A 144,179-nucleotide genomic window follows, 5' to 3' on the forward strand; every position below is an offset into this window, starting at 1 on the left:
TTCTAAACACTTCTTGGCTTTCAAACAGCTAATGAGTTTTAGCTTTGAATTACCCTTCTCTCCATAAATCATCACCGGTATTTTATCCTTACCAGGAATACGAATTGCCTTCTTGGCACAAACAACTTCCGCTCCTATTTTGGACATCCAGTCCATGCCGACTATTACATCAAAACCTCCTAATTCTACGGGTATTAAGTCAATTTTAAACGTTTCTCCGGCTAGATTTATTTCACAATCACGACAAATTTTATCGGCTTTAATTAGCTTACCATTAGCTAACTCAATCAAGTACTTAGCATCTAGAGGTAATGATGAACAATTCAATTTAGTGTAAAAATTTATACACACGTAACTTCTATCGGCGCCAGTATCAAATAAAATAGATGCTGATAAGTTATTAATGGTAAACGTACCCGTAACAAGTTCCGGGTCTTCTCGTGCCTCTCTAGCATTAATAACAAACGCTCTTCCACGTGCAGGTCCGCCATTCTGATTCGGGCACTGGCTCTTATAATGACCTTGTTTTCCACACCCAAAACAAGTAATGTTAGCCAAAGCAGTTCTATTTGCGTTGGTGGCAGGAGTCTTGTTACCATTTGCATTTGTAACGAGAGCCTTACAATCTTCAGCAAGATGTCCCTGTCTATTGCATTTAGTGCACAACACACTACAGTAACCAAAATGATGTTTGTGACAACGGTTGCATAAAGGACTTTGTCCTTTGTAACCAAAGCCTGAACCGCTACCCGCACCTTTCGTGGTTTCTTGTTTCTTATAAGGTTGTTGTTGGTTACCTCGATCATAACCTCCATTCCACTTTTTCTTGTTCCCCAATACCTTCACCTCAGTATTGAATGCTTTCTTGTCCAAAATGACCTGATCCATTAGCTCGTTTGCCATGGTTATAGCTTCATGAATTGTCTTAGGTTTCGATGCTGTAACGTTTGCCTTGACCTTTTTGGGCAAACCACCTTTGTACATTTCAATCTTCCGTGCTTCGGTTGGAACCAATTCAGGACATAGTAAAACCAATTCCATGAATCGCTGATTGTAGTTGGTGATTTCAGTACCAACCACCTTCAAACTTCGTAACTCATCTTCTAACTTAATAACCTCATTCCTTGGACAATACTCGGTGATTATCATTGTTTTGAATTCTTCCCATGGAGTATCATAAGCTACATCTCCTCCTACCGCCTTCACATAATTCTTCCACCATGTGAGTGCACTATCTTGTAAAGTGCACGATGCAAACTTGGTCATGTCTTTTTCATCACAACCACTGATTTTAAACATCGTCTCCATCTTTTCTATCCATCGGGTTAAACCGATCGGTCCTTCCGTTCCACTGAATGATGCTGGCTTGCAAGCTTGAAACGTCTTGTAGGAGCATCCTACACGAGGATTTGGATTAACTGCAGCAGCTCTTGCAGCTTCGACCCATAACATTCTATCGTTCACTCGTTGATTGATGAGTTCCTCGAGTTCTTGTTCCGTCATTCGATTCAATCGCGCCATTTCCTAATGAAAAAAAAATAATTATTCACATGGATTATTATAGATGTAGTGTGTATTTATAGTACATTATAGCTTGTTAATAATATGAACCAGGTATTATTATAAAAGCCTTTTCTTCTTATTAGCGTTTTATAATTATATCTTGGGTAGTACCTACCCGTTAATGTTCATACTTAATAGCTTAGTACAGAACCAATTACTACAATCTAAATAATACTTAACCATGGAAAATTATTGCATTTCATACTTCGCTATTTTACATATGCTTATCTTACATCAAACTTTAAGCAAACCACACTAATAATATTATACAAAACATTATTTGATTCCATGGTTTAATACGGCAGTGCATCGTTCGGTCTATTTTCTAGGGCGTTTAGTTCCAATGAATGGCCTAACGCTTATCCTAGCTGTCTGCCTACGTTTTGGCTGAGGAGCCGAAGAACTAGACGCCGGGATAGCACTAATAGGAATAGCGGGAATAGGGGTGGTAGTGTTGAGTGGAATTGGTGCCACGTCATTCTCACTAAGTTCGGGATTTGAATTTTCTAATTCATTCGCTTTTCGTTTCTTTCCTTGATCGAATTTTTCTTTCGTAATTTCTAGTATTTCTTCCTCGGGTTCACTTTCTTCTTCGGGTTCACTTTCCTCTTCGGGTTCAATTTCCTCCTCGGGTTCACTTTCCGATATTTCAATAGTTGGTTCATCCGGAAATTGTGAGTCTTCCCCAAAAATACCACTTTCGTCATCGGATATGTTAATGACTGAAACACAATCTGAAGGTTCTGATTCGGAGTCGCTGAATGTGATAATAAGTTTCGAGCCCGACATCTATCACACAACAACTAACCCATTAGTACTTACATAATATTTACACATAAATTTTAACCAACAGTGATAAGCAATGGTTTTTTTTTTTAAAATCAGACCCGGTCAAAGTCCAGACTTTACTAATGTATCCTAACGACTTCTCGGTTAGACACACTAATGCAAACCTGGTTCGCTAAGACCAACGCTCTGATACCACATGTCATAACCCGTCCTTAACCATAAGAACGCGTTAGATAACGTATGATTTCATTGCGAGGTATTGACCTCTATATGAGACATTTTTGAAAGAAAACTGCATATATTATACATTACAAACCATAACCATTATTTTTGTTACAAGCTTAAGACAATAAAAAGAAGATTAACGTTTAGCGATAATCTTCGACTTACAAACTTTACAAATGATGACAACAACACGGTTTCTAGCATATTTTACAATACAACATCTCGGATATGCAGTTTTATTTTTGACACAAACATGCGTACGCAAGATCCTGGTTAGATCCAACATGATGCAGCGGAAGCTTTAGAAATCACCTGAGAATAGACATGTTTTAAAAAGGTCAACATAAAGTTGGTGAGATATAGGTTTAGTGCCGGCAACAATATATATATAGACCACAAGATTTCGTATATAAACAGTTTAATAAAAGTATTCTAAGTGGTTGAGCACTTGATAACCATACTTAACATTTTCACGTCGCATATTCCCTTTAATATGAAATCTTACTACACCGTACCAAGTGTAGTCACAAAACGAAGTACTGTGCAACCGTTGAATACTGGTCGTCCAGTCCGGTTGGGGTTGTCAGGCCCGATAGATCTATCAACAGGATTCGCGTTTACAATACCGCTGTAAATAATAGTTACCAAGCTACAGGGAAGTATGCCAGTGGTACAACTCAACGTAGAATATATTTTTCAGTTACTTGTGTCCATAACGTAAAACATAAAATACATGTATTCTCATCCCGAAATATTTAGAGTTTAAAAGTGGGACTATATACTCACTCTTGTCTTGATGATATAAATAATTTGACTCGGTCTTCCGGTTGATATCACGAACCTATCCATATATAATATATCAATATGTTTTCATTTTTAAACAAACGTTATAAATATATACTTGTTATACTTTTAATACTTTGAATAATTCCTTAGTCCGTAGTTAGCAGTCCGATGTTAGTAATTCAATTTTAATGGTTCATTTTTAGATGTTTAATATACCCGCAATGAAATAAATAAAACCCCCAACGAAATCAATAAAACCCCATCGTATATGTGTTGGTCGAGATTAATCTTGACCCATGGTACCGGTGTTGTCAAATGACGTGTTGCGTACATAAAGTACCGGTGTTGTCAAATGACGTGTTGCGTACAATCATGGGATCTTATGATTAATCTTCTCGTGTTGTTTACGGGTGATCCTGAACCATATAAAATTGAATTATAAGTACATATATATAAAATATCATGTTATCTTAGAAATATGTGATTTATATCATTTTTTTCCAATTGATCCCGTAGTTGAAATGATCTAGGATAACCAATTTTGTTTCGGTCATAGTTTCTTCGTTACAAATCCGTTTTCGTTGATTCAAATTGCCATCTTCTTGGATCGAGTTCTTCTTTAAGACTATGAACTGTAAATACCTTGGTTTGTATTCAAAATCATACGGCATAAGTGAAACATTAGTGAAACATATGAAGTTAAACATTTTTGTTACAACAAAATCATTTAATGACCATTTTTCTAAAAATACTTATACTTTGAAAAACCAAGTTTTACCTTGTTAAATTAGCATATACATAAGTTATATTACAGGTCTTGAAGTATTTTAAAAGTTAAGTTAGAAGGATCTATTTAGTTTGCAAACAAGTTTGAAAACATTCAAACTATGTTCTTGTTGTTAAACTTTTGTACCACAAAATAAGATAGCTATATATATATATGAATCGAATAAGGTTATGAACATAGATTCTACCTCAAGTTCCTTGGATGAAGTTGCTGTAAGAGAGAAGTAAGAAGCTAGAATCACAAGGGTGATAGAAGTGGATGAAAGATTGGAAGTAAGTTGGTGTTCTTGGAGGGTTTTCTTGAAGTGTTTTTGTATGGTTTTCTTATGGTGTTTTAGTATGGTTTTTGAAGCTAGATCTTCTTGGAAACTTTGCTGAATTGATTAAGGGTTTTAAGGCTTCAAAGTATGTGTGTGTTTTGGCTAGAAAGTTGAAGTAAAATGAATGAAGATGATGATACATATAAAGGCCATAAAAACGTGGCCATGAGGAGACAAGACAAGGTTTTCTCTTGTATTTTTGTATAATAATTCATGCATGCATCCAAATTCCAATTACCTTGCTCTAAGGGCAGTAACAAGGGTGGGTTAGGTGGTGATTTGATGTGTATTTACTATTAGTAAATACGTATAGAAGCTTGGTAAGATACGAGTACAAATACTCTAGGTATACGTATAGAAATTTTGTGAAAAATGGAATGAGGATTCAAATATAGCTATCTTTTGTGAATACACTTATATGATTTTATGTATTTAAGTTCTTAAAAGTGATTAAATACATTACTTATACGATATATGTATAAACATTATAAGTCTTAAGTATTTATGTCAAATAACGTTACGTATAGTTATCGTTTTGAAAACTTAAGTTAGTAGTTTCAAAATACACATATAACTTGTTGTTATTAATACAAAATGAGATATTAAAACATTTATTAATCATGTTAAATATGTATATATACATTTATATACACAAACGTATAATTATCATATATTGTATAGTTCGTGATATCATCGGTCAAACTAGACGGTCAAACGTTGTGCAAAACTCTTTTCGGAAATATAAGTCTCGACAATTTGGATTGCTTATCATGTTGGCAAGGTTTAATTTATGTAAATATTAATCTTATAAGTATAGTATGATCGAAAAAGTGCGGGTCGTTACAGTAGAGTAATGCGAAAATTTGATAAAATCATTCAAAGGAGTTTTGAAAAAGCTTTAAACGTTTGATGTGACAACATAAACGGAACGAAGTTCTTAGTAAATTTAGAAGTATGTACAACGTGTACCATTTTTTTTTATAAAACAAATTGACTTAATCAAACAGCTCAATAAATGAGTGGTTTTAAAATAATTTTGAAGGTATGATTTAGTATATACTAGCCAAAATAGGTAAAGGTAAATTTATTCATTTGAATCCATACGTACATATACGATTTTATAAATTGTATACATGACAAAATATTTCATTACTTCTATTCGCCCATAAATCCCATGAGAACCGCCCAATTAAACGAATGTGTAAAACTCCCGATGATAAACAAAGTATATGTATCTCAGAGTTTACAAGTTGAAGTAAGATCGTGAAAGATCGAGTAGAGGACTTGAATCGCCGTGCGACATTTGACCAACAAACGTTACGAGGTCATGAAAACTAATGAGTTAAATATTGTTTTGACTATTATCAGGACATAAGTCCTTTGGCCAAAACTCTTCCCGAGCGAAGCTGTTGCTAACAAGAGAGCTATGAATGATAAAAGCATGGGATAAAACGAGTTTCCCGTATCTCAACAATTAAGAAAATGAGTATCTTCCCTACCCATGTAATACATCAGAATTTCTGAATGAGTAGTGTAAAAATTTCCTTTGGCTCGCTTTCTATTCCTCATGTCACAATATTGGGACTTCTTTATGAATTAACATAATATAATCACGTTGGCCTGACGCCATTATATTTCACTAATTCATAGTTCCATTCCAATAGCACTACATGAGGTCAGGACACACAATCAACCTCGAATTTCCACACACTTTCTCTAAAACAATTTCTTAAACAGTGTGCTAAGGATGGCACAAGAGACAAAAACATCAAAAGTAATGGATAGGAGTAACGATGACATAAAAATGTCTTCGAAGTACCAAGAATCTCTAAAAGTCAAGAATGACGTCTTCCGGTTCAAAAACCAAAGCACAACTGCACAACGGCACAAAGGCACGTAATATAACAAGAATGTTATATACCTAAACATAATAGCTGACATTGAAATGCCGAGCCTTTAGAAGTCAAGAATGACATCTCGTGTAATATAATTCAAACGTTATATACATAACTATAATAGATGACATAGAAATATCGAAAATTCCAGAAGTCAAGAATGGCATTCCTCGGTTTCACTAACCGACGTGTTCTTATAAAAGATAAACTCGCATGAGTCGGAGGATACATTTAAAACGGAATGAAAGTTCCTCCCGGATTCAGAACATATGAAGGAGATGTACGCATATGAAAACTATATACATACCAATATGATACAAATAATCACATATAATAATATATTATAGGCCGGGCTGTAGACTAGACTCACTAATGCACCCTTTTAACTCGGGTAACGACATCAATGCAGCCTAATTCCCTACAACCAACGCTCTGATATCAACTTTAATGACCCGTCAAAGTACACTTGACGACCATCGTTATCTTGGTCCCATAGCTTGATCATAACTCTATATGAATTTAATAAATAACCTTGCACTCTTTGTTTAAAAATGATTTCCTATAAAGGAAATCTACCAAATATGTAAGTTTAGAAAAACCATACATTAAAGTTGACCAAAACAAAGTCAACAATATCCACTATTAAATGTATCAAAATAGAATGCAAGTTATTGTTTAACAAAAGCTGCCATCATAAATATGCAGACTCTCTAAGCACAGCGGAAGCAATCAATCATGAACCTGAGAATAAAACATGCGAGTAACTGTCAACAAAATGTTGAGTGAATTACAGGTTTAATATTGCGAACAATATTTAATTTAAACCATAAAAATTTAAGTTTGAAAATATAAAAACTCCTTTTTGCACCACAAAATTATATGCTAGAAAACATATAAAAATATTATTCCATTTTCTGTGAGCCACCTGGTAACCACTTAACCATTTATTTACCCTTGCCAAACACAATAAATAATATACACCAAACAAGTGTATCTTCAACTAAATACGAAGTACTAAACATTCCGATTATAAATTGCTAGTGCGACTAGCTCGAAATGGGGTTGTCAAACCCGATAGATCTATCCGTAGGATTTGCGTTCACCAGTAGAAACCAGTGATTACAGTTACCAGATTAGGAAATATTTTTGCTCAACTCACAATGAATAATTTAAACCAACTTCCACATGTGTCCAAAATATAAAATAAATTGCATGTATTCTCATCCCAAAAGATTTAAAATAGAAAAATGGAACTATAACTCACCTTAATAGCAAACGAAGTAACCACACAAATAATCGAACAGCAATCGAAGTAAAGTGATCAGGAATGATCACAACGCCGACCTATAAATAAAGCAGGTCGATATAAATAACTAACTTAGGTCAAGTCTTAGTATGATAGCTATTGTACATGTTGCAAGTAGACATAGAACAATACTCAACATGCATCGATTTGATCGGAACAGCGTACAGACACACACTTTCTATTTTTAGAAAGTTTCTATTTTTAGCAGGTTTCCATTTTTGGAAAGTTTCTATTTTTGGAAAGTTTCTATTTTTGGAAAGTTTCTATTTTAGGAAAGTTTCTATTTTTAGAAAGTTTCCAAATTTAGAAAGTTTCTATTTTTAGAAAGTTTTAAGTTAGGAAAGTTTCCTTATTTAGAAAGTCAACAAAAGTCAACTGAAAGTCAAAGTCAACCGAAAGTCAACTCAAAAGTCAACCTCGGTCAAACATAGTCAACATTAATTTTAAAAGTATATGTTATAATAATAATATAAGTTATAATGTTAATTAAAGTTAAATATGTATAATTATGTCATAACATAATTTTAATTAAATTAAAATGAATTATTAAAGTTAACATAAGTTTAAATGATATATTTAATATAACATAAGTATTTAATTAATTAATTAAATATTAGTCATAATATAATTATTATTAATTAATAATAAAATTTAAATCATATCATAAGTATTCATAATTAATAATGAATTATTAATCATATCATAAGTTTCTAATTATAATTATTGAATCATAAGTATTTAATAATTAAATTATAATTAAATAATAACTAAGCCTTATAATAATTAAATAATTAATTAATACTTATTATAAGTCTTATTATAATAATTTCATAATATAAGTTTAATACTTATAATAAGTATTTTCCATTAATAATAAAAGAATTATTAATCATAAGTTTAATTAAAAGTTTAATTAAATCATAAGTAATAATTAAATGATATAATAAATATATATCATAAGTCTTAAATTATAATAATTACTTTCTATATCACAAGTAATTTAATGATAATGAAAATCATTATTTATATCATAAGTTTTATTTAATAACCATAAGTTTTAATCAAAAGTTCATCGAGTCATAACTTGAGCCCCGGGAATTAGTTTTCGGTGAGCCTTATATATATCTTCGCCTAACCAACCCACCCGACACATTAGTGTGCTCAAGAACATCCCAAGAACAGTCACCAAGTCGTGACTTACAGCTCTTAATCAGTTTGGACCTTTAATCTGCTCAAAAACGTGTTTTAGTCATAACGGGTGATCCGTGGCTCGGATTTCGATGACCCGAACATGAAAGTTCATCCCATCATCAATCCTAACACACTAGTACACCCTAAGGACTCTAAAAATGGTCACAAAGTCGGACCAAACCTGGTTCAATTCGTTTTCATAGTTTAATCTCCACATAACACCATTTTAATCATATCTTAAGCTCCGGGAATCGAAATGACATGAATCCGGAGTCTAAAATTAATGTCTTGATGAGAGGAACTCATCTAGATACTTCAATTTCACTTTTATATCAGTTACACAATCAGAAATGAACGAAAATGCTGCTGTCCCAAATTAATCAAACCGAAAACATATATAATCGAGCAATTCTACGCATACAATCATCAATACAATAACATGTAACTATCATACTATCAATATAACATCAAAATACAGAAAAATAAAGAAAAATTAAAAATCTAGGGTTAGGGTTTATACCCTAATCGAGAATTGAATGATATGAACGTGTAGAGATCGAAGAGATGAATCCGATTATGATGAAAGCCCTAAATTCCAAGCACTTGATTGATGAATATGATGATGCTATTGACGGTGGTGGTGGACGGCTCAAACAAAGAAAAAAAAGAGGAAGGAGAAAACAAAAAAAAAGAAATGCTTAGGTTAAATGAGGAAGTAATGGTGTTTTTGATCAAATAGCCACTAGTTTGTAAAAGTTACAAAACACCCCCTCCCTAAGGGAATTTTCAGCCAAAATCAGCAAGGGGGTGGGCCCCACCATTCCAAGATGTTAAAAAGTCAATTACCTTGTGGCCCGAACGCCCGATCGAAGCCCGAAACGCGAAAACGCTACTACGCGATTGATTTTTCGGAGAGATAACAAATACGCGACGAATAAAATATATAAACACTAAATATAAACATATGACATTAAAATATCATATTTAAAATAATTAGGACTTAAAAATCCCAAAAGCTTGCCCGTTGGTTTGAAAACCGAAAAGATTCGCCGGATAGAAATTCGCGACACGTAGAAACGTATAACTTGAAATATGAATACAAATATTCATATAACACATAATAATTAATATATTATTACTAAAATAATAATATAGATCATAGAAATGACGTGGAACGAATAACAATTAACGGTCGTTAAATAATTAACGGTAAAAGATAACGGAAAAAGTAGGGTCGTTACAATCAGACTTAAAAATCTTTTCTTCATATTTGAATTTTTTTTTAAGCTTGAATAATCCTTATTTATGACATCATTATTTTATAAATTTATATAATAGCATAGATTGCATATTTGATAATGCTAAAAACGAACATATATTTCATAGCATTATCCCTCAAGAAAGACAAGCTTTTAGTTGCAATTGTTCTATTTACAAGTGATATTCGTTTAAATAATAAAAGGTGAAGACAAAAGACAGATTCGACGAATTGAAGACGCAAACGACCAAAAAGCTCAAAAGTACAAAATACAATCAACGAGGTTCCAATTATTGATAAGAAACGTCTCAAAATTACAAGAGTACAAGATTCAAAACGCAAAGTACAAGATATTAAATTGTACGCAAGGACGTTCGAAAATCCGGAACCGGGACCAGAGTCAACTCTCAACGCTCGACGCAACGGACTAAAAATTACAAGTTAACTATGTATATAAATATAATATAATATATAATTAATTATATAAATTATATATATATTATATTTATATTAAAACCGTCGGCAGACTAGGATCCAAACTTGTGTGAATTGGTTTTACGAACTCCGCGAGTTGCGGAGTTTGTAGTGCAAAAGTGCCGCGAGTTGCGGAGCAGCCAAATTCGAAAATGCCTATAAAAGGCAACGCATTCTGAACGTTTTATATATCCATATATCCATCCTCTCTATCTATATACGTAATATATATATATATATATATATATATATATATATATATATATATATATATATATATATATATACGTAAATAAATATATATATATATATATATATATATATATATATATATATATATATATATATATATATATATATATATATATATATATATATATATATATATATATATATATATATAATTTATATTTTAATTTTAATTTCTAATAATAAGGGTATGTTAGCGAATGTTGTAAGGGTGTAAGTCGAAATTCTGTCCGTGTAACGCTACGCTATTTTTAATCATTGTAAGTTATGTTCAACCTTTTTACATTAATGTCTCGTAGCTAAGTTATTATTATGCTTATTTAATACCGAAGTAATCATGATGTTGGGCTAAAAATATTAAAATTGGGTAATTGGGCTTTGTACCATAATTGGGGTTTGGATAAAAGAACGACACTTGTGGAAATTAGACTATGGGCTATTAATGGGTTTTATATTAACTAAACAATACCTTGTTAATTTAATATACAAACTTATAATTTGACGTATTTATATATAACCACATACGCTTGACTGGGTACGGTGGGCGGGATATCTATAAATGCCAATAATTATTCATTTTACCGGACACGGAACTGGATTAATAGTTAATAGACTTGTTGAAACAGGGGTGAATTACATTCAAGGGTAATTGGTGTAATTGTTAACAAAGTAGTAAAACCTTGGTTTACACGCAGTCGATAACCTGGTGTATTCATTAAACAAAGTATTAAAACCTTGTTACAATTCGAATCCCCAATCAGTTGGAATATTTGACTTCGGGAATAAGAATAATTTGACGAAGGCTTTCGCTCTTTATATTTATGACTGATGGACTATTATGGACAAATCCGTATGGACATATTAAATAATCCAGGACAAAGAACAATTAACCCATGGGAATAAACTAAAATCAACACGTCAAACATCATGATTACGGAAGTTTAAATAAGCATAATTCCTTTATTTTCATATTTAATTGCACTTCTAATTATCGCACTTTTATTTATTGTTATTGTATTTAATTGCACTTTTATTTATTGTCTTTGTATTTAATTGCACTTTTAATTTTCGTACTCTTTAATTATCGTAATTTTATTTTATCGCATTTTTATTTATCGCAATTTCATTATCGTTATTTACTTTACGCTTTAAATTAAGTCTTTTATTTATTTAATATTTTACATTAGGTTTTAACTGCGACTAAAGTTTTAAAATCGAAAAACCGGTCAATAAACGGTAAAAACCCCCCTTTTATAATAATAATATTACTTATATATATTTGTATTTTTATAAATTAAAACTAATATAACGTTAAGCTTTGTTTAAAGATTCCCTGTGGAACGAACCGGACTTACTAAAAACTACACTACTGTACGATTAGGTACACTGCCTATAAGTGTTGTAGCAAGGTTTAAGTATATTCATTCTATAAATAAATAAATATCTTGTGTAAAATTGTATCGTATTTAATAGTTTTTCCTAGTAAAATATAAGCTATTTCATATACACTTCGCATAACATCAAGTATTTTTGGCGCCGCTGCCGGGGAACGCCGAAGCGAAATGCCACATAAAAAAAAAGATTTTTATTAAGTTTTATTTAGTTTTTGTAAAAATACATTTTAAATATTAAAAAATATAAAATATTTAAAAACCGAAAAAGAAAAAAAATATATATATATAAATCTATTTTTAAGATTTTTATAAAATTATAAAGTATTTCTATTTTTATTTTAGTTTTTAAAACATAAGTTTTTATTTAATTTATATAAATATTTTATTTAATTATTAAAACAGAAAATATAAAACAGAAAAAAAAAATATAATAAAAACTGAACCTGTCGAAGTAAAGCCTGGTACACGTTTGAATTTACAAACCCCGCGACTCGCGAAGTTTTCCAGCTACGTGTCACGCGACTCGCGGAGCCGCCCGGACAGGCCACAGTCAGCCCTAATTTCGCATTAATTACGGGATAATTATTATTATTATTAATTTTAAACCCTAATTAGGGTATTATTATTATAATATTTAGTTTTAATTTTATTATTTAGTTTTAATTAGTTTAATTAATATAAAATAGTTTTATAAAATAAATAATACAAAAATAATATTTTTATAAAAATTGTACTTTTTACAACTTTTAGTTTATTTTTATATTTTGTCTTTTTTTTATTTGTTTTAGAGTAATTTTTGTATTTTTCGTTCGTATTTAGTTTTAATCCATAGTTTTTGCCATAATTATTTTTACTTCTATATTTTTAGGCTTTGCCGTAAATTCCCTTAAGTGCTTTTTCTTTAGACTAAAATTTAAGTGCTTTAGAATTTTGCGCCGTTTTTTTTTTTAAGTTTTAGTACCTTTTTAAGATATTATCATTTGGGATATAGTTTTTCTTGTAAGCTTTAATATTTTTAGACGCAACTTTTAATTCTTAGTTTTTAGTTCCTTTTTAAGTTTAGACGCGCTACTTTCTTATTTTTATTTTTCGACGCCTTTTACCTATGTATCAATTATCACTCCAATTAGTAATCTCAATTTGCAATTTTAATTTTAAGTTAGTGATAATAATAAGGTTGGGTTAGTCGAGTGTTTTAAAGTTTTATAAGTCACTCTTTTTCTTTCTTATTTTTCGACACCTTTTATTTTTCAACCCTTTTCTTTTTCAACCTTTTTCGACGCGCTCTTTTTCTTTCTTATTTCTCGCCATTCTAGTTTTTAGGACATAGAATTTTTATTCTACTTCTTATCTAAATTTCTTAAAATTACGAAAATTTATTTTAAGTGGTTAAATTGATAGACATCAAAATTTTTCGGTTCGTAGTAATAGTTGGATTTGTACGTGGACCGGGTTATTGGAGCCAAACAGTACTCAATTATATTGAGACCAAACGAATCCTGCCCCTCTGCTGCATCTTTTGGCTATTCGAAACGTGGGCAAAATCAGAAAAATCTATTAATTGGATAACTTATATAATTTTTCTTTCCTTTTAAAAACTAATAGGATATTCAGTGAATGCACCGAGCAAGACGTTCACCACCTTTTTTACGTTCACCACCTGTAACTCGATCAAGACATCTAGCAAATATTGCCGCCGTTGATTTTTCTTTAGAATCGTCATCCAGGCAACCAAGTACTCCAATTCAAATTTCTGATAATCCATTTTTTGAACCCGACCTCACAATTGAGAATCCGGAGAATATTCAGGGACGATTCATAGATCCTGAACCATTAATTTTTCCTCCGGAACCACCAATTATTCAAACAGATATTGTTGAGGAACGAACCATTAAATCAGAATCCTCTAGTGATTCAGATTCAACAAATTCAATTATGGAGAATCTGGAACCTTTAAGTATGGAAGACCGAATGCGAGCTAAACGCACTGGCCAAGGTCATGCAATTACTCATTCTGACATTAATGCGCCAGATTATGAAATCAAAGGACGAATTCTACACATGGTGACTAATCAATGTCAATTTAGTGGTGCGCTGAAGGAAGATCCAAATGAACATCTTCGTACCTTTAATAGGATCTGCACACTATTTAAAATAAGAGAAGTGGAGGATGAACAGATATATTTCATGTTATTTCCCTGGACTTTAAAGGGAGAAGCCAAAGATTGGTTGGAATCGTTACCTGAAGGGGCGATCAATACATGGGACGTTTTAGTTGAAAAATTTCTTAAACAATTCTTTCCGGCATCTAAAGCCATAAGACTTCAAGGAGAAATTGTTACGTTCACACAGAAGCCAAATGAAACTCTATATGAGGCGTGGACAAGATTTTGAAAGTTATTAAGAGGATGTCCGCAACATGGTTTAGACACCTGTCAAATAGTACAAATATTCTACTGTAATATCCGTGACTAATCCTTCCGGACGGAATCTTCAACAGTTGATCCCATTGCGATGATCGACTCCAAATGATGTCCTTAAAATGAGCAAATGCACAGCGGAAGACTTAATTCGTACCTGAGAATAACATGCTTTAAAATGTCAACATAAAGTTGGTGAGATATATAGGTTTGATGCTAGCAGCGTTATATCTATGGACCACAAGATTTCATATTCATAAACATAATACACTCGCAAGTGTATGAAAAGCATTCCAAGCAGTGGGCACCCGGTAACTAGCCTTAACAAGAGTGTGTACCCCTGAGTTATAATAATATGTGCACCGAATCAAGTGCGTTCCGTTAACCTCGAAGTACTAAACACCCGTTCTTCTAGTTTAGTAATGACTAGAACAACATCTGGGTGGGGGTGTAAAACCCGATAGATCTATCTTTAGGATTCGCGCCTACCAGTTCATAAACCAATAGTTAAAGTTACCAAGCTAGGGGATTTTTGATTCAAACCCATGTAGAACGTAATTTTAGTCACTTGTGTCCATAACGTAAATCATTTATAAAAACAGCGCATGTATTCTCAGCCCAAAAATATTTAAAGTTTAAAAAGGGACTATATACTCACCATACTGTATTTTGTAGTAAAAATACATATAACACCATTGAACACGTATAAGGTTGGCCTCGGATTCACGAACCTATATCATTCGTATATTTATTAATACATATAATTTTAATCGAATAGCCTTTATATATATATAAAATTATTATTGTTATGATTTTTATATCAATAATTTAGATATTTTATTACTTACTAAATATCTCCATTTTAAAAAAAAAAAATATAGTTAAATTTTTATATATTAAGTATCTTTTTATATAAAGATCATTTGTTTGTGAAGTTAATAATTTTGTATTACTAATTAATAATAATAATGATACTATATAATAATAATGATTCAAGTAATAATCATAAAATTGTTAATAAGGATAATAATATTAATGTTGTTGAATTATAATAACTATATTAATTATAAAAATTTTTAACGATTTCTCTTAACTTAAAATTTCAATCATTTTCACTATAATACACAATTCCTATGTTTGTAATCTTAATTGTATTACTAAAAAAAAAAAATCTTATTTTCATATTCATAGTAATCATAAGCATATTAATAATAATAATAATAATAATAATAATAATAATAATAATAATAAACAATAATGATATTTAAAGACTACCTCAAAGAGAGAGTTTCCCAAAAAAAGAAAAACAGCCCGTGCACAGGCTCGAACCCATGACCTCTTAACAATCCGCAACACTTTAAACCAACTGAGCTAAACATCTTATCTGTTTTGTTTTATAATCGAATTATATATATTCCTTTTATTCTGTTCTTCATCTTCTTTCTTCATTTAATCGACCCAACACAGCTAATCGACCCAAAACAGCTAATTTACTTTGTGAAGGTAATACAAGTATTTAAAACAGAACGTTTTCTAACGATTACATGAATTAATTAGAAACAAAAAAAAAAATAGATATATATCCTCTGGTTCTGTATCGCGACTTCATGGAAGAACACCAACATCGATTTAAATTGAAAGACGTTTTTACATATCATTTATAACATGAAACAGATCATAAATCTCTCCAGGAAACTTTTTAAATCGTCAATTGGACCTAAATCCCGACGTATAATTCGAATTCGATCATTGAACACAATTTGACTTTTTATTTTCAAAACTTTAACTTCATAAATCTGAATTCGTTACTGGAGCTTGAAAGCTGTGAATTCACAGAAAGTTTTAATAGAAGATTCCTAGTAAAACTCCATTTTTAGATTTTGAAAAACGAATAGAATTTGATCTTTGTAAAAAAAAATGCAGCGTAGAATAAAAAAAAAAAAAAATAAGATATATGTGTTCTTGGTTTCTGTTTTTGGGTCTTCCCTTTCTCAATAACGAAACAGATAAAGGTTTTATATATGGGTAACAGAATGATCAAAGGCCATCGAGAATTATAAAAATTTGTTTTGTAAAAAGGGGATGTTGATAGATGAGTTCACGGGTAGAGAAGAACAAAAAAAAATTATATATAAAATTGTGAAATATCTGTCATGCGGTGTATATATATCTATATCTATATTTTATATTTAATAAATACATTAAAAATAATAGTAATACTATTAATAATATCAAATTCGATATTAATACTGATTTTATTGCTAATCATATTACTAATAAAAATTGCAATAATGACATGTCATTTATATTATAACCTGAAATCCCATATATTTATTTGTCATATATTTATCTATTATAATTGTGATTATTTATATATCTATGTTTATAACTATATAATCAATATTTAAAAAAATATATATATATATATATATAAATATAAAAAAAAATTTAATTCATGAAAAATATATTTATAATACATATTATTAGTTATAGAATTACTAATAATAATATCAAATATAGAAATACTTATAAAAATAGTAAAAGTAATTATTATAACAATATAATGATATTAGTAATGAAAAAAAAAATTCCATGTTAATAATAATATTATCAATACCAACAATGATACTAATCTTAATAATATAGAAATTATTAAATACTAATAATAATAATAATCTAATAATTTATACATATTTAATTATTGTCCGTGAATCGTCAGGCTTGGTCAAAAGGGTAACTAATCATCCAAATATAGATTTCAGACTTTCTAGACTCAACATTAAGGTTTTTGCTTATCGTGTCGGAATCATATAAAGTTTAGAGTTTAAATTTGGTCGGAAATTTCCGGGTCGTTACAGTACCCACCCGTTAAAGAAATTTCGTCCCCGAAATTTGATAGAGGTCGTCATGGATAACAATGGGAAGGTTTTCATGACGAATATGAGGTAATAATGGAGTTTTATCCTTATCGAGAGATATAGATAAAACAATTCGATCATGTGAAGCGTACGAGTGAAGCTGTCACAAAAGATTGAGATAAAGATTTAACTTTTGACGTAGTCACAGTGAATTTCCGGAATTTAAGGGATTTTAAAAGAAAATCTTGGAAACCTAAAAGATTTGAGTCTTCGGCGAATAAAGAAATTATGATCTTATTTGATTTAATGCGGCAGTCTGTTTCGATTTCTTTGTCGGATATTTTACTATAAAACTACTCACTTCGTTTCTTCTTCCCATCCTCGAGTCAAGCGAGCAATGATCCGAAATTCGTAGGTATGAAATTCAAAACGGACATAGCTAATGTTCTAAGAAAGAAATGGTAATGGAACGATTTTGATTTGTCAAATTACCAGAATATCCAGAAAGATAGAACTATCTAGATGATATATTCTTGATATGTTTGGAGATTGGATAGAATGTAAGAACCGTGTAACATAGCACATGATGACGGTACTGTGAATCATCACATTCATTAGAAACTTAACATGACTTACTGTAATATAATGAAGTTGATCAAGTTTCATTATATTATACTAATTCATGCATCAGTTCCTAACACTACTTCAAAACATTCATATTTTAAATTTGAAGGTTTCATAATTTAGAAACTAACACAGTTTCTTTTATGATGTGATACAGATAGCGCGAGAAGATAGATGATTTCCGATAAGAATAGTTATAAAAATATCTTCAGAAACATTGAGGATATTTATAATGAAAGATATGATAATATCTTGAAACTTCTAATGCCGAAGGATGATGATGAAGAATAGTGTCAGTAAAGGATTTTAGAGTAAGGAGTAGGATATGTACTAAGGATTTTAGCAGGCACTGAATCTTTTAAATTCTTTGAAGTCAAACTTATTCTTTGTGATTTGTCCACGGCTTACTTCATAGTTTCGTATAATTCGCTTTTTGATACTAAATTTTCTATTGAGTGTTTCCAATACTCCGTTCTTTATCATCAACTTTTGACTATTAAGACCATCCACAACATGCTGCTTCGTCAGCATTCTCAAAGTTAACGGATCTGGGTCATCGGTTATCAAACTGAGGTGGTTTCAGGAGAATTGTGTTTTTAGATGGTTAAACGCTGATGATGGAATATAAAAGATTCTCCGATAACAACAGCGAAAGAATAACGTGTATATATATCGAAACTAACCTTTCTGAGAAGTCGAGGTTAACTTGTTGGAGCTGTGACAAAATTTAGCTTCTTGGAAAGGAGTTGTAAGGTTGTTTTTGCTAATAAAGGATAAGGAATTCGACGCGAATACGTTTTAATTATATCTTTGGTTTCGAATGTTTTTCAGGTGCATAACTATATGCATAAATCTTTCTTTCGTAGACGAGTGCGGCTGGTTCAACTTCTCGATCGAAGTGTTTTCAAAAATCACGAAAAGATTTTGAATACGAATTGTAATTGTCGAGATACAGGTGAGGTTTAGGATAAAATCAAGTGGCAAACTTGAAGAATTGTTTAGTTTCATATGTTATATTCTATATTTTAATTCATTTTACTTGTCCATAGTTAGCAGTCTGTTAGTTCGATTGTCCAATAATACAATAGTTAAATAATATATATATATTATAATATTCGAATTAAATAATACATATCGTGACCCGTGTACCGGTCTCGGTATTGATCACAACTCAAACTATATATATAGATGGGTCGATATGATAAATCGAAACCTTGTATACGTGTCCCGTTATATAAAGTGCGTAAAATAAATAAATGTATATCATGACCCATGCACCGGTGTTGTCTCAGAATTAATCCGACGTGTTGCGTACATGTGTCCCGACAGTAGTACAGTGCGGAAATTAAAATTGCGGGAATGTAAATTGCGGAAATGTAAATTGCGAGAATGTAAATTGCGAGAATATAAATTGCGATAAATTAAATGTTAATCAGTTAGCTGGGAACAGTTAGCCGGAACAGTTAGCGTGAAATCCTTAATAGATTTTCAATTAGTTAAATCGTGTGTTTCTAACAATTTTAATATATCCAATGTTTTCTTCATTATGCCACTTGTTGGATTCTGATAAGTCAAAATCCGAATATGAAATGAGAATGGTTATTCTGTGGTGAACGGATACGTATATCGATAATTGTAAGTAGGATAGTAAATGATCGTTGAATCAGATTCGAAGAATGTACAGTGTGACTTATTAATGTGAATTCTAAATATACCTCGGGTACTACTCACCCGTTAAAATATTTTCATCATCAACAGTTTGTACGAAAGAATTTTTAATTACAATCTTTATAAAAATATACTTGCATATATATTTTCTTCAAATGTAATTACGGATCTAATGAGTCAATAAGGTATTAAACTCATTTGATTTATCGTTCATACTGGATTACATGATCTCTAAAACATTAGAGATTACATAATCGCCATATTGAACGGAGGTAATGAGGTAGAATGGTACGTAAATCGAAGTTAATCGATGTAGAACGATATGTAGAACGAAAATAAAGTGGATAGAGCGATACATAGAACGGTGATTATACTCGAGGTGTAATTTGTGACGTTGAGATTTATGACGTGGTTGTGGTTTGAAGGGGATAAGGATATCATTGACGTTGATGTTGGTGATGATATTGATAGTGCTGGTACTAAAGATTGCGACGTTGATGTTACTGGAGGTACTGGTTATGCTGCCAGTGCTGCCGCTGGTGTTTGTAATCTTCGCACCAGGTTCTCCAAAGTCGTCACACGAGCGTGTAGTTCGTTAACTTCTGCTAGTACACCGGGATGATTGGCGGTCAAAGCGAGCGGATGAACAAGATTTGTGATATGGGATATTATGTAATCATGACGAGATACTCTAGGAATGAGTGAGAAAATGATGTTTCGAATAGGTTCGCCGGTAAGTGCTTCAGGTTCATTGCCAAAGGATAATTGGATGGATGAAAAGGATCTTCAATGTGAAATGATTTCTGGATATCGGATGATATTCTAACTATATAGAATACCTATATGTAATACTAAAGATTTCGTAGGCTACAAAGGTTGTTACGGCATATATCAGACAAATCTACAGATACGCCAAGATAGAAATTATTAGATACGCTAAGATATGAATTTCATCTATACACTATCGATGCACTAAATGCAGTAGAACGTGTCTAGACTTGAGAATGATGGGCAGGCAATTTCTTAAGGATGATAAACAGATGATTTCCGACTAGAAATGATAAGCAAAACTTTTGACAGGCAGACACGGTCAAAGTCCAGACTCACTAATGTATCCTAACAACTACTAGTTAGACACACTAATGCAAGACCTGGTTCGCTAAGACCAACGCTCTGATACCAACTGTAATATCCGTGACTAATCCTTCCGGACGGAATCTTCAACAGTTGATCCCATTGCGATGATCGACTCCAAATGATGTCCTTAAAATGAGCAAATGCACAGCGGAAGACTTAATTCGTACCTGAGAATAACATGCTTTAAAATGTCAACATAAAGTTGGTGAGATATATAGGTTTGATGCTAGCAGCGTTATATCTATGGACCACAAGATTTCATATTCATAAACATAATACACTCGCAAGTGTATGAAAAGCATTCCAAGCAGTGGGCACCCGGTAACTAGCCTTAACAAGAGTGTGTACCCCTGAGTTATAATAATATGTGCACCGAATCAAGTGCGTTCCGTTAACCTCGAAGTACTAAACACCCGTTCTTCTAGTTTAGTAATGACTAGAACAACATCTGGGTGGGGGTGTAAAACCCGATAGATCTATCTTTAGGATTCGCGCCTACCAGTTCATAAACCAATAGTTAAAGTTACCAAGCTAGGGGATTTTTGATTCAAACCCATGTAGAACGTAATTTTAGTCACTTGTGTCCATAACGTAAATCATTTATAAAAACAGCGCATGTATTCTCAGCCCAAAAATATTTAAAGTTTAAAAAGGGACTATATACTCACCATACTGTATTTTGTAGTAAAAATACATATAACACCATTGAACACGTATAAGGTTGGCCTCGGATTCACGAACCTATATCATTCGTATATTTATTAATACATATAATTTTAATCGAATAGCCTTTATATATATATAAAATTATTATTGTTATGATTTTTATATCAATAATTTAGATATTTTATTACTTACTAAATATCTCCATTTTAAAAAAAAAAAATATAGTTAAATTTTTATATATTAAGTATCTTTTTATATAAAGATCATTTGTTTGTGAAGTTAATAATTTTGTATTACTAATTAATAATAATAATGATACTATATAATAATAATGATTCAAGTAATAATCATAAAATTGTTAATAAGGATAATAATATTAATGTTGTTGAATTATAATAACTATATTAATTATAAAAATTTTTAACGATTTCTCTTAACTTAAAATTTCAATCATTTTCACTATAATACACAATTCCTATGTTTGTAATCTTAATTGTATTACTAAAAAAAAAAAATCTTATTTTCATATTCATAGTAATCATAAGCATATTAATAATAATAATAATAATAATAATAATAATAATAATAATAATAAACAATAATGATATTTAAAGACTACCTCAAAGAGAGAGTTTCCCAAAAAAAGAAAAACAGCCCGTGCACAGGCTCGAACCCATGACCTCTTAACAATCCGCAACACTTTAAACCAACTGAGCTAAACATCTTATCTGTTTTGTTTTATAATCGAATTATATATATTCCTTTTATTCTGTTCTTCATCTTCTTTCTTCATTTAATCGACCCAACACAGCTAATCGACCCAAAACAGCTAATTTACTTTGTGAAGGTAATACAAGTATTTAAAACAGAACGTTTTCTAACGATTACATGAATTAATTAGAAACAAAAAAAAAAAATAGATATATATCCTCTGGTTCTGTATCGCGACTTCATGGAAGAACACCAACATCGATTTAAATTGAAAGACGTTTTTACATATCATTTATAACATGAAACAGATCATAAATCTCTCCAGGAAACTTTTTAAATCGTCAATTGGACCTAAATCCCGACGTATAATTCGAATTCGATCATTGAACACAATTTGACTTTTTATTTTCAAAACTTTAACTTCATAAATCTGAATTCGTTACTGGAGCTTGAAAGCTGTGAATTCACAGAAAGTTTTAATAGAAGATTCCTAGTAAAACTCCATTTTTAGATTTTGAAAAACGAATAGAATTTGATCTTTGTAAAAAAAAATGCAGCGTAGAATAAAAAAAAAAAAAAATAAGATATATGTGTTCTTGGTTTCTGTTTTTGGGTCTTCCCTTTCTCAATAACGAAACAGATAAAGGTTTTATATATGGGTAACAGAATGATCAAAGGCCATCGAGAATTATAAAAATTTGTTTTGTAAAAAGGGGATGTTGATAGATGAGTTCACGGGTAGAGAAGAACAAAAAAAAATTATATATAAAATTGTGAAATATCTGTCATGCGGTGTATATATATCTATATCTATATTTTATATTTAATAAATACATTAAAAATAATAGTAATACTATTAATAATATCAAATTCGATATTAATACTGATTTTATTGCTAATCATATTACTAATAAAAATTGCAATAATGACATGTCATTTATATTATAACCTGAAATCCCATATATTTATTTGTCATATATTTATCTATTATAATTGTGATTATTTATATATCTATGTTTATAACTATATAATCAATATTTAAAAAAATATATATATATATATAAATAAATATAAAAAAAAATTTAATTCATGAAAAATATATTTATAATACATATTATTAGTTATAGAATTACTAATAATAATATCAAATATAGAAATACTTATAAAAATAGTAAAAGTAATTATTATAACAATATAATGATATTAGTAATGAAAAAAAAAAATTCCATGTTAATAATAATATTATCAATACCAACAATGATACTAATCTTAATAATATAGAAATTATTAAATACTAATAATAATAATAATCTAATAATTTATACATATTTAATTATTGTCCGTGAATCGTCAGGCTTGGTCAAAAGGGTAACTAATCATCCAAATATAGATTTCAGACTTTCTAGACTCAACATTAAGGTTTTTGCTTATCGTGTCGGAATCATATAAAGTTTAGAGTTTAAATTTGGTCGGAAATTTCCGGGTCGTTACATCTACCAAGGATGCGACATCACTACAAGGAAAGACATCGATATAGCAGCTGGTGGTTCTATTATGAAGAAAACCGAAACTGATGCTTACAAAATTATTGATAACACTGCTTCCCACTCACATGAGTGGCACCAAGAAAAAGATATCGTTAGATCATCTAAAGCAGCTAGAGCCGATTCTAGCCATGACTTAGATTCCATTTCAGCAAAGATAGATGCTGTCGAGAGATGAAAGGAAAAGATGACTAAGGATATACACTCAATACGAATTAGTTGTGAGTAGTATGGAGGACCACATTTGACAAAAGATTGTCTCAGTATTGAACTAACAATGGAACAAAGAGAGAATATTTCATACATAAACCAAAGGCCTGGAAATAATTATCAGAATAATTATCAACTGCCAAGACCGATTTACAATCAAAACCAGAATTATAATCGAAATGTTCCATACAACAACCAACAAGGTCCTAGCAATCAACAAGTATCTAATAATACTTACAATCAGCAAAGACCTAATTTTCAAAACAAACCACCACAAACCGATGATAAAAAGCCAAATTTAGAAGATATGATGACGAAGCTAGTTGAAACTCAAACGCAGTTTTTCACATCTCAGAAACAAACCAATTAACAAAATGCTCAAGCATTTAGAAATCAACAAGCTTCTATTCAAAATTTGGAACAAGAAGTAAGTAACCTAGCAAGGTTAATAGGTGAAAGAAAACATGGAAGTTTACCTAGTGATACAAATGCTAACCCTCGAAATGAAACAGCTAAAGCCATTACCAAAAGAAGTGGTACAACACTTAAACCACCTGAAATACATGTAATTTCTGATGAAGCTATTCCTACTCCACAAGAACCACAACCTGAACAAGATAAAGAAAAAGAACCGGTAGTTGAAAAGGTTAATGAAGATAACACAGTTAAGGCTAAACCTTATGTTAAACCATACCAACCACCACTTCCTTACCCGAGTAAAATGAAAAAAGAGAAACTTGAAGCCGAGCAATCCAAATTCTTGGATATGTTTAAACAGATAAATGTAAATCTTCCTTTCATTGATGTAATTTCAGGAATGCCTAGATATGCTAAATTTCTGAAAGATTTAATCACAAATAGAAAAAAAAATGGAAGAATTCTCGGCCGTTGCTATGAATGCTAATTGTTCAGCAGTGCTGTTGAATAAGATATCAGAAAAATTATCTGATCTAGGAAGTTTCACAATTCCATGTTTTCTGGGTAGTCTTAGTTCAATAGAAGCATTGGCAGACTTAGGTGCTAGTATAAATTTAATGCCGTATTCACTATACACTAAACAAGACCTTGGAGAATTGAAACCAACAAGAATAAGCATACAACTAGCCGATAGATCAATAAAATATCCTAGAGGGATAATGGAGAACATTATAGTTAAAGTTGGTACTTTAGTATTTTCAGTAGATTTTGTTGTTCTGGACATGGAAGAAGATTCTCAAGTTCCTCTCATATTAGGAAGACCATTCTTAAACACGGCTAATGCAATGATAGACGAGTTCGGTAAGAAACTGACCCTAAGTATAGAGGACGAGAGTGTTACCTTTTCAGTTGATAGAGCTATGCAACAATCACAATCTGCAGATGATACAAGTTATTATATTCAAACTATAGATTCACATGCAGAATTGTTAGAAGAATTTCCAGAATTACAAGGAACAGGAGAATGTTTTTTAGGAGAAGGAACTGAACCAATTGATGAAACTGAAATGTTAGCTACACTAATAGCTAATGGATATGAACCAACAACAGAAGAAATTCAAATGCAAAAAGAAGAAGACAGATATCGATACAAATCATCGATAGAAGAACCACCGATATTAGAGTTAAAGCCACTTCCAAACCATTTGGAATACGCTTATTTACATGGTGAATCTGAATTACCTGTAATAATATCGTCTTCTCTTACTAAAAATGAGAAATCACAACTCATTTCTGTGTTGAAAGCTCATAAACCAGCCATTGCATGGAAGATTCATGATATTAAAGGAATAAGTCCTTCGTATTGCACACATAAAATCCTTATAGAAGAAGGTCATAAAACGTATGTGCAACGCCAACGAAGACTAAATCCTAATATGCAAGATGTAGTTAAGAAAGAAATTATTAAACTGCTTGATGCAGGTTTAATTTATCCAATTTCTGATAGTCCATGGGTAAGCCCAGTTCAATGCGTGCCTAAGAAGGGTGGCATGACTGTCATTACAAATGAGAAAAATGAGCTTATTCCTACTAGGACTGTAACAGGATGGCGTGTGTGTATTGATTATAGAAAATTAAATAACGCAACCAGAAAAGATCACTTTCCCTTACCTTTTATTGATCAAATGTTGGAAAGATTAGCCGGAAATAGTTACTATTATTTTCTTGATGGATTTTCCGGATACTTTCAAATACCAATAGCACCCGAAGATCAAGAGAAAACCACATTCACGTGCCCTTATGGTACTTTTACTTACAAACGCATGCCATTTGGACTTTGCAACGCCCCTGTAACCTTTCAAAGGTGCATGATGGCAATTTTTCACGACATGATAGAAGAATGCATGGAAGTTTTCATGGATGACTTTTCAGTCTTCGGTGATACATTTGAATCATGTTTGGTTAATCTTGAACGAATGCTTATTAGATGCGAACAATCAAATCTAGTTCTTAATTGGGAGAAATGCCATTTCATGGTTAAAGAAGGCATCGTTCTTGGACATAAAATTTCAAAGGAAGGAATTGAAGTGGATAGAGCTAAAGTAGATGTAATTGCTAAACTTCCACATCCCACCAATGTTAGAGGAGTTAGGAGTTTTCTAGGGCATGCCGGTTTTTACCGACGCTTCATAAAAGATTTTTCTAAAATTGCCACTCCTATGAATAAACTCCTAGAAAAGGATGCTCCATTCATCTTTTCAGATGAATGCATCAAATCTTTTAATATTCTTAAAGAGAAACTCACTAATGCGCCGATCATGATAACACCAAATTGGAATCTACCATTCGAACTTATGTGCGATGCAAGTGATTTTGCAATGGGAGCCGTTTTAGGACAAAGGATTGAAAAACGATTTCAACCTATTTATTACGCTAGTAAGACGTTACAAGGAGCACAAAAGAATTACACAACTACTGAAAAAGAACTCCTTGCTATTGTCTTTGCTTTTGACAAATTTCGATCATATCTCGTTCTAGCTAAAACGGTGGTCTATACCGACCATTCTGCTCTTAGATACCTATTTTCGAAACAAGATGCCAAACCAAGATTAATCCGTTGGATCTTACTCTTACAAGAGTTCGATATTGAAATCCGAGATAAAAGAGGAGCAGAAAATCTCGCCGCTGATCATCTTTCTCGTCTTAAAAATCCCGAATTAGAAGTTCTAAATGAATCGGCCATACAAGACAACTTTCCTGATGAATATCTATTGAAGATAGATTATAATGAAATTCCATGGTTTGCAGACTATGCAAACTACTTAGTTTGTGGATTCCTTGAAAAAGGATTGTCATACCAAAAACGAAAGAAATTCTTTAGTGATATAAAACACTATTTCTGGGAAGATCCACATCTGTTTAAAAGTTGTCCAGATGGAATAATACGCCAATGTGTATTCGGAGATGAAGCCAAACAAATCTTAAACCATTGTCACACAGGACCAACAGGAGGGCATTATGGGACTCAACTCACAGCAAGAAAAGTTTATGATGCTGGATTCTATTGGCCTACAATTTACAAAGACGCGCACCTTCTTTGCAAATCCTGTGATGCTTGTCAAAGGGCCGGAAAAATAAGTCAACGTGATGAAATGCCACAAAATATCATTCAAGTATGTGAAGTATTTGACATTTGGGGTATTGACTTTATGGGTCCATTTCCAAAATCTCATAATAATCTCTACATTCTCGTTGCCATTGATTATGTATCTAAATGGGCGGAAGCACAAGCTCTCCCAACTAACGATGCACGAGTTGTAGTCAACTTTTTAAAACGTCTTTTTGCAAGGTTTGGAACACCGAAAGCTTTAATAAGTGATCGGGGTACTCATTTTTGTAATAATCAACTTGAGAAAGTTCTCAAAAGATATGGAGTAACTCATAAAATCTCCACCGCATATCATCCACAAACAAGTGGACAAGTTGAAAATACCAACCGAGCATTAAAACGTATTCTAGAGAAAACCGTAGGATCAAATCTGAAGGAATGGTCCATAAAATTGGAGGATGCACTCTGGGCATTTAGAACAGCCTACAAAACTCCAATTGGAACCACACCTTTTAAACTCGTTTACGGAAAATCATGTCATCTTCCAGTAGAAATTGAACACAAAGCATTTTGGGCTTTGAAGACATGTAATCTTGATTTACATGAAGCTGGACGTCTACGGTTAAGTCAACTAAACGAATTAGAAGAATTAAGACATGAAGCATATGAAAATAAGTTAATCTATAAAGAAAGAACGAAGAAATGGCATGATAAAAGAATCAGAAGTTCAAAAGAATTTAAAGAAGGAGACAGAGTTCTTCTTTTCAATTCAAGATTCAAGCTATTTCCTGGAAAATTGAAATCAAGATGGTCTGGACCATTCATAGTCAAAAGAGTTTTCCCATACGGAAAAGTAGAATTAATAAATTCAAATGAGATTGAATTTAAAGTTAATAGTCACAGAGTTAAACATTACATACATGGTCAGATGGAAGTTGACAATGAAGTTAATCATAATTTCACCACCCAAGAAAACCTTCAAAATGAAAACATAAATATGTTATCAACAACATATGAAAAATCAAAATTGGAATATAGGGAGGAGTCAAATTTGAGTGATGAAGAAGAATTCTTATACAAACCTCCCATTCCAAGAAACGAAGAAAAATGTGAACAAGAAGTTCAAATAGAAGTGAAAGAACCAAGAAAAGAACACCCGAAAAAGGTTTACAAACCAACTCGACTTACTAAAGCAGGAGACCCGGGTGAATTTATCATTTCTTGCTTGCTTAATGATGGTGCTGTATATAATGGACTCGCAGATTTAGGAGCAAGTGCAAATATTATGCCTCTTTCCTTATACAAAAGATTAGGCATGGGTAAATTAAAACCAACCAAAATAGGTGTTCAATCATTTGACCAAACCATTAAACGCCCGGTTAGAATAGCAAATAATTTACTTGTTAACGTGGGAAGTTTGACCTTTGTTGCAAACTTCATAGTGATTAATATGGAGGAAAGACTTGATATTCCTCTAATTCTAGGTCGCCCATTTTTAGCAACCACCGAGGCATTCATTGATGTAAGAGAAGGTAGAATGACACTTAGGGATGGTGATACATCGATCACCTTTGTGAACCGAAAGTTTAGATCTTCACCAACCAAAACTGTTAGACCAATAAAAACGCATAAGTGTGGGGAAGATGAAGAAACACTTAATGATGATCCAATCACAAAGAATGCCGTTGATGATACGAAATTAGATGAACCCATTTTTAACAGTTCAACGAAGAAACTTTATAAACGGATTCACGATGCTAAGATTAAAGGAAACTTTAAGTTATGTAACCGATTAGTATCCAATTTATCGCCAAAAGAAAAGGCGATGTTAGTTGAATTTGTGAAAGTTACGGAGGAAATCAACAAATGGATTGAAGTAAAAGTCAAAGATATACAAGTTGTTGATGATTCAATTGAAAATAATGTTAATCACAATTTCAACTAAGTGTAGGGAGGTTTATGTATTTCTATTAGAGTTAGATTTTCTGTTTTCGTGTAGTTCTTGAAATTGGAACCCGAATGGTCTTTCCCTAGCACACCCTAAAGAACTAGTCTTCTCCCCCCATTCTGAATTTTTATTTTTATTTAGGTTTTTACGAAATGAAGACTTCCTGTGAATTAAACCATGGTCTAATGCTACACGCTTTGATCACTAAACGTAATAATGACACACATCCAAGTGAAATAGTATCATTAATCAGAGGTAAATTGGACGGAGTAAGAAAAGAATCCAGATGCGAAGATAATAAGTTACAATTTAGTAAAGGAAAATCAAAATCTGCAGCGAAAAGAAGAGCACGACACCTTGAAAAATGTCACAAATGCGGAAAATGGTCACATGAAGGTAAATGTTCAAATAATCAAACCTATTCAAATACCGAATTTGTTACTTTATGCAGAGACGGACCGTTCATATGTTTAGAAGAAAAAACGTTAAATGTTCGAGGTTACGCCTATGTAGCCATGGAGAACCAATTAGTCCGACTATCTTATGAGTGGGCTAGAGCATATCACTAAGAAATATATATCACAGGTAAATTTGTACAGTTTTTATTTTTATTTTTAACCTTTTGATAATAAACGCTAATTTGTTCGCTATAAAGTATTAAATTGGTATTCAATAAAATTAGGTATTGCGACCGAAATTATTGATATCATTCAAAAATTTATTACATCACTGCGAAATTTACCGTTTATTCTTAAGGTATAAATATCTTTAATCAATCAACCCAAAATATTTCAAAAATTCGTCATGAGTTAAATTAGGTCATGGAACCGAAATTACTTTACCGAAAAGAGGGGCGCATATTTTTGATAATATTTGATTGATTAAAGTGGGATAAAAGCCAAAAATATTTTTAATTTTATTTTTACCATGTTTTAAAATTAATATATAAAAATTAAAATAATATTGTAAACTTTTTAAATTAATATATTTAAAATTGTAAATATTTGAAAAATTGATATTTTTAATATAAGTTTGTATGTATAAAAGCAAAAATATAATTTAAGTTTGATGTGAATTTATAATATGAATTTTTAATTAAGTTTGGTGTGAATTTTTTTTAAAATTTTATGCATTTTAAATTTAAGTTTGGTGTGAATTTAAAAATAAAAATTTACTTTATTTCGCTAAGTTAAAAATATGATTTTTAAAATTCGTCGTAAGTTGAAGACTAGGTCGTTGAGCCGAAATTGCTTTACCCGAGGGAGGGACGAGAACTTTTATTATCATTATTTTTAATCTTATTGATTTAAAGTATGCCAAAAACATTAAAAAAAAAACCCAAAAATCTTTGCTTTTAAAACCGCACTTTAAATTGACAAATTTTAAAATTTTGTCGAGGGACGGACTAGGACATCGTTCCGAAACGACCTCGTCCTAAATAACAAGGGAAACAAAATTTTAGAATTAATTAATTAAGTGTTTTATAAGTTAAGGTTTTTATAAAAAAAAATGCAAACACCGCGACTCGCGGAGTTTGTAATGTTTAAACACCGCGACTCGCGGAGGACCAAAATTCCAGAAAAAAATATAACTGGATCGATCAGACAGTCCCCAACACACAAACATCCCAAAATACTGCGAAAATACACACAAAAACACTCTCAAATTCATAATTTTTTGCCGTTTTTCATCAAATCTTTCACACAATCATGTTGAGAAGAATGCTATCAAGGAATTACTCGAACCCACCCTTGTGGTCCAGTGGTTCACCCCTTTGCATTTGTGCATTAGGATGGGGGTGGGGAGGTCTCAAGTTCGAGTCTCTCCCCTTAAAAATATTTGTGGGATTTATTTCCTGTATGCCGAATTGCCCCGGGGAAGGTTTTACCGACCCGTATTCAGGACCCAGGTCCGACCGCCTGCCCCTCGGGATGGTATAAGGTTCAGATCCCTGTAATGCGGTTCAGGTTTCCTGCCCGAAAGCGCGTGCGTGCGTGGCAAATGAGAGTATTCGATGCCAACAACTTGCCTTTCAAAAAAAAAAATCAAGGAATTACTCAAGGAAAATGGTAAATTTCTACACCAAAACACCATTTAATCCGAAAAATTAGTGTTCTTGAAGAAATTTATACCCAATTCGATTTTGATGCTTTTTAGTGTAATTATGCTTAAATTACTTGTGTATTATGCTTGTATAACCTAGATTGATGCTATTTAACATGATTAGAAGCCTTAAACTTCAAATTTTGAGTAATCTAAGGTTTGTGTTCTTGAGCAAAATTTGGAGCTTTTTGATATAAACAGGTTATGGCCGATTTTTGTCATGAATTATTGCTAAATTAAGTAGTGTAACATGTTTAGGTAGTTAAGTGATACAAACTTTGAGCCTAAACATGATTTTTGAGAATTAAAGTGGACTTTTTCAAGTCTAAAATTCATGAACTTGATTTTTGAGAGATAATGCCATTTGAAACTTGTTTAATTACTAATAATGATTATTTTGACATGTTATTTGAGTTGAATGCTTATGAACTTAGCGAACATTTTCGTATATGCTTATTTGAAAAAGTGTAGATTTGATAAAAATATGAAAATGAGCATAAGTTTGATATAAATTGAACATGACATTGTAATTATTTTGATTGATGATTTTGCTAACACTAATGCATATTTGGATGCACAAAAATTGTGTTTGATGTGTTTTGCAGACTGAAAGGGGTGAATCTTCATCCCAAGCTCGCATTGCTCCTCCTGAGAATGCGGAACAATAGGATGTTGATAGCTATTACAAACAAGATATACCTCATCCAGTTATGACATTTTCAGATATGCACGTGGAAGATTTGCACCCGAACTTGAGATTAGACAGACGTTGGATAGATTATCCAAAATACCAAAGGAGCTTGCACACTCTTCATTCTAAAGCTGTTGAAGTACCTAGGGTAATAGAATGGGAACCGTTAGAAGCCGTAGGATTGGCCGAACGGATTAGAGAATTACTTACACAGAGGTATGGTAATTCTACTTTTAACGATTGGGTACTGTAACGACCCGCACTTTTTCGATCGTTCTATACTTATAAGATTGATATTTACATAAATTAAACATTACCAACTTGATAAGCAATCCAAATTGTTGAGACTTATGTTTCCGAAAAGAGTTTTACACAACGTTTGACCGTCTAGTTTGACCGATGATATCACGAACTATACAATATATGATAATTATACGTTTGTGTATATAAATGTATATATACATATTTAACATGATTAATAAATGTTTTAATATCTCATTTTGTATTAATAACAACAAGTTATATGTGTATTTTGAAACTACTAACTTAAGTTTTCAAAACGATAACTATACGTAACGTTATTTGACATAAATACTTAAGACATATAATGTTTATACATATATTGTATAAGTAATGTATTTAATCACTTTTAAAGACTTAGATACATAAAACCATATAAGTGTATTCACAAAAGATAGCTATATTTGAATCCTCATTCCATTTTTCACAAAATTTCTATACGTATACCTAGAGTATTTGTACTCGTATCATACCAAGCTCCTATACGTATTTACTAATAGTAAATACACATCAAAATCACCACCTAACCAGCCATTATTCATGCCATGAGGGCTAGGTAATTGAACTTGGAAGCAATTAGGACTAGATACATAAAATTATCACTTGAAATTTTGTCCATATACACCATGTTACACGTTTTTTTTGGTGTATATATACATGCTCATTTTGATCCATTTTTACTACCATTTTCTTATCAAAAACACACACTCTTTCTTACTCTCTAAACTCCATAACAATCCAGCAAATAACCAAGAAGATCTAGCCATAAAAACCATACTAAAACACCATAAGAAAACTCTTACAAAAACACTTCAAGAAAACCTTCCAAGAACACCAACTTACTTCCAATCTTTCATCCACTTCTATCACCCTTTTGATTCTAGCTTCTTACTCCTCTTTTACAGCAAACTTATCCAAGGAACTTGAGGTAGAATCTATGTTCATAACCTTATTCAATTCATATATATAGCTATCTTATTTTGTGGTACAAAAGTTTAACAACAAGAACATAGTTTGAATGTTTTCAAACTTGTTTGCAAACTAAATAGATCCTTCTAACTTAACTTTTAAAATACTTCAAGACATGTAACATAACTTATTTATATGTTAATTTAACAAGGTAAAACTTGGTTTTTCAAAGTATAAGTATTTTTGGAAAAATGGTCATTAAATGATTTTGTTGTAACAAAAATGTTTAATTTCATATGTTTCACTAAACTTTCATCTATGCCGTATGATTTTGAATACAAACCAAGGTATTTACAGTTCATAGTCTTATAGAAGAACTCGATCCAAGAAGATGGCAATTTGAATCAACGAAAACGGACTTGTAACGAAGAAACTATGACCGAAACAAAATTGGTTATCCAAGACTTAATTGACTTCGGGATTCATTGGAAAAATTTACATAAAATCACATCTTTATAAGATAACATGATATTTTATATATATGTACTCATAATTCAATTTCATATGGTTCAGGATCACCCGTAAGCAACACGAGAAGATTAATCATAAGATCCCATGTTTGTACGCAACACGTCATTTGACAACACCGGTACTTTATGTACGCAATACGTCATTTGACAACACCGGTACCGTGGGTCAAGATTAATCTCAACCAATACATATATGATGGGGTTTTATTTATTTCGTTGGGGGTTTTGTTTATTGCGGGTATATTAAACATCTAAAAATGAACCATTAAAATTGAATTACTAACATCGAAATGCTAACTACGGACTAAGGAAATATTCAAAATATTAAAAGTATAACAAGTATATATATATATAACGTTTGTTTTAAAATGAAAACATATTGATATATTATATATGGATAGGTTCGTGATATCAACCGGAAGACCGAGTCAAATTATATATATCATCAAGACAAGAGTGAGTATATAGTCCCACTTTTAAACTCTAAATATTTCGGGATGAGAATACATGTGTTTTATGTTTTACGATATGGACACAAGTAACTGAAAAATATGTTCTACGTTGAGTTGTACCACTGGCATACTTCCCTGTAGCTTGGTAACTAATATTTACAGCGGTATTGTAAACGCGAATCCTGTTGATAGATCTATCGGGCCTGACAACCCCAACCGGACTGGACGACCAGTATTCAACGGTTGCACAGTACTTCGTTTTGTGACTACACTTGGTACGGTGTAGTAAGATTTCATATTAAAGGGAATATGCGACGTGAAAATGTTAAGTATGGTTACCAAGTGCTCAACCACTTAGAATACTTTTATTAAACTGTTTATATACGAGATCTTGTGGTCTATATATATATTGCTGCCGGCATTAAACCTATATCTCACCAACTTTATGTTGACCTTTTAAAACATGTCTATTCTCAGGTGATTTCTAAAGCTTCCGCTGCATCATGTTGGATCTAACCAGGATCTTGCGTACGCATGTTTGTGTCAAAAATAAAACTGCATATCCGAGATGTTGTATTGTAAAATATGCTAGAAACCGTGTTGTTGTCATCATTTGTAAAGTTTGTAAGTCGAAGATTATCGCTAAACGTTAATCTTCTTTTTATTGTCTTAAGCTTGTAACAAAAATAATGGTTGTGGTTTGTAATGTATAATATATGCAGTTTTTCTTTTAAAAATGTCTCATATAGAGGTCAATACCTCGCAATGAAATCATACGTTATCTAACGCGTTCTTATGGTTAAGGACGGGTTATGACATGTGGTATCAGAGCGTTGGTCTTAGCGAACCAGGTTTGCATTAGTGTGTCTAACCGAGAAGTCGTTAGGATACATTAGTAAAGTCTGGACTTTGACCGGGTCTGATTTTAAAAAAAAAAAAAAAAAACCATTGCTTATCACTGTTGGTTAAAATTTATGTGTAAATATTATGTAAGTACTAATGGGTTAGTTGTTGTGTGATAGATGTCGGGCTCGAAACTTATTATCACATTCAGCGACTCCGAATCAGAACCTTCAGATTGTGTTTCAGTCATTAACATATCCGATGACGAAAGTGGTATTTTTGGGGAAGACTCACAATTTCCGGATGAACCAACTATAGAAATATCGAAAAGTGAACCCGAGGAGGAAAGTGAACCCGAGGAGGAAAGTGAACCCGAGGAGGAAAGTGAACCCGAGGAAGAAATACAGGAAATTACAAAAGACGAGTTCGAACTAGGAAAGAAACGAAAGGCTAATGAATTAGAAAATCCAAATCCCGAGTTTAATGAGAATGAAGTGGCACCAATTCCACTCAACACTACCACCCCTATCCCCGCTATTCCTATTAGTGCTATCCCCGCATCTAGTTCTTCGGCACCTCAGCCAAAACGTAGGGAGACAGCTAGGATTCGCGTTGGGGGATTCCCTGGACATAAATGTTTTGGGAAATAGACCAAATGATGCGCTGCCGTATTAAACCATGGAATCACATAATGTTTTGTATAATATTATTAGTGTGGTTTGTTTAAAGTTTGATGTAAGCATATGTAAAATAGCGAAGTATGAAATGCAATAATTTTCCATGGTTAAGTATTATTTAGATTGTAGTAATTGGTTCTGTACTAAGCTATTAAGTATGAACATTAACGGGTAGGTACTACCCTAGATATAATTATAAAACGCTAATAAGAAGAAAAGGCTTTTATAATAATACCTGGTTCATATTATTAACAAGCTATAAATGTACTATAAATACACACTACATCTATAATATTCCATGTGAATAATTATTTTCTTTCATTAGGAAATGGCGCGATTGAATCGAATGACGGAACAAGAACTCGAGGAACTCATCAACCAGCGAGTGAACGACAGAATGTTATGGGTTGAGGCTGCAAGAGCTGCTGCAGTTAACCCAAATCCTCGTGTAGGATGCTCCTACAAGACGTTTCAAGCTTGCAAGCCCTCATCATTCAGTGGAACGGAAGGACCGATCGGTTTAACCCGATGGATAGAAAAGATGGAGACGGTGTTCAAAATCAGTGGTTGTGATGAAAAAGACATGACCAAGTTTGCATCGTGCACTTTACAAGATAGTGCACTCACATGGTGGAAGAATTATGTGAAGGCGGTAGGAGGAGATGTAGCTTATGATACTCCATGGGAAGAATTCAAAGCGATGATAATCACCGAGTATTGTCCAAGGAATGAGGTTATTAAGTTAGAAGATGAGTTACGAAGTTTGAAGGTGGTTGGTACTGAAATCACCAACTACAATCAGCGATTCATGGAATTGGTTTTACTATGTCCTGAATTGGTTCCAACCGAAGCACGGAAGATTGAAATGTACAAAGGTGGTTTGCCCAAGAAGGTCAAGGCAAACGTTACGGCGTCGAAACCTAAGACAATTCATGAAGCTATAACCATGGCGAACGAGTTAATGGATCAGGTCATTCTGGATAAGAAAGCATTCACTACTGAGGTGAAGGTATCAAGTAACAAAAGGAAGTGGAACGGAAATTATGATCGAGGTTACCAACAGCAATCTTTTAAGAAACCAGAAACCCCGAAAGGTGCGGGTAGCGGTTCAGGATTTGGTTACAAAGGACAAAGTCCTTTATGCAACCGTTGTCACAAACATCACTTTGGTTACTGTAGTGTGTTGTGCACCAAATGCAATCGACAGGGACATCTTGCTGAAGATTGTAAGGCTCTCGTTACAAATGCAAATGGTAACAAGACTCCTGCCACCAACGCAAATAGAACTGCTTTGGCTAACATTACTTGTTTTGGGTGTGGAAAACAAGGTCATTATAAGAGCCAGTGCCCGAATCAGAATGGCGGACCTGCACGTGGAAGAGCGTTTGTTATTAATGCTAGAGAGGCACGAGAAGACCCGGAGCTTGTTACGGGTACGTTTACCATTAATAACTTATCAGCATCTATTTTATTTGATACTGGCGCCGATAGAAGTTATGTGTGTAGAAATTTTTACACTAAATTGAATTGTTCATCATTACCTCTAGATGCTAAGTACTTGATTGAGTTAGCTAATGGTAAACTAATTAAAGCCGATAAAATTTGTCGTGGTTGTGAAATAAATCTAGCCGGAGAAACGTTTAAAATCGACTTAATACCCGTAGAATTAGGAGGTTTTGATGTAATAGTCGGCATGGACTGGATGTCCAAAATAGGAGCGGAAGTTGTTTGTGCTAAGAAGGCAATTCGTATTCCTGGTAAGGATAAAATACCGGTGATGATTTATGGAGAGAAGGGTAATTCAAAGCTAAAACTCATTAGCTGTTTGAAAGCCAAGAAGTGTTTAGAAAAGGGATGTTACGCTATTTTAGCACATGTTAATAAAGTCGAAAAGAAAGAAAAGTGCATCAACGACGTGCCTGTGGCAAGAGATTTTCCTGAAGTTTTTCCGGAAGAATTGCCGGGATTACCTCCATTTAGATCGGTAGAATTTCAAATAGATTTAGTACCAGGAGCTGCACCAGTGGCTCGTGCTCCATATAGACTTGCACCGTCCGAGTTAAAAGAACTTCAAAGTCAGTTAAAAGAATTACTGGACCTTGGATTCATACGACCGAGTACTTCACCGTGGGGAGCTCCAATTTTGTTTGTTAAGAAGAAAGATGGATCTTTTAGGATGTGTATAGACTATCGTGAATTAAATAAGTTAACTATCAAGAATCGGTATCCACTACCGAGAATTGATGACTTATTTGATCAATTGCAAGGATCATGTGTTTATTCGAAAATCGACTTAAGATCGGGCTATCATCAACTACGCGTCAAAGAAGAGGATATTCCGAAAACTGCTTTTCGGACACGTTATGGTCATTACGAATTTTTGGTTATGCCGTTTGGATTGACGAATGCGCCAGCTGTATTCATGGACCTCATGAATCGAGTTTGTAGTCCGTATTTAGATAAGTTTGTTATCGTTTTCATTGATGATATTCTTATCTATTCCAAGAGTGAGCAAGAGCATGAAGAGCATTTAAGGTTGATACTGGAGTTGTTGAGAAAAGAACAACTTTATGCTAAATTTTCTAAGTGTGCTTTCTGGTTGAAAGAAGTGCAATTTCTTGGTCACGTTGTTAATAGCGAAGGAATTCAGGTTGATCCAGCAAAAACTGAAGCTATTGAAAAATGGGAGACTCCTAAGACACCAACACAGATACGCCAATTTTTGGGTTTAGCCGGTTATTATAGAAGGTTTATTCAAGATTTTTCCCGAATAGCTAAGCCGTTGACAGCATTAACGCAAAAAGGGAAGAAATACGAATGGACCTCGGAGCAGGAGAACGCATTTCAAATACTGAAGAAGAAGTTAACTACGGCGCCTATTTTATCGTTACCAGAAGGGAACGATGATTTTGAAATATATTGTGACGCTTCGCGACAAGGTTTTGGTTGTGTTCTTATGCAACGGAAGAAAGTTATTGCATTTGCATCCCGACAATTGAAGATTCACGAGCGAAATTATACGACGCATGATCTAGAATTGGGAGCAGTCGTGTTTGCATTGAAGATGTGGAGACACTACTTGTATAGGGTTAAATTCACTGTGTTTACTGATCATAAAAGCCTTCAACATATTTTTGATCAGAAACAATTGAACATGAGGCAACGTAGGTGGGTCGAGTTAATAAACGACTATGATTGTGAAATTCGTTATCATCCCGGGAAGGCGAATGTGGTGGCTGATGCTTTAAGCAGAAAAGAACGAGAACCAATTCGAGTTCGAGCAATGAACATAAAAATTCGTATGAATCTCAACTCACAAATCAAAGAAGTTCAACGAGAAGCACTCAATGAAGAAAACATAAAGAATGAAATAATGAAAAAGTACGAGAAACAACTTGTTGTACGGGAAGATGGAATTCGGTATTTTGCAAATCGTATTTGGGTACCGAAGTTGGGTGGATTAAGGAAGTTGATATTGAACGAGGCACATAAGACAAGATACTCGATACATCCTGGAGTTGGAAAGATGTATCAAGATCTTAAGACACGTTATTGGTGGCCTAATTTAAAGACCGACGTTGCAACATATGTTGGGGAGTGTTTAACTTGTTCTAAAGTCAAAGCAGAACATCAAAAGCCGTCAGGGTTACTTCAACAACCAGAAATCCCAGAATGGAAATGGGATGGTATTACCATGGATTTCATCACAAAGTTACCAAAGACTGCCTGGGGATACGACACCATTTGGGTGATTGTTGATCGTCTCACCAAGTCTGCACATTTCTTGCCTATAAAGGAAACAGATAGAATGGAGAAACTATTACGATTGTATATAAAGGAAGTTGTTTCAAGGCATGGAATACCTATTTCCATTATATCCGATCGTGATAGTAGATTTACCTCAAAGTTTTGGCAATCACTACAGGAGGCACTAGGAACTCGTTTGGATATGAGTACCGCATATCATCCGCAGACCGACGGGCAGAGTGAAAGAACAATTCAGACTCTTGAAGACATGCTCAGGGCATGTGTGATCGATTTTGGAAACGGATGGGATAAATATCTACCGTTAGCAGAATTCTCGTATAATAATAGTTATCATGCGAGCATTGGAGCTGCGCCATTCGAAGCATTGTATGGAAGGAAGTGTAGATCTCCTATCTGTTGGAATGAAGTAGGAGATCGACAATTAACTGGTCCCGAGATCATACATGAAACGACTGAGAAGATAGTGCAAATCAAGGAGAGATTAAAAACAGCCCGCAGTCGCCAAAAGAGCTACGCCGATGTCCGAAGGAAACCATTAGAGTTTCAGGTCGGGGACATGGTTATGCTAAAGGTGTCACCTTGGAAAGGTGTGATACGTTTTGGAAAAAGGGGTAAACTGAACCCAAGGTACGTAGGCCCGTTTAAGATCATCGAACGCATTGGACCGGTAGCTTATCGACTCGAGTTACCGCAACAACTCGCCGGAGTACATAATACCTTTCACGTCTCAAACCTTAAGAAGTGTCTTGCAAAGGAAGACCTCACCATTCCTCTTGAAGAAATCCATGTCGACGAGAAACTACAATTCGTCGAAGAACCAATTGAAATCATGGACCGTGAAGTTAAACAGCTCAAACAGAGCAATATACCGATTGTTAAGGTTCGTTGGAATGCTAGAAGAGGTCCCGAGTTTACTTGGGAACGAGAGGATCAGATGAAGCAAAAGTATCCACACTTGTTTCTCGATGACGCAAAATAGGTACAATTTTAAAATTTCGGGACGAAATTTATTTAACGGGGAGGTAATGTAACGACCCGCACTTTTTCGATCGTTCTATACTTATAAGATTGATATTTACATAAATTAAACATTACCAACTTGATAAGCAATCCAAATTGTTGAGACTTATGTTTCCGAAAAGAGTTTTACACAACGTTTGACCGTCTAGTTTGACCGATGATATCACGAACTATACAATATATGATAATTATACGTTTGTGTATATAAATGTATATATACATATTTAACATGATTAATAAATGTTTTAATATCTCATTTTGTATTAATAACAACAAGTTATATGTGTATTTTGAAACTACTAACTTAAGTTTTCAAAACGATAACTATACGTAACGTTATTTGACATAAATACTTAAGACATATAATGTTTATACATATATTGTATAAGTAATGTATTTAATCACTTTTAAAGACTTAGATACATAAAACCATATAAGTGTATTCACAAAAGATAGCTATATTTGAATCCTCATTCCATTTTTCACAAAATTTCTATACGTATACCTAGAGTATTTGTACTCGTATCATACCAAGCTCCTATACGTATTTACTAATAGTAAATACACATCAAAATCACCACCTAACCAGCCATTATTCATGCCATGAGGGCTAGGTAATTGAACTTGGAAGCAATTAGGACTAGATACATAAAATTATCACTTGAAATTTTGTCCATATACACCATGTTACACGTTTTTTTTGGTGTATATATACATGCTCATTTTGATCCATTTTTACTACCATTTTCTTATCAAAAACACACACTCTTTCTTACTCTCTAAACTCCATAACAATCCAGCAAATAACCAAGAAGATCTAGCCATAAAAACCATACTAAAACACCATAAGAAAACTCTTACAAAAACACTTCAAGAAAACCTTCCAAGAACACCAACTTACTTCCAATCTTTCATCCACTTCTATCACCCTTTTGATTCTAGCTTCTTACTCCTCTTTTACAGCAAACTTATCCAAGGAACTTGAGGTAGAATCTATGTTCATAACCTTATTCAATTCATATATATAGCTATCTTATTTTGTGGTACAAAAGTTTAACAACAAGAACATAGTTTGAATGTTTTCAAACTTGTTTGCAAACTAAATAGATCCTTCTAACTTAACTTTTAAAATACTTCAAGACATGTAACATAACTTATTTATATGTTAATTTAACAAGGTAAAACTTGGTTTTTCAAAGTATAAGTATTTTTGGAAAAATGGTCATTAAATGATTTTGTTGTAACAAAAATGTTTAATTTCATATGTTTCACTAAACTTTCATCTATGCCGTATGATTTTGAATACAAACCAAGGTATTTACAGTTCATAGTCTTATAGAAGAACTCGATCCAAGAAGATGGCAATTTGAATCAACGAAAACGGACTTGTAACGAAGAAACTATGACCGAAACAAAATTGGTTATCCAAGACTTAATTGACTTCGGGATTCATTGGAAAAATTTACATAAAATCACATCTTTATAAGATAACATGATATTTTATATATATGTACTCATAATTCAATTTCATATGGTTCAGGATCACCCGTAAGCAACACGAGAAGATTAATCATAAGATCCCATGTTTGTACGCAACACGTCATTTGACAACACCGGTACTTTATGTACGCAATACGTCATTTGACAACACCGGTACCGTGGGTCAAGATTAATCTCAACCAATACATATACGATGGGGTTTTATTTATTTCGTTGGGGGTTTTGTTTATTGCGGGTATATTAAACATCTAAAAATGAACCATTAAAATTGAATTACTAACATCGAAATGCTAACTACGGACTAAGGAAATATTCAAAATATTAAAAGTATAACAAGTATATATATATATAACGTTTGTTTTAAAATGAAAACATATTGATATATTATATATGGATAGGTTTGTGATATCAACCGGAAGACCGAGTCAAATTATATATATCATCAAGACAAGAGTGAGTATATAGTCCCACTTTTAAACTCTAAATATTTCGGGATGAGAATACATGTATTTTATGTTTTACGATATGGACACAAGTAACTGAAAAATATGTTCTACGTTGAGTTGTACCACTGGCATACTTCCCTGTAGCTTGGTAACTAATATTTACAGCGGTATTGTAAACGCGAATCCTGTTGATAGATCTATCGGGCCTGACAACCCCAACCGGACTGGACGACCAGTATTCAACGGTTGCACAGTACTTCGTTTTGTGACTACACTTGGTACGGTGTAGTAAGATTTCATATTAAAGGGAATATGCGACGTGAAAATGTTAAGTATGGTTACCAAGTGCTCAACCACTTAGAATACTTTTATTAAACTGTTTATATACGAGATCTTGTGGTCTATATATATATTGCTGCCGGCATTAAACCTATATCTCACCAACTTTATGTTGACCTTTTAAAACATGTCTATTCTCAGGTGATTTCTAAAGCTTCCGCTGCATCATGTTGGATCTAACCAGGATCTTGCGTACGCATGTTTGTGTCAAAAATAAAACTGCATATCCGAGATGTTGTATTGTAAAATATGCTAGAAACCGTGTTGTTGTCATCATTTGTAAAGTTTGTAAGTCGAAGATTATCGCTAAACGTTAATCTTCTTTTTATTGTCTTAAGCTTGTAACAAAAATAATGGTTGTGGTTTGTAATGTATAATATATGCAGTTTTTCTTTTAAAAATGTCTCATATAGAGGTCAATACCTCGCAATGAAATCATACGTTATCTAACGCGTTCTTATGGTTAAGGACGGGTTATGACAGGTACGATTATTCAACATGCGTAGACCTGTATATAAAGTATGGTGTGAAGAATTATTGTGTAGTATAGAAATAAATGATCGGGTAACTAGTTTAACCGATCGAACTTTTATTAGATTTTTGTTAGGAGGTTCGATGCACCACATGTCTCTACTAGACATGGCTCAGGCCTTACGTATATATACGCCTGAGGAGCTAGCATCTGCCGATTGTCGAGGGTTGATATTAAATGGTAGGAAGATTGATGAAAATTTTGATACGCATGGTGTATGGAGTCAAATGACTAGCCATCACCGATTTAAAGGGGGAAATTACTCTTATTTGGATATAGATAGAGCTGAGTTAAGAGTAATTCACAGGTTTCTAGCGAACTCGATTACACAGCGAGGTAAAAATAAGGAAAAGGTAAATGAGCAAGATTTATTTTACCACATGTGTATTCGAGACCCACAAAGCGCTGTAAGTATACCTTATTGTGTGGGTTATTATTTATCGGCTATGGTTAGGGGGATGAGACCGCACAGTATAATAGGAGGTGGTATATTTATTACATTAATTGCTGAGTATCTCAATGTGGATATAAGTCGGGGGGATTATTAATCGAAGAACAAGAACCCCACGATACAATTGGTTTAAATGTATATCATGGTGCTAAGGTTTTGAAGAGGAAAAATAACGCCGCAGTACAATATAATGGAAGACATCCACAGGTTGAGAGAAATCAACAGCCAGGTAATGTGGAAGGGGGAAATGAAATGACAGAAATGCAAAGGTTTATAGCTTCACAAGAGTATGAAAATGCTAGACATCGAGCATTTGAAGATTGGCAAGTTCATCAAAACCACATCATAGCTCATTGCCAACATATAGGTAGAAACTATATTCCTACTCCAAAGCCCGTATTTCCTCCCTGGTCTATAGAGATCCAACCACCGTATCCTACTTATAACCCAGCTGAAGCATTTTATAACACATACGGTTATGCATGGAACCCCTACTGGTGTCAGTATCAACCCTAGTTTATTTAGTTTTATTTATTTTCTTTTTGTAATGTTACTACATTTAACACTTATGTTGATATTGTAATAGTTTTTATAATTTTCTAACTTTTATTATTAGATTTTAATAATTTTTGAATGTGGGGTAATATACCAAACTTCAAAAATATGTATATATGTTTGCAGTTTATCTTATGTACACAACAGGGTAAAACAACGCATTTTCAAAGACTGGCATTAAGTTCAGCAAAAGCAACAAATGATGTGCACCATTTATCATTCAACACAAACAACAATATGTTTGGAAACTTTGGTAAAATTTAATCATTTTTCTACGCTAATTACCCTCAATAATTTAAATTGTTACTGATTTCTTGCAAATGAGGGCATTGCAAGATCTTAAGTGTGGGAAGGGGTTAAATTCTTTCGGATTTTAAAATTTTTACTTTATACACTTGGTTACCATTAGAAATACTAGTAACGCAGTAGTTTTATTAGAATCTAGTGCTCTCTGATAACAAAGAACAGCCCTAGTCTTATATACTGACTACCCAATTCTAGTAAAAATTTTCAAAATTTTCAATTAAATGAACTCAAAATCATGTTTATACATATTTATGAACGATAAAACTAGGTGTTAACACCGAAATTATTGTTACCTTGGAAAGGACATAAATTGAGAAACAAACCAAAATGTTACAATTCATTTAAAATGGAATAGAGGAGAACAAAAAGAAAAAATAAAAGCCAAGTGTGGGAAAATTCACCAAGTAATTTTAAACATATGTCACATATTCCTGTAACAAATAATTGAAGATACTTTTGTTTTGGACTAATCTAATCAGTTTTACCCGATTTACTGTAAGAAAGATGGATCTACACGATGAATCAATTCCATCATTAAAAGGAAGTAAAGTCTTTCGAAAAAGAAACGCGCTTATTGATTTAGGTCATGAAGTTGTCGTTCAGACCAGCTGTAGGTTGACGAAAAATCTAGAAAAGTCATCACTAAAATCAGCAGGAAATCCACGGACCTCAGCATCAAACAAGGTCGCCAAGTGGTCAGACTTATCCTAACCATGAGAGGATCTGTCTCGTAAAATGGGGAGGACGCCTTGCAAATTAGCTTGATAAGACTAATGAATCAGATCCCCAGAAAGGATAATCTCCTTAAAGATCAAAAATCAGCTTTTAAGACTGATATTACTCAATCCTAGAGATTGACCTTAAAGATTGAGAATTCAAACTCATGGAATTCGATGATATCTAAACTCGAGCTTGAACGAGAAAATATTTTGATGAAAAAAAAAAAATTAAAACCGATTTGTTTTCTGAAAACCCATTTTCAATGCGTTCATTACCATTGAACGTAAAATCCTAGGAATTCACCTGAAATTCATTAGGTCACCTGAACCAAATCGGGTGTCAACCGTAAGAACGGTGGTTGCATAGCATGGTCGAAGACAGGACCTTGTGCCAGACCGGAAAATTATAAGGGTGAGCTTTACTATTGCTCCTACCAAGGATAGTAATTGCGTCCGACACGTTATAGACCATAATTAAAAGCATGTCAGGGGACATTGCCTTAACAGTTGCTTGTTCAACGCTTTCCTTTACAACCGGACGGTAGTTTATCGAAAGGTAATATATGGAGCAAGTATACTGGACGTGTTGCTTTCCCAATACAAGGTTAGCAAGTGGGTGACACAAAACCACAAGTTTTGAGCTAAAAATTTCAAATCTGAAACCCACTAAACCCACAAAAACAATTTGCAAACACCGGTGAAGGGTTATTCCGGAAAACTTATCTAGGGTAAAAGCTAGATTCAATTTTCAAAAAGATCAAATGTTTTCATAAAGATCCAATTTCCTTAATGGATCTAAATTTTTATAGTCATGTGGGACTGTAAACCACATCGTTACTACCATTGTTTATACCGCCGTATAGAAATCACTGATGTACAAAGTGTGAAGAATAAAGAAGTGATTCTAGTATTTCAAGACTATATTACTTGAGGACAAGCAACGCTCAAGTGTGGGAATATTTGATAATGCTAAAAACGAACATATATTTCATAGCATTATCCCTCAAGAAAGACAAGCTTTTAGTTGCAATTGTTCTATTTACAAGTGATATTCGTTTAAATAATAAAAGGTGAAGACAAAAGACAGATTCGACGAATTGAAGACGCAAACGACCAAAAAGCTGAAAAGTACAAAATACAATCAAAGAGGTTCCAATTATTGATAAGAAACGTCTCAAAATTACAAGAGTACAAGATTCAAAACGCAAAGTACAAGATATTAAATTGTACGCAAGGACGTTCGAAAATCCGGAACCGGGACCAGAGTCAACTCTCAACGCTCGACACAACGGACTAAAAATTACAAGTTAACTATGTATATAAATATAATATAATATATAATTAATTATATAAATTATATATAAATTATATTTATATTAAAACCGTCGGCAGACTAGGATCCAAACTTATGTGAGCTGGTTTTACGAACTCCGCGAGTTGCGGAGTTTGTAGTGCAAAAGTGCCGCGAGTTGCGGAGCAGCCAAATTCGAAAATGCCTATAAAAGGCAACGCATTCTGAACGTTTTATATATCCATATATCCATCCTCTCTATCTATATACGTAAATATATATATATATATATATATATATATATATATATATATATATATATATATATATATATATATATATATATATATAATTTATATTTTAATTTTAATTTCTAATAATAAGGGTATGTTAGCGAATGTTGTAAGGGTGTAAGTCGAAATTCTGTCTGTGTAACGCTACGCTATTTTTAATCATTGTAAGTTATGTTCAACTTTTTTACATTAATGTCTCGTAGCTAAGTTATTATTATGCTTATTTAATACCGAAGTAATCATGATGTTGGGCTAAAAATATTAAAATTGGGTAATTGGGCTTTGTACCATAATTGGGGTTTGGATAAAAGAACGACACTTGTGGAAATTAGACTATAGGCTATTAATGGGTTTTATATTAACTAAACAATACCTTGTTAATTTAATATACAAACTTATAATTTGACGTATTTATATATAACCACATACGCTTGACTGGGTACGGTGGGCGGGATATCTATAAATGCCAATAATTATTCATTTTACCGGACACGGAACTGGATTAATAGTTAATAGACTTGTTGAAACAGGGGTGAATTACATTCAAGGGTAATTGGTGTAATTGTTAACAAAGTAGTAAAACCTTGGTTTACACGCAGTCGATAACCTGGTGTATTCATTAAACAAAGTATTAAAACCTTGTTACAATTCGAATCCCCAATCAGTTGGAATATTTGACTTCGGGAATAAGAATAATTTGACGAAGGCTTTCGCTCTTTATATTTATGACTGATGGACTATTATGGACAAATCCGTATGGACATATTAAATAATCCAGGACAAAGAACAATTAACCCATGGGAATAAACTAAAATCAACACGTCAAACATCATGATTACGGAAGTTTAAATAAGCATAATTCTTTTATTTTCATATTTAATTGCACTTCTAATTATCGCACTTTTATTTATTGTTATTGTATTTAATTGCACTTTTATTTATTGTCTTTGTATTTAATTGCACTTTTAATTTTCGTACTCTTTAATTATCGTAATTTTATTTTATCGCACTTTTATTTATCGCAATTTCATTATCGTTATTTACTTTACGCTTTAAATTAAGTCTTTTATTTATTTAATATTTTACATTAGGTTTTAACTGCGACTAAAGTTTTAAAATCAACAAACCGGTCAATAAACGGTAAAAATCCCCCTTTTATAATAATAATATTACTTATATATATTTGTATTTTTATAAATTAAAACTAATATAGCGTTAAGCTTTGTTTAAAGATTCCCTGTGGAACGAACCGGACTTACTAAAAACTACACTACTGTACGATTAGGTACACTGCCTATAAGTGTTGTAGCAAGGTTTAAGTATATCCATTCTATAAATAAATAAATATCTTGTGTAAAATTGTATCGTATTTAATAGTTTTTCCTAGTAAAATATAAGCTATTTCATATACACCTCGCATAACATCAATATTACACAATCCATTTGACTTTTTTTTGAATGTGTGTTGCATAAAGAGGAAATGTAAAGTCTATTGTAGAGATTGAGCTATATAAACCGTGTGATATTGTGTTATGAATAATAAGAGCTTAAATTTTGGATTACACGTCAAAATTTATTAATCAAATTGAAATTTAAATAGGGTGATGATTAAAACTGATTTAAATAGTGCTAAGATTATGGGATAAAATTGAGTTTCTTGCTAATTTATGAACCATTCAGTAGTTGTGTATGTGGGTAAATAGTCACATGTTTTTCAAATGATCAAATCATCACATTATTTACAATAATTATGTCGTAATTATAGCTAATATATTGACTACTCAAAATTACGGAGTAATAATTTATTTAAGTTAGTTACTATAAGTACATTTTTTTTTAATTATAAAATACTTAGGATTAATGACATTATTTAAGTGACTTAAATGTTTTTTCTTTTTATTTTTAATTTTTCTTAACAAAGAAATTAGTTTAATAATGATATCATCATGATAGGATTTTAATGGAAACTATAGAAGATAGATATAGATAATCAATGTATAACTATAGCGAATAATTAATTTTTGTAGTGGATATATCACTAAATCATACTCTTATATATAAAAAACCACTAGAACATAACGATAACTATATTTACAATCGACATTCATGTTTGGATCTTAACAGTCCAATACAATGCATGTATTACTGATTGTTACAAACAAAAGCGCCATTAAACAAACTAAGTTGAAGTTTCCGTGGTACCTACTCGATTGATTAAATATCTATCTTAAGAATAAAGAAGTATAAGAAGTAGTATTTAGTTTCTTTAAGTAGTAAACACGTGGGTAAGTGGTTTTACATGTTTCCACTGAAATGAAGATACAATCAGTCTTGATTTAGAAGTTAGAATGCATGTGTGTTTCAGAAAATGGTCCATCAAATTTCAAGTGCCAAACCAACTAAATCTCTCACTTATTTGCATACATAAATGCCATAAAAAACTCTTTTTTTTTTTTTTTTTTTTTTTTTTGAGTAAAAATTAATTGACCACCACCACCACCACCACCTATACATAATATACATATGCATGTGGTTAACTTATGATTTATATATTGTTGCTAGCTGACTTGATTCTCACTCTCTGAAATGGTAGGAAGGGTAGCAAGTTAGGTCTTGAAAGTTGAAGATTAAAATCCCCTTGATTTCAGCAGTTGTGGGATTTGCATGTTTTAAAGCTGCCAAAAGTACAACCATCATTTTAGCTCATTCCATACTCATCCTGTGCCCTGTGCCCGTCTTATTATCATCATCATCTTCTTCTACTACTATACAAAATAATTATTCATCTCGCATTTACGAGTGTCACGGATAACTTAGCTAAACAATATTGTACATTTGAGCAAAAATATATGTCCCGATAACTTGCTTAAGAGTAGTGACGGAGTCTGAAAATTTTTATAAAGGGGGTCGAGTATGACTGTATGACATGTTTATTATGAAGAGAAAATTATTTTAGAGTACAACATAAATTTATAGTAGGTTGGTGATATTCCGGACAAGAGAGGGCCTCTCCCGGAAGAGATGATCTGAAATATAAATTTGTATCTCTTTTAAGTTACGAGTGTAGATGATCTGAAATTAAGGTAACCATGGAATATAAATGTATATCTTTGAGTTACGAGTGTTTGAACTTTTGAATCAACCAAATCTGAATGCGTATGAAGAAGATATGACCAAAACAGTGACAACTCTCAAATTTTGCGAGCCTTCACAATTTTGATACTACGTAATATATACTTCATACAAACTTTGATTAAGCCGATTCAAAACTCAAATACTCGTAACACAAAGGGCTACAAGTTTCATTTTTTTATTGAGAGGGGTCATGGCCCCTCCCTGCCAGAGATAAGACCAGTTACAACCTAACAAGCCCAAATCATATAACATTCATGAGCCTCTAAGTACTCTAAAATCAATTAGTAGTAGAGTGAGACACCATGAACTTATATGTTGACATTGACATTTATATATCCTCAACCAATGTAGGATTGAGTTTGCACCCAACACATATTTGTATTGATACTGATCGAACTATGGTTAATAAGTAACTCATTTTCCACTTGATCTCTTCCTTCTCAATATCATGCTTTGATCTCATGATCCTAAGTGATCTTCATAGAGTTGGTTGTAACATTAGCTAACATTAAACTAGTTTTAATTGATCTTGGAACGCTTTAACTTGATCTCCGTGTCCAAAATGTCATTGTAGGAACCTTCAATCTGAAAAATACTTGTAGTCTAGAAGGACACACATTGTATTATGCCAAATTGCAAATAGCCAGACGGAAGTTTGACAAGTCAACCACCAAGCCTTTGGCTGAGTGGTAATCAAGGAGTGAATCGAAGAACGTGACTCGGGTTCGATCCTCACCTAGGGGTTTTACTTCCCTCGAAATACGCATCCCGAATTCGAGTTGAATAGGTTTTTCCTGGACAAGTATTATAGGATGAAAAGGTGGTGGGTCGAGTCCTCCACATAATGTGGACCCCCGTCATTAACTCTGACATTGCGGGTAAAAAAAAAAAAGTTTGACTCTTCAACCTTAAAAAATATGTTTGTTATTGTTTTCCTAACACTGATATATCAATCATATTTCTAATAAGTTCATCAAAGTTATATATTGGATACTTATATTACACAAATTCTTATTGCATAAATTTAACGAATTTATTATAAAATAGGGTAAATATATCACCACCCATGTTAAAATTAAGGATTATATATTGGAAGATCACTCAAGTTTATTGTTTTGTGTTTATAGGTCACCCATATTTGAAAATGATTTTGTAGGTCACTCAAGTTTATCTTTTCGTGTTTATAGGTCACCCATATTTGAAAGTGATTCTATAGGTAAGTTCTTGTTTTGTTCCAGACGTACCAAATCTGACTAAATCTTATAAGAAAAATGTAAGAATAACACAAATAACCAAGCTTCTCTTAATTAACATTATATATAGACAAAATTGCACGGTTGGTCTCTGTGATTTTCATCAAATGAAGTCGTTGATCCCTGATCTTTTTCTTCGAAATAGTTGGTCTCTCTGATTTACAAATGTCTGGTGTTAGTCCCTAACAGGACCAACCACGCTCATTTTATAAACACTGACAGGGACCACCCACGCCTATAAAAACAACCATAGGGACTCACTCACGCCCATTTTGTAAAACAAGGACCAACCACCTCAAAAAAAAAAGATCAGGGACCAATGACTTTATTTGATGTAAAACACAGGGAACAACCGTGCAATTTTGTCTTATTTATATTTGCAAATTTTATATTTTTTCAAATAGTGTTTTTGTCGAATTTGATATATATGTAACAACATACGAACTTGAATGACAGACAAAATTACTTTTAAATATGGGTGATCTATAAATACGAAAGAATAAACTTGAATGATCTGCAAAATTATATTTAAATTATAGTGACCTACAAACACAAAATAATAAACTTTAATATTCTTTTATATATAATCTCTTAATAACACTATTAAATATGCAAAGTTGGTTGCTTTTTAGTGAGGAGTAAACATCATAAACGATCCTAATCCCGAAACATTCCCATTTCCCACCACTTGATCTTTAAAACAGTCATTAGTCAAGAAGACCAATATTACTTTATTTTAGTTGTATGAGGCATGAGATTCAAAGCAAAAGGCGACCAATACATATTCATATTGTTCTTCAACGACCCAAAAAGGCCTCACCGGCCCCACCAGACACACCAAGACAAAATCTCTTTTATCTTAAAGGATCAATGTAATATTCCTTTCATTTTTAGTTTGTAAAACTATCTAATCTGTGGCGTATAACTAAAATTCTAAAGTTCAGGATGATATTAGATGGTGTATAGAATATTAATTAGTTTATGGTAAGTCTTTTTAAGGCAAAAATTCAAAGTGTAGTTGATAGGGGACTAAACTTGAGTCTCAACTAATGATTCTAAAACTCTCACTACTAAACTACTCCTTGGATATAAGGCTTACTTGAGTGGTCATCGAGTTGCCTAATGAAGCACACCATCCGAGTTCAATTATTGGATATGCCAAATTGTTTAAAAAGAGAGTGTGACTAGAGGGTGCGCATAATGCGCAATTCACTCGGTACCATATCTCGCGTTCGGAGGGCTTGACTACCCAAGATTTTACATTTTATGGGGGAGTCAATGTGTTTGTTTATAGGAGTTTCGATTGCTTAACCAAAAAACTACTCCTTGGAATTATTTATTGTAACTTTATCTTTTGTCAGGTGGTTATTTTGACTTGTTTGAGGTTGTTGACTTGTTGCATTATTAGAATGAGGTCTTGTATTCATGTACTTGTACTATGTACATTATAATCGATTACAAAACATCCAATTTTTATTTTTTGATACTAATCTTTAATTTGTGACGGATCTATGTATTATGATCGGCTATTGATTAGGTTAAAATTTTGGAAATTGTAAGTCAGACCTTATTATTCAACGAGATTAGATGATCAATCCGGATTATTGACCAGGCCTCCTTTTCGATAATTTATTTCCCCAAGATTCAACCTTATTATTCTCGGATATGTGACAAGACCATACAATCACCGAGATTATCGACCAAAGTCAAGAGTTGACAATGATACCGTTATATCTAAATTGGTTACTGTATTATTTTTGGATACCGAGATTATCGACCAAAGTCAAGAGTTGACAATGATACCGTCATATCTAAATTGGTTATTAATTTTGGATATGTGAATAGAACATATCACTCGTGATCACAGACTATAGTTGAGAGCTACCAATAAGATATTGTTCACGTCAACTTGATTATAATCATAGCTCTGATACAAATTGTTAGACGTACAATGCTGAATATATATAAGTTCAAATGTAGTTCTAGAAATCAATTGATTAGAGGAAGTAATACATTAACTTATATAAAAACGTAAACTTTATTTTTATTTTTTAAAGTAAGACTTGGGTTGCACCTAAAAATTAAGTCACGAAAGTTTCAAATAACATAGGTCTAGCTGTTTTTAAATTTAGTGAATTACTATTGTTTTTAATCTTTGGAGTTCTAGCAGTTTTATAAAAAACATATTTTTAAAAATACAATATATCTTAAAATATCGAGGATGAATATAGGATGTTGGTTGCAAGATCTAAAGTAGTATGATTTTTTTTGAAAAACAAATTTACATACTCAATAACACGAATATTTACAACCACGAATATGTACCAAGTGGGAATTGAACCCTCAACCTCTTAGTTCTAAAACTGCTAGAACCACGATACGGACAAAGGCCACCACGATACGGACAAAGGCCCTTTGGTTCTAAAGTAGTATGATGACTGATAACTTTATGGAGGGGAAGCTAGCAGATATATACAAGTGCTTATGTGACGAAATCTAGAGTGCAATATTAATATTTTTTGTAATTGAATTGTTTTTTTTTTTACCTTAACTTGATTGTTTTACAGTTTAGACGATTCGTTAACATTACAGGATCTACTTTGGAAGCCACTAGCCACAGATGTTGACAAAAAAGGTTAGTGTAGTGGAATGGATGTAATGTGGCGTGCAAGGAAAAGCCTATTTACAAGTGCAATCAATCAATGATTCCATCAGTAAAAAATAATTACCATTTACTATAATTTGCATTTACCACGCAGGACTCCATTCACTAAAATTATGATGTCAATGACAGTTGACAATAATATTTGATTATTTATGTAGCTTCAATATAACTTTATCAAGATAAGCTAGTGATTGAGAATTTGAGATTATGATATCCTTATAATAAGTGAAGTTTAAATTATTACTATAATTATATCTTTAGATGAACAAGAAAATGGCCGGAAGCAACACGAGATAAACCGTGTATATATCTAAGTAAAAATATTCACTCTTCCAGGATAGCCTGAACAGAAAACCTTATATATTTGATATTTTATCAATACTTTGATAACATAGATTTATTTGATCACTTGAAGGAAAGTTTTTAGAAATATTTGATTGGATGATAGTTCCTCCGTTGCAAAAAAATTGTACACTTTATTATATATATTTGTCTGAAAATAGTTGTCCATTTAACTACTAATTATCACTGAATATCCAAATTTACCATAGTTTATTACTCAAAAGCATTTTTTTTATATAAAAATTCGATTAAAAATTACCTTATATATAAAGACAAAATTATATTTATCAAATTTATCTTAAATCCATACAATAAAAATTCAAAAGTCCTTTTTCCATACTGAGGGAAGGAGTATGTTAACTGTTAAGCTTGGTATTTACCTCATATATATCTTCAAAACATTGTTTTTACCTTTACAATAAAGGTTTATATGATATGATACGATGACAATCTTGTTGTTTACCTCGTATATATTTTCAAATTGTTTTTACCTTAGAAGTTATGATTAAACGTTTATGACGAAACAAGCTGTGTTTGATAAGACAAGACACATTCCATATCTTTCCAAGGAATCATCATCACCTATCACCACTAAATTCACCTACACAATCCATTGCTAAATTCCAAACTTCACCATTCACTTCCTTCTTATTTTAATTTACACACACTTTCATGTACCATCCATGTATTGCTTCACAAATCTATCTATCTATATAAATATAATATATGATCCTGAACGTGTAAAATTAATCTATCAGCGTGAAACTCACTAATGTAAACCTTGGGGACGCACATAAACGGTTTGGAGCCTATATATCCAGTAGACCAAACCAGAATCAGACCAAAACCAAACCAACTTGAGTGCAATTCTTGATGTTAATCTTGGTCTTAGTGGTTTGCTGTGTGGTTCAGTACTAGAATCGTTATAACTGGTTGGTTTGCAATCCAGTTAGATTATGATTCGGTTCGGTGGGTGGTAGTGACATGGTAAGATTCTGACCTTCCAATGTGAAGGTCAAAGGGTTTGATTCCATGGAGCTACAAAGTCAGTTATTTTCCCTCATGGCCACGGAAGTTCGCCTACGATGACTGCTCGCAAAGCGGGTAGTCGTCCTGGAATTAGTCGGTTCAGAAAAAGTTCACCCAGGTTAATAAAAAAAAAAGAAAAAAGTAAAATGCTGAATAGAGATTACTCGTATATAAGCATCATGTCCCTCAACACCGTCGTTTCTTCAAATAAAACTATTACAAAATCGAAACACTGAAATTTCCTTACAGACCGACATATTTTACATAATCTCTACTGGGAACCATTTTTTTGTATGTTTTCTAACGTTACTAACATTCACGAACGTCCTAAAAGTAAACCCGACCGATCTCCAACAAGCTGGCATGTGTAATACCTGACGTTTTACGTCTTCTTTAGGAGCAAGTTTCGCAACTCCTCGTTAGATTTAGGCTTCTCATCTCCACCTTCAGTAGTTGCTGATGATGCCGGTTTGTTGGTGGTAGACCAACCTAAAGCTCTAACTGTTCTGGGAACTGCAAAAGTGTTTCTCCCTTTCAGCTCAACTTTTCCTTGTCTTTGATCATCACTTTTTTGCCCTATACAATTGCACCAATATGAGTTATCAATATCATAAATTTTTTTTATTATAAAAAAAAAATTGAAGAGTAAATGCCCTGACCTTGTTCGGCTGAATTTTTATGTCCACCAGGTCCCTTTCGTTTGCCTTTAGGATCAGAACGTGCAATGCTTAACTTCTTTCCGAGAAACATTTGCTTATTCTTAGCTACAGCAGCCTCGAGGTGTGTATCATCAGAGAAGTCCACATACGCTAATCCCTATTAATCAACAAATAATAAATCATAATAACAAAGTGTTCAAATAACAATCCAACTAACAAGAACAAAATGTGCAGGCTACGCCATTACAATATTCAACTAAGAAACCAGTAACCATTTTTTACAATTTCTCTCATTGAACCAAGGATTTTAACACTGTTTACTTTCTTGAGGTCTGCCAATTGAATGATCTGATGACAAATTTCACTAGAAGAAAAAAGGTAAGACGGAGGGAAATAGATTGAGATGAAATAAGAACTTTTCCCACACAAAGGGAGAAAGGAGACACGATATTTCTATAAAAAATTTACCTCCAATAAAAAACTTGTATGACTACATAAATTCGACATCCTTTTCAAAAAGATACGAGTACAAAATCCAAGAAATAAGCTAATCAAACCGAGAACCAGAACAACGATCAGCAAAAATAGTATAATATTGATCAGGCAAAAAATGATACACAATACGATATAAAAGAGATAGAGAGAGATTACCCTTGATTTTTTCGTGAACCTGTCCAATAATATTCGAACAGCTACAACGCCACCAACATCACTGAAGAAACCTTTTAAATCTTCGTAAGTTGCCTGAAAATTATGGATTTACTTCGTTAACCTCCAATAATTCAAACCGGTTATGCTTCAGGAGGAGAGAATATTTAAAACCGTAATAGAAAAATTTTTACCTTCAGATTTAGATTTGATACAAAGGCAGTGCATTGGTCATTGTATTGCTTAGATTTCTCGGATTCAGGGCCTTTAGTTTTTTCGGGTGCAGGGTCTTTGCTTTTCGTATCATCTTTATGGATAGGCATGTCTTTTGGAGCAACAGTGTCAGCCACTTTATTAGCTTTAACTGAAGTCTTAAGACGAGGCTTATCGTTTTGATTCCCGGGGGCATCTTTTTGTCGCTTTGCTGGCAACTCTTCATTAGGTGCAACTGAAGCAGACTTTCTTTTTTCACCTTTATTTTTCTTAGTAGAATCACCCTTTTGATCAGTTGATGAAACAATGTTTTTGTTCTCTTGTTGTAACCTAAAAAACTGCAGCTCTTGCAGCCGAGGAGTTACCTGGAATGAAATTTTTTAATACATTAGGAACAAAAAGATTTCTAACAACAAACAAAATATTGGAATTTCGTACACGAAAATGTACCTTCTGTGAAGCATGATCAAGATCATCCAGCGTACCAAATTGCCTCTCAAACTGTATCCACGAGTTGCATATGTCCTGAACGAAATATTTTTAGATAAAAGCCCTACTGTAAATTGAGAGGAACTATAAAACAGATACTCTTTTGTAAGTTTACTAACAAGTTAATCATTCAAAAAGGCTATCAACATTGCATAAAAATGGTCATCTCTAGTAGCTTACCATCAAATTTAGCTAAACGAAAACACGTATTGCAATACTGTTAACCAACCCTATATGGGATCTCTAATGGTTAACAAGTTAGGTACAAAAGAATGAAAACTACACACTATTATCAAATACAAATAATGGTACATAATACGACAGAAGATTATTCACCTCGGAGCCTGTCCCAGAAAACCTTTTTGTATAACATCGCTTATATAGAGATCTAGCTTCATTTATGTGCCCCAACTCTGTCTCCATTGATATATAGCTTTGCCAGGCTTCCAACATAGACCCACTATATGAATCCAGAAACATTATGATCATGGAATCCAATAACAAGGCTAAAAGTTTAAAGATGAAAACAGCACACAATTGACCTGTTTTTTAGCATGCTTTCCCATACTCCACGAGCTGCAGTTATATCGTTTCCAATGATATTTTCAAGACGAGCCCAATAGCTATGTATTTGCAGCAAACTGTATGTGTTATTCAACTGTGATGTCAAATAATCACATGCCCTCTGGAACCGACCATAAACCAGGATAACTTTAGAGCCAATAAACATTATTTTGTATTAGAAGCATAAGCATATATGCTTACAAAATAAAGCGAATTAAAAAGTATCTTAGGTAATAAGAAAAACAATGTACACAATTTAAGAATGTTTGAAAAGATGTAGCATGAACCATTAAAATAGGCTAGTCTGAAATATATATATGAGTACAAGCCAAACCTGAAAAGTATTTCTTATCAAGGAAATATCGAGCCCGTCATCCACTTCTTTGGCAAACAAAATTCTCCTCCTCAGGCCATCAACTCTAGTGAGAAATATATCTACATACTGAAATTAAGATCGATAATTTATCAGCAGCCTTGATAAATATCTCAACAGTAGTTATACCCCAATACACAACAATCTATATAGCCTGTGATTAATACCCATCTCCTTAATGTCACATATTGCATGTAGCCAATTTTGCAAATTCAATGATAACAAAACAACAATTTAACAATTAAAAATGTTCGTACCTCTTCTAACGTAGAAAATGTGCATTGCAGAGATCTTTCAAAAACCTGAATTGGGTGAAAATTTAAGTCTTGGAAATACAACAATGATAACAACTTATAACTTACATATACGCATTGTTAGCTGAACCTAATACACACTACTCAAAACAATATTACACTAAAATGTAACTAATTGATCATATTTCATAATTGATTTGAAGATGAGTGTGCATAGGTTTACTATGCTATCATACTATCACACTACAAACAGCTATTTTATATGAAGCTTGTATATACATACATGAGTGCCTGAAGCCTCAGAGATCAATGAATATATTATCATCAAAATATATTAACTTAAGTTTAAGCATTAAAAGTTGTAAGATGTATCATAATCCCGGGTTTAACCTCTGCCCGAGTTCACTATAAAAAGTCCATTTTTGTTTTCATGGGTTATACAACCTTTTTTATCCGATACTGTACGTGGACACCCGAGTATTTAGCTTTTTTCAGTGCAGCCGCACGTCTATCAAAACTATTTATAAAGGCTACGCAAGTATGTATATTTTGTCTTCTATGCCATTTTCAACTGAGAAACATGTCAAATGTCAAATACGAACTTTAAGTTTTTGAAAACTCCACAACTTTAACGTATACTATTGTCAGACCTCATCAAAGGTACTTATGTTGTTTCAAAAGCATAAGGTCATTTTATCAGTTGGAATATTTTTCATATAAATGACATGAGATACATAGTTGGGGATAGATAATATATTTAACAGATTGGTGTCTTTTTATGAAGAAAAAAAAAATGAATAGTTGTCGTTTTGTTAAAAGAAGATCCATCAACGCCATTCCAGTATTCCAAAAAGCAATAGCTGACACCTCATTTAAACAATGAAAAAAGAACAACAGAAACATACGTCAGAAAGATCTTTCTCAGAAACACGACATCGTTCAAGGTATAGCATGAGTCGAACCCATAATTCTCCAACCCACGGGCAGTTCCTTGTAGCCCTGTTATAAATGTCCCTCAAAGTTTTGTCTGTCTGGCAATTAAAAGATAAATAGTATGTCAAAGTTTAGATGGTTACACGAAGGCAACAAAAGATTGAAAATCGAGTGTACCTTTAGGTTCATGTTGAGGTAGTTAGTGTAATCAATCCAGAGGTCACTTGATATAGGAAATTCAGTTATTGCACGTTCATACAAGCTTTTAACCCTAGAAGGGTCTCCAGAAGACTGCTCAAATTTCAAATAAGCCTGCAGTAAAAAGAAAGATATCACTATTTTCACATTCGTATGCAAGTGTAGGACTGGTTGCACAATAATGGAAGTGGCGAGTTGGATGGGTATGACAGGCTCGGTAGCAGATAAAAATATTTGATTTCAGATATTCTTTCAACGATAGTCCAACATTTTGAATGAACGCCTTCAACGTGTTAAACACTTAAACCCATTTCCTTATAAGCTAAATATATTTGATTTTAGCCGTTTGACCCCGTTAAAAGTGAAACAATGAATTGACCTACTCATAAGTAAATGAAAATTTGCCACCTCCACATTTACAAATGCAGTATAGTAAGTCAAGATATCACACCATAAAGCTTTGAAGCCGCTCTGTATCAGGCACATCACTTTTTACTATTTGTTCTTCAAAATCAGCACGCGCACTCAACATAACTAAAGCTTTCTGATAAGCAGTGGCAACATGAGAAGGTAGCTCATCGGTACTGCTACTATTGACATCAAGAGTGTTCCCATGTTCAGACTCCCAAGCCTTGTACGCTAGAAGAGTTGACTTCATGTCGTTATGAGGAATCGATAAGCGACGATGATACATATTTCGAATCTTTTGGATCTGCTTTTCCCTCGACTGTAAACCAAAATTGAACAACCTGAGATATAGGAATGAAAGACAAACATAGAAACTATAGCAATTTTTGTATTACAATTTAAATAATCAACATATGGATTACAGCTTTCTGGAAGTTTGTGTGCAAGTAGTACGGCCAAAACCAGAAAAAAAAAGAAACAGATTTCAAAAATATACCTACATCACAGTTGAACTTAGTAAGCTGAAAAGTGTTACAAGTATTTATCAGAAAATGCATCTCTACTAACTTGGTCTATGAGTCGAGCAAAAAAGAGTATAAGAGCAATAAAGCCCAAGACTACTAATTTGCTATCACTCAGCATATGGACCATGGTTGTAAAATTATATCCGACGTGTAATTCGTTTAACATATCAATGGATTAATCACAGAAAATTATCAATCCCTTCAAGAATTCTAATACTAAGAACACAGTTACATGTTGTGTATTGGATACTTATCACGGAGATCAAGCAGATATCTCTTTACTGACAGATAGGATTTTCTTCAAACTAAGTATAATACTCACTAGACTGATTATTAATAATCTATCAGATTGGAATAAAACAATAACAAAACGAGCATCTTCTTAAAGGTTACCTCTTACGATATGGGGAATACCTATTAGCATATATATTTAGGACAAAGGGCTTATGAAAGCAAAATATTGATCCCACATGTTTATATAGATAATTAAAAAGATAAAATATGAGGGAGCAAGAACTAATAAGCATTCATCTACAGCAAATGTGAGTTGTCAACTACTATCGTACCTCCGAGTTTTTCTGATCCATGTTGTTGAGAACCATTTCCTCATAGCTTTTGTACAATTCCCATAACTTACTGCCTTCAGCAACATGCAAACCACATGCAATAAGAGCACGCTCAAATAGGTTCCTTGCCTTAGAAATTCCAGCAGGTGAGCATTCATGAACAGAAGAATCGAACTTTTGGATAAAATTAAGATAGTCACACCAGAGAGAGATGGACTGCAAGAAGAAACAAACATTTTTAGTTATAAAATAAGCATTCCTATAGGAGTACCTTAGCACTAATTTCTTATAATTAATACATGATAGTGTATAAGTTGATAGAATAGAGGAAGAGAGATATTGAACTTGTATGTTCTGGTACATTTGATATCACTACATAAGCTTCCATTATATAGGAAGAACAATTACATAATATATCCCTATACTATAACTAGAGTATAACCTTATACAATTATAGTTGTCTAATATTCCCCCGCAAGCTAAGGACGGGTAACAACCTGTAGCTTGGATCGTAACTGGAGAAATCTTGGGACAATGGCTTGGTGAAGATATCAGCAATCTGATCATCAGTAGTTATAAACTGAACTGAAAGTTTTTGTTGAGCAACTCTTTCTCGAACAAAGTGAAAATCAACTTCTACATGTTTTGTACGTGCATGAAAGACTGGGTTAGCTGAGAGATACGTAGCGCCAAGGTTATCACACCATAAGGTAGGAACCGATTTAACAGGAACACGAAGTTCACGTAATAGATCTTGAAGCCATGTTAGTTCTGCAACCGTGTCAGCTAGGGCTTTGTATTCAGATTCTGTTGAGGATCGAGAGACAGTCTTTTGTTTTCGAGCAGACTATGATACTAGGTTTGAACCAAGATATATAGCATATCCTCCCGTGGATCGACGGTCATCTGGACAACCTGCCCAGTCAGCATCAGAGAAGCTAGTCAGCGAGTTGTATGCTGAATCGGTATAGGCATGAAGCACTGTTCCGGAGTCGTGCATAAATCGTAAACCATAATTGGCAGTGCCTTGTAAATAACGGAGAATTCGTTTAACTGCTGACCAATGATTTATCGTGGGACAATGCATGTACTGACAGACTTTGTTGACTGCGAAAGTGATGTCCGGTCGAGACAATGTAACATATTGAAGGGCACCCACAATTTGACGATATTGAACAGGGTTGTCAAATGTTGCACTATCACCAAGAGCAAGTTTGGCGTTGGTTGTCATTGGAGATGAAACTGGTTTAGCATTAGATAAGTCGGCGCGTTCCAAAAGTTCACGGATGTATTTGCGTTGTGATAGAATCATGTCATTACCATTCCTTGTGACTTCAATCCCTAGAAAATAAGATAAGTTACCCATGTCTTTAATAGCAAATGAGCGGCTGAGACTTTGTACAACCTTATCTATTTCCTTTGTATCGTTCCCTGTTAAAATAATGTCATCAACATACACAAGCATATATAGAAGAGTGTACCCATTAGAGTAGATAAATAAGGAAGTATCCGTTTTCGACCCATGAAATCCAAGAGAATGAAGTGCTGTAGAGAGTCGATGAAACCATGCTCTAGGTGCTTGCTTTAATCCATATAAGGCTTTGTGAAGGAGGCACACATGATTTGGTGTAGCTGAATTGACGAATCCCGGTGGTTGTTGTAGATAAACTGTTTCGTGAAGATCACCATGTAAAAAGGCATTTTGTACATCAAGTTGCCTGAGGGACCATTTCTGAGACACAGCCAAGGAGAGAACAACACGAATGGTTGTTGATTTTACAACGGGGCTAAATGTTTCCTGATAGTCGATGCCTGGTTGTTGTCGAAACCCTTTAGCAACTAAACGTGCTTTGTAACGTTGTACTGCCCCTGTTTGATCCCGTTTTAATTTGTATACCCACTTGCAATCAACCACATTAGAATTTGGAACACGAGGTACTAGTGACCAAGTACCATTCCACACCAACGCTGAATACTCTTCAGTCATGGCTTTACGCCAGTGAGGATCTTTGTTAGCAATGGTAAAATTTGCTGGTTCAGTGTCGGACGAGGGACCTCTTGTATGATAGGAGGTGACCTTATGTTGGTGGATTTGTTTTGGATTGGGGCGAAGATTGGCTGGTCGAGAACGAGGAGGTGGCTCAGTGTTTGTGGTAATGGTGGTAGTCGTAGCAGTAGTCTGAGGTAGTTGGTTGTGACTTTGTTTAGGTAGTGATGAGGAGGTTTCTGAGCGACGATGATATGTGTGAATGATAGGTGGTTTGATCGTGCCGTGTCCAAGCGGTGTAGTGGTGGTATTTTGTGGTTCTGGTGGGACAGAATGAGTTTTAGGAACTGTGGAAGGTGAATCTTTAGTTTGTGAGGTAGGATTTGGATATTTAGAGATGTAGGGATTGACTGGATGTGTAGAAATGGTTGTATTAGATTGTGTAAAAGGAAAAGATTGCTCATTGAATCGAACATGACGGGCTATATAAATATGATCCGACTTTGGGTCGAAACATCGATAGCCATGATGGGCAGTACTGTAACCAAGAAATACACAAGGTGTAGATCGAAAATCCATTTTGTGGTTGTTGTATGAACGAAGATGAGGGTAGCATTGGCACCCAAAAACTCGAAGAAATGAAAAATCAGGTTTATGTTTGAACACATGTTCAAAGGGTGAGGTTTCTGAGTTTGTTCTGGATGGCATTCGATTGATAAGATATACTGCAGTTCCAAAAGCAAAATGCCAAAAACGTTGTGGTACATGTGATTGAGCGAGTAGAGTAAGACCGGTTTCAACAACATGGCGATGTCGTCTTTCAACCAAACCATTTTGTTCACTTGTATGAGGACAGGAAAGACGATGATTGATGCCTAGTGGAGAAAAGAATTGAGAGAGATTTCTAAATTCACCTCCCCAATCAGTTTGGACAGATTTGAGTTTGGTCTGAAATTGTCGTTCAACCATTGCAACAAATTGCTTAAAGGTGGCGTAAACATCAGATTTGAGTTTTAATGGGAAAAACCACATAAATCGTGAAAAGTGATCAACACACAGCAAAAAGTATTTGTGACCATCGAAGGAGGTAACAGGCGCAGGTCCCCATACATCACAAAAGACTAAATCCAAAATGTGCGAACTTTTATAAGTAGATGGTAATAGAGGAAGAGAGATATTGAACTTGTATGTTCTGGTACATTTGATATCACTACATAAGCTTCCATTATATAGGAAGAACAATTACATAATATATCCCTATACTATAACTAGAGTATAACCTTATACAATTATAGTTGTCTAATATAGTGGGTAACAGATGAATATAATGACCACCTTAGACTGAAATAAAGCTTACCAAGTAGTCAGATACTACGCGCTCATAAAGCTTCTCAATCGTAGAAATTGTACCATCCTGCCTGCATCATGTACAACTTAAAATGAGTCTTTTATCAGCACCGAATCACCGATACTTTAAAAGTGAAACCAAACAAAATAGTACAACATTTTACTATATAGATAACATAGAAAACGAATCCTTTTAAAGTCCCTATATATGAATAGTGGCATTCTACACACGTGTGTTTATCCATAGTCATTTTCTTTGCTATCCATACAGTCCTCTTGTTTACAATCTACGTGTCAATCTTGGCCCAACCTCTCCTGAGCACCTCTTCACATGATTATCCCATTTCTAACTTGCATTCAAAAACATTGTTGCCCATTTCTAACTTGCATTCAAAAACTTTGTTCTCCTAGGATGCCACTATATCACTTCAAAGTATCACATCCTATATTTTTGTCTCACTACTAACCTACTATCAATAGTTCAAAAGGTTAACAAAGATAATGAATCGAAATGCTTACGTAGAGGACGAAATGAGTGAAATCTCGTCATTGGCCCATTGCTGCCACATTGCAGGAGTAAGCGGAAACAGCTGACTCATAGCCTCTCTTGCTGACCTCAGCTTATCGATATCCCCTTGCTTCCTCAAAGCTGTTATATACTGCATAACATCAAATTAACAATAACTGCAATCAATTCAGAAAACCTATTAACAAACAAAAATACCACAAAATAAAAATAAATAAATAAATAAATAAGTACTTGAACATGAGCATCGTAGTTGGCTGGATTGACAGACAGTTCAGTTTCTAAAGTTTTTATTTCCAAAAGCGCTTGAGCTTCGTCATCTGACTCCGAGTCAGAGTCGGAACCGGAATCGGAATTTGAAGGAGATCGGTCGTTGTTAGGGTTTTGAGTTACGGTTACGACATCCATTGGATCACCGTCGTTGGATGGTGGTGGTTCGGTTGATGAAATTAGGGTTTCTTCCATTTTCAAAGTGGTGTGGTAATACTGGGTAAGATAGAGTATGCTGGTGTATGACTTGTCCAGCCGTTTAATTTGTTACCGAGTTACGGTTCCCGTATTCAGTCTATGGTTCGATTGAAGAATGAGGATGCGTAAAAACTTTTTTAAATGATTTTTTTTTTTTTTTTATCGAAAAACAACTAAAAGTTTATAAATCAGAAAAACATCAAACAAACGAAGCCCAAAATATATATACGAGAATCAACTAAAACGTTCGAGCTCAACTATACAAAATCAACGTACCATGGGCTCACGACCCTAAAATGGATGAACACTGATCAACGTACAGTGAGCTCATGGTACACGTTGATTTGTGTAAAATGGATATTTTTTTTATTACAGAGTTAGTCCTTTTGTCAATCTGTATGTGCAAGTATTTTTACTTTGTTAATCATGTTTTGGCCAAGTATAGATGGATTGGGATTTTATGTATAGGATATGTCATACGTGTTTGGGATGTGCACTAAAACGCCCCCTCGGGTATTCCCGTTGTAGTTGTACGATCTTAGTTTTTGTTTTATGATATTTTTCCGGGAGCTTGTCCCCTTTTATCCAATAAAAAAAAATAAAAAAATAAAAAATACTCAACTAATATTCGTTTTTTTCTTTATTTCATTACATCAATAAAACATGAATGGTCACATATGCAACAAAAACAACTTGATATATGCTATCAATAGACAAAAGTGTAAATAAACCAAACTACAACAATAGTTGCAGGGGAACCTAAGTTTTGGGATCATTATACGGAGTGACTATCATATCATATGATTAACATGAGCGTTTCTAATCTATTTTCTTCCACCAAATCAATCTCCACATTATCGTATTCGCACCATTTATAATATATTTCTTCGTCGCATACCACATTAGTATTATACAGCTCCTCCACAGATGATGGCAGTTCGTGTATTCCTGTACAACCCTTCATGTAAATCGTTCGAAGACCACTTAAATTTCCCATATCTTCAGGCAACGCTTCCAAATTTAAACAGTCCGAAATATCTAATATGTTTAGCTTTTCAAGTCTTGTAATCGATTCGGGCAACTTTTCTAGCTTCGTACAAGAACGAAGACTCAATGTTTCCAAATTAGTCAAGTTACCGAATTCATTAGGAAGTAGACCCATATCGTTGCAGTTGGTGATGGTCAACATCTTAAGATGAACGCTGCTACACAATAGCGACGGAAATTCAACTACGTCTTGACAATAATCCATCTCAAATTCGACTAGTCTTGGCCAGACTTGAAAATTGTTGCTGCTGATGAGATTTTCAAAAGCGTTTCCGATTTTGCACATTATAAAGGATACTTTTTGCAAGTTTACCAATGCTAAAATGGAGGGACTCAATGAAGATATCGAAACACGTTCCAGTCTAATCCTTGATAGATTCGATAAACATCCGATAAGATGGAAATCTTCGATATGTGTTGGGTATAAACCATAGTTTGTGACATTTAGAACCTTCATTTTTTGCATATCCATTAAAAAGTGAGGTAAAGTGTAGGTCTTCGACATTAAGTTCAACACCGTAACTTCAACATTAGTGACTTTCATGTTGCACCATTTTGAGGAAAATGACTCTCCTGCGATTAACAATTTAACCAATTAGTAAGAAACTTAGGATACTGATAAAAAAGTTCTAAGTTGGTTTACCCAGGCGGGCGACAACCATCAGGATTACTCCCTGGCCACCACAAGATTCGAACATGAGACCTCTTGCAAGGATGTCAGACCCCCCAACCAGTGGGTCCCAACCAATGGTTAAACTTAGGATACTGATAAATGCAACTAATACATATTATCCATATTCAAGTTTATGAGATTAATGAAGTGAAACCTGTTGAAATTGACAATATGCGAGCTTCCATGGGTTCTTGAACTTGTATAATCGATGCGGGCAAGTTTTCTCCTCGTGCATTTATAATCAGTCTTTTCCTTCGAGTAACGGGCACTTCTGCTTTGCTACTCAAGTGAATAGCAAGCTCTCTTAACAGATCGTGTTGCTTGACAAATTGATGGTCACAATAGTTAAACGTTGCACCTGAATCTTTCTTAAGACTGCACATATACACGATAATTAGTTTTACATCAGACGATACAAAAATTAGTATATGTCATATGTGATATACAAAATAAGTGGAGAGAGTTTTAGTACCCTGTAGCCATAAGACTGACAAGATGTCTATACGAAAGCCCAACGATCTTATCGAAGGTGTCAATGCCCTGATCATCATGGTTGTACAAATGCATCCACATATCTAACAGAGCGCTAGCCGGGATCCTTTGATCTTCTGGGAATAACCCAAAGTCCATAAAGCATTCCTTAAATTCTTCATCTAAGGTCTTAAAGCTTCTTTCTAGACGAATACGTACTTGCTCATTCATATCTAAAACCGAAATACCCTGGTTCAATGATTTTAGCATAGATTTCCAAGCTAGTTCATCTCTCCCGTTTAACGAACCGCCCACTACTGAAAGAGTGAGCGGGTGTCTCTTACAACGTTTCACCATCTACATTGAAAAGTTCAAAACAAGTTAGTCCACAAACTAAGAAATACATAATAATAATATACATCAATTCATAGTATAAAGCAAGGTTGAAAAAGACACGAGACGGAGACGGGTCAGTCGAGACCTTGAAATGACTAGTCGGCCAAAACGGTCGAAATGGATGTTAACGTTTATTGACTTCTATATAATGTAAATTTAATATTGTTATCTATATAATAATATAATGTATAATGTATTGGTAAAAATATTATGTATAAATAGATTTAATATTTAATATTAGATTTTGCTAACGATTTAGGGTTGTCATAACGTGCATAAACTAAGTTGAAAAAATGTCGCTTTCAGGTCAGTAAGTAACCACTTAGTATAACACTTTAAATCACACTAGCAAAATCTTTAATATAGATTTAATATTAGCTTTAGCTATATAAATTATTGATTGAGCAAAATAATATACTATTTAAAAAGAAAATTTGAACGGCGTTGGTCGGGTATTTTTGAGCGTTGACCAACTTTTAGAACGTTTTTTTCCTAGTCGAAACGGGCTAGTCACCAAACAACACCATTGGCTGCCACAACCGACTTTTGCAACTCTGGTATAAAGACAAAATGTTACCTGAACCACAAGAACATCATCAACAGCAGCTCGAGGCCGTTTCTTGCTTTCTGTAAATGCAGAGCGTTGAAACAGAGTTTTGGCGTCCTCATCACTCAACGGGTCAAACTTAAACACGTCAAATTTAGGAAAGGCGGTTCGAGACGTGACTAAAATTTTGCATCCTTTGATGTTCGAAGGGAAGTTATTTATAAACGAATCACACCACACATCATCTAATACTATCAGCATAGGACTTGGTAATTTTTCTCGCAAAAAGTTATCCAACTTATGCTTTGCATCTTCGTCGCTTTGAAATGGAATCGGTTGACCGAAGGAACTCGGGTTAAAAAGATCATTGACTATTACCATGAAGTTAGGCGTTTCTGAAACCGTCACAAAAAAGACTTTTTCCCCAAATTTATCTGTCAAAAAAAAAGTATATATGTTAATATCACAAGTCCATAGCAGGTGGTTGCTTCGAGAATAGTCTGCTCGCAAAACGAGTCGAAAACTCAGAAAAAAGTCCATGTTATCAGTCTAATGCAGGTGACCAAACAAACTTGAATTTATATAACTTCTGAAAATTGCAGTGCATTCAAGTTAAGATTTTGTTACTGGTGGCAGGGCTATATCTGGGTTTGGGTTGAAATTTCCGGCCCGTTTGTCAGATCATATAACATTCCAGTAGGATAATCTCAACCCGTCAACCCAACCTGACCCAAATTGCCACCCCTAACACCATGGTTTCACTTATAGCCGGCAACTACGGACATATTTCTTGCAATTTTTGGATACCGATCAAAGTTTAATATAAAATCCATCCAACTAACAACAAATTTCATATATAAAAACCATTAAATATCTAAACAATATTTATAACTAAATGAAAACGAATACGAACAAATGAAGTGGTAAGGTTTTCCCTGTTCGGGTTACCCGGGAAGGGCGAGTAATCCAACCCCATAGACTGTACGCAATACGAACAGATGATTACCTTGAATTTCAGGATCATGACATAACTTAGTGACCAAAGTAGTCTTTCCACAACCACCAGCAGCCGCAACAACAACAACAGAACCGTCATCAGTCTCCATCGAACAACCACCCTCATCATCAATATCATCTGCTAAAATCTTATCTTTCAACTTCTTTAACGGCTCATCAAACGCCACAATTCCTCTAGGAAGACTCGGAACTCGCCAACCCAAACGCCCCCGGTCCCACTCACATGGGCCCACTTGTTCTCTTCTATACGAAGTTGACATAGAATTACAACTCACAGTCTGATGCAACTCTCTAACATTCATAGATAAACTATCAAGTTTTTGTGACACATCATTAACCTCAACAAGTGCCTGTTTTATATCACGTGTCTGAACCGCCTGCACTTCTAACTGAAAAAACTGTAACAACTTATTGTTAACATCTTTTAACTTCAATGAATGACTGAATTTTTTAATGAAGTTTCTCTTGATTTTCAAACATTTTCGAACGAGTTTTTCGGCGTCTTGGATTTCGTCTATGAACATTTGGGATTCAAGTTTAGTACGGTTGAGTTTTTGATTCAGGTTTATGACGTCACGAACGATTGGTGTTATTCTGTTTAAGGTGTTTAGGAGTAGACCCAATTCAGATTTGAAATTGGCTATTGTTTGTGCTACATATATTACAGTATCAAAAAGTCTTGAAACGGCATCAGAAAGAAGAGGATCTTTAAGCATAGCCATTGACAAAAAGTATGTATTTTTCTAGTGATTTACATTACAAATTATATGTAAAGTGAAGCACAGTTTCCTTGTGTAAAGATTCTATGGTTTAAAAGATATGAAAATGGTTGAATTTCAGGGAAATGAATAGAGGCTTCATGATTGGATGTTAAGGTCAACGCGTCTTCTGTTTGAAAAGGAAAAAAATAATTAAATAAATAATGTATGATAGTGAAGTAACGAAAAAAAAAAAAAGTAAATAAATAATAAAATATTAACTTGTTTAAGAGTTAAGGGTTTACTTTGAAAATTTTGAATCGGTTGACCGCTCCAATGGGGCATGCTGGATGGTCAACTCAAATACCATAGTAACAAACGCTGGCCGGATCTCCGATCACCACAACCACTGTTTCCTGTTCTATCATCTCTTTTTCCATCAAAGCCTGGCTTTATTTGATTATTGGTATGTTAGTATTCAAAACAATTATCACTGTTGTTGTTACTTGTTTTGAACGATGAAATATTTAATTTATTAACTGGTCTGTCTTATTCTTTGTTTTAATGGAAAAATCAACTTTATGTTGTTAAAATATTCAAGAACTTACCTGATTGGAGTAAATACTTTTTTCAGTTTAACAATTGGTTTTTTGATGGACCAAAGTTATGTAGTTATAACCTATAATGCTCATTGCTAATTGAAATTTCAACTCTATACTGCAGAGTGCAAAGTAATGTTTGCTAAGTTAGACCCTTAAGCTTTTAGTTATTCTGAAACATTTGGTGAAGCTGCAGATGTAGGCCCGGGGCAGAAACACAGTGGGGCGGGGTAGGGCGTCCGCCTCGAGTGGTTTTAAATTTTTAGGCCTAAAGTTTTTGGATTTTCATATTTAGCCTCAAAAGCCTACATATTTTACCCTCATAATATCGATATTTTGCCCCTAAAGTCTTCATATTTTGCCCAAAATCATCCGTATTTTGCCCCCAAAAATGTACAGTGAATGTGAACGCTTATAATAAGAATTCGCCCGGTGAAAAAAATTTCTAGTTCCGCCACTGGCTGTAGCTGTAGCTGTAACTGTAACTGTAACTGTAACTGTAATATTGTTTAGGATTTTTGTTTGAAAATAATAAAAAAAGTTCAAGCTTTTATATCCAAACGAAGCTTTTAGCCTGCAAGAGTAAGAAAATCTCGAAGCTTTTAAAAGCCACATGACAAACGTGCTCTCAATGACTGATAATTGGTGCTGTGTTAGGAGACGTTGTATCTAAATTATCAGAATGTCATTAAACGAGTGACAAAAAAAACACCTAGCAGTTTAAGCCCAAACTATTTCAAATACAAGAAACTATCACAAAAATCAGGCCCATTTTCGACGAAATCATTACGCTGAATCTACTAATGGATCAACCAAAACAAGACACATAAATGCAGTAATGTTTATCAATCAGTTGGAAGCCGCAGAAGACCTCGTAAGGAAATGTGAGCATATCAAATGGAATTTCTACATCAGATACCGACACTCGCTGAAGTTAGACGATTTGAACGCATCGTTGCAACGTTTCTTTCACGTTGATTTTCAAGAGGCAGGGATGCTAAGGAAATGTTGACGGTGTTAAAGGATATGCACAAGAGAATGGATATAGGGAGTTGTTCGAGTGGTGGTTCTAACGACCCGTCCTAATCCATCCGGACGAAGTCCATATCGATTACAAACGATTCACAATAGTTGGTTACATCGCGAGGTACTTGACCTCTATATGATACATTTTACAAACATTGCATTCGTTTTTAAAAGACAAACTTTCTTTACATCGAAAGTTGACGGCATGCGTACCATTTCATAACATATTCAACTATAATTGACTTAATAATAATCTTGATGAACTCAACGACTCGAATGCAACGTCTTTTGAAATATGTCATGAATGACTCCAAGTAATATCTTTAAAATGAGCAAATGTACAGCGGAAGATTTCTTTCATACCTGAGAATAAACATGCTTTAAAGTGTCAACCAAAAGGTTGGTGAGTTCATTAGTTTAACATAAATAATCATTTCCATCATTTTAATAGACCACAAGATTTTCATTTTCAGATCTCATAAATATATGTCCCATGCATAGAGACAAAAGTATTCATATGGTGAACACCTGGTAACCGACATTAACAAGATGCATATAAGAATATCCCCTATCATTCCGGAAAATCCTTCGGACATGATAAAAACAACATCGAAGTACTAAAGTATCTGATACTTTGGATGGGGTTCGTTAGGCCCAATAGATTTATAAAACATTTTATAAAATTATTCTACATTGAGGTGTAACAAAAATATTTAATGATACAACTCAGCTTAGAATTTAAAATCAATGCTAAACAGCATATAATAATCCATGCTAAACAGCATATAGTAATCTATAGTTCTATTCCACAGCCTGAGGTGTAACCAAAAATATTTGTTGATACAACTCTACATAGAATTTAGTTTTTTGACGGAACTATTTTGTAAATCAAAAAGCTCATTTATTCATCCCAAAACATTTAAAGAGTTTTAAAAATGGGATTAGTTTTTGTGTCTATTTCGTCAAACATTTATAAAACAGCGCATGTATTCTCAGCCCAAAAATATATAATGCAAAAGCAATTAAAAAGGGAACAAATGAAACTCACTTAATGTATTTTGTAGTAAAAATACATGTGACTAAATTGAACAATGCAGGATTGGCCTCGGATTCACGAACCTATATCATTTGTATATATATTAAAATGTATACTCGTAATCGAATAATTATAACTTTATGTAATTAATTTGTATATATATTTGATAATGATTATTATATATTTAGTTATATATATATATATATATATATATATATATATATATATATATATATATATATATATTAAAAACATTTAATTTATTGTATATGGATATTTATATAAATATTATTAATCAAATAAATTTATACTTTTATGTAATACACTTATAAGTATATTTTACATAGATAATAATGTTTGCTATATATAAAAAGTTGTATTTAATTAAATTGATATGACGATTACTAATAGTATCGTTAATAATACTTAATGACGTTACTTAATCAAAGTGATAATAATATTAGTCATAGTATTTACGTTAACATAATGCTAATAATAATAATACATCTATTAGTAGTTAATAAATATAATATTAATAGTAGTAATAGCAATATTTTTAGTTATAACTTTAATTGTAATAATAATAGTGATAAATGATAACTAATACATATTAGTAATAATAATAATAATAATATTTGTAACACTAACATTAATAACAATAACAATGACAATAATAATTACAATAACAATAATAATATCAATAACCATAGCAATAATAATAATAATAATAATAATAATAATAATAATAATAATAATAATAATAATAATAATAATAATAATAATAATAATAATAATAATAATAATAATAATAATAATAATAATAATATAATTTATAATAGCAATGATAATAATAATAATAATAATATTAAAAAAAAAAATGATTACTACCTTAAAGGCATTAAAGGCTCAAAAATATAGCAACACGCCAAAGTCGGGACTCGAACCCGCGACCACCCGCTCAATCACAACACCCTCAAACCATCCCACCATACTTGCTATTCTGATTAGACTCCAAACCAGTTGTTTTTAAAACCCGTTTATTTCATTCTATCATCATCTCCTTCATCAAGCATAAACTAATCAAAATTCAACCCAACTTCAATACAGCGAAATACAAATCTGATTACGAATTTATATATAATCATAAATAGCCTGTATTGAGTCCTATTCTTTAAATAAAAAAATAAGAAAAAAATGGAAACAGCCTCCATGGCCGACGCTGTTGTTAACAAGAAAAAAAAAATTTGCTTTTGATTTTTAAGAACGTTTTGGCTATTGGTTACAACACGAAATAGGTTGCATTTCATTCCTATAAACTTTCTATAACCTCAATTGATCCTAAAACACTAAACAGAGTTCGAATTTCACGATTAATAAAACCTTTAACTTTTTGAATTTCAACTTTGACTTAAAAATTTGAAAACGATAGAAAGAATTGGGTAATGAAAACTTATTGATAGATTACTTAGATCATTCCTAATAGAACCGCATTTCCAGATTTTGAATTAAATTCGTAATTGGAGTTTAAAAAAAATCAAGAACAGATATCGATGTTTTTGGTTTATAAAAAAATTCTGTGTTATTTTCTATTTAACAAAGGATACCAGCATATATGACGATAAAGAAGATATTAATTCAACGATTAGAGCAGTTTATAGTTTGTATGTTAGTGATGATGATCGTTTATTGATCACAGGTGTAATAGAAACCAGATAAAATAGATCAGATAGGTAATTACACTTAATATAACTGTATTTATATAATAATTAAATAATTAGTCATAATGTTTATATAACTATCTGTATTTATGTAAGTATTTAACTCTATTATATCTAATTAGTTGTATATGTATCGATATATATATATATATATATATATATATATATATATATATATATATATATATATATATATATATATATATATATATATATATATATTTGATTTTATATATCTATTTATATAGCTGTTTATATATATTTATTTATATATATATAACTGAAATTATATATATATATATATATATATATATATATATATATATATATATATATATATATATATATATATATATGTATATTTGATTTTATATATCTATTTATATAGCTGTTTATATATATTTATTTATATATATATAACTGAAATTTATGTATGTATTTGTATTTATATATATATATCAGTATTTGTATAACTATATATATCAACTATGTATGTATGTATATATATATATATATATATATATATATATATATATATATTTTAAATATATACGGAAACATGATTAATATTTAAGATCTCTAATATTAAATACGATGATCTGTCCCGATTACTCTGTCTGATATTTTCATTATAAATTAAGCTATTCCGTTCCATTATTCTCACCATTCCTATACTTTCCTTCTTATTTCATACATCCAAAAGATTCTGAAAATGCTTAATCCATTTCTAATCCTTGATTTTTTTTTTCTAATTATCATTTCTGTCATCATTCTTTTCAATCTTCCACCAGAAAAATTTGTTTACTTCTACTATTACCTTGGGGTGATACTATTCTTAATTTTACCATGTCTTTATATTGCTATTCATATTAATATCCACGGGTTGTAAGCTCCGTGTTGTTATTGGCTTTATATATTCTCTTATATTTGGAGCTATTTGCCTTTTTATTCTCCTATCGACCTCTAGTAAAGCGAGTAACAGTCCAGAATTCGTAATTATGGAATTTCGAATGAACCTAATGCTCTAAACAAGAAAGAACATAATAGCACGATTTAATTTGTCAAATTACCAGAATTACTGAGAATAGAACTATCAAGAATATATATTCTTGATATGTTCAGAAGTTAAGCAGAATGAAAGAGTTATGTAACATGGCACATGATGACGTTATGATCTGTGAATCATCACGTCCCATTAGAAACTCATCATGACTTACTGTAATATAATCACGTTGATCAAGTGTCATTATATTATACTAACTCATGCATCAATTCCCGACATTACTTCAATAACATTCATATTTTAAGCTCGAAAGTTTACAGAATATAGAAACTAACAGTTTCTATATGATGTAACACTGATAGCACGAAGGGATTTATGATTTCAGATAAGAATAGTTATAAAAATATCTTCAAAAATATGGAGGATATTTATAATGAAAGATACGATGATATCTTAGAATTTCTAATATCGATGGATGATGAAAAAGATTTATCCGTAAAGGTTTAGAGTCAGGAGCAAGGTATTCATTAATGACTTCAGTAGATATTGAATCATTTAGATTCTTTGAAGGCATAATTAGTCTTTGTGATTTGTCCATAGCCTCCTTCATGGTTTGCTCAATCCGTTTTCCAGTTCCAACATTTTTTGAACTTTGCCAACATACAATTCTTTATCATCAAACTTTTGGTTGTTAAGGTCGTTTACAGTTGTCTACGGCTTCTGCTGCTTCATTCAGCTTTTTCAACATTCAGAGTATTGATTTGTAGACTGAGTGCTTTTCAGAATTTTAAAATGAAAGATCATAATTCTAAGAGATAAATGTTATACATATAACTGTTGATGTAGATATGCTGTGAGTTTTCAAAGTACTGATTGCTGATTCCCGGTAATTGGTATGGCAGTTCTCGTTACAAGATGCGGATGAGCATATGATAAGACTTCAATGGATAAATATAGTGATTTGTCGGGGAGATGTAACCCAATGAGTAATGAAGTTGCTGGTAAGTTTACTACTAATGTGATGGAATATACACGGTTCTCCGGTAACGATGATGAAAAGTAAACTTATATATCAAGGTTATGATAAGGCTAATCCGAATGAAAATTCGAAGTTGACTTGCTGGAGCTGTGACAAAATTGGCTATTTTGAACAGGAGTTGCAAAGTTATTTTCAGTAATAACAATGCTAAAGGAGCTATTACATATACGTGTTAAACGTTTACTCAGGTTCCGAGTGTTTTCAGGTGCATAACTATATGCATCAATCTTTTCTTCCGTAAATGAAGTGAGGTTGGTCCATCCTCTGATTGAGGTGTTTTCAAGAATCAAGAAAGGTTTGAACGTAGATTGTAATCGTCAAGATACAAATGAGGTTTAAGATGAAATCAAGTGGCAAACTTGAAGAATTGTTTAGTTTCATATGTTATAATCAATATTTTAATTCATTTTTAATTGTCCAATCTTGATAGTCCACAGTCGATAGTCCACAGTTAACAGTCCAATAATTCATATATAGTTTAATTTATAATATTCGAATTAATTAATGCGTATCGTGAGCCGTGTACATGTCTCAGAGTCGATCACAACTCAAATTATATATATTATTGTAGAATCAACCTCAACCCTGTATAGAGAACTCGATTATTACTGCATATAGAGTGTCTATGGTTATTCCAAATAATATATATAAATGCATCGATATGATATGTCAAAACCTTGTATACGTGTCCCGATATTTAAAGTGCGTAAAATAAATAACAGAAATTAAATAACGATAAATAAAGTGCGTAAAGTAAATAACAAAAATTAAATAACGATAAATAAAATTGCGAGAATGTAAATTGCGATAATATAAAATGTAATCAGTTAGCTAGGAACAATTAGCTAGGAACAGTTAGCGTAGATTCTTAACAAAATTTCTCATAGTTAATTTGTTTGTTTCTAACAATTTTTATTTTGTCTAATGTTTTCTTCATTATGCCACTTGTCAGATTCTGGTAGGTCAAAATCCAAATATGAAATTGAATGAAAATGTACAGTATAACATGTTAATATGAAAGTTAAATATTTCCTCGGGTATTACCTACCCGTTAAAATATTTTCACCATTAACAGTTTGTACAATAAAATTTTTAATTACAATCTTTATGAAAACATATATACATATATATTTTCTTCAGACGTAATCATGGATTTAATGAGTCAATGTGATATTAAACTCATCAGATTTACGGCTAGAACTAGAGTACATAATCTCTAAAACATTAGAGATTATATAATCACCATGAAGGACGAAGATTGTTTATGTATAACGATTCGTAGAAAGATGATTATGCTTGAGATATAGATTGCGAGGTTGAGACGTGTGATGATTTTGTTGTTTCTGATACTGGTTATGCTGCTGGTGCTGCTGATGGTGGTACTGTTGTTGTCGGTGCTACAAGTGTTGTTGGTGCTAAGGTTGGTGATGATGTTGGTGTAGTAAGTATATCTTGTAAATCACGCACCATTCTTGTCAGGGTTTCTATCCTACCCTCTATCATTTCTATCCATCCACTCATCTGATTCGATAGATCTTGATTAACAATTCGAAGTTCCCTAACTTCTTCTAATATTCCCCTTCGATTGGTATTCGGAAGTAGAGGTTAGATATTTTCTGAGATTGCAGTAATGCGACCCTCGAGGTGGAAAACTTTAGCAAGAAGGGTGAATACAGTGTTGCGCATAGGTTCACCGGTGAGTACATCATTTTCTCCGATGTTAGGAGGTACGTTTGGTTCGCGGTAGGGCTCGCCTTCTTCATTTCTCCATCGAGTGAGTAAGTCTCGGACCCACCCCCATCTCCTCCAGAAAGAAAAAATAGCTAAACGGTGGAGACACTTCGAGTTCATTGACTTCGGAGTCTACTTCAATACGCATCTCAAAATTGCTTCCGGAACTAATGGAATCTAAGCTAGGTGTAGAATCCATCCCTTATGATCAGTTAGAGGATTTTTATGAAATGATTTTTGGTTATCGGATAATATTCTAGTTATATAGAATATCTAATATAGTACAGAAGATCCCGTAGATTACGGAGGAAATTAAGGAAACGTGTCAGATAAAGTCTACAGTAACAGATACGCTAAGATATGGATTTGTCTATACACTACTCATGCAATCAATGCAGTAAGATGTGTCTAGACTAGGAATGATAAGCAGGTAATTCCCTAAGGATGATAAGTAGGTAATTTTTGACACGAAATGATAAGTAAAACTTTTGACATGCAGACACGGTCGAAGTCCAGACTCACTAATGCATCCTAACGACTATCAGTTAGACACACTAATGCAAGACCTGGTTCGCTAAGACCACCACTCTGATACCAACTCTAACGACCCGTCCTAATTCATCCGGACGAAGTCCATATTGATTACAAACGATTCACAATAGTTAGTTACATCGCGAGGTACTTGACCTTTATATGATGCATTTTACAAACATTGCATTCGTTTTTAAAAGACAAACTTTCTTTATATCGAAAGTTGACGGCATGCGTACCATTTCATAACATATTCAACTATAATTGACTTAATAATAATCTTGATGAACTCAACGACTCGAATGCAACGTCTTTTGAAATATGTCATGAATGACTCCAAGTAATATCTTTAAAATGAGTAAATGCACAGCGGAAGATTTCTTTCATACCTGAGAATAAACATGCTTTAAAGTGTCAACCAAAAGGTTGGTGAGTTCATTAGTTTAACATAAATAATCATTTCCATCATTTTAATAGACCACAAGATTTTCATTTTTAGATCTCATAAATATATGTCCCATGCATAGAGACAAAAATATTCATATGGTGAACACCTGGTAACCGACATTAACAAGATGCATATAAGAATATCCCCTATCATTCCGGGAAATCCTTCGGACATGATAAAAACAACATCGAAGTACTAAAGCATCTGATACTTTGGATGGGGTTCGTTAGGCCCAATAGATTTATAAAACATTTTATAAAATTATTCTATATTGAGGTGTAACAAAAATATTTAATGATACAACTCAGCTTAGAATTTAAAATCAATACTAAACAGCATATAATAATCCATGCTAAACAGCATATAGTAATCTATAGTTCTATTCCACAGCCTGAGGTGTAACCAAAAATATTTGTTGATACAACTCTACATAGAATTTAGTTTTTTGATGGAACTATTTTGTAAATCAAAAAGCTCATTTATTCATCCCAAAACATTTAAAGAGTTTTAAAAATGGGATTAGTTTTTGTGTCTATTTCGTCAAACATTTATAAAACAGTGCATGTATTCTCAGCCCAAAAATATATAATGCAAAAGCAATTAAAAAGGGAACAAATGAAACTCACTTAATTTATTTGGTAGTAAAAATACATATGACTAAATTGAACAATGCAGGATTGGCTTCGGATTCACAAACCTATATCATTTGTATATATATTAAAACGTATACTCGTAATCGAATAATTATAACTTTATGTAATTAATTTGTATATATATTTGGTAATGATTATTATCTATTTAGTTATATATATATATATATATATATATATATATATATATATATATATATATATATATATATATATATATATATATATATATATATATTAAAAACATTTAATTTATTATATATGGATATTTATATAAAGATTATTAATCAAATAAATTTATACTTTTATGTAATACACTTATAAGTATATTTTACATAGATAATAATGTTTGCTATATATAAAAAGTTGTATTTAATTAAATTGATATGAAGATTACTAATAATATCGTTAATAATACTTAATGACGTTACTTAATCAAAGTGATAATAATATTAGTCATAGTATTTACGTTAACATAATGCTAATAATAATAATACATCTATTAGTAGTTAATAAATATAATATTAATAGTAGTAATATCAATATTTTTAGTTATAACTTTAATTGTAATAATAATAGTGATAAATGATAACTAATACATATTAGTAATAATAATAATATTATTTGTAACACTAACATTAATAACAATAACAACGACAATAATAATTACAATAACAATAACAATATCAATAACCATAGCAATAATAATAATAATAATAATAATAATAATAATAATAATAATAATAATAATAATAATAATAATAATAATAATAATAATATAATTTATAATAGCAATGATAATAATAATAATAATATTAAAAAAAAAAAATTTGATTACTACCTTAAAGGCATTAAAGGCTCAAAAATATAGCAACACGCCAAAGTCGGGACTCGAACCCGCAACCACCCGCTCAATCACAACACCCTCAAACCATCCCACCATCCTTGCTATTCTGATTAGACTCCAAACCAGTTGTTTTTAAAACCCGTTTATTTCATTCTATCATCATCTCCTTCATCAAGCATAAACTAATCAAAATTCAACCCAACTTCAATACAGCGAAATACAAATCTGATTACGAATTTATATATAATCATAAATAGCATGTATTGAGTCCTATTCTTTAAATAAAAAAAAAAAATGGAAACAGCCTCCATGGCTGACGCTGTTGTTAACAAGAAAAAAAATTTACTTTTGATTTTTAAGAATGTTTTGGCTATTGGTTACGACACGAAATAGGTTACATTTCATTCCTATAAACTTTCTATAACCTCAATTGATCCTACAACACTAAACAGAGTTCGAATTTCACGATTAATAAAACCTTTGACTTTTTGAATTTCAACTTTGACTTAAAAATTTGAAAAGGATAGAAAGAATTGGGTAATGAAAAGTTACTGATAGATTACTTAGATCATTCCTAATAGAACCGCATTTCCAGATTTTGAATTAAATTCGTAATTGGAGTTTTAAAAAAAATCAAGAACAGATATCGATGTTTTTGGTTTATAAAAAAATTCTGTGTTATTTTCTATTTAACAAAGGATACCAGCATATATGACGATAAAGAAGATATTAATTCAACGATTGGAGCAGTTTATAGTTTGTATGTTAGTGATGATGATCGTTTATTGATCACATGTGTAATAGAAACCAGATAAAATAGATCAGATAGGTAATTACACTTAATATAACTGTATTTATATAATAATTAAATAATTAGTCATAATGTTTATATAACTATCTGTATTTATTTAAGTATTTAACTCTATTATATCTAATTAGTTGTATATGTATATATATATATATATATATATATTTATGTATATTTGATTTTATATATCTATTTATATAGCTCTTTATATATATATATTTATTTATATATATATAACTGAAATTTATGTATGTATTTGTATTTATATGTATCAGTATTTGTATAACTATATATATCGACTATGTATGTATGTATGTATATATATATATATATATATATATATATATATATATATATATGTATTTTAAATATATACGGAAACATGATTAATATTTATTATACAAACATTAATATTAAATATTAATTTTAACCATATTAATGAAACTAATAATAATAATAATAATGTTATTAACAATGATAATAAAATTTTTAGTAATTATAACACATTAGTCGTATCAAGTTTCATATCTAAATATCTTATATAGTAATATTAAGAATACTGATATTAATATTAGCATTAGCATTAATAATAATGGAGTAATAATAAGATTAGTATACCACTATATTTCCAACTTGTACTCATACACAATATATATATATATATATATATATATATATATATATATATATATATATATATATATATATATCACTCATTTCAATATATTTATTATTTATACCTTTTATATATATTACAATATACATATAGTAATATTTATGTATAGGATTCATATACATTTATTTTCAAATTACAATATCAATAATTATGTTTTATTTATCGAATTTTATTATATAAATAAATATACGAAATATATATATATATTTAAACAATTAAACTCAAAGTATACATTTAATACTTTGTTAACGTTGATAATTATGTCCAAATTTATTTACTTTCAATATACTCTCTACAATTAACTAAACAGTTTTAAATAATAAATTTTAAATTATCTTAAGTTATTTTTCATTATAACTAAATCACATAATAGTTTAATTTATAATATATAATTATTTACATATATAATTATTTATATATACATTTCTGTTTACAATTAATGGTTCGTGAATCGTCGAAGTTTGGTCGAGGTTATATGAATGTATGAACACAGTTTAAATTTCTTGAGATTCAACTTAACAAACTTTGCTTATCATGTCAAAATCAAATATGAATTAGGTTTAAATTTGGTCAGAAATCTCCGGGTCGTCACCGTGGTTGGTCGTTTAGTGTTCCGTTGCTTAAGGGTGTTGTTATCGAATTCGATGATCGGGTTTATGAATTGAAAGTGATGGTACTCAAGGATTCGTTGGTTGATGATTGTACGGTTGTAGTTGTTTAGGCTATTGGAGGTTGCGGGAAGACTACATTGGTAACAATGTTGTGTCATGATCCCGAGATTCAAGGTATTATGATTAAGGGTGCGTTTGATTGCCTACTGATTGAATGGTTCAACACTGAATGCTGAATTGTTCCGCATTTAGTGCGTTGTTTCTGACATCTTAATGAAATTGATGTTGAACGCTTCACCAATCTGTGTTGAACTATTCAGAGTTGAAGTTCAATCTTAACAGCTCAACACCTCTATTATGTTAATACCCTCCTTAAATTATATTGAGAACACTTATATAATAGTAATTTATATATTCATTTATAAGGTTATTACATTGGTTTTACGTCATTCATAGAGTTCATTCGGATTGATTATCGAACAAGTTATTGTCATATTTGTGCAGCGTGACTTGTTCGTGCGATGTTTATGTAGTTCACTTTTGTATGTTTTTTATTAGATTTTCGAAAAACTGTTAATGTGTTACGGAGTTGATGTTATGCGAGGTGTATATAAAATAGTTATTAATTTTAGCAGAAAACACTATTAAATACGATACAATTTTACACAAGATATTTATTTATTTATAGAATGGATATACTTAAACCTTGCTACAACACTTATAGGCAGTGTACCTAATCGTAAAGTAGTGTAGTTTTTAGTAAGTCCGGTTCGTTCCACAGGGAAATCTTTAAACAAAGCTCAACGCTATATTAGTTTACTTTTATAAAAATACAAATATATATATAAGTAATATTATTATTATAAAGGGGGGTTTTTACCGTTTAATGACCGGTTTGTCGATTTTAAGACTCTAGTCGCAGTTAAAACCTAATGTAAAATATAAAATAAATACAAGACTTAAATTAAAGCGTAAAGTAAATAACGATAATAAAATTGCGAATAATAAAAGTGCGATAAAATAAACTTGCGATAATTAAAAAGTACGATAATTAAAAATGCAATTAAATATAATAACAATAAAAAATGCGATAATTAGAAGTGCAATTAAATATAAAATAAAGGAAATTAAATATGAAATAAAAGAATTATGCTTATTTAAACTTCCGTAATCATGATGTTTGACGTGTTGATTTTAGTTTTATGCCCATGGGTTAATTGTCCTTTGTCCTGGATTATTTAATATGTCCGTCTGGTTTTTGTCCATAACAGTCCATCAGTCATAAATATAAAGTGCGAGTGTCCTCGTCAAATTATTATTATACCCGAAGTTAAATATTCCAACTAATTGGGGATTCGAATTGTAACAAGGTTTTAATACTTTGTTTAATGAATACACCAGGTTATCGACTGTGTGTAAACCAAGGTTTTACTACTTTGTTAACAATTACACCAATTACCCTTGAATGTAATTTCACCCCTGTTTTAATTATTCTAGTGGCTATTAATCCATTCCCGTGTCCGGTTAAATGAACGATTATTCGTACATATAATTACCCCGCCCATCGTGTCCGATTGAGTGTATATGGTAATTTATAGGGACGCCCAATTGTAAATCTTTATATTAACATTAACAAACTTTCATTTAGTTAAACAAATATAAAGCTCATTAATAGCCCATAGTCTAATTTCCACAAGTGTCGTTCTTTTGTCCAAACCCCAATTATGGTACAAAGCCCAATTACCCAATTTTAGTAATTAGCCCAACATCGTGATTACTTCTTTTTAAATAAGCATAATAATAACTTAGCTACGAGACATTAATATAAAAAGGTTGAACATAACTTACAATGATTTAAAAATAGCGTAGCGTTACACGGACAGAATTTCGACTTACACCCTTACAATATTCGCTAACATACCCTTATTATTAGAATTATAATTAAAATTAAAATTAAAATATAAATTATATATATATATTTTACGTATATATGAGAGAAGAGAGAAATAGATTATAAATTGCGATCAGAATTCGGTTGGCTTTATAGGGATTTTCGATTTTTGGGGCTCCGCGACTCGCGGCAATATCCTCTTCAAACTCCACGAGTCGCGGAGAATGAATTTACAGCTCACACCCTTGGAGTCTTTCTCTGCCGACGGTTTTATAATATATATATAATATATATATAATTAATATAATTAATTATATATTATATTATATTTATATACATAGTTAACTTGTAATTTTTAGTCAGTTGCGTCGAGCGTTAAGAGTTGACTCTGGTCCCGGTTCCGGATTTTCGAACGTCCTTGCGTACAATTTTATATTTTGTACTTTGCGTTTTGAATCTTGTATTCTTGTAATTTCGAGACGTTTCTTATCAATAATTGGAACCTTTTTGATTGTCTTTTGTACTTTTGAGCTTTTTGGTCGTTTGCGTCTTCAATTCGTCGAATCTGTCTTTTGTCTTCACCTTTTATTATTTAAACGAATATCACTTGTAAATAGAACAATTGCAACTAAAAGCTTGTCTTTCTTGAGGAATAATGCTATGAAATATATGTTCGTTTTTAGCATTATCAAATATTCCCACACTTGAGCGTTGCTTGTCCTCAAGCAATATTGTCTTGAAATACTAGAATCACTTCTTTATTCTTCACACTTTGTACATCAGTGATTTCTATACGGCGGTATAAACAATGGTAGTAACGATATGGTTTACAGTCCCACATGACTATAAAAATTTAGATTCATTAAGGAAATTGGATCTTTATGAAAACATTTGATCTTTTGAAAATTAAATCTAGTTTTTACCCTAGATAAGTTTTCCGGGATAACTCTTTACCGGTGTTTGCAAAATATTTTTGTGGGTTTGGTGGGTTTCAGATTTGAAAATTTTAGCTCAAAACTTGTTGTTTTGTGTCACCCACTTGCTAACCTTGTATTAGGAAAGCAACACGTCCAGTTTACTTGTTCCGTATATTACCTTTCGGCAAACTACCGTCCGGTTGTAAAGGAAAGCGTTGAACAAGCAACTGTTAAGGCAATGTCCCGTGACATGCTTTTGATTATGGTCTATAACGTGTCGGACGCAATTACTATCCTTGGTAGGAGCAATAGTAAAGCTCACCCTTATAATTTTTCGGTCTGGCACAAGGTCCTGTCTTTGACCACTATGCAACCACCGTTCTTACGGTTGACACCCGATTTAGTTCAGGTGACCTAATGAATTCCAGGTGAATTCCTAGGATTTTACGTTCAATGGTAATGAACGCATTGAAAATAGGGTTTTCAGAAAACAAATCGGTTTATAATTTTGATCAAAATATTTTCTCGTTTAAGCTCGAGTTTAGATATCATCGAATTCCATGAGTTTGAATTCTCAATCTTTAAGGTCAATCTCTAGGATTGAGTAATATCAGTCTTAAAAGCTGATTTTTAATTTTTAAGGAGATTATCCTTTCTGGGGATCTGATTCATTAGTCTTATCCAGCTAATTTGCATGGTGCCCCCCCATTGTACGAGATAAATCCTTCTCATGGTTAGGATAAATCTGACCACTTGGCGACCCTGTTTAATGCTGAGGTCCGTGGATTTCCTGCTGATTTTAGTGATGACTTTTCTAGATTTTTCGTCAACCTACAGCTGGTCTGAACGACAACTTCATGACCTAAATCAAGAAGCGCGTGTCTTTTTCGGAAGACTTTACTTCCTTTTAATGATGGAATTGATTCATCGTGTAGATCCATCTCTTCTTTTCTTTCATCGGGTAAAACAGTTTAGTTTAGTCCAAAGCAAAAGTATTTTCAGTTATTTGTTACAGATATATGTGACATATGTTTAAGATAACTTGGTAAATTTTCCCACACTTGGCTTTTATTTTCCTTTTTATCGTCCTCTATTCCATTTTAAATGAATTTTAACATTTTAGTTTGTTTCTTAATTTATGTCCTTTCCGAGGTAACAATAATTTCGGTGTTAAAACCTAGTTTTATCGTTCATAAATATGTATAAACATGATTTTGAATTCATTTAATTGAAAATTTTGAAAATTTTTACTAGAATTGGGTAGTCAGTATATAAGACTAGGGCTATTCTTTTTTATCAGAGAGCACTAGATTCTAATACAACTACTGCTTTACTAGTATTTTTAATGGTAACCAAGTGTATAAAGTAAAAAATTTTAAAATCCGAAAGAATTTAACCCCTTCCCACACTTAAGATCTTGCAATGCCCTCATTTGCAAGAAATCAGTAACAATTTAAATTATTGAGGGTGATTTGTGTGAAAATGATTAAATTTTACCAAAGTTTCCAAATATATTGGCGTTTGTTTGCTGAATGATAAATGGTGCACATCATTTGTTCATTCCGTCTTGTTGTTATTTCACATATATTTTGCATCTTGTCGTCAAAATTAGTTGCTTTTGCTGAACTTAATGCCAGTCTTTGAAAATGCGTTATTTTACCCTGTTGTGTACATAAGATAAACTGCAAACATATATACATATTTTTGAAGTTTGGTATATTACCCCACATTCAAAAATTATTAAAATCTAAGAATAAAAGTTATATAATTATAAAAATGATTACAATATTAACAAAAGTATTAAACGTATCAATAATTACAAATTACAAAATAATGAAAAATAATAAGTAAACTAAGGATGATATTGGTACCAATAGGGGTTCCAGGCATAACCATAAGTGCTATAGAATGCTTCGGCAGGGTCATACGTAGGATATGGTGGCTGCATCTCTATAGACCAAGGAGGGAAGATGGGTTTCGGTGTAGGAATATAGTTTCTACCTATATGTTGGCAATGAGCTATGATCTGGTTCTGATGAACTTTCCAATCTTCAAATGCTCTCTGTCTAGCATTTTCGTATTCCTGAGAAGCTATAAACCTATGCATTTCTTGCATCTCATTCCCCCTCCTACATTACCTTGCTGCTGGTTTCTCTCCACCTGTGGATGTCTACCATGGTATCGTACTGCGGCGTTATTTCGCCTCTTCAAAACTTTCGCACCATGGTATACATTTAAACCTATAGTATCGCGGGGTTCTGGTTCTTCTACTAATAATCCCCCCAACTTATATCCACACCGAGATATTCACCAATCAAAGTAATAAAAATTCCACCTCCTATTATGCTATGTGGTCGCATCCCCCGAACCATAGCTGATAAATAATAACCCACACAATATGGTATACTTACAGCGCTTTGTGGGTCTCGAATACACATATGGTAAAACAAATCCTGTTCATTTACTTTTTCCTTGTTCTTACCCCTTTGTGTAATCGAATTAGCTAAAAACCTATGTATCACTCTTAATTCGGCTTTATCTATATCCAAATAAGAGTAATTTCCCCCTTTGAAACGGTGATGGCTTGTCATTTAACTCCACACACCGTGTGTATCAAAATTTTCATCTATCTTTCTACCGTTTAGTATCAATCCTCTACAATCGGCAGACGCTAACTCCTCAGGCGTATATATACGTAAAGCCTGAGCCATGTCCAGTAAAGACATGTGGCGCATCGAACTGCCTAACAAAAATCTAATAAAAGAACAATCGGTTAAACTAGCTACCCGATCATTCAACTCTATACTACATAACAATTCTTCACACCATACTTTATATACAGGTCTACGTATGGTGAATAAACATATCCAGTCATTAAAAGAAGAATTACCATACCTCTGTACAAGTAATTCCCTAATTGGCCCGGCCAATTCTACAGCTTCTAAGGGTCCCCATTCTATGACCCTCGGTACCTCAACAACCTTAGAATGAAGAGTATGCAAACCCCTTTGATATTTTGGATAATCTATCCAAAGTCTGTCAAATCTCAGGTTCGGGTGCAACTCTTCCAAGTGCATATCAGAAAAGGTCATGACTGGATGAGGTATATCCTGCTTGTAGTAGTTATCCACCTCCTGTTGTTCCAAATTCTCAGCAGGAGCATTGCGGGCTTGGGATGAAGATTCACCCCTTTCATTCTGCAAAACACATCAAACACAATTTTTGTGCATCCAAATATGCATTAGTGTCAGCAAAATCATCAATCAAAATAATTACAATGACATTATCAATTTATATCAAACTTAAGCTTATTTTCACATTTTTATCAATTCTACACTTTTTCAAATAAGCATATACGAAAATTTTTGCCAAGTTCATAAGCATTCAACTCAAATAACATGTCAAAATAATCATTACTAGCTATTAAACAAGTCTCAAATGGCATTATCTTTCAAAAATCAAGTTTATGAATTTTAGACTTGAAAAAGTCCACTTTAATTCTCAAAATCATGTTTAGGCTCAAAGTTTGGATCATTTAACTACCTAGACATGTTACACTACTTAATTTAGCAACAATTCATGACAAAAATCGGCCATAACCTGTTTATATCAAAAAGCCCCAAATTGCTCAAGAACACAAACCCTAGATTATTCAAAATTTGAAGTTTAAGGCTTCTAATCATGTTAAACAGCATCAATCTAGGTTATACAAGCATAATACATAAACAATTTAAGCATAATTACACTAAAAAGCATCAAAATCAAATTGGAAAAAAAATGACTCAAGAACATCAAATTTCAGATTAAATGGTGTTTAGGTGTAGAAATTTACCGTTTTTCTTGAGTAATTCTTAGATAGCATCCTTCTCAACATGATTTTAGCAAAAGATTTGGTGATTAACGGTTAAAAATTGGGATTTTTGGGGTGTTTTTGGGTGTATTTTCGGGGTTTTTTCGTGCAGAATTCGCAGTATGTGTTTGGTTTGGGTTGGGTTGGGGACTGATCTGTTCTGCGGGTATATTTTTTTTTCTGATTTTTAGACCCTCCGCGAGTCGCGGTGAAATACTCTTCAAACTCCGCGACTCGCGGAGTTTTTTTTTTTTTTTTTTTTTTTTTTTTTTTTTTTTAATCATTAACTTTTGAAAACAATTAAGAAATTAATTTTAAAATTTTGTTTCCCTTGTTATTTAGGACGAGGTCGTTTCGGATCGATGTCCTAGTCCGTCTCTCGACAAAATTTTAAAATTTGTCTTTTTGTAGCGATTGTTTTAAAAGCTAAGATTTTTGGGTTTTTTAATGTTTTTGGCATACTTTAATTCAATAAGATTAAAAATAATGATAATAAAAGTTCTCGTCCCTCCCTCGGGTAAAGCAATTTCGGTTCAAAGACCTAGTCTTCAACTTACGACGAATTTTAAAAATCATATTCTTAACTTAATGAGATAAAGTAAATTTTTGTTTTTAAATTCACACAACTTAAATATAAAATTCAAAATTAAAAATTCACACCAAACTTAAAATTTGAAATGCATAAAATTAAAAATTCATATTTTAAAAATTAAAAATTCACACCAAACTTAATTTAAAAATTTATAAATTCATACTAAACTTATATTAATTTTTCAAATATTTACAATTTTAAATATATTGTTTTTATAAAGTTTACAATATTAATTTAAGATTTAAATATTAATTTTAAAAACATGGTAAAAATAAAATTAAAAATCTTTTTGTCTTTTTATCCCACTTTAATCAATCAAATATTATCAAAAATATGCGCCCCTCTTTTCGGTAAAGTAATTTCGGTTCCAAGACCTAATTTAACTCATGACGAATTTTTGAAATATTTTATGTTGATTGATTAAAGATATTTATACCTTAAGAATAAACGTTAAATTTCGCAGTGATATAATAAATTTTTGAATGATATCAATAATTTCGGTCGCCAAACCTAATTTTATTCAATACCAATTTAATACTTTTTAGCGAACAAATTAGCGTTTATTATCAAAAGGTTAAAAATAAAAATAAAAATAAAAACTGTACAGACATACCTGTGAAATAGATTTCTTAGTTATATGATCTATCCCATTCATAAGATAGTCGGTTTAATTGATTTTCCATGGCTACATAGGCGTAACCTCGAGCATTCAGTGTCTTTTCTTCTAAACATATGAACGGTCCGTCTCTGCATAAAGTAACAAATTCGGTATTTGAATAGGTTTGATTATTTGAACATTTACCTCCATGTGACCATTTTCCGCATTTGTGACATCGTTCTAGGTGTCGTGCTCTGCTTTTCGCTGCGGATTTTGATTTTCCTTTACCAAATTGTAACTTATTATCTTCGCATCTGGATTCTTTTCTAACTCCGTCCATTCTTTCTCTGATTACTGATACTAATTCACTCGGTAGTATGTCATTATTACGTTTAGTGATCAAAGCGTGTAGCATTAGACCATGGTTTAGTTCACAGGCAGTCTTCATTTTGTAAAAACCTAAAAAAATAAAAATTCAGAATGGGGGGAGAAGACTAGTTCTTTAGGGTCTGCTAGGGAAAGACCATTCGGGTTCCATTTTCGAGAACTACACGAAAACAGACAATCTAACTCTAACAGAAATACATATTATCCTTTAAAGACTTGATTCTCCCCACACTTAGTTAGCTGTGGTGTCGAAATTGTGATTAACTTCGTTGTCGACTTCCATCGGACCATGTATGTAATGTTTAACTCTGTGACCATTAACTTTAAATTCAAACCCATTTGAATTTATTAATTCTATCGTTCCGTATGGGAAAACTCTTTTGACTATGAATGGTCCAGACCATCTTGATTTCAATTTTCCAGGAAATAGCTTGAATCGTGAATTGAAAAGAAGAACTCTGTCTCCTTCTTTAAATTCTTTTGAACTTCTGATTCTTTTATCATGCCATTTCTTCGTTCTTTCTTTATAGATTAACGAATTTTCGTATGCTTCATGTCTTAATTCTTCTAATTCGTTTAGTTGACTTAATCGTAGACGTCCGGCTTCATGTAAATCAAGATTACATGTCTTCAAAGCCCAAAATGCTTTGTGTTCAATTTCTACTGGAAGATGACATGCTTTTCCATAAACAAGTCTAAAAGGTGTGGTTCCAATTGGAGTTTTGTAGGCTGTTCTAAAAGCCCAGAGTGCATCTTCCAATTTAATGGACCATTCCTTCGGATTTGATCCTACGATTTTCTCTAGAATACGTTTTAAAGCTCGGTTGGTATTTTCAACTTGTCCACTTGTTTGTGGATGATATGCGGTGGAGATTTTATGAGTTACTCCATATCTTTTAAGAACTTTCTCAAGTTGATTATTACAGAAATGAGTACCCCGATCACTTATTAAAGCTTTCGGTGTTCCAAACCTTGCAAAAAGATGTTTTAAAAAGTTGACTACAACTCGTGCATCGTTAGTTGGGAGAGCTTGTTCTTCCGCCCATTTAGATACATAATCAATGGCTACGAGTATATATAGATTATTATGAGATTTTGGAAATGGACCCATAAAGTCAATACCCCAAATGTCAAATACTTCACATACTTGGATGACATTTTGTGGCATTTCATCACGTTGACTTATTTTTTCGGCCCTTTGACATGCATCACAGGATTTGCAAAGAAGGTGTGCGTCTTTGTAAATTGTAGGCCAATAGAATCCAGCTTCATAAACTTTTCTTGCTGTTAGTTGAGGCCCATAATGCCCTCCTGTTGGTCCTGTGTGACAATGGTTTAAAATTTTACTAGCTTCATCTCCAAATACACATCGGCGTATTATTCCATCGGGACAACTTTTAAACAAATGTGGATCTTCCCAGAAATAGTGTTTTATATCACTGAAGAATTTCTTTCGTCTTTGGTACGATAATCCTTTTTCAAGGAATCCACAAACTAAGTAGTTTGCATAGTCTGCAAACCATGGGATTTCTTTATAATCTATCTTCAATAGATATTCATCAGGAAAGTTGTCTTGTATGGCCGATTCATTTAGAACTTCTAATTCAGGATTTTCAAGACGAGAAAGATGATCAGCGGCGAGATTTTCTGCTCCTCTTTTATCTCGGATTTCAATATCAAACTCTTGTAAGAGTAAGATCCAATGGATTAATCTTGGTTTAGCATCTTGTTTTGAAAATAGGTATCTAAGAGCAGAATGGTCGGTATAGACCACCGTTTTTGCTAGAACGAGATATGATCGAAATTTGTCAAAAGCAAAGACAATAGCAAGGAGTTCTTTTTCAGTAGTTGTATAGTTCGTTTGTGCTCCTTGTAATGTCTTACTAGCATAATATATAGGTTGAAATCGTTTTTCAATCCTTTGTCCTAAAACGGCTCCCATTGCAAAATCACTTGCATCGCACATTAGTTCAAATGGTAGATTCCAATTTGGTGTTATCATGATTGGTGCATTAGTGAGTTTCTCTTTAAGAATATTAAAAGATTTGATACACTCATCTGAAAAGATGAATGGAGCATCCTTTTCTAGGAGTTTATTCATAGGAGTGGCAATTTTAGAAAAATCTTTTATGAAACGTCGGTAAAAACCGGCATGCCCTAGAAAACTCCTAACTCCTCTAACATTGGTGGGATGTGGAAGTTTAGCAATTACATCTACTTTAGCTCTATCCACTTCAATTCCTTCTTTTGAAATTTTATGTCCAAGAACGATGCCTTCTTTAACCATGAAATGGCATTTCTCCCAATTAAGTACTAGATTTGATTGTTCGCATCTAATTAGCATTCGTTCCAGATTAACTAGACATGATTTAAATGTATCACCGAAGACTGAAAAGTCATCCATGAAAACTTCCATGCATTCTTCTATCATGTCGTGAAAAATCGCCATCATACACCTTTGAAAGGTTGCAGGGGCGTTACAAAGTCCAAATGGCATGCGTTTGTAAGCAAAAGTACCATAAGGGCACGTGAATGTGGTTTTCTCTTGATCTTCGGGTGCTATTGGAATTTGAAAATATCCGGAAAATCCATCTAGAAAACAATAGTAACTATTTTCGGCTAATCTTTCCAACATTTGATCTATGAAAGGTAAGGGAAAGTGATCTTTTCTAGTGGCGTCATTTAATTTTCTATAATCAATACATACACGCCATCCTGTTACAGTCCTAGTAGGAATAAGCTCATTTTTCTCATTTGTAATGACAGTCATGCCACCCTTCTTAGGTACGCATTGAACTGGGCTTACCCATGGACTATCAGAAATTGGATATATCAAACCTGCATCTAGCAGTTTAATAATCTCTTTCTTAACTACATCTTGCATATTAGGATTTAGTCTTCGTTGGCGTTGCACATACGTTTTATGACCTTCTTCCATAAGGATTTTATGTGTGCAATACGAAGGACTTATTCCTTTAATATCATGAATCTTCCATGCAATGGCTGGTTTATGAGCTTTCAACACAGAAATGAGTTGTGATTTCTCATTTTCAGTAAGAGAAGACGATATTATTACAGGTAATTCAGATTCACCATGTAAATAAGCGTATTCCAAATGGTTTGGAAGTGGCTTTAACTCTAATTTCGGAGGTTCTTCTATCGATGATTTATATCGATATATGTCTTCTTCTTTTAGCATTTGAATTTCTTCTGTTGTTGGTTCATATCCATTAGCTATAAGTGTAGCTAACATTTCAGCTTCATCAATTGGTTCATTACCTTCTCCTAAAGAACATTCTCCTGTTCCTTGTAATTCTGGAAATTCTTCTAATAATTCTGCATGTGCATCTATAGTTTGAATATAATAACATGTATCATCTGCAGATTGTGGTTGTTGCATTGCTCTATCAACTGAAAAGGTAACACTCTCATCCTCTATACTTAGGGTCAATTTCTTACCGAACACGTCTATCATTGCTTTAGCCGTGTTTAAGAATGGTCTTCCTAATATGAGAGGAACTTGAGAATATTCTTCCATGTCCAAAACAACAAAATCTACTGGAAATACTAAAGTACCAACTTTAACTAGCATGTTCTCCATTATCCCTCTAGGATATTTTATTGATCTATCGGCTAGTTGTATGCTTATTCTGGTTAGTTTCAATTCTCCAAGGTCTAGTTTAGCGTATAGTGAATACGGCATTAGATTTATACTAGCACCTAAGTCTGCCAATGCTTCTATTGAATTAAGACTACCCAGAAAACATGGAATTGTGAAACTTCCTGGATCAGATAATTTTTCTGGTATCTTATTCAACAGCACTGCTGAACAATTAGCATTCATAGTAACAGCCGAGAGTTCTTCCATTTTCTTTCTATTTGAGATTAGATCTTTCAAGAATTTAGCATATCTTGGCATTCCTGAAATCACATCAATGAAAGGAAGATTTACATTTATCTGTTTAAACATATCCAAGAATTTGGATTGCTCGGCTTCAAGTTTTTCTTTCTTCATTTTACTCGGGTAAGGAAGTGGTGGTTGGTATGGTTTAACATAAGGTTTATCCTTAACTGTGTTATCTTCATTAACCTTTTCAACTACCGGTTCTTTTTCCTTATCTTGATCAGGTTGTGGTTCTTGTGGAGTAGGAATAGTTTCATCAGAAGTTACAGGTATTTCAGGTGGTTTAAGTGTTGTACCACTTCTTGTGGTAATGGCTTTAGCTGTTTCATTCCGGGGGTTAGCATTTGTATCACTAGGTAGACTTCCCGGTTTTCTTTCACCTATTAACCTTGCTAGGTTACTCACTTCTTGTTCCAGATTTTGAATAGAAGCTTGTTGATTTCTAAATGCTTGAGCATTTTGTTCATTAGTTTGTTTTTGAGATGTGAAAAACTGCGTTTGAGTTTCAACTAGCTTCGTCATCATATCTTCTAAATTCGGCTTTTTATCATCGGTTTGTTGTGGTGGTTTGTTTTGAAAATTCGGTCTTTGCTGATTGTAAGTATTATTGGATACTTGTTGATTGCTAGGACCTTGTTGGTTGTTGTATGGAATATTTCGGTTATAATTCTGGTTTTGATTGTAAATTGGTCTTGGCGGTTGATAATTATTCTGATAATTATTTCCAGGCCTTTGGTTTATGTATGAAATATTCTCTCTTTGTTCCATTGTTAATTCAATACTGAGACAATCTTTTGTCAAATGTGGTCCTCCACACTGCTCACAACTAATTCGTATTGAGTGAATATCTTTAGTCATCTTTTCCATTCGTCTCTCTACAGCATCTATCTTTGCGGAAATGGAATCTAAGTCATGGCTAGAATCGGCTCTAGCTGCTTTAGATGATCTAACGATATCTTTTTCTTGGTGCCACTCATGTGAGTGGGAAGCAGTATTATCAATAATTTTGTAAGCATCAGTTTCGGTTTTCTTCATAATAGAACCACCAGCTGCTATATCTATGTCTTTTCTTGTAGTGATGTCGCATCCTTGGTAGAATATTTGTACTATTTGACAGGTGTCTAAACCATGTTGCGGACATCCTCTTAATAACTTTCCATATCTTGTCCACGCCTCATATAGAGTTTCATTTGGTTTCTGTGTGAACGTAACAATTTCTGCTTGAAGTCTTACGGCTTTAGATGCAGGAAAGAATTGTTTAAGAAATTTGTCAACTAAAACGTCCCATGTATCGATCGCCCCTTCAGGTAACGATTCCAACCAATCTTTGGCTTCTCCCTTTAAAGTCCAGGGAAATAACATGAGATATATCTGTTCATCCTCCACTTCTCGTATTTTAAATAGTGTGCAGATCCTATTAAAGGTACGTAGATGTTCATTTGGATCTTCCTTCGGCGCACCACTAAATTGGCATTGATTAGTCACTATGTGTAGAATTTGTCCTTTGATTTCATAATCTGGCGCATTAATGTCTGGATGAGTAATTGCGTGACCTTGGCCAGTGCGTTTAGCTCTCATTCGGTCTTCCATACTTAAAGGTTCCAGATTCTCCATAATTGAATTTGTTGAATCGGTATCACTAGATGATTCTGATTTAATGGTTCGTTCCTCAACAATCTCTGTTTGAATGATTGGTGGCTCCGGAGGAAAGTTTAATGGTTCAGGATCTACGAACCGTTCCTGAATATTCTCCGGATTCTCAATTGTGATGTCGGGTTCAAAAAACGGATTATCGGAAATTTGAACTGAAGTACTTGGTCGACTGGATGACGATTCTAAAGAAAAATCAACGGCGGTTATAATTGCTAAATGTCTTGATCTAGTTACAGGTGGTGAACGTACAAAAGGTGATGAACGTCTTGCTCGGTGCATTCACTGAATATCCTATTATTTTTTAAAAAGGAAAGAAAAATTATAATAAGTTATCCAATCAATAGACTTTTCTGATTTTGTTCACGTTTCGAATAGCCAAAAGATGCAGCAGAGGGGCAGGATTCGTTTGGTCTCAATATAATTGAGGACTGTTTGGCTCCAATAACCCGGTCCACGTACAAATCCAACTATTACTACGAACCAGAAAATTTTGATGTCTATCAATTTAACCACTTAAAATAAATTTTCGTAATTTTAAGAAATTTAGATAAGAAGTAGAATAAAAATCTATGTCCTAAAACTAGAATAGCGAGAAATAAGAGAGAAAAAGAGTTCGTCGAAAAAGGTTGAAAAAGAAAAAATGGTTGAAAAATAAAAGGTGACGGAAAAATAAAAGAAACTTATAAAAACTTAAAAATACTTGACTAACCTAACCTTATTACTACAACTAACTTAAAATTATAATCGCAAATTGAAATTACTAATTGGAATGATAATTGATACATAGTAAAAGGTGTTTAAAAAAAATATTAAAGCTTACAGGAAAAACTAAATCCCAAATGGAAATAACTTAAAAAGAAACTAAAACTTAAAAAGGCGTCGCAAAATTCTAAAGTACCTAAATCTTAGTCTAAAGAAAAAGCACTTAAGGAATTCTACGGCAAAGCCTAAAAATCTAGGAGTAAAAATAATTATAGCAAAAACTAAGTTTAAAATTAAATATGAGCTAAAAATACAAATATTACGCTAAAACGATTAAAAAGGGACAAAATATAAAAATATACAAAAAGTTGTAAAAAGTACAATTTTTATAAAAATATTATTTTAATATTATTTATTTAATAAAACTACTAATTTTACAATTTAATAAAACTAATTAATACTAAATACATAAATTAAATAAAAAGTAAAAGTTAAAATAAAATTAATTATAATAATAATACATAATTAGGGTTTATATTAATAATAATTAATAAATACTCCGTAATTAATACAGATTTAGGGTTCTGTCGGTGGTGTCAGAGTCACTCCGCGACTTGCGGTAATTAAAACTTCAAACCCCGCGACTCGCGGGGTTCCAAAATTCAGATGACAGCTTATTTCTTCAACGCGTTTTTCTTTATTTATTTATTTATTTATTTTTTTCTGTTTTTAATTTTTTCTATATATAAAAGATATTTAATAAAACTTATATTTTTATAAATTAAAATAAGAATAAAGAAACTTATAAAACTTAAATATTTTTAAAAAAATACTTATATTTTTGTTTTTTTTTATATTTTTGAATAATTAACACGTATTTTTACAAAAACGAATTTTAATAAAAGTTAACTAAATTTTTTTTTTTTTTATATTAGCGTTGCGCTTCCGGCGTTTAAGAGTGTTCCCCGGCAGCGGCGCCAAAAATACTTAATGTTATGCGAGGTGTATATAAAATAGTTATTAATTTTAGCAGAAAACACTATTAAATACGATACAATTTTACACAAGATATTTATTTATTTATAGAATGGATATACTTAAACCTTGCTACAACACTTATAGGCAGTGTACCTAATCGTAAAGTAGTGTAGTTTTTAGTAAGTCCGGTTCGTTCCACAGGGAAATCTTTAAACAAAGCTCAACGCTATATTAGTTTACTTTTATAAAAATACAAATATATATATAAGTAATATTATTATTATAAAGGGGGGTTTTTACCGTTTAATGACCGGTTTGTCTATTTTAAGACTTTAGTCGCAGTTAAAACCTAATGTAAAATATAAAATAAATACAAGACTTAAATTAAAGCGTAAAGTAAATAACGATAATGAAATTGCGAATAATAAAAGTGCGATAAAATAAACTTGCGATAATTAAAAAGTACGATAATTAAAAATGCAATTAAATATAATAACAATAAAAAATGCGATAATTAGAAGTGCAATTAAATATAAAATAAAGGAAATTAAATATGAAATAAAAGAATTATTCTTATTTAAACTTCCGTAATCATGATGTTTGACGTGTTGATTTTAGTTTTATGCCCATGGGTTAATTGTCCTTTGTCCTGGATTATTTAATATGTCCGTCTGGTTTTTGTCCATAACAGTCCATCAGTCATAAATATAAAGTGCGAGTGTCCTCGTCAAATTATTATTATACCCGAAGTTAAATATTCCAACTAATTGGGGATTCGAATTGTAACAAGGTTTTAATACTTTGTTTAATGAATACACCAGGTTATCGACTGTGTGTAAACCAAGGTTTTACTACTTTGTTAACAATTACACCAATTACCCTTGAATGTAATTTCACCCCTGTTTTAATTATTCTAGTGGCTATTAATCCATTCCCGTGTCCGGTTAAATGAACGATTATTCGTACATATAATTACCCCGCCCATCGTGTCCGATTGAGTGTATATGGTAATTTATAGGGACGCCCAATTGTAAATCTTTATATTAACATTAACAAACTTTCATTTAGTTAAACAAATATAAAGCTCATTAATAGCCCATAGTCTAATTTCCACAAGTGTCGTTCTTTTGTCCAAACCCCAATTATGGTACAAAGCCCAATTACCCAATTTTAGTAATTAGCCCAACATCATGATTACTTCGTTTTAAATAAGCATAATAATAACTTAGCTACGAGACATTAATATAAAAAGGTTGAACATAACTTACAATGATTTAAAAATAGCGTAGCGTTACACGGACAGAATTTCGACTTACACCCTTACAATATTCGCTAACATACCCTTATTATTAGAATTATAATTAAAATTAAAATTAAAATATAAATTATATATATATATATTTTACGTATATATGAGAGAAGAGAGAAATAGATTATAAATTGCGATCAGAATTCGGTTGGCTTTATAGGGATTTTCGATTTTTGGGGCTCCGCGACTCGCGGCAATATCCTCTTCAAACTCCGCGAGTCGCGGAGAATGAATTTACAGCTCACACCCTTGGAGTCTTTCTCTGCCGACGGTTTTATAATATATATATAATATATATATAATTAATATAATTAATTATATATTATATTATATTTATATACATAGTTAACTTGTAATTTTTAGTCCGTTGCGTCGAGCGTTAAGAGTTGACTCTGGTCCCGGTTCCGGATTTTCGAACGTCCTTGCGTACAATTTTATATTTTGTACTTTGCGTTTTGAATCTTGTATTCTTGTAATTTCGAGACGTTTCTTATCAATAATTGGAACCTTTTTGATTGTCTTTTGTACTTTTGAGCTTTTTGGTCGTTTGCGTCTTTAATTCGTCGAATCTGTCTTTTGTCTTCACCTTTTATTATTTAAACGAATATCACTTGTAAATAGAACAATTGCAACTAAAAGCTTGTCTTTCTTGAGGAATAATGCTATGAAATATATGTTCGTTTTTAGCATTATCCGGAGTTCTAAATACTAATGGAGTGAATAACATAAATCCCCCTATTAAGTGCTAAAATTACATATATATATATCCAAGTAAATACAATAATTTCAAACATACCCATGTTATTCAAAAAAAAAAATAATAATAAACCAATTCAGCATACTAAAAACTCCAGTTTTACCCTCTTTTATTTTTGGCGGATAACAATAAAACTCATTCGTCTATTCCATTTCCAAACATGTACACCTTTTCCTCTTAACTTTTTTTTTTACGGCCAAAATTTCAATTTTATTCAAAAAATAACGATCCCCAGCAAGACGCTAAGGGAATTACAGAGGCATAGAGTGCCATAGATTCCAATTATAAACCTTATGACTTCTATGTTTAAACCAACGAAAAGAAATAGATCTAACTACATGATGTGTGCGAGGTGTAGTACGAAATAGATTATATTTTGCTACGAAATACTATTAAATACGATACAATTTACACAAGTTATTTATTTATTTATTTGAATGGATATACCTAAACTTTGCTACAACACTTATAGGCAGTGTACCTAATCGTAGAGTAGTATAGTTTTTAGTAAGTCCGGTTCGTTCCACAGGGAGCTAGCTGAGTTTAACGCTATATATATTTTAAACTATATTTGTATAAATATATAATATATATATATATATATATATATATATATATATATATATATATATATATATATATATATATATATATATATATATATATATATATATATAAGTAATATAGTAGTATTATTATAAAAGGGGGTTTTTACCGTTTAATGACCGGTTTGTCGATTTTAAAACTTAAATCACAATTAAAACCTAATGTAAAATTGATAATGCTAAAAACGAACATATATTTCATAGCATTATCATTCAAGAAAGACAAGCTTTTAGTTGCAATTGTTCTATTTACAAGTGATATTCATTTAAATAATAAAAGGTGAAGACAAAAGACAGATTCGACAAATTGAAGACGCAAATGACAAAAAAGTTCAAAAGTACAAAGTACAATCAAAGTGGTTCCAATTATTGATAAGAAACATCTCAAAATTACAAGAGTACAAGATGCGAAATGCAAAGTACAAGATATTAAATTATACGCAAGGACGTTCGAAAATCCGGAACCGGGACCAAAGTCAACTCTCAACGCTCGACGCAACGGACTAAAAATTACAAGTCAACTATACACATGAATATAATATAATATATAATTAATTCTTAAAATTAATATATATATTATATTATATATTATAAACGCCGGCAAACAAGAAAACAAACTCATGTGAGCTGATACCTACCTCCATGCGATCGCATGGCCTGTAGGCTTATTTTCCATGCGATCGCATGGCCCTAAAATCCAGGCGACACCCCTATAAATTTGCAGTTTGGTTGATCAAATATCCATATATCTTTCCTCTATCTATCTCACGTATATATATATATATATATATATATATATATATATATATATATATATATATATATTTTAATTTTAATTTTAAATTCTAATAATAAGGGTATGTTAGCGAATGTTGTAAGGGTGTAAGTCGAAATTCTGTTCGTGTAACGCTACGCTATTTTTAATCACTGTAAGTTATGGTTAATGTTATTTTTAAATTAATATCTCGTAGCTAAGTTATTATTATGCTTATTTAAGACGAAGTAATCATGATGTTGGGCTAAATATTAAAATTGGATAATTGGGCTTTGTACCATAATTGGGGTTTGGATAAAAGAACGACACTTGTGAAAATTAGACTATGGGCTATTAATGGGTTTTATATTAACTAAATGAATAAATCACTTGTGTAAAATTGTATCGTATTTAATAGTATTTTGTAGCAAATATATAACTATTTTATACACCACCTCGCACACATCAAGTATTTTTGGCGCCGCTGCCGGGGAAAGCTAAAACACCGAAAGCGCAATGCTAAATATATATAAAAAAGATTTTTATTTTTATTATAAAAATATACGTTTTTAAAAAAAAAAATAATATATTCAAAAATATAAAAAGAAAAACAAAATTTATGTATTTTTAAGAGTTTGTTAAATATTTAAGTTTTATAAAGTTTCTTTATTTTTATTTTTAGTTTGTAAAAATATAAATTTTATTTAAATATTTTGTATTAATATAAAACTGAAAACTAAAAAAAATATATATATAAAAATCACGAGGCCTAGTACTGTAGCAACCCAAAGTCTGGCCCGAAATCCTAGCTCATGCGATCGCATGAACCCGAAGGCAAAACTTCATGCGACCGCATGAAGCTGTCTGACACGCCACAGTTGATCCCTTCCAGCAATAATTATGTAATTATTATTATTATTATTATTTAATTAAAACCCTAATTAGGTTTAGTATTTTTAATTATTTGTTTTAGTTTTTATTATTAATTTGTATTATTTAGTTTATTTAGTTTTAATAATTTATAAAATTAATACTTTTATAAAATAAGATTTATGTGCTTTAGAATTTTGTGACGCCGTTTTTATATTTTAGTACCTTTTTAAGTTATTGCCATTTGAGATATAGTATTTCTTTTAAGCTTTAATATTTTTAGACGCAACTTTTAATTCTTAGTTTTTAGTTCCTTTTTAAGTTTCGACGCGCTACTTTCTTATTTTTATATTTTTTTTTGACTTTTTATTTTTCGACGTTTTTCGACGCGCTCTTTTTCTTTCTTATTTTTCGCCGCTCTAGTTTTTAGGACTTAGATTTTTCTATTTCTTCTCTAAAATTTCTTGAAATTTCAACGAAAAATTATTTTAAGTGGTTAAATTGATGGACATCCAAATTTTCTGCTTCGTAGTAATAGTTGGATTTGTTAGTGGCTGAGTTGTGAGATTCCGATTTAAAGGGTTCTGGCTCCCTGCTGCATCTATTGGCTATTCGAAACGTGGGCAACAGCAGAAAAGTCTATTAATTTGATAACTTATATAATTTTTATCTTTTATAACTAATAGGATATTCAGTGAATGCACCGAGCAAAACGTTCACCACCTTTCGTACGTTCACCACCTGTAACTCGATCAAGACATCTTGCCAATATTGTCGCCGTTGATTTTTCTTTAGAATCGTCATCCAATCGACCAAGTACTCCAATTCAAATTTTCGATAATCCATTTTTTGAACCCAACCTCATAATTGAGAATCCGGAGGATATTCAGGGATAATTCAGAGATCCTGAACCACTAATCTTTCCTCTGGAACCACCAATCATTCAAACAGAGATTGTTGAGGAACCTACCATTAAATCAGAATCCTTTAGTGATTCAGATTCAACAAATTCAATCATGGAAAATCTGAAACCTCTAAGTATGGAAGACCGAATGAGAGCTAAACGCACTGGCCAAGGTCACGCAATTACTCAACCAGACATTAATGCGCCAGATTATGAAATCAAAGGACAAATCCTACACATGGTAACTAATCAATGCCAATTTAGTGGTGCGCTGAAGGAAGATCCAAATGAACATCTTCGTACATTTAATAGGATCTGCACTCTATTTAAAATAAGAGAAGTGGAGGATGAACAGATATATCTCATGTTATTTCCCTGGACTTTAAAGGGAGAAGCCAAAGATTGGTTGGAATCGTTACATGAAGGGGCGATTGATACATGGGATGTTTTAATTGAAAATTTTCTTAAACAATTCTTTCCGGCATCTAAAGCCGTGAGACTTCAAGGAGAAATTGTTACGTTCACACAAAAGCCAAATGAAACTTTATATGAAGCGTGGACAAGATTTGGAAAGTTATTAAGAGGATGTCCGCAACATGGTTTAGACACTTGTCAAATAGTACAAATATTCTACCAAGGATGCGACATCACTACACGAAAAGACATAGACATAGCAGCTGGTGGTTCCATTTTGAAGAAAACAACAACTGATGCTTACAAAATTATTGATAACACTGCTTCCCACTCACATGAGTGGTACCAAGAAAAAGATATCGTTAGATCATCTAAAGCAGCTAGAGCCAATTCTAGCCATGACTTAGATTCCATTTCTACAAAGATAGATGCTGTTGAGAGACGAATGGAAAAGATGACTAAAGATATTCACTCAATACGAATTAGTTGTGAGCAGTGTGGAGGACCACATTTGACAAAAGATTGTCTCAGTATTGAACTAACAATGGAACAAAGAGAGAATGTTTCATACATAAACCAAAGGCCTGGAAATAATTATCAGAATAATTATCAACCGCCAAGACCAATCTACAATCAAAACCAGAATTATAACCGAAATGTTCCATACAACAACCAACAAGGTCCTAGTAATCAACAAGTATCCAATAATACTTACAATCAGCAAAGACCTATTTTTCAAAACAAACCACCACAAACCGATGATAAAAAGCCAAATTTAGAAGATATGATGTCGAAGCTAGTTGAATCTCAAACACAGTTTTTCACATCTCAGAAACAAACCAATGAACAAAATGCTCAAGCATTTAGAAATCAACAAGATTCTATTCAAAATTTGGAACAAGAAGTAAGTAACCTAGCAAGGTTAATAGGTGAAAGAAAACCGGGAAGTCTACCTAGTGATACAAATTCTAACCCCCGGAATGAAAAAGCTAAAGCCATTACCACAAGAAGTGGTATTACACTTAAACCACCTGAAATACCTGTAATTTCTGATGAAGCTATTCCTACTCCACAAGAACCACAATCTGAACAAGATAAGGAAACAGAACCGATAGTTGAAAAGGTTAATGAAGATAACACAATTAAGGCTAAACCTTATGTTAAACCATACCAACCACCACTTCCTTACCCGAGTAAAATGAGAAAAGAGAGACTTGAAGCCGAGCAATCCAAATTTTTGGATATGTTTAAACAAATAAATGTCAATCTTCCTTTCATTGATGTGATTTCAGGAATGCCTAGATATGCCAAATTCTTGAAAGATCTAATCACAAATAGAAATAAAATGGAAGAACTCTCGGCTGTTACTATGAATGCTAATTGCTCTGCAATACTATTGAATAAGATACCAGAAAAATTATCAGATCCAGAAAGTTTCACAATTCCATATTTTCTGGGTAGTCTTAGTTTAATAGAAGCATTGGCAGACTTAGGTGCTAGTATAAATTTAATGCCGTATTCACTATACGCTAAACTAGACCTTGGAGAATTAAAACCAACACGAATAAGCATACAACTAGCCGATCGATCAGTAAAATATCCTAGAGGGATAATGGAGAACATGCTAGTTAAAGTTGGTACTTTAGTATTTCCAGTAGATTTTGTTATTCTGGATATGGAAGAAGATTCTCGAGTTCCTCTCATATTAGGAAGACCATTTTTAAATACGGCTAAAGCAATAATAGACGTGTTTGGTAAGAAACTGACCCTAAGTATAGAGGACGAGAGTGTTACCTTTTCAGTGGATAGAGCCATGCAACAACCGCAATCTGCAGATGATACATGTTATTATATTCAAACTACAGATTCACATGCAGAATTGTTAGAAGAATTTCCAGAATTACAAGGAACAGGAGAATGTTCTTTAGGAGAAGGAACTGAACCAATTGATGAAACTGAAATATTAGCTACACTTATGGCTAATGGAAATGAACCAACAACAGAAGAAATTCAAATGCTAAAAGAAGAAGACAGATATCGATATAAATCATCGATAGAAGAACCACTGACATTAGAATTAAAGCCACTTCCAAACCATTTGGAATATGCTTATTTACATGGTGAATCTGAATTACCTGTAATAATATCGTCTTCTTTTACTGAAAATGAAAAATCTCAACTCATTTCTGTGCTAAAAGCTCATAAACCAGCTGTTGCATGGAAAATTCATGATATTAAAGGAATAAGTCCTTCGTATTGCACACATAAAATCCTTATGGAAGAAGGTCATAAAACATATGTGCAACGCCAACAAAGACTAAATCCTAATATGCAAGCTGTTGTTAAGAAAGAAATTATTAAACTGCTTGATGCAGGTTTAATTTATCCAATTTCTGATAGTCCATGGGTATGCCCAGTTCAATGCGTGCCTAAAAAGGGTGGCATGACTGTCATCACAAATGAGAAAAATGAGCTTATTCCTACTAGGACTGTAACAGGATGACGTGTTTGTATTGATTATAGAAAATCAAATGACGCCACCAGAAAAGATCATTTTCCCTTACCTTTCATTGATCAAATGTTGGAAAGATTAGCCGGAAATAGTTACTATTGTTTTCTTGACAGTTTCTCCGGATATTTTCAAATTCCAATCGCACCCGAGGACCAAGAGAAAACCACGTTCACGTGCCCTTATGGTACTTTTGCTTACAAACGCATGCCATTTGGACTTTGCAATGCCCCTAAAACCTTTCAAAGGTGCATGATGGCGATTTTTCACGACATGATAGAAGAATGCATGGAAGTTTTCATGGATGATTTTTCAGTCTTCGGTGATACATTTGAATCATGTCTAGTTAATCTTGAACGAATGCTTATTAGATGCGAGCAATCAAATCTAGTACTTAATTGGGAGAAATGCCATTTCATGGTTAAAGAAGGCATCGTTCTTGGACATAAAATTTCAAAGGAAGGAATTGAAGTGGATAGAGCTAAAGTAGATGTAATTGCTAAACTTCCACATCCCACCAATGTTAGAGGAGTTAGGAGTTTTCTAGGGCATGCCGGGTTTTACCGACGTTTTATAAAAGATTTTTCTTAAATTGCCACTCCTATGAATAAACTTCTAGAAAAGGATGCTCCATTCATCTTTTCAGATGAATGCATCAAATCTTTTAATATTCTTAAAGAAAAACTCACTAATGCACCGATCATGATAACTCCAAATTGGAATCTACCATTTGAACTAATGTGCGATGCAAGTGATTTTGCAATGGGAGCCATTTTAGGACAAAGGATTGAAAAAAGATTTCAACCTATTTATTACGCTAGTAAAATGTTACAAGGAGCACAAACGAATTACACAACTACTGAAAAAGAACTCCTTGCTATTGTCTTTGCTTTTGACAAATTTCGTTCATATCTCGTTCTAGCTAAAACGGTGGTCTATACTGACCATTCTGCTCTTAGATACCTATTTTCGAAACAAGATGCCAAACCAAGATTAATCCGTTGGATCTTACTCTTACAAGAGTTCGATATTGAAATCTGAGATAAAAAGGGAGCAGAAAATCTCACCGCCGATCATCTTTCTCGTCTTGAAAATCCCGAATTAGAAGTTCTAAATGAATCGGCCATACAAGACAACTTTCCTGATGAATATCTATTGAAGATAGATTATAATGAAATTCCATGGTTTGCAGACTATGCAAACTATTTAGTATGTGGATTCCTTGAAAAAGGATTATCGTACCAAAAACGAAAGAAATTCTTCAGTGATAGAAAACACTATTTCTGGGAAGATCCACATTTGTTTAAAAGTTATCCCGATGGAATAATACGCCGATGTGTATTCAGAGATGAAGTTAGTCAAATCTTAAACCATTGTCACACAGGACCAACAGGAGGGCATTATGGGCCTCAGCTCACAGCAAGAAAAGTTTACGATGTTGGATTCTATTGGCCTACAATTTTCAAAGACGCACACCTTATTTGCAAATCCTGTGATGCTTGTCAAAGGGCCAAAAAAATAAGTCAACGTGATGAAATGCCACAAAATGTCATTCAAGTATGTGAAATATTTGACATTTGGGGTATTGACTTTATGGGTCCATTTCCAAAATCTCATAATAATCTCTACATTCTCGTTGCTATTGATTATGTATCTAAATGGGCGGAAGCACAAGCTCTCCCAACTAACGATGCACGAGTTGTAGTCAACTTTTTAAAACGTCTTTTTGCTAGGTTCGGAACACCGAAAGCTTTAATAAGTGATCGGGGTACTCATTTTTGTAATAATCAACTTGAGAAAGTTCTCAAAAGATATGGAGTAACTCATAAAATCTCCACTGCATATCATCCACAAACAAGTGGACAAGTTGAAAATACCAACCGAACATTAAAACGTATTCTAGAGAAAACCGTAGGATCAAATCCGAAGGAATGGTCCATGAAATTAGAGGATGCACTCTGGGCTTTTAGAACAGCCTACAAAACTCCAACTGGAACCACACTTTTTAGACTCGTTTACAGAAAAGCATGTCATCTTCCAGTAGAAATTGAACACAAAGCATTTCGGGCTTTGAAGACATGTAATCTTGATTTACATGAAGCTGGACGTCTACGATTAAGTCAATTAAACGAATTAGAAGAATTAAGACTTGAGGCATATGAAAATTCCTTAATCTATAAGGAAAGAACAAAGAAATGGCATGATAAAAGAATCAGAAGTTCAAAAGAATTTAAAGAAGGAGACAGAGTTCTTCTTTTCAATTCAAGATTCAAGCTATTTCCTGGAAAATTAAAATCAAGATGGTCTGGACCATTCGTAGTCAAAAGAGTTTTCCCATACGGAACAATAGAGTTAATAAATTCAAATGGGATTGAATTTAAAGTTAATGGCCACAGAGTTAAACATTACATACATGGTCCGATGGAAGTTGACAATGAAGTCAATCATAATTTCACCACCCAAGAAAACCTTCAAAATGAAAACATAAATATGTTATCAACAACATATGAAAAATCAAAATTGGAGAATAGGGATGATTCAAATTGGAGTGATGAAGAAGAATTCTTATACAAACCTCCCATTCCAAGAAACGAAGAAAAATGTGAACAAGAAGTTCAAATAGAAGTGAAAGAACCAAGAAAAGAACAACCGAAAAAGGTTTACAAACCAACTCGACTTACTAAAGTAGGAGACCCGGGTGAATTTATCATTTCTTGCTTGCTTAATGATGGTGCTGTATATAATGGACTCGCAGATTTAGGAGCAAGTGCAAATATTATGCCTCTTTCCTTATACAAAAGATTAGATATGGGTAAATTAAAACCAACCAAAATAGGTGTTCAATCATTTGACCTAACCATTAAACACCCGGTTGAAATAGCAAATAATTTACTTGTTAACGTGGGAAGTTTGACCTTTGTTGCAAACTTCATAGTGATTAATATGGAGGAAAACCTTGATATTCCTATAATTTTAGGTTGCCCATTTTTAGCAACCACCGAGGCGTTCATTGAAGTAAGAGAAGGTAGAATGACACTTAGGGATGGTGATAAATCGATCACCTTTGTGAATCAAAAGTTTAGATCTCCACCAATCAAAACTGTTAGACCAATAAAAATACATAAGTGTGGAGAAGATGAAGAAACACTTAATGATGATCCAATCACAAAGAACCCTGTTGATGATACAAAATTAGACGAACCCGTTTTTAACAGTTCAACGAAGAAACTTTATAAACGGATTCACGATGCTAGGATTAAGGGAAGCTTTAAGTTATGTAACCGATTATTATCCAATTTATCGCCAAAAGAAAAGGCAATGTTAGTTGAATTTGTGGAAGTTACGAAGGAAATCAACAAATGGATTGAAGCAAAAGTCAGAGATATACAAGTTGTTGATGATCCAATTAAAAATGAAGTTAATCACAATTTCAACACCACATCTAACTAAGTGTGGAGAGGTTCGAATCTTTTTAGGGTAATATGTATTTCTGTTAGAGTTAGATATTTTATTTTCATGTAGTCTTCGTGAATGGAATCCGAATGGTCTTTCCCTAGCAGACCCTAAAGAACTAGTCTTCTCCCCCCATTCTGAATTTTTATTTTTTTTAGGTTTTACGAGATGAAGAATTCCTTTGATCTGAACCATGGTCTAATGCTACACGCTTTGATCACTAAACGTAATAATGACACACTCCCGAGTGACCTGGTATCAGTAATAAGAGCCAAATTGGAGGGAGTAAGAAAAGAACTCAGAAACGATCATAATAAGTTACATTTTGGTAAAGGAAAATCAAAATCCGCAGCGAAAAGAAGAGCACGACACCTTGAAAAATGTCACAAATGCGGAAAATGGTCACACGAAGGAAAATGCTCGATGAATCAGACATATTCCAATACCGAGTTCGTTACTTTATGCAGAGATGGACCGTTCATATGTTTAGAAGAAAAAACGTTGAATGCTCGAGGTTATGCCTATGTAGCTATGGAAAACCAATTAGTCCGACTATCTTATGAGTGGGCTAAAGCAGGTCACTGAGAATTCTATCTCACAGGTAAGTATGTACAGTTTTTATTTTTATTTTATTGCTTTTAACCTTTTGATAATAAACGCTAAATTGTTCGCTATAAAGTATTAAATTGATACTCAATAAAATTAGGTTTTGCGATCGAAATTATTGATATCATACAAAAATTTATTACATCACTGCGAAATTTACCGTTTATTCTTAAGGTATAAATATCTTTAATCGATCAAACCAAAATATTTCAAAAATTCGTCAGGAGTAAAACTAGGTAATATAGCCGAAATTACTTTACCGAAAAGAGGGGCGTATATTTTTGATAATATTTGATTGATTAAAGTGGGATAAAAGACCAAAAAGATTTTTAATTTTTAATTTTACTATGTTTTTAAATTTAATATATAAATATTTAATTAATATTGTAAAACTTTTAAAATCAATATATTTAAGTTTGTAAATATTTAAATTTTTTTTTTTATGTTTTTAATATAAGTTTGTATGTATAAAAACAAAATTATAATATAAATTTGGTGTGAATTTTTAAAATTTTAATAATATGAATTTTTAATTTTATGCATTTAAGTTTGGTGTGAATTTAAAAACAAAAATTTACTTTATTTCGTTAAGTTAAAAATGTGATTTTTAAAATTCGTCGTGTGTTGAAAACTAGGTCGTTGAACCGAAATTGCTCTACCCAAGGGAGGGACGAGAACTTTTATTATCATTATTTTTAATCTTATTGAATTAAATTATGCCAAAAACATTTAAAAAACCCAAAAATTTTTGCTTTTAAAACAACCGCGTTTAAAAATGACAAATTTTAAAATTTTGTCGAGGGACGGACTAGGACAACGATCCGAAACACCCTCATCCTAAAAAGAAACAAAATTTTAATTTTTAATTAATTATATGTTTTATTAAGTATAAGGTTTTATAAAAAAAAAAAAAAAGCAAAAAATCACTGTACCCGGACCCCATGCGATCGCATGGGGTTTGCCTTGAATATCTATGTGATCGCATGGATAGAAAATTCAGGCCAGGATCAAAAGCAGTCGACTGCTTCTGTCCACTCCACAAACACACACACATATCACGAAAATACACCCAAATAATCTCTAAAAATCGCAAATTTTCACCGTAATTCGTCAAATTTCTTGCTCTAATCATGCCTAGGTTCGGATTCTTCAACAAAAAGGTAAAAATTACACTCCTAAACTCATAAATTTTCTAGTTTTTGTGATAATTACCAATATTTTATCTAATTTGATTTTGTTAATTTCTAGTGTAATTAGTGTTAAATTGTTAGTATTTTATGCATGCATAACCTAGATTGATGCTATTTAACATGATTTGAAGCCAAAAACTTCAAAAATTTTAGAAATTTAAGGTTTGTGTTCTTGAGCAATTTGGGGCTTTTTGATATAAACAGGTTATGGCTGATTTTTGTCATGAATTATTGCTAAATTAAGTAGTGTAACATGTTTAGGTAGCTAAATGATCCAAACTTTGATCCTAAACATGATTTTTGAGAATTAAAGTAGACTTTTTAGGTCCAAAATTTATGAACTTGATTAATTTGATATAATTGTCATTTGAGACTTGTTTAGTTGTTAGTAATGACTATTTTGACATGTTATTTGAGTTAAATGCTTATGAACTTTGTATACATTTTCATATATGCTTATTTGAAAAAGTGTAGAATTGTGAAAATGTGTATAAGTTTAATTTTGATTGAACATGTTAATTTAATTGTTTCAAGTTGTCATTTTGCTAATACTAATGCATATTTGGATGCACAAATTTTGTGTTTAATGTGTTTTGCAGAGATTTACAGATACTGATGGTGCTTCATCATCATCTAGACGACCTGCTCCAGAACCTGAACCAGAAATGCAATATGAGCCTGAACTGGAACAACAACAGGAACCACAACAACAGCCTGATCAACACGTACCTTATTATGATCCGCTACAATTTGTTGATGCCTTCACAGTATTTCCGATGCATTCGCCAGTAGAATACCCAACGATTCCTGAACACACGTTGCATCTTAATCTAAGATTCGATAGAAGCTGGAGAGATTACCCATAATATCAAAGTAACAAATTCAAACTAATACCGAAAAATGTAGAAGTGCCTAGGGTAATCGATTGGGATCCTTTGGAAAGGGTCCAACTAGCTAACTCAGTTAGGGAGCATCTGATCCAAAGGTATGGCAGTTCTTCTTTTCACAATTGGGAACGTTTATTCACCATCCGTAGACCTGTATATAAGGAATGGTGTATAGAGCTTATGAGTACTATAGCATTAAATGCAGATGTAGATAGGTTAGATGATAGAAGTTTTCTTAGATTTATACTTGGCCGTAGGATGTACAGGATGTCCATGCTGGACATGGCCAGGGCATTACAGATTTACACTCCTAGTGAATTGCTACTACCCGATTGTATGAATTTGATTTATCGTTGTGAAAGGGTAGATAGGAATTTTGACGCGAATGCCATTTGGAGGTGTATGCCAAACTATAATGTTTTTACACTGGGAGGAAAACACTCCTACTTACATATTAACAAAGCTGAGCTTCGTATAATTCATTGATTTTTGGCTAGCTCGATTACACAGAGAGGTCACAACAAGGAGAAAATGACCTTACATGATTTATTTTACCTAAAGTGTATTCGAGACCCAAGAAGCTTTGTTAATATCCCCTACTGTGTTGGTTTTTATTTATCTAAAATGGTGGAAGGAATACAGGAAGGGAGGATTATAGGAGGAAGTATTTTTGTTACTCTCATTGGAGAGTATTTGGGTGTAGATAGGGACCAAGGGGGTCCACTTTTGGAATGTAGGGAATAGGTTGAGCCTTTAGGATTGAAGGTCTATCAGGGTGCTAAGGTATTAAAGAGCAGACGCAACCAGCCAGTACCCTATGAAGGTAGTCATCCTCAGGTAGAGAGAGTTTCAGATGAGGAAATGGAGGAAGCGGATGACATTAGGGATGCCATTAGGGAGGCTATGACTGACGTCTACCAGCGTGTAGATGAGGTAGATATGACAAACGGAGAGAGATTTAGTCGGATGGAGCAGTGGCAAGCCCGGAATGATTACGAGCATTCCAAGCAACGACAGCATGATAGATGGGACTATCATCAGCGTCAGATTATGAGCCGGCTGTCACCTCAGGATCACTACGTACCGACCCGACCCGCTTACTATCCTCCACACCAGCCCGAGATGAGACCACCATATACTCTCTACGACCCTAACCAGGCCTACCAGTACACCTATCACCAACCATGGAACCCGGACGACGACATGAACTGGAACCCCTATCCAGATTGATATAGTTCCTATTGGTGATTTCTATGATTTTTATCTTTTTATTATTTCTATTTATTTATGTTTAAACATATGATATTGTGATACATTAATGTATTGTTTAATATTTTTATTATTTTGTACTAATATTTCATATTTGATTTGAAAGTGGGATTTTAAGTCCCATTTCAAATTACCATGCATGTTTATATTTGTATGTATGTATATTGTCAATTGTACACAACAGGGTAAAACAGCGCATTTTCAAAGACTGGCATTAAGTTCAGTAAAAGCTAGTACTTTTGACGACAAAACGAAAAACAAATGTGATGTAACAATAAGACGGAATGAACAAATAATGTGCACCATTTATCATTCAACAAACAAACGCCAATATGTTTGTAAACTTTCGTAAAATTTAATCATTTTTCTACGCTAATCACCCTCAATAATTTAAATTGTTACTAATTTCTTGCAAATGAGGGCATTGCAAGATCTTAAGTGTGGGAAAGGGGTTAAATTCTTTCGGATTTTTAATTTTAAATTTAAACACTTGGTTACCATTAAAAATACTAGTAAAGCAGTAGTTGTATTAGAATCTAGTGCTCTCTGATAATAAAGAACAGTCCTAGTCTTAAATACTGACTACCCAATTCTAGTTATAATTTTCAAAATTTTCAATTAAATGAATTCAAAATCATGTTTATACATATTTATGAACGATAAAACTAGGTGTTAACACCGAAATTATTGTTACCTCGAAAAGGACATAAATTGAGAAACAAACCAAAATATTAGAATTCATTTAAAATGAAATAGAGGACAATAAAAAGGCAAAGAAAGGAAAATAAAAGCCAAGTGTGGGAAAAATTTACCAAGTTATTTTGAACATATATCACATATTTTTGTACAAATAACTGAAGACGCTTTTGCTTTAGACTAAACTAATCAGTTTTACCCAAAAAATTGTAATATATTTGAAAGAAAGATGGATCTACACGATGAATCAATTCCATCATTAAAAGGAAGTAAAGTCTTCCAAAAAAGACACGCGCTTCTTGATTTAGGTCATGAAGTTGTCGTCCAGACCAGCTGTAGGTTGACGAAAAATCTAGAAAAGTCATCACTAAAATCAGCAGAAAATCCACGGACCTCAACATCAAACAGGGTCGCCAAGTGGTCAGACTTATCCTAACTATGAGAGGATCTGTCTCGTAAAATGGGGAGAGCGCCGTGCAAATTAGCTTAATAAGACTAATGAATCAGATCCCCAGAAAGGATAATCTCCTTAAAGATTAAAAATCAGCTTTTAAGACTGATATTACTCGATCCTTTAGATTGACCTTAAAGATTGAGAATTACAAACTCATGGAATTCGATGATATCTAAACTCGAGCTTGAACGAGAAAATATTTTGATCAAAATTACAAACCGATTTATTTTCTGAAAAACCCATTTTTAATGCGTTCATTACCATTGAACGTAAAATCCTAGGAATTCACCTGGAATTCATTAGGTTACCTGAACCAAATCAGGTGTCAACCGTAAGAACGGTGGTTGCATAGCATGGTCGAAGACAGGACCTTGTGCCAGACCGAAAAATTATAGGGTGAGCTTTACTATTGCTCTTACAAAAGATAGTAATTGCATCCGACACGTTATAGACCATAATTAAAAGCATGTCATGGGACATTGCCTTAACAATTGCTTGTTCAACGCTTTCCTTTACAACCGGATGGTAGTTTACAGAAAGGTAATATACGGAGCAAGTATACTGGACGTGTTGCTTACCCAATACAAGGTTAGCAAGTGGGTGACACAAAACTGCAAGTTTTGAGCTAAAATTTTTAAATCTGAAACCCACCAAACCCACAAAAACATTTTGCAAACACCGGTAAAGGGTTATTCCGGAAAACTTATCTAGGGTAAAAGCTAGATTGAATTTTCAAAAGATCAAATGTTTTCATAAAGATCCAATTTCCTTAAGGGATCTAAATTTTCATAGTCATGTGGGACTGTAAACCACATCGTTACTACCATTGTTCATACCGCCGTATAGAAATCACTGATGTACAAAGTGTGAAGAATAAAGAAGTGATTCTAGTATGTTTTTATTTCAAGACTATATTGCTTGAGGACAAGCAATGCTCAAGTGTGGGAATATTTGATAATGCTAAAAACGAACATATATTTCATAGCATTAACCTTCAAGAAAGACAAGCTTTTAGTTGCAATTGTTCTATTTACAAGTGATATTCGTTTAAATAATAAAAGGTGAAGACAAAAGACAGATTCGACAAATTGAAGACGCAAATGACAAAAAAAGCTCAAAAGTACAAAGTACAATCAAAGTAGTTCCAATTATTGATAAGAAACGTCTCAAAATTACAAGAGTACAAGATGCGAAATGCAAAGTACAAGATATTAAATTATACGCAAGGACGTTCGAAAATCCGGAACTGGGACCAAAGTCAACTCTCAACGCTCGACGCAACGGACTAAATATTACAAGTCAACTATGCACATGAATATAATATAATATATAATTAATTCTTAAAATTAATATATATATTATATTATATATTATAAACGTCGGCAAACAAGAAAACAAACTCATGTGAGCTGATACCTACCTACATGCGATCGCATGGCCTGTAGGCTTATTTTCCATGCGATCGCATGGCCCTGAAATCCAGGCGACACCCCTATAAATTTGCAGTTTGGTTGATCAAATATCCATATATCTTTCCTCTATCTATCTCACGTATATATATATATATATATATATATATATATATATATATATTAATTTTAATTTTAATTTTAATTTTAAATTCTAATAATAAGGGTATGTTAGCGAATGTTGTAAGGGTGTAAGTCGAAATTCTGTCCGTGTAACGCTACGCTATTTTTAATCACTGTAAGTTATGGTTAATGTTATTTTTAAATTAATGTCTCGTAGCTAAGTTATTATTATGCTTATTTAAGACGAAGTAATCATGATGTTAGGCTAAATATTAAAATTGGATAATTGGGCTTTGTACCATAATTGGGGTTTGGATAAAAGAATGACACTTGTGAAAATTAGACTATGGGCTATTAATGGGTTTTATATTAACTAAATGATACCTCGTTGATTTAATATATAGACTTATAATTTGACGTATTTATATATAACCACATACGCTTGACTGGGTACGGTGGGCGGGATATCTATAAATACCAATAATTGTTCATTTTACCGGACACAGAACTGGATTAACAGTTAATAGACTTGTTGAAATAGGGGTGGATTACATTCAAGGGTAATTGGTGTAATTGTTAACAAAGTAGTAAAACCTTGGTTTACACGCAGTCGATAACCTGGTGTATTCATTAAACAAAGTATTAAGACCTTGTTACAATTCGAATCCCCAATTAGTTGGAATATTTGACTTCGGGAATAAGAATAATTTGACGAAGACTTCCGCATTTTATGATTATGACTGATGGACTATTATGGACAAATCCGTATGGACATATTGAATAATCCAGGACAAAGAACAATTAACCCATGGGAATAAACTAAAAATCAACACGTCAAATATCATGATTATGGAAGTTTAAATAAGCATAATTCCTTTATTTCATATTTAATTGCACTTTTAATTATCGCACTTTTATTTATTATCATTGTATTTAATTGCACTTTTAATTATCGTACTCTTTAATTGTCGTACTTTTTATTTATCGCATTATCATTATCGTTATTTACTTTAATCTTTAAATTAAGTTATATTTATTTTTAATATTTTATATTTGGTTTTAACTGCGACTAAAGTTTTAAAATCGACAAACCGGTCATTAAACGGTAAAAACCCCCTTTTATAATAATAATACTACTTATATATATATTTTTGTATTTTTACAATTATAAGTTAAAAATATAGCGTTAAGCTTGTTTAAAAGATCTCTGTGGAACGAACCGGACTTACTAAAAACTACACTACTGTACGATTAGGTACACTGCCTATAAGTGTTGTAGCAAGGTTTAGGTATATCCACTCTATAAATAAATAAATCACTTGTGTAAAATTGTATCGTATTTAATAGTATTTTGTAGCAAATATATAACTATTTTATACACCACCTCGCACACATCAAGTATTTTTGGCGCCGCTGCCGGGGAAAGCTAAAACACCGAAAGCGCAATGCTAAATATATATAAAAAAAGATTTTTATTTTTATTATAAAAATATACGTTTTTAAAAAAAAAAATAATATATTCAAAAATATAAAAAGAAAAACAAAATTTATGTATTTTTAAGAGTTTGTTAAATATTTAAGTTTTATAAAGTTTCTTTATTTTTATTTTTAGTTTGTAAAAATATAAATTTTATTTAAATATTTTGTATTAATATAAAACTGAAAACTAAAAAAAATATATATATAAAAATCACGAGGCCTAGTACTGTAGCAACCCAAAGTCTGGCCCGAAATCCTAGCTCATGCGATCGCATGAACCCGAAGGCAAAACTTCATGCGACCGCATGAAGCTGTCTGACACGCCACAGTTGATCCCTTCCAGCAATAATTATGTAATTATTATTATTATTATTATTTAATTAAAACCCTAATTAGGTTTAGTATTTTTAATTATTTGTTTTAGTTTTTATTATTAATTTGTATTATTTAGTTTATTTAGTTTTAATATCTTGTATTTTGCGTTCCCCGGCTTGTACTCTTGTAATTTCTAGACGTTTCTCATCAATAAATTGAACCACTTGGATTGTACTTTATACTTTTTAGCTTTTTGGTCGTTTGCGTCTTCAAATCATCGAATCTGTCTTTTGTCTTCACCTTTTATTATTTAAACGAATATCACTTGTAAATAGAACAATTGCAACTAAAAGCTTGTCTTTCTTGAAGGATAATGCTATGAAATATATGTTCGTTTTTAGCATTATCACTACATCAAATAAATTACATCTATTACAAAAAACGTCATCGAAAACGATCCCGTTACGAAAGCGCCAAATGACCCAAAGCGTAGTAACCACAATAGCCTTAATGCGACCCTTAGAGTCATTTGATATTTGAAAACCTTCGATCCAACAATAAAACGAGTCCCATGAAACAAACGCGGGCATGTTGCAATTGGAGTACAATAAACCTTTTCCTCTTAACTAATCAACTTCTCCATTTTCATGTCCTGCTTGATTTTCTTCATTTCTTTAATTTGAGACATAAAAATAATTCAATTCTTTTCCTTCCTGTACGTGACCAAAAATAACAATCAGAAAAACTACTTTAAACTACAACGTGTTTTTGTTAATAAAACTTTAGTTACATAAACTAGTTGTTTCACTACTTTACAGAATATAATCTAATTGGACTAATTCTATTTTACCAAACATTATAATGTAAATAGTTAAAGTTAATATTAATATTTAATTCCTTAAAATTTGTATACCATAGCTGACAAGACATATATATAGAAAAAGAATTACTAACCATCGAGTGGTGACATGCTTGGAGTACCATTACTTCATTTTCTCCCACTTTCACGAGTTGTATTATTCTTCTCACATCTCCTATAACAACAAAATTCTTATTAGCATTACATATAATTTCAAGGTATGATTTATGAGAATGTAAATAAAAGAGAAAAAGGAATTGATAAACCTTTTACTCGTCGATGGTTGATATGGATCATACCCTTTCTTGGGGTGAATTTTTGTATGTCTTAACACGATGGCCATATTGGCCACATCGTGCACATCGTTGTCTTCTTTTAGGCTCGTTGGATGGTACAATTCTCTTTTTTTTGTCATCCAGGTGGACGTTTGATTATTGGTGGGTATATCTTATCATATGTTGCTTTAGACACCCATTGATCTTTTCCTGGCATCGGAGAAATTTCTAGAGCATAAGCTTCTTTTAATTTATCAATTGTAAAATATCGATCAACATGTTTATCCCAATTATTATCCCTTATTCTACTAATGAAAGTTGCCGCATGTTTACATAGAAGACCTTTCACCTGCCAAACTCGACAACTGCATGTTCGCTCATTTAATACAACCTCCCGTTGTCTCCCCTTGAATTTCACTTGAGCTCGATTATCGCTACTTCTAAGAATCTCATATTCGCCCAAGTTCTACAAAAGAAAAGTAAAATCAAACAAAATACATAAAATTTTCCAATAGTAATTCATCACCTGCATTTTATTTACATTTCTAAAAGTAAAGACTATCTAACATTTGTAACCCATTTTACCATCTATAGATTATAACCAAATCTACTTACTTTGGAGATATTGTTAATATAACTTTTAGCCATCGGAACCAACGTGTCAGTTGTAGTGACCCGAACTTTTCCATGTTTATATATATTAATTGAGATTGATGTTTACATGATTAAATGTTTCCAACATGTTAAGCAATCAAACTTGTTAAGACTTGATTAATTGAAATAGGTTTCATATAGACAATTGACCACCCAAGTTGACCGGTGATTCACGAACGTTAAAACTTGTAAAAAAACTATATGATGACATATATATGGTTATATATATAGTTAACATGATATTATGATAAGTAAACATATCATTAATTATATTAACAATGAACTACATATGTAAAAACAAGACTACTAACTTAATGATTTTGAAACGAGACATATATGTAACGTTTATCGTTGTAACGACATTTAATGTATATATATCATATTAAGAGATATTCGTACATCATAATATCATGATAATATAATAATTTAAAATCTCTTTTGTTATTATAAACATTGGGTTAACAACATTTAACAAGATCGTTAACCTAAAGGTTTCAAAACAACACTTACATGTAACGACTAACGATGACTTAACGACTCAGTTAAAATGTATATACATGTAGTGTTTTAATATGTATTTATACACTTTTGAAAGACTTCAATACACTTATCAAAATACTTCTACTTAACAAAAATGCTTACAATTACATTCTCGTTCAGTTTCATCAACAATTCTACTCGTATGCACCCGTATTCGTACTCGTACAATACACAGCTTTTAGATGTATGTACTATTGGTATATACACTCCAATGATCAGCTCTTAGCAGCCCATGTGAGTCACCTAACACATGTGGGAACCATCATTTGGCAACTAGCATGAAATATCTCATAAGATTACAAAAATATGAGTAATCATTCATGACTTATTTACATGAAAACAAAATTACATATCCTTTATATCTAATCCATACACCAACGACCAAAAACACCTACAAACACTTTCATTCTTCAATTTTCTTCATCTAATTGAACTCTCTCAAGTTCTATCTTCAAGTTCTAAGTGTTCTTCATAAATTCCAAAAGTTCTAGTTTCATAAAATCAAGAATACTTTCAAGTTTGCTAGCTCACTTCCAATCTTGTAAGGTGATCATCCAACCTCAAGAAATCTTTGTTTCTTACAGTAGGTTATCATTCTAATACAAGGTAATAATCATATTCAAACTTTGGTTCAATTTCTATAACTATAACAATCTTATTTCAAGTGATGATCTTACTTGAACTTGTTTTCGTGTCATGATTTTGCTTCAAGAACTTTGAGCCATCCAAGGATCCATTGAAGCTAGATCCATTTTTCTCTTTTCCAGTAGGTTTATCCAAGGAACTTAAGGTAGTAATGATGTTCATAACATCATTCGATTCATACATATAAAGCTATCTTATTCGAAGGTTTAAACTTGTAATCACTAGAACATAGTTTAGTTAATTCTAAACTTGTTCAAAAGTTAATCCTTCTAACTTGACTTTTAAAATCAACTAAACACATGTTCTATATCTATATGATATGCTAACTTAATGATTTAAAACCTGGAAACACGAAAAACACCGTAAAACCGGATTTACGCCGTCGTAGTAACACCGCGGGCTGTTTTGGGTTAGTTAATTAAAAACTATGATAAACTTTGATTTAAAAGTTGTTATTCTGAGAAAATGATTTTTATTATGAACATGAAACTATATCCAAAAATTATGGTTAAACTCAAAGTGGAAGTATGTTTTCTAAAATGGTCATCTAGACGTCGTTCTTTCGACTGAAATGACTACCTTTACAAAAACGACTTGTAACTTATTTTTCCGACTAGAAACCTATACTTTTTTGTTTAGATTCATAAAATAGAGTTCAATATGAAACCATAGCAATTTGATTCACTCAAAACGGATTTAAAATGAAGAAGTTATGGGTAAAACAAGATTGGATAATTTTTCTCATTTTAGCTACGTGAAAATTGGTAACAAATCTATTCCAACCATAACTTAATCAACTTGTATTATATATTATGTAATCTTGAGATACCATAGACACGTATACAATGTTTCGACCTATCATGTCGACACATCTATATATATTTCGGAACAACCATAGACACTCTATATGTGAATGTTGGAGTTAGCTATACAGGGTTGAGGTTGATTCCAAAATATATATAGTTTGAGTTGTGATCAATACTGAGATACGTATACACTGGGTCGTGGATTGATTCAAGATAATATTTATCGATTTATTTCTGTACATCTAACTGTGGACAACTAGTTGTAGGTTACTAACGAGGACAGCTGACTTAATAAACTTAAAACATCAAAATATATTAAAAGTGTTGTAAATATATTTTGAACATACTTTGATATATATGTATATATTGTTATAGGTTCGTGAATCAACCAGTGGCCAAGTCTTACTTCCCGACGAAGTAAAAATCTGTGAAAGTGAGTTATAGTCCCACTTTTAAAATCTAATATTTTTGGGATGAGAATACATGCAGGTTTTATAAATGATTTACAAAATAGACACAAGTACGTGAAACTACATTCTATGGTTGAATTATCGAAATCGAATATGCCCCTTTTTATTAAGTCTGGTAATCTAAGAATTAGAGAACAGACACCCTAATTGACGCGAATCCTAAAGATAGATCTATTGGGCCTAACAAACCCCATCCAAAGTACCGGATGCTTTAGTACTTCGAAATTTATATCATATCCGAAGGGTGTCCCGGAATGATGGGGATATTCTTATATATGCATCTTGTTATTGTCGGTTACCAGGTGTTCACCATATGAATGATTTTTATCTCTATGTATGGGATGTGTATTGAAATATGAAATCTTGTGGTCTATTGTTACGATTTGATATATATAGGTTAAACCTATAACTCACCAACATTTTTGTTGACGTTTTAAGCATGTTTATTCTCAGGTGATTATTAAGAGCTTCCGCTGTCGCATACTTAAATAAGGACAAGATTTGGAGTCCATGCTTGTATGATATTGTGTAAAAACTGCATTCAAGAAACTTATTTTGTTGTAACATATTTGTATTGTAAACCATTATGTAATGGTCGTGTGTAAACAGGATATTTTAGATTATCATTATTTGATAATCTACGTAAAGTTTTTTAAACCTTTATTGATGAAATAAAGGTTATGGTTTGTTTAAAAATGAATGCAGTCTTTGAAAAACGTCTCATATAGAGGTCAAAACCTCGCAACGAAATCAATTAATATGGAACGTTTTTAATCAATAAGAACGGGACATTTCAGTTGGTATCCGAGCGTTGGTCTTAGAGAACCAGAAAATTTGCATTAGTGTGTCTTATCGAGTTTGTTAGGATGCATTAGTGAGTCTGGACTTCGACCGTGTTTTCTTTAAAAATGATTGCTTAACATTTTTGTTGGAAACTATATATTTTTAACATATGAATATTATGTGATATATTAATCTCTTAACGTGTTTGATATTATGTGATAGATGTCTACCTCTAGAACAAGTCCCATTGACTCACCTAATAATAATGAAGAGTCAAATGTAAATTGGAATGATTTGTGGACTGATTCACAAGTTCCCGAAGAGGAACCGGAAGAAGAGTCGGAACCGGAAGAAGAATCGGAACCGGAAGAAGAATCGGAACCGGATGAAGAAATAGAACCGGTGGGGGAAATAATAAAACGGTTAAGTAAAAGAAAATCCTCAACCAACCGACCAAAGTTAATTATGGTCAATGGTGTTTCCGCCAAGGAAGCAAAATATTGGGAGGATTACCAATTCTCCGATGAATCGGATTCCGACGAGAATTCCGATGATGTTATAGAAATTACCCCAACTGAATTTAAAAAGGCAAAAGAAAATAATAAGGGAAAGGGCATAAAAATAGAGAAATCTAATTCCAACCCCGATGAACTTTATATGTATCGTCAACCCCCGAAGTCCTTAAGTTGTAACAATGACCCGGGAACCTCTAAACCACCAGGTTTTTCTAAACCAATGTGGACAACGACGGCTCGTATTAGGGGAACATCATATATCCCTAGAAACTTGGCAAAACGAACCAAAACCGAAGAAGAAGAAACGAGCGAGTCGGAATAAGATAGTTGTATTCGTGTGGTGTAATATATGGAATATAGTGTTCTTATGCTTTATGATATATGTAAAAAAAATTGCTTGTATTAATAAGTATTTTTTTTATGAATCTAACTCTTGTCTATTTTACAGTTTAAAAACACAAAATGGATAGACAACCCAATATTTTAAGAGACCTACCCGGAGACATGATTGATGAAATCTTGTCTAGAGTCGGCCAGAATTCTTCGGCACAACTATTTAAGGCGAGATCAGTTTGTAAGACATTCGAAGAACGTTCCAAGAATGTCTTGGTTTATAAGAGACTTTCGTTTGAAAGATGGGGGATATCACATTGGGAAACCCATAAGTTACGATGTGTTTACTTTGACGCATATATTGCGGGGAACCCAAATGCTATTTTACGCAACGGGTTAAGAAATTATTTTGACTCAATATATCCGAATATTGGACTTCGTGATTTAGAAAAAGCGGCTAACATGCAACATAAAGAAGCATGTTATGCTTACGGATTAGTAATGTTCGCTTCTCACCAAAGTGAGAACAAGAACATTGGGCTACAACTATTAAACAAAACGTTTCCACAAGTGACGGAGTCGGTAATTGGGGTAAGAAATGAGGTTTTTAGATTATTACGGGACTGTTGGACATTACGTAACCCTCGTCCCTTTGATGACGTTACAACACGCTGTCTTATCAACGGCCATAACGGTTATGTTGCACAAGACCAAGGATGGGAAGTAGTCCTAGTAAAACCAGAATGCATGACTTGTTTCTGGACGTATGAATTACGTGTCTTTATTGCCTTTGCTGAACGACTTGTGTACTAGCTAGAATTGTCTTCACAACTATCTTGTATCAAAGTTATTGTGTGCTATATTTCATGCTTTATGTAAAATAAGCGGTATTGTAAGTTTGTAAAATATTGTATAAAAGTTTGAACGCGAAATATTATTATAATCAGTTTTTCATATAGAATTGTAGTAGTTGAATTGTATATTAGCTACTAAGTATGAACTTAACGGGTAGGTACTACCCGAATTTAAACTTATAAAACGCTAATATGAAGAAAAAGCTTTTATAAATGAGTTCATATTATGCTACGAAATACTATTAACTACTCTTAATATTCTGTATGATTAACTTGTTCCATTTAACTATTTTGAAGGAAATGGCACCGACTACTCGACACACCGTGAATATGAATGAAGAGGAATTCCGTACTTTTCTAGCTTCAAACATAGCCGCAGTACAGGCTGCGCTACATACCAACAATAACCTTGGATCTAGCAGTACAGGAAATCGTGTAGGATGCACCTACAAAGAATTCACTGCCTGCAAACCTTTGGAATTTGATGGAACCGAAGGACCGATCGGATTGAAACGGTGGACCGAGAAGGTTGAATCGGTGTTTGCCATAAGTAAGTGTACTGAAGAGGACAAAGTGAAGTACGCTACGCATACCTTCACAGGTTCTGCGTTAACATGGTGGAATACCTATCTAGAGCAAGTGGGACAAGATGATGCGTACGCACTACCGTGGTCAGCATTCAAGCACTTGATGAACGAGAAGTACCGTCCCAGAACCGAGGTCAATAAGCTCAAGACAGAACTTAGAGGGTTACGAACCCAAGGATTTGATATTACCACGTACGAAAGACGATTCACAGAATTGTGCCTATTGTGTCCGGGAGCATTCGAAGATGAGGAAGAGAAGATCGACGCGTTTGTGAAAGGATTACCGGAAAGAATCCAAGAAGATATAAGTTCACACGAGCCCGCCTCCATACAACAGGCATGTAGAATGGCTCACAAACTAGTGAACCAGATTGAAGAAAGAATTAAAGAACAGACTGCTGAAGAGGCCAATGTGAAGCAAGTCAAAAGAAAGTGGGAGGAAAACGGTGATAAGAATCACCAATACAACAACAACAGCAATTACAACAATAATCGCAACAATTATCCCAACAATCGCAACATCAATCGCAACTACAACAAACGGCCCAACAACAACAACAACAACAACAACAGCAACTACAACAATCATCCCAACAACAATAATAACCGCAACAACAACAACAACAATCAGAAGCAACTATGCCAAAGGTGTGAAAAGAATCACTCGGGGTTCTGCACCAAATTTTGCAACAAGTGTAAAAGAAATGGTCATAGCGCGGCGAAGTGTGAGGTCTACGTACCAGGGGTTAATAGAACGAAAGGAACAAATGGTGTCGGAACGAGTAATGGCGGAGCAAGTAGTGTCGGAGCAAGTTATGCCAATGTAGTTTGTTATAAATGTGGAAAACCAGGCCACATTATTAGAAATTGCCCGAACCAGGAGAACACGAATGGACAAGGCCGTGGAAGAGTTTTCAATATTAATGCGGTAGAGGCACAGGAAGACCCGGAGCTTGTTACGGGTACGTTTCTTATTGACAATAAATCTGCTTACGTTTTATTTGATTCGGGTGCGGATAGAAGCTATATGAGTAGAGATTTTTGTGCTAAATTAAGTTGTCCATTGACGCCTTTGGATAGTAAATTTTTACTCGAATTAGCAAATGGTAAATTAATTTCAGCAGATAATATATGTCGGAATCGAGAAATTAAACTGGTTAGCGAAACATTTAAGATTGATTTGATACCAGTAGAGTTAGGGAGTTTTGATGTGATAATCGGTATGGACTGGTTGAAAGAAGTGAAAGCGGAGATCGTTTGTTACAAAAATGCAATTCGCATTATACGAGAAAAAGGAAAACCCTTAATGGTGTACGGAGAAAAGGGCAACACGAAGCTACATCTTATTAGTAATTTGAAGGCACAAAAACTAATAAGAAAATATTGCTATGCTGTTCTAGCACACGTCGAGAAAGTACAAACTGAAGAAAAGAGCATCAATGATGTTCCCATTGCAAAAGAATTTCCCGATGTATTTCCGAAAGAATTACCGGGATTACCCCCACATCGATCCGTTGAATTTCAAATAGATCTTGTACCAGGAGCTGCACCAATAGCTCGTGCTCCTTACAGACTCGCACCCAGCGAGATGAAAGAACTGCAAAGCCAATTACAAGAACTTTTAGAGCGTGGTTTCATTCGACCAAGCACATCACCGTGGGGAGCTCCTGTTTTGTTTGTCAAGAAGAAAGATGGTACATTCAGATTGTGTATCGACTACCGAGAGTTGAACAAACTTACCATCAAGAACCGCTACCCACTACCGAGAATCGACGACTTATTTGATCAACTACAAGGCTCGTCTGTTTATTCAAAGATTGACTTACGTTCCGGGTATCATCAAATGCGGGTGAAAGAAGATGATATTCCAAAGACTGCTTTCAGAACACGTTACGGTCATTACGAGTTTATGGTCATACCGTTTGGTTTAACTAATGCACCAGCTGTGTTCATGGACCTTATGAACCGAGTGTGTGGACCATACCTTGACAAGTTTGTCATTGTTTTCATTGATGACATACTTATTTACTCAAAGAATGACCAAGAACACGGTGAACATTTGAGAAAGGTGTTAGAAGTATTGAGGAAGGAAGAATTGTACGCTAAGTTTTCAAAGTGTGCATTTTGGTTGGAAGAAGTTCAATTCCTCGGTCACATAGTGAACAAAGAAGGTATTAAGGTGGATCCGGCAAAGATAGAAACTGTTGAAAAGTGGGAAACCCCGAAAACTCCGAAACACATACGCCAGTTTTTAGGACTAGCTGGTTACTACAGAAGGTTCATCCAAGACTTTTCCAGAATAGCAAAACCCTTGACTGCATTAACGCATAAAGGGAAGAAATTTGAATGGAATGATGAACAAGAGAAAGCGTTTCAGTTATTGAAGAAAAAGCTAACCACGGCACCTATATTGTCATTGCCTGAAGGGAATGATGATTTTGTGATTTATTGTGACGCATCAAAGCAAGGTCTCGGTTGTGTATTAATGCAACGAACGAAGGTGATTGCTTATGCGTCTAGACAATTGAAGATTCACGAACAAAATTATACGACGCATGATTTGGAATTAGGCGCGGTTGTTTTTGCATTAAAGACTTGGAGGCACTACTTATATGGGGTCAAAAGTATTATATATACCGACCACAAAAGTCTTCAACACATATTTAATCAGAAACAACTGAATATGAGGCAGCGTAGGTGGATTGAATTATTGAATGATTACGATTTTGAGATTCGTTACCACCCGGGGAAGGCAAATGTGGTAGCCGATGCCTTGAGCAGGAAGGATAGAGAACCCATTCGAGTAAAATCTATGAATATAATGATTCATAATAACATTACTACTCAAATAAAGGAGGCGCAACAAGGAGTTTTAAAAGAGGGAAATTTAAAGGATGAAATACCCAAAGGATCGGAGAAGCATCTTAATATTCGGGAAGACGGAACCCGGTATAGGGCTGAAAGGATTTGGGTACCAAAATTTGGAGATATGAGAGAAATGGTACTTAGAGAAGCTCATAAAACCAGATACTCAATACATCCTGGAACGGGGAAGATGTACAAGGATCTCAAGAAACATTTTTGGTGGCCGGGTATGAAAGCCGATGTTGCTAAATACGTAGGAGAATGTTTGACGTGTTCTAAGGTCAAAGCTGAGCATCAGAAACCATCAGGTCTACTTCAACAACCCGAAATCCCGGAATGGAAATGGGAAAACATTACCATGGATTTCATCACTAAATTGCCAAGGACTGCAAGTGGTTTTGATACTATTTGGGTAATAGTTGATCGTCTCACCAAATCAGCACACTTCCTACCAATAAGAGAAGATGACAAGATGGAGAAGTTAGCACGACTGTATTTGAAGGAAGTCGTCTCCAGGCATGGAATACCAATCTCTATTATCTCTGATAGGGATGGCAGATTTATTTCAAGATTCTGGCAGACATTACAACAAGCATTAGGAACTCGTCTAGACATGAGTACTGCCTATCATCCACAAACTGATGGGCAGAGCGAAAGGACGATACAAACGCTTGAAGACATGCTACGAGCATGTGTTATTGATTTCGGAAACAGTTGGGATCGACATCTACCGTTAGCAGAATTTTCCTACAACAATAGCTACCATTCAAGCATTGAGATGGCGCCGTTTGAAGCACTTTATGGTAGAAAGTGCAGGTCTCCGATTTGTTGGAGTGAGGTGGGGGATAGACAGATTACGGGTCCGGAGATTATACAAGAAACTACCGAGAAGATCACCCAAATTCAACAACGGTTGAAAACCGCCCAAAGTCGACAAAAGAGCTACGCTGACATTAAAAGAAAAGATATAGAATTTGAAATTGGAGAGATGGTCATGCTTAAAGTTTCACCTTGGAAAGGCGTTGTTCGATTTGGTAAACGAGGGAAATTAAATCCAAGGTATATTGGACCATTCAAGATTATTGATCGTGTCGGACCAGTAGCTTACCGACTTGAGTTACCTCAACAACTCGCGGCTGTACATAACACTTTCCACGTCTCGAATTTGAAGAAATGTTTTGCTAAAGAAGATCTCACTATTCCGTTAGATGAAATCCAAATCAACGAAAAACTCCAATTCATCGAAGAACCCGTCGAAATAATGGATCGTGAGGTTAAAAGACTTAAGCAAAACAAGATACCAATTGTTAAGGTTCGATGGAATGCTCGTAGAGGACCCGAGTTCACCTGGGAGCGTGAAGATCAGATGAAGAAGAAATACCCGCATCTATTTCCAGAAGATTCGTCAACACCTTCAACAGCTTAAAATTTCGGGACGAAATTTATTTAACGGGTAGGTACTGTAGTGACCCGAACTTTTCCATGTTTATATATATTAATTGAGATTGATGTTTACATGATTAAATGTTTCCAACATGTTAAGCAATCAAACTTGTTAAGACTTGATTAATTGAAATAGGTTTCATATAGACAATTGACCACCCAAGTTGACCGGTGATTCACGAACGTTAAAACTTGTAAAAAAACTATATGATGACATATATATGGTTATATATATAGTTAACATGATATTATGATAAGTAAACATATCATTAATTATATTAACAATGAACTACATATGTAAAAACAAGACTACTAACTTAATGATTTTGAAACGAGACATATATGTAACGTTTATCGTTGTAACGACATTTAATGTATATATATCATATTAAGAGATATTCGTACATCATAATATCATGATAATATAATAATTTAAAATCTCTTTTGTTATTATAAACATTGGGTTAACAACATTTAACAAGATCGTTAACCTAAAGGTTTCAAAACAACACTTACATGTAACGACTAACGATGACTTAACGACTCAGTTAAAATGTATATACATGTAGTGTTTTAATATGTATTTATACACTTTTGAAAGACTTCAATACACTTATCAAAATACTTCTACTTAACAAAAATGCTTACAATTACATTCTCGTTCAGTTTCATCAACAATTCTACTCGTATGCACCCGTATTCGTACTCGTACAATACACAGCTTTTAGATGTATGTACTATTGGTATATACACTCCAATGATCAGCTCTTAGCAGCCCATGTGAGTCACCTAACACATGTGGGAACCATCATTTGGCAACTAGCATGAAATATCTCATAAGATTACAAAAATATGAGTAATCATTCATGACTTATTTACATGAAAACAAAATTACATATCCTTTATATCTAATCCATACACCAACGACCAAAAACACCTACAAACACTTTCATTCTTCAATTTTCTTCATCTAATTGAACTCTCTCAAGTTCTATCTTCAAGTTCTAAGTGTTCTTCATAAATTCCAAAAGTTCTAGTTTCATAAAATCAAGAATACTTTCAAGTTTGCTAGCTCACTTCCAATCTTGTAAGGTGATCATCCAACCTCAAGAAATCTTTGTTTCTTACAGTAGGTTATCATTCTAATACAAGGTAATAATCATATTCAAACTTTGGTTCAATTTCTATAACTATAACAATCTTATTTCAAGTGATGATCTTACTTGAACTTGTTTTCGTGTCATGATTTTGCTTCAAGAACTTTGAGCCATCCAAGGATCCATTGAAGCTAGATCCATTTTTCTCTTTTCCAGTAGGTTTATCCAAGGAACTTAAGGTAGTAATGATGTTCATAACATCATTCGATTCATACATATAAAGCTATCTTATTCGAAGGTTTAAACTTGTAATCACTAGAACATAGTTTAGTTAATTCTAAACTTGTTCAAAAGTTAATCCTTCTAACTTGACTTTTAAAATCAACTAAACACATGTTCTATATCTATATGATATGCTAACTTAATGATTTAAAACCTGGAAACACGAAAAACACCGTAAAACCGGATTTACGCCGTCGTAGTAACACCGCGGGCTGTTTTGGGTTAGTTAATTAAAAACTATGATAAACTTTGATTTAAAAGTTGTTATTCTGAGAAAATGATTTTTATTATGAACATGAAACTATATCCAAAAATTATGGTTAAACTCAAAGTGGAAGTATGTTTTCTAAAATGGTCATCTAGACGTCGTTCTTTCGACTGAAATGACTACCTTTACAAAAACGACTTGTAACTTATTTTTCCGACTAGAAACCTATACTTTTTTTGTTTAGATTCATAAAATAGAGTTCAATATGAAACCATAGCAATTTGATTCACTCAAAATGGATTTAAAATGAAGAAGTTATGGGTAAAACAAGATTGGATAATTTTTCTCATTTTAGCTACGTGAAAATTGGTAACAAATCTATTCCAACCATAACTTAATCAACTTGTATTATATATTATGTAATCTTGAGATACCATAGACACGTATACAATGTTTCGACCTATCATGTCGACACATCTATATATATTTCGGAACAACCATAGACACTCTATATGTGAATGTTGGAGTTAGCTATACAGGGTTGAGGTTGATTCCAAAATATATATAGTTTGAGTTGTGATCAATACTGAGATACGTATACACTGGGTCGTGGATTGATTCAAGATAATATTTATCGATTTATTTCTGTACATCTAACTGTGGACAACTAGTTGTAGGTTACTAACGAGGACAGCTGACTTAATAAACTTAAAACATCAAAATATATTAAAAGTGTTGTAAATATATTTTGAACATACTTTGATATATATGTATATATTGTTATAGGTTCGTGAATCAACCAGTGGCCAAGTCTTACTTCCCGACGAAGTAAAAATCTGTGAAAGTGAGTTATAGTCCCACTTTTAAAATCTAATATTTTTGGGATGAGAATACATGCAGGTTTTATAAATGATTTACAAAATAGACACAAGTACGTGAAACTACATTCTATGGTTGAATTATCGAAATCGAATATGCCCCTTTTTATTAAGTCTGGTAATCTAAGAATTAGAGAACAGACACCCTAATTGACGCGAATCCTAAAGATAGATCTATTGGGCCTAACAAACCCCATCCAAAGTACCGGATGCTTTAGTACTTCGAAATTTATATCATATCCGAAGGGTGTCCCGGAATGATGGGGATATTCTTATATATGCATCTTGTTATTGTCGGTTACCAGGTGTTCACCATATGAATGATTTTTATCTCTATGTATGGGATGTGTATTGAAATATGAAATCTTGTGGTCTATTGTTACGATTTGATATATATAGGTTAAACCTATAACTCACCAACATTTTTGTTGACGTTTTAAGCATGTTTATTCTCAGGTGATTATTAAGAGCTTCCGCTGTCGCATACTTAAATAAGGACAAGATTTGGAGTCCATGCTTGTATGATATTGTGTAAAAACTGCATTCAAGAAACTTATTTTGTTGTAACATATTTGTATTGTAAACCATTATGTAATGGTCGTGTGTAAACAGGATATTTTAGATTATCATTATTTGATAATCTACGTAAAGTTTTTTAAACCTTTATTGATGAAATAAAGGTTATGGTTTGTTTAAAAATGAATGCAGTCTTTGAAAAACGTCTCATATAGAGGTCAAAACCTCGCAACGAAATCAATTAATATGGAACGTTTTTAATCAATAAGAACGGGACATTTCATCAGTCCACTTTTCCATTAGCCCCCTTTTCTTATAAAACCAGACCATAAACTTTTCTCTAATGGCATTTCGTAGATCAAGGACTGGTTGACAGCGCAAGTCACCTATCCAACAATTAAAGACTTCAGAAATATTATAAGTAATGTAATCACACTTAGATATTATGCCAAACTTGCTCCGACTCCATATCTTCTTATGTTCTCGGTTAAGATATGTAATTGCAGCTTCTCGTACATCAAAGATTTCCTTTAGTCATTTGTCATGCTCACTAGGACAATAGGTTCGTGCAGCACCCCACAAGTTAAATCTAAATATGTCACCACGAAAGTGTATCTTGAAATTACTATATAAGTGTCTGATACATTCTCTATGCTCAACGTTGGGATAAACTTGTGTGATTGCTACTTCTAATCCTTTTTGCATATTGACAATAAGTACACATATATACATCGATAAACATACATATTGACAATACCTTGGTAATAAAACATGGCTACCATGATTATGATCTGTCGTCACATAAATTGTTAACTCTTTCTCATGTGACACCCCGTACAAAACCATCATGTACGAAGCGTCAACAACAGGTCCATTACACGGTATAATACTACATGCTGTTTTAAAACAAGTTTTGCATTCGTGAAAAGATAATGTTTTACAAAAGATAACATGCCACAAAGGTCGTTACAAAGCCATTATTCAAAATAACATAAGTTGCGAATGCAAAATAAAAGTTTCATGATTGAGACATCTCTAAGTAATGCAGCGGAAGTCTAACACAGTGAGTCTGTAACAGCAAGTCTATAACACCAAGACAGCAAGTCTAACAGCGAAAGAAACAACGTTTAAGCACCTGATAAATACACGCTTAAAAGTTCAACACGAATGTTGGTGAGCTATAGTTTATTTGTAATCAGTAATGTAATGTAGACCACGAGATTTCGTATTCGAAACAGTATGAAAAGTATATGCTTAACCTTGGGCACCCGGTAACTAACTTAACGTAATATTACCCCCTAAAAGTACACATGGCGAGTGCGTTTGTTTACGAAGTATTAAACACCCGTTGAATGCTAGCGTGACTAGCCCGAGTGGGGATGTCAAACCCTATGGATCCATATCTAAGATTCGTGTTCACCGGTTCATAAACCAATGACTAAACGTTACCGAGCTAAGGGGAACCTTTGTGCCGTTATGTCACCCACACATATATAAAGTTTAAGTACTCGTGTCTAGTATGTACAACATAAAAAGCGCAGTATTCTTAGTCCAAAAATAGTAAAGTAAAAAGGGAGCTATAACTTACAGTGAATAAGCAGTAAAAGTTGATATGAGAAGTATGCAGGTAGTAAGTCGGTCTGAAAGGTCGTCAACCTAAGTCAAAGGTCATTAAGTCAGTATATTGTCCCCAAAAGTTTAAAAGTGAATAAATTTAGTCTTAAGTATCATCATCATCATCATCATTCGTAAAAGCTAAAGTAAGTTTTCAATAAGAATAGAGATCGAAACAAAAGGCTGACTTCGGACAGCTACTACGACCTCTATACAAATCGAAAAGATGCGTGGTTAGTGGCCAAGGCTCCATATGTGAGTCCTCTAACCGCTTTCCAATTTTCAGATCCTAACTCGATGTTGTTTGACCGTGGCGATGGTTCAAGCGCTAGTAGGTCAGAATTTTCAGCACGTCATTACAAAGGCGTAGTGACTTTCGGAAGGCTATAGATCCTAAATCGTATATCGGATTTAGGTGAGTCCTAAACGAAAAGTCATCTACTCGAAACTAACTATCTGAAAATCAATTTTTCAGAAGTTCTAGGAGTCTGATCAGACCCCGAAAAACAGCAAACAAGTGCTCTAGTGGGTTTCTTGGTGCTTGATGCTCATCACGGTTCTCATCCTTGATGCGTGTAAGCTTCAAGTGTACAACTCTTTGATGTTTTAGCATCACTTTGACCAAGTTTCAACCATCAACACACAACTAAGAGTAAAAACTAACATTCTACAAGTTTTTGAACATCAAGGTTGTCTCTTTATTGCGTAAGTCCAATAAAGCTTCAACCTTTGTCCTTTTGACACAAGTTTATGCATCTTCATCATAGATGATGATAAAGACTTGATCTTTATCATCACAACAATCACAAAAAGGTTCCAAGTAAGTGAGATCTACAATGATAACTTAGATCTCAAGTATTAAGAAAACCCTAAGCTAGAAAGCTTGGATCTTTACAAGATTAATGAGACCATAAGCTAAAAAGCTAAGATCTAGTAGAAGTAATGAGACCATAAGCTAAAAAGCTAATATCTTTAACAAAATAATGAAACCTTAAGCTAGAAAGCTTGGATCTTTAATGTTCTTGAAGATCCTTAAAGCAAAAGGCTAGATCTTCAAGTTTCATGAAGATCATAAACACAAGTTTTGATCTTTTAACAAAATAAAAGAGATCACAAGTTAGAAAACTTAGATCCAACAAAAGTAATGAAGATTCAAAGCTAGGAAGCTTGAATCTTCCATGTTCTTGAAGGATTCAAATCAAAGTTTGAATCTTCAAGATATAACAAGATCAAGAAGCTAAAAAGCTTAATCCTTGCATGATAATGATGATGTCGATTCTATGAAGGAGAAAAGAAGAAGAAGAAAATTTAAAACTTACACTTTTTAGAGTGAGAAAGACTAGAGAGAATTAGGGAGTAAGTGTGTGTAAAATGTGAATGAGATCAAGTGTGAAATGGGTGAAAATGGCTTGGTATTTATAGTGGATTGGGGTGGTGGTAGCCGTGGGTACATGGGTAGGACAAGGGGGACACCTTTTTGCTTTTTGGTTAGTGGTAGTCTAAAGGTGGTGCTTATGTTAGGATTCCATGCAACATTTGTGATAATGGTTAACAAAAATGCTAGTATGTTGGCTCTTATAAATGAGTTTTTGTCCTACATCTTAATGGGTCATAATTCATTTAAAATTGGGCTAATTAAATAGTCCATTAGCTAGAGTAGAGTGGGCTAAAGTCCAACAAGGTAGAAAGTCCAACAAGACTAACTAGTGAGCATAAGTAAATTACTAAGCGTAATTAAGCAACCAAAAACCCAAGTAATTGTTATTAGGAAATAACAATTAGTATTATGCAGTCGTAATATTCCAATTACGACAAAAGTTAAACGTGTGCCAAAACATAGCTCGTTCTAAACGTCAAGTGACACTAACGGTCATAAAAGCATTCGGAGATCAAGTTAAGTAACTAAGTACTTAATTGTAGTGACCCGGAAATTTCCGACCAAATTTAAACTTAATCTTTATATGTTTCCGACACGATAAGCAAAGTCTGTAACGTTGAGTCTCAAAAACTTTAGAACAGTTTACATGAATGCATTTGCCATTTACCAATCGCGACGATTCACGAACAATTGTTTGCAAATAAATATATATATATATAAATGTAAACACATGTATATTAATTTGAAATTATAAAATATAATTTAAGTATTTGAATTAGTTATGTAAAGTAGGATACAAAATAATTAAATGTAAGTTTAAGATGAATTTATATATATATAGTTATTATGATTATTACTTCCATGGTGATTAAAAATGAATAATATTAATAAGTAATCTCAGTATTAGTTATATTATTATAGATAAGATATAGATATGAAATTTAACTTATATAATTAGTCATCCTTACTATCATTATTATTATTACTTTCATTAATATCATTAGAATAAGTATTTAATATTAAAAACAGTGTTATTATTATTGTTGTGTATAAAACACAATTATAAAATTTGAAACAATTGGTTTGTTATATTATTATTACTATTAGTTGTATTGTTAATAAATTTTATAATAACACCTTTATCATTATTAATATCATTATCACTAATAACACATTTTAATTTCAGTTACTATGATTATTGTTAATAATATTATTAGATATTATTATTGGGAATTATCATTGTTGTTAATAATTATTTGTGTTATTATAAATTATTATTATTATTGTTAATAGAAAATAAAACATTTTTATTATTATTAATATTAATAATATTATTATTATCATTTTTATCATTATTATTTATTATTACTATTAATGTAAGTATTCTTATTATTTATATAATTATTGATTATTAATATTAACTAGAAAACCTAATCTGGTACGCTTTGGTTATCTGTTAACATCAATACTGTTGTGATTTTTGTTCTGTCTCTCATCTGATGTAAGAAATTGAATTTCAAATCTATAATGCAACAAATTCTGTTAGCAATTGTTATCATCATTGATTTTTTTATATATTTTTTGGTACGAACGAATAAAGCCTGTCAAATTTAATCGAACCATAAATCAATCCCTTTTATCAACGATAGGTAACTCACTCACTCAGTTTCTTTTTCATTAGATTTAAACTTTCACTTCAACTGCTATAATTTCGCAATTTAAAAAAAAAATTAATAAGAACACAGCTCATCGTGCTATGTTCTTCATTATTTCATCAAAAACCTTGATTTCGAAACAAATTTAAAAATGTACAAATGCAGTTAGATTAGGAATTATTTAGTAAATATTTCTTCAAAATCTCACTTTCCAATTCTTTGAAACGAGTTTGAATTAAAAGTCAAAGTTTGGGTTCTTTAAAAAGTCAAAGTTTGTTCTTCGATTAAATTCGGTTTTTCTGATTAGTGTTAAGTTAAATTGATAATTTGGGAAGATTATATGAGTGATTTAGAAGCTACTTCATGTAGAAATTTTCTTTTAAAACGGTCTTAATATCGAAACAAAGTTTTATTTTCTTCATTTGTTTTTCGAAGTTTCAGTTTCTGTTTTAAATTATTTTTTTTCTCTGGTCTGTCGATCAAACAAACAATTAGGTTGATATGTTCAATATAATACCATAAACCAAGTCCATTATTTGATGTTATGATTGTTTTGAATTTGGTCGATTGGAGATTTGTGAAGAAGGTGAAGAAGTTGGAACTGAATAATACGGGTTAAATAATTTAAGACTGGAATTAATACAGAAAAGGCAAGCAGAGCAGTCGGTTTTAGAGAGTGTCGGGTGTTCAAGAGGTCTGGGGTTCAAGCCCGGGCAAGGGCATTTTCTTTTTGGAGCCTTTATTGTGAGGTTGCCATAATCCTTAGTATTATTATTATTATTATTATTATTATTATTATTATTATTATTATTATTATTATTATTATTATTATTATTATTATTATTATTATTATTATTATTATTATTATTATTATTATTATTGTTATTATTGTTGTTGTTGTTGTTGTTGTTATTATCATTATACTTATTGATTATTATTATTAGTACCATTACTAACGTATGTATTATTATTTTTAAAATGATTAAGATTACTATTAGTATTAATTATTAGATATTATGATTATTGTTATCATTATTATTATTATTATTATTATTATTATTATTATTATTATTATTATTATTATTATTATTATTATTATTATTATTATTATTATTATTATTGATATTATTAGTATTACAAATATTATAATTATCTTTATAAGTATTAGAAACATTAATTATCATTAATATTGTTATAAGTAGGATTATTATAAATCTTGTCATTTTAGTGATATTATTAATAGGATTACGATTTATATTAATACTAGCATCATTTTTGTAACTATTAGTATTATTAATCTTACAAATTAGACAAAAGTATCATTATTAACAATATCATTATTAATATTAAAATTATCATTATTTTTAAATCTATAATCTTATTAAAAATTAGTATTATTATTAAGAATATTATTAATAGTATCATAATTACTAACATCATAAGTATTATTAAAATTAGCACTTTACATAAAATTTATCATTTCTTATATTAATATTATTATTAAATCTAATAGTATTAATATCATTATCTTAGTATAATCAATAACTTAAGAAACAAATGATAATTATATAAACATATACTTAATACACATAAATAAACTATATTAACCCCTTATGTATTAAAACATATAAAATGAATACATTAAATAATGAGATATATAAGTTATTAATATAAAAACTATATCACTAATAATAATATATATATTTGTTCAATTATAAGTATATGTTTTAACGTATATACAAATAATATAGGTTCGTGAATCCGAGGCCAACCCTGCATTATTCAATGTCGTCATATGTATTTTTACTACAAAATACAATATTGTGAGTTTCATTTGCTCCCTTTTTAAATGCTTTTGCAATATATATTTTTGGGACTGAGAATACATGCGCTGCTTTTATAAATGTTTTACGAAATAGACACACGTGACCAAAAACTATATTATATGGTTGGATTATTAACCGAATATCGCCCTTCAAGTCTGGTAACCTAAGAATTTAGGGAAATGGGCCCTGATTGACGCGAATCCTAAAGATAGATCTATGGACCTTGACAATTCCCATTCGGGGTACGAATGCTTTAGTACTTCGAGATTATTATACAGACGAGAGGTTCTGTTTTGGGGATATTCTATGCATTAAGTTAACGTCGGTTACCAGGTGTTCAATCCATATGAATAATTTTTATCTCTATGCAGTTTGCGAAATGCCTGATACGAGAATGATGTTTATGAAAATGAAATCTTGTGGTCTGTTATAGTATCTGAAATGATTATTTATGATAAACTAATGAACTCACCAACCTTTTGGTTGACACTTTAAAGCATGTTTATTCTCAGGTATGAAAGAAATCTTCCGCTGTGCATTTGCTCATTTTAAAGATATTACTTGGAGTCATTCATGACATATTTCAAAAGACGTTGTCTTTTAAAACGAATGCAATGTTTGTAAAATGTATCATATAGAGGTCAAGTACCTCGCGATGTAACCAAATGTAATGTATTCGTCCAGAAGGATTAGGACGGGTCACTTCAGTTGGTATCAGAGCGGTGGTCTTAGCGAACCAGGTCTGCATTAGTGTGTATAACTGATAAATCGTTAGGATACATTAGTGAGTCTGGACTTCGACCGTGTCTGCATGTCAAAAGTTTTGCTTATCATTTCTAGTCGGAAATCATCTGCTTATCATCATTAGTTAATTACCTGCTTATCATTCTTAGTCTAGATACGTTTTACTGCATTGACTGCATGAATAGTGTATAGGCAAATCTATATCTTAGCGTATATGTTACTGTAGACTTTATCTGACATGTTTCCTTAATTTTCTCCGTAATCTACGGGATCTTCTATACTATATTAGAAATTCTATATAATTAGAATATTATCCGATAACCGAAAATCATTTCATAGTGAAAATCCTCTAACTGATCGTGAGAGATGGATCCTACACCTAGCTTGGATTCCATTAGTTCCGGAAGCGATTTTGAGGTGTAATTTGGAGCAGACTCCGAAGTCAATGAACCAGAAGTGCCTCAACCATTTAGTTATTTTTCTTTCTGGAGGAGATGGGGGTGGGTCCGAGACTTACTCACTCGATAGAGAAATGAAGAAGGCGAGCCCTACCGCGAACCAAACTTACCTCCTAACATCGGAGAAAATGATGTACTCACCGGTGAACCTATGCTCAACACTGTATTCACCCTTCTTGCTAAAGTTTTCCACCTCGAAGGTCGCATTACTGCAATCTCAGAAAATATTCAACCTCTACTTCTGAATACCAATCGAAGGGGAATATTAGAAGAAGTTAGGGAACTTCGAATTGATAATCAAGATCTATCGAATCAGATGAGTGGATGGATAGAAATGATAGAAGGTAGGATAGAAACCCTGACAAGAATGGTGCGTGATCTACAAGCTATACTTACTACACCAACATCATCACCAACCTCAGCACCAACAACACTTGTAGCACTGACAGCAACGATACCACTATCAGCAGCACCAGCAGTATAACCAGTACCAACAACAACAACATCATCACACGTCTCAACCTCGCAATCTATACCTCAAGCATAATCATCGTTCTACGAATCGTTCTACATAAACTATCTTCGTCTTTCATGGCGATTATGTAATCTCTAATGTTTTAGAGATTATGTACTCTAGTTCTAGCCATAAATCTGATGAGTTTAATATCACATTGACTCATTAAATCCATGATTACGTCTGAAGAAAATATATATGTACATATGTTTTCATAGAGATTGTAATTAAAAATTTTATTGTACAAACTGTTAATGGTGAAGATATTTTAACGGGTAGGTAATACCCGAGGAATATTTAGATTTCACATTAATAAGTTACACTATACATTCTTCAAATCTGATTCAACAGTCATTTACTATCCTACTTACATCCACAGATATACGTAACCGTTCACCACAGAATAATCATTTTCATTCAATTTCATATTTGGAATTTTAATTTATCAGAATTCAACAAGTGGCATAATGAAGAAAACATTGGACAAAATAGAATTTGTTAGAAACAAACAAATTAACTATGAGAAATTTTGTTAAGAATCCACGCTAACTGTTCCTATCTAACTAATTACATTTTTATTTATCGCAGTTTAATTATCGCAATTTTATTTATCGTCATTTAATTTCTGTTATTTACTTTACGCATTTTATTTATCGTCATTTAAATTCTGTATTTATTTTACGCACTTTAAATATCGGGACACGTATACAAGGTTTTAACATATCATATCGACGCATATATATATATATATATATATATTATTTGGAATAACCATAGACACTCTATATGCAGTAATGATCGAGTTCTCTATACAGGGTTGAGGTTGATTCTATAATAATATATATATATTGAGTTGTGATCGAGTCTGAGACATGTGCACGGGTCACGATACATATTAATTAATTCGAATATTATATATTAAATTATATATGAATTATTGGACTGTTAACTGTGGATTATCGACTGTGGACTAATGACATTGGACAATTAAAATGAATTAAAATATTGATTATAATATATGAAACTAAATAATTCTTCAAGTTTGCCACTTGATTTCATCTTAAACCTCAATTGTATCTTGACGATTACAATCTGCGATTTAAACCTTTCATAATTGTTGAAAACACTTCAATCGATAGGATGAACCAACCGCACTTCATCTACGAAAGGAAAGATTTATGCATATAGTTATGCACCTGAAATTACTCAGAACCTGAGTAAACGTTTAACATGTATATGTGCTAGCTCCTTTGACGTTGTTATTACTGAAAATAACTTTACAATCCCTCTTCAAATTAGCCAATTTTGTCACAGCTCCAACAAGTTAATTTTGACTTTTTGTTTGAAACAACCTTATTATAATCTTGATATATCCGTGTGCTCTTTTATTGTTACCGGAGAACCTTTTATATTCCACCATATTATCAGTAGAAGTACCAGCAACCTCGTTGCTCCTTGGTTTAAATCTCTCCGACAAATCACTATATTTATATATTGAAGTCTTATCATGTACTCATCTACATCTTGTAACAATAATTGCCATACCAATTATCGGGAATCAACAATCAGTACTTTGAAAACTCACAGCATATCTACATCAACCATTATATGTATAACATTTATCTCTTAGAATTATGATCTTTCATTCTGAAATTCTGAAAAGCACCCAGTCTGCGAATTAATACTCTGAACTTTGAAAAAGCTGAATACGGCAGCAAAAGCTGTACACGACCTTAACCGTTGAAAGTTTGATGATAAAGAATGGAGTATTGGAAACACTCAATAGAAAATTTAGTACCGAAAAGCGGATTATGCGAAACTATGAAAGAAGCCGTGGACAAATCACAAAGAATAAGTTTGACTTCAAAGAATCTAAAAGATTCAATGTCTGCTGAAGTCTTTAGTGAATATCTTGCTCCTTACTCTAAACCCTTGCGGACAATAGTCTCCATCATCCTCTGATCTTAGATATTCAAAGATATTATCGTATCTTTCATTATAAATACCATCGATATTTCTGAATATATTTTTATAACTAATCTTATCTGAAATCATTTATCTCTTCGTGCTATCAGTGTTACATCATATAGAAACTGTTAGTTTCTATATTCTGTAAACTTTCAAGCGTAAAATATGAATGTTATTGAAGTAATGTTGGGAACTGATGCATGAGTTAGTATAATATAATGACACTTGATCAACGTGATTATATTACAGTAAGTCATGCTGAGTTTCTACATAGAACATGATGCCTCACATATTATAACGTCATCATGTGCCATGTTACACGACTCTTACATTTTATCTGATATAAAAAAAAACATATCAAGAACATATTTTCTTGATAGTTCTATCTTTCCCGGATATTTTAGTAATTTGACGAATCAAGATCGTGCTATTACCATTTCATTCTTAGAACATTAACAATGTTCATTCTGAAACTTATATCCTCGAATTCTGGACCATTACAAGAGATGCC

General features: G+C 32.6%; 2 protein-coding genes and 1 non-coding gene across 3 annotated transcripts; all 3 read right to left on the reverse strand.

Annotated features, from left to right (window-relative positions):
• Positions 1–55,844: 55,844 nt before the first annotated feature.
• LOC139890785 (uncharacterized) lies at positions 55,845–65,957 on the reverse strand. Its single transcript, XM_071873698.1, has 16 exons — positions 65,621–65,957; positions 65,380–65,519; positions 64,871–64,931; positions 61,527–61,742; positions 60,480–60,755; positions 60,008–60,142; positions 59,803–59,928; positions 58,901–58,945; positions 58,605–58,712; positions 58,249–58,391; positions 58,043–58,166; positions 57,668–57,742; positions 57,199–57,582; positions 57,008–57,100; positions 56,357–56,513; positions 55,845–56,273 (listed from the first exon to the last, which is right to left on the reverse strand). Exons 1-16 carry the CDS (start codon positions 65,849–65,851, stop codon positions 56,080–56,082), a joined length of 2,508 nt encoding a protein of 835 aa, XP_071729799.1. The 5' UTR covers positions 65,852–65,957; the 3' UTR covers positions 55,845–56,079.
• A 575-nt stretch (positions 65,958–66,532) lies between these two features.
• LOC139890786 (probable disease resistance protein At5g66900) lies at positions 66,533–70,814 on the reverse strand. The gene is made up of 5 exons (XM_071873699.1): positions 69,995–70,814; positions 69,019–69,422; positions 68,047–68,402; positions 67,729–67,949; positions 66,533–67,474 (listed from the first exon to the last, which is right to left on the reverse strand). The coding sequence occupies exons 1-5, from the start codon at positions 70,725–70,727 to the stop codon at positions 66,651–66,653; spliced, it is 2,538 nt and encodes an 845-aa protein (XP_071729800.1). The 5' UTR covers positions 70,728–70,814; the 3' UTR covers positions 66,533–66,650.
• A 33,779-nt stretch (positions 70,815–104,593) lies between these two features.
• Positions 104,594–104,700, reverse strand: LOC139895372 (small nucleolar RNA R71). The gene has a single exon (XR_011775827.1). It is a non-coding gene; the product is annotated as a small nucleolar RNA R71 (small nucleolar RNA).
• Between the last annotated feature and the right edge of the window lie 39,479 nt (positions 104,701–144,179).

Source organism: Rutidosis leptorrhynchoides, chromosome 2 (assembly GCF_046630445.1).
Source record: "Rutidosis leptorrhynchoides isolate AG116_Rl617_1_P2 chromosome 2, CSIRO_AGI_Rlap_v1, whole genome shotgun sequence".
In the NCBI taxonomy this organism is placed as follows: Eukaryota; Viridiplantae; Streptophyta; class Magnoliopsida; order Asterales; family Asteraceae; genus Rutidosis; species Rutidosis leptorrhynchoides.

Excerpts from the sequence above, each read along its gene's own strand:
- LOC139890786 (XM_071873699.1), bottom strand. The coding sequence starts at position 70,727 with ATGGCTATGCTTAAAGATCCTCTTCTTTCTGATGCCGTTTCAAGACTT. Across the intron at positions 67,950-68,046 it reads GTCAGTCTTATGGCTACAGG|TCTTAAGAAAGATTCAGGTG; the intron begins GTACTAAAACTC and ends GTATATGTGCAG. Across the intron at positions 67,475-67,728 it reads CATATTGTCAATTTCAACAG|GAGAGTCATTTTCCTCAAAA; the intron begins GTTTCACTTCAT and ends TGTTAATCGCAG.
- LOC139890785 (XM_071873698.1), bottom strand. The coding sequence starts at position 65,851 with ATGGAAGAAACCCTAATTTCATCAACCGAACCACCACCATCCAACGAC. Across the intron at positions 58,392-58,604 it reads TGATAAGAAATACTTTTCAG|AGGGCATGTGATTATTTGAC; the intron begins GTTTGGCTTGTA and ends GGTCGGTTCCAG. Across the intron at positions 58,167-58,248 it reads GAAAGCATGCTAAAAAACAG|TGGGTCTATGTTGGAAGCCT; the intron begins GTCAATTGTGTG and ends GGATTCATATAG.